Below are 138744 nucleotides of genomic sequence, written 5' to 3'. Positions count from 1 at the left end.
TGTATATCCACCTCATTAAGTGTGACCTCATTCAGCCAGAGAAGGTTCGTGACAGTAAGGACTGAAAACGACATCATGCAGTATGTTCATTTAAACAGCTTATTAAATAGCTTATGTACATAAAACTTACAGCTTCATTAAACTAATTAGAAAAGAATGAGACTTTATTTATTCTTCTCTTTCTCGTCCTTGATCTTCTTCCCTTTTTTCCCTAAAATAATCTGCAGCTGAGACAGACGTTTTAAATCTCTCTCTTATCTCACGATCAGACTCCACCACATATTTCAGATCCATCGCGCTCTCTCCAAAAATGTCAATACGTCGAACAGCGTGAGACTGATCATTAGTGGTGAAGACCGTCCATAACAAGATACACTTCTTTACGCCGTGACCAGAGTGTAAAGTAATGTGGATGTGGACTGCGGGTCGTAAAAAAAAAAAAAAAAAAAAAATCTAGAAATGTTTATTTGTTGATACAAATGTATGCAGCAACGTTTAAAAAAAAATAACTTTTTATATGAGAAATCATTGTTTGTGTATTTCTTAAATCCCTGGAAATCCCCAACGTATATTTGCCTCTATAAGTGTTGTGCTGTCGGGTGACGCCCACCCGGCAATATTCTTTGCCCTGTATCGGCCAATGTACTCCCAACAAAACATGATAACGGGTGTAAATAAAAGGAAACCCCACATTCATTTACAACAAGGTGATAAGCAGTGAACCACAACACAGAACACTACCAGACGTGCGTTCATGTTGCAACAGCATATCATAGCAGTTCCTTGCTGTCGTTTCCCAGCAGCCACATGTACGTGTCATAGCAGGGGAAACACAGGTTAATTGATTAGGTTAATTAACAACATTAATTACGAGTATGTGCCTTTTCGGTCGTCCGAGGCCCTGGCGGTATGCATGCTAGCTGTGACACACACCATTGAATGGGACCATAAGTAATTTAGTTCATTACATGTGTTGCGTGCTCCGATATGTCAAGAATGGCACGCTGTGAAAAGGTTCTATTGAGCTCAGCTGTCGACTGGAGTGTTATTCACATCACATGTTGTGCAGACCGGCTCCTAATTAAAGAATTGACAGCAGCTTGGTGGGGGGGGGGGGGGGGGGCTGATTGCTTTCTGAATCCTTGATGCAGACCTCATTTCAGCAGATAGCGGCGAGCAGCTGGAAGCGCGGGGTCTTAAGCCCCCTTCGGAGATTTCTTTGCCGTCTTTTGCTTTTTCTAATTGAGGGGCATTTTCGAAACGATATCCACCTGCAGGTTATATTTATACACATTTCCTTGTTTTAATCATAGAGGAGGCAATTTAATCATAATCAGAGGGGCATTTTTTTCCATTGTGAAAGCACTACTTATACTTCTGTGTTAAGTGTGGTTGGTCCTCTGGCTTTTTTCCCCAATCAGCTCAATTCCGGGAGACTCAACACCACTCCAAGAACAATAGGATAATAGGTTGTAGTTTGTTTTTATTGTTGAACTAGTCACAAAAAAAACATTCTGACATTTCAAGCCAAAAGATTAAATGCACTTAATTTGCCTTTTTCAAGTGTTTTGACCTTTCAGTGTGTCGTTGCCGTTTGGGAACCTCATTATCTCTTTATTGGCCGAGCTATTACATAACATGTTTGACACGGATGATTTGCTCAGTTTACAGCTTTCGACGTGACAGCGAAGTGTCTGTTTTACAAACCTAAAGGCTCAGATAAGGAGAGGTCCCAATCAGTCGTGTCCCTGTTTAATTTCATATAACTCACTTTTATGTGCTTGACATTTAGTGATTTCAAAGGGTCATGCAATGACTCAGGATTCATTTTGTATCTCCTAAACGTCTACGTTTTCCATATAAAAGGACAGTTCCACATTTTAGAACGTACGCTTTGTTTGCTTAGGTTAGTTAGGTGAGAAAATAAATACAACTCATGTCAGTACAATTTAATATAAAACTACAGAGAAAATAAATACCACTCATGTCAGTACAATTTAATATAGAACTACAACCAGCAGCTAGTTAGCTTAGCATAAAGGCTATATGAAACAGCTAGTCTCTCTGCCCAAAGGTAACAAAATATGGCGACAAGCCCCTCAAACACTCGTCCATGTTGTATGTGACGTTTTTTTTTTAACATTTTCCAGTTTCCAGTCTTTATGCTAAGCTAAGCTAACCAGTTGCTGTCTGCAGCTTCATATTTACCCTACAGACATTACTGAGGTATTGATCTTCTCACCTAATACTCGGAAAGAAAGTTCCAATAATGTCAAATTAAAGCTTATTCATGTCTGAGTTTACCTTGTGGTTTGCACATAATAACCACAGGATAATAACTGGAGTTACATGGCACATTTGACAATTATTGACATAAGTAAACATTTTATTTATATATATATATATATATATATATATATATATATATATATATATATATATATATATATATATACACAGTGCACAAAAGAAGCACGCTGAGGATACTGAACCTAATGGCGGTTTACAGTCCTGCAATAGGTGTCTTATCAGTTTTAAAATAATCTACTTAATCACTGAGAGCAGGCAATTACTGCACAAACATTGGCCACTGTGTCTTCCAGCATGACTGTAATAAGTGATGAGAGTAAAATGAAAACAATGAGCCAACAAAGAGGTTGATTATATGTCAAATGAGTAATGCTTCAGTCACTCCCACTATGATTGCCAGATGTCTGCTTTTATCCTACTGGGAGTGAGGCGGCTCATATCTGGATCGGTCGTAACGGAAGTGTTACTCACACCATGTTCTGACTTCCTGTAGAGTGGCACCACGGATCTGATGGCGAGGGGCCAAAAGTATTTAAACACGAGGAGCTGCATTTGATGTCATGAGTTTGGACACTGCTTTTAAAGTTTTAGGTTTTGTTCATCGCATGTCAATCATCGGGTGAGAGAGGTCTGACAAAGGAAGGCGAAGGCATATATATATATGTTTGGGGTTTGTGGTGTGGCCAGCGGATAGCCGGTCCAAGAGTCATTTCCTGTGTGCTACTTGAGATGCTACTTTGAGACGTGAGACTGGAGTTTAGTGACAACCCTCATTTTAGACCAATGAACAGCTAACTGGTGGACAGACGATAGCTGGTGGGCTCCCAGATGGCATTAAGGCCGATGCGTCTCTTTGGTCTCTACACACGGACTGTTTACCTGCATCAAACAACAACGGACCACAAACGGGTTGTGACACCTAAATCTTGTCTCGATGCCGACTCGATTCTATGCACGTGAATTAAAAATCTGTTTTTATAGAGCTTCATCACATGCATTTAACATATAATAAATCAATCAAATGAATAACGTTGACACGTTCGGATGAGGTGAAAACTCAGTGCAGGTGTTTCTCTGTTAGATATCATTCTCATCAGTGAAAATCAATTCGGATGAAATCTTCTACAGCGGAAGGTTAAGAAAATCAACACACTTTCACTTTAATTCTTCTACTGACAAAGGCCTATTGTGTTTCAAGTGATGAACCTCAGATTCCGTCTGCCTTGCCCCTTTTGTTTGGGAATGGACTTCTTCACAAAGAATAAAGCATCAAAGAATTAGGTCACCTCAGCTCTACGGAAGGCTTTTGGTGTCTTTCAGCTTTCTCCAGGAAAAAAAGCTCTTCTTCCAGGAGTTTGTTAAAAAAAAAAAGGCAAAAACCGAGCTTTAAAAGACATTGAATACTGGAGCTGCATTAACCAAGTGGCCAGAAAACATGATTTTAAAAAGAAGCCTTGTGTGTGCTGGATGCGTAAGGCAACAGTTTGCCAACACTTCAACACGTTTAAAAAGGTGCCAGTGTGTCAACGTTGTGTTCAGAGCGTGTTTCGTTGGTTCCCCGAGTGGCCGAAGAACATCAAATAAATCCGATCTAAAAAAATCAATATCGTTTTTATTCTCAGGGGGTCACAGGTTCACGCTCCGCTAAAGACATGAAGAGCGTCCTGAGGGAGAAACACTCGACTATAAGATGCCTATATGGTTAGAGGAGGTTAGATAAACACTCTATTCACACTCCGGCTGATGATTTACTGCCTTCCAGACCTAGATGGGCGTCATCCGTCTTATAGCTGTCTGAATTAAAGCCTTTTTTTCCCACGACTCTGAGACTATTTTTCACTCTCTTTGGTTCAACAAAGCAACTTTTTGACAAGCGCATAGACGAAACGATGACTTGGAAATCAACGCGGCGCTCGAATTATGAAGTCGATTAGCACAAATGCATCCGCGGCCTCTACGAGGACGTCGGTGTGAACGCCCCCGGGTTTTTTCGGAGAGCAGCGAAATGTCAAAAAAATCCGTCATCCGCAAAAACATTCACGCAAATATGAATATTTCAACAAACTTTAAATTATTAAAGTGGGTTTTCACCTCACCCTGCTTTTCTTCCACGTCACGCTGTACCACCCACACGTTTCCGGCCGTGGCAACCTTTTGGCCCGATTTTGGCCCGATTCATCAGACAGCCTTACCTATCTGATGATTATTGGTTATTGATTAACAATGCAATCTCAGTGTCATGCACCACTCCCACCCCGTCTGCATGGACTGTATGAGTGCAACGGATGATGAGTAATGCAGACAACACTGCCTTTATTTTAGTCTCTCATTATTTATTGATCCATATCTCTACCTGCTAATCCTGGGCGGGGTCACCAGGGGCTGTAGCCTATCCCGTCACAGGGCTAGCGGTGTCTGTCACGGGGGCAGAATGTAGACAGAATACCGCACACACACACACACACACACACACAACTTGCATTCTTTCTAAACTGTAGTCCGCAAACCATAACGTCACGCCTGACGACGTTCACTTCCTTTATAGAGCCAATGATGTAGTGTGTGTGTGTGTGTGTGTGTATTTGTTAGTAATTATTCACTTTGTTTGTGGTCACTGTCGTTATTAGTAATAAAGTAAATTACTTTTAATTTTGTCAAATCTGCTTTGTAAACAAATCATGACATGAGAAAGGGCTTGAAATAGAAAATGTTACACTCATCAACAAGACGAGATAAATTAATAATAGAGGTTTTGTTGTGCATACATTATTCATAAAAACAATTAGCAATTAATTGAATACTTGTTGGCAGAATAATTCATAGTTTAGGTTTCTTCAGAGGAACTGTTGATAGTTCAAAAGATGACCTCGTAAATTGCAATTTCACAGATTAGCAAATAAATAATAGTTTAGTCACTGTTATATCTGAGAGAAATTAAAAGTTTGATGATTGCTGCTGAGCTGTAATGTGACACACATAGAAATATAGATAGATACACCCTTCATGCTCTGAAGCAGAAATGTGTTCGAGGAGCTCATTAAAAAGCTCACTCGTTGTGTACGTGGGAGAGCACATCGGTCCATTAATAAGCCGAGTCATTTGCTGACCCCGAGAGGCATTACTGCAGGGTCATAGTTTTGATTTATGCTGCGTTATCGACCTCATAACTGAAGCTTTGTTTTAGGACAACTCTTAAGCATCGAGGGAAATGCATGTTCTGGTATTTGTGTTGCCTTTTCTGTCTAGATGGCCTAAAAGCATTAGGATAGCAACATCATACCTTACATGTGTCACCAATTATTAATTCAGATCTGGACGGACTTGAGGGCTTAATAAATAAATGAACAACATTAGGTTTTCTGCAGCAGAAGCAGAAATAGCTGTGGACTCATCTGCCAGTTTTCAGTAAATAATGAGCGCTCTGCAGGCCACTCACAAGGGAGGAAATTTTATCAGCATATATATTTAATGGTTTCAGTCTAGTTAGATGCAGTTGGGTGAGTTTTTCCTGAACTCAGAATATAAGTTAGGTAAAACTGCAGATATTTTCTTTATTATATTTACTGCAATCCACATCTGCATTATTGTTATTAAAACAACATCTGAAAAGAACTTAAATTAGCAAAAACTTAATTTGCAAATGTTTTTTTACGAATCTTAATATTACTTCTTTTATTAATTAGGCATTTGTTTTTCTTTATCTATCCTCCTGTCAAGTATGACTACTGATATCTAATGACGAATGTCTTCATAAGCCATTTTTGGCTTCTTATCTCTAATGCACAATGTTCAAACTCGTTTAAAAATGTTTAAAAAGTAGTGTAATTATCCACAGGTGTGTCAGACATAAAACACAGACGTGAGTAACAGGACTTTCTAACAATGGGTGGGTGTGGCTTCGTCGTCAATGGAGCAAAAATGATAACTGTTTAACCGACCGGTGTTGTGGTCAATTCTGCAAACTCAAAGAGGTCCATAAAATATAATCCGATGAGTTCCAAAGACGGATTTATGAATTTCCCTTTACAGCCCTGTCGAAACACGCCTTAACCCCGTGAGAAAAACTTTGCTCCCATTTGGTCACATGACTGCATGGCGGGGGGAAGGGGAGGGGCTGGACCGTTTAAAAAGGGGAAGCGAGCGGACGGAGGGAAAGCACACCGAGCCGAGCACCTGCTGAGCAACACCCACGAGACGAGACCGACCCGCCGTCCGCCGTCACCATGAAGGCCGCCCTCGCCACCATCGCCGTCCTCGTCCTGGCTCTCGGCTGCACCGCCCAGGCCGTGCAGGTCGAAGTAAGTGTTGTCATTTCTGTGCAGTAGTCACAGTACAGAATACAAAGCGCACTGAAGCGGTGCAACAACAACAACAACAACAAAAAACGGGGCCTTTTTCTTTTTTTTCGGTTTTAAATTGCAGCTTCTTTTAATACCAACATCTGCCTCTCTTTTTTTTCCTTCTTCTTCTTCTTCTTCTTCAAGGAGAACGGATTGTCTTTCTCTCTGGAAGCCGTCAAGAGGCTCCAGGAGCTGTCGGAGAGCAGCCTTGCGACAGGACAACAAAGCCCACGCCTCAAGGCGAGCTCGGCGTCCCTCTGTGACGACCCCATGCTCCCGCAGGAGCTGCTGCCCCTCTGTAGGCAGAGGGGAGCCTCGGCGTCCCTCGCCAGACTAGGTGAGACCATTACATATGGAACAAGTCTCCGTGGTGGAGTTTTTTAAGTCCTCAGCGAAGTCACAGGCGATTCAACAGAGTCTTTCTGTTTCCTTTGTCTTTATTTCAGCTATCGTTCCCATGGATGTCTGCGAGATCTGCGCCTTCGCCGCCTGCACCGGCTGCTGAACCCAAACGCAGCCAGCCAGAAACATCTCGCCCAGCTTAAGACTTGTGATTCTTCTCCTCCCACTCAAAACTATATATCAGGGAATTGTACTCAAAATGTTTGCCAGCGATGTTGAGATGACGACTTTTACGTTCCCTGAAAACAGAGGTCTTTGACTCTGACCCATTTTGGGGCACCTTTATACATTTTAAAGTTGCCGTTAGACATAAAATTACCCCGAAAAAGAAAATCAGATAAACCGGAGGTATGTTTTTTTGGTAATGTTACGGTTCTGTATGATGACAGTTCTTCATCGTACATTTTATTTTTTGGAATTGACCCCCGTTTGTTACATTTCTATCTTGCCAAGCTTTGTACTGTATACATATTTAAAAGAGAAGTTTCTTTTTTCCTTATGTTTCTTTCTTTTTTATTAACATTGTTTTGAATAAAAAGCTTTCATTGATATACAATCTGTGCGTTGTGCTGTTTTCCTGCATATTCAAACACTCTATTACAATTATTATTACTATTAGCATTTCATTCCCATTTGTGGGGAAAAAAAAAAACGTTTTGTTTTTAAATATATACTTAAAGTTAATATTGTTAATTGTTTTGGCAATCGGGAGCTAAAACGAACCCAAGCCGACAGACACGAGGTCACAACCATCTCACTTTATAGCTTATAATGTTAATTTTAACACCTCCAGCAGACGCAGATAAACATTAGTCGAGTTCGTGGGAACCCGTGAGATTATGTAGTCAATATTTACTGACCTTTTTACCTCTGTTTTGGTCTCCTCCTGGAAAACGTGCACCAGATGCTCAACTTTCTTCATCGACCAGCCTTTTCTTTCTGTTGTTTGCTGCGACAGTCGGCAGATATATATATATATATATATATATATATATATATATATATATATATATATATATATATATAGTTTGTTTTCAAGATATTTAAATGCGTTGTGTTCATTTGCATTCATATCCATATATGTCCTAGTTCTGAATTAATAATAAGTAAGGAAGGAAGGAAGGAAGCCAGGAAAGGAAGCAATGAAGGAAGGAAGGAAGAAAGGAAGGATGCCAGGCAAGGAAGGCCAAACACCACGGGGGGTAACGGGAGTACGTTACAATTACATTCAATTAAACAATTAAATAAAGGGAGTCAGTATCTCTCCTCCACATTTATATAATCGTGGCAGTAAAAAAGAAGGATTTAAAATATAATGTTGACATGTAGGATGGAGATGGAAATTGTGTCTATATATATATATATATATATGAACAGGTAAATTAATTGATACAATGTAGAGGAAAAAACAGACGGAAAGTGTGGTATAATAACAGAGGCAGCTTCCCTGAGCTGTTTTTCTCTCAGTTCTGGATGATGGTGATGTCATATTTTCCACATATTGCTGCTGCCTCCGAGTCTCTCTGCACTTATTCTGATTACGGGTGCTAATAATACTCCTCTCTCTGGTGGAGCTGTGTGGCTTCTCGTGTCTGAGCAACATAATAACCGCAGGAACTATTTATCTCCACAAAGCCTTGTTGACCATGTCTGTCATCCGACCACTGAGGCTCACACATGCCAGTGAGTGCTTGATGCTGCTGGAGCACAAAGCCTGTACTTCGGTATTTTAGTTGCAGCACTGTCTCATTGAAGTTTTATCCCTGTAAAAATAAAGGTTAAATAAATAGATTAAAAGATAACAAACAAGTAAGGAACCCCCTCGCATGGGATTTAATGATAACCTCAGATTGAGTTGTTTGACCACTTTTTATTGCGCAGATTTACTCAGCCTTCAACCCTGTTTGCTGCACACTTGAAACAAATGTTTATCTAAAAGCATCAGTGAGCTTCAAATAATATTCCAGGCGCATCCAATTAAAACAAAGCTAACCTTTTATCATTCGTTATGAAGATATCCTGTGCAGATTGTCTTTCACCTTGTTACATCAGAAGCAAACATCTACTGCTACTTTTAAAGGGGATTATTTCACCACTTCATACTTCATAAACCACAGTCGATCTTTTCATGATTATCACACAAACTTGAACATACTTATCTTTTTCGCCGTGGAACTTCTCAAACATATGAACTAAAAGCTTCCCTGCGATGATGTATTTAAATATCCCCCTGGACCTTCATAAGAGTTATAAACTGCATAATCAATAGAAATATTTGAGTCTATTGATTTCTATTGATTTTTTTTTTTTAATTAACAGCCATTGTTTGTGTGTGACGGTGAAGCGCATTTCTTTATCATATACAGAGTATTGTGATGCAAAATGTCAGTTTGGCCCAAAATACGAACGAAGCAAAAGTCTGTTTGTTTGATTTCCTCTTCTTTTTTTTTTGCGACTCTGATGTGACTTCTGAAAGTGTGTCTTGAGTTCACAGAGTGAGGATGCAGACCGCGACTCACAATGACGCCACACGAGCCGACTCTTATCCGACTTTTGCTAAAGAGACGCTCCCTTTTCACCAAAGTTTGACCAAAAGCATCGAAACTCCTAAATTCATTCATTTACATTCATTTTTTTTTTTTAAATTAGGAGACTTCGTGTCTTTTGAATTGGTTGACGGCTGACTGTTTGAGGTGTATAACAATGTTTGCATTAAGGTGTGTGACCCAAACACATAGAATTGCCTTTGTGTGTCTCCAAAGCGTCCAGATCTTCAAATCTCACAGGCCGTGCAAACAAGCGACCTGTATGGACCAGCTCTGAACGTATACGGCCGCTCCCTTATCAGACAGCTCTGTGACTAATATCTGTGGGAGAGAAACGCGGGGTGGGATTTATTATGTGGCACCCAAAGTCAATAGCGAAATGTGGCACTTAGATAGTGGTTATATAAATACATTTAGAGGATCGTTATAAACAAAACAAAAAAAGAGGATCCAAAGCGTTTCCAGTGTGCAAACCTTTGGTTTCACACCCCCCTGCCTTCACTCTCCTCCCCCTGTCAGTTGTCTGCGTTAGTAAATCACTCGCTAATCTGTCCAGACACCTTTTATAAGAGGCAGAGCCGATGCACATGCAGACCACAGAAGGAAGAACTCTCCGGCTCTCCTGAGAAAGCGTCTCGCGTCACCTGAAAATGAGAGTGCTCGTCCTCGTCGCGGCGCTGTGTGTGTGCAGGGGAGCTCTAGGTGTGCAGGTTAAAGTGAGTATCACCGGTTCCTGGAAAGTACTGTCTTCCTTTATTTTAGAAATACTAGTAATTGACACCAAGGGGACTTTTTGTTGTTGTTGTTGGGAACATGTTGTCGGATCTGAGGCTGTGTTTTACCTTCTAACTTAAAAACAAAATGCATTTCAGCACCAACATTTCCGTCCAGTCACGTTTTCTCTGACTATCCAGTCTCTACAGTGCACCTCTTTCCATTCCCACCACACACACACACACACACACACACACACACACACACACACTCTCTCTCTCTCTCTCAGCTGCACCTCCTGCAGGGTCATTCTCCTCCCTCACAGGTGTCCTTGTTCCACACCGCGCCAGGTTGGAGACGGCAGCTTCCCCTTGGAGGCAGTGAAGCAGCTGAAGGAGCTGATGGATTTGGATGTCCGCGTCAGCCCTCACCTCGCCGGGGCGAGCGTCGCCACCGCCGCCGCCGCCGCCGCGTGCACCAACCCCGTCCTGCCGCAGGTGTTTCGGCCGGTGTGTCGAGGGAAAGGAGCGGCCGTCGTTTTCTCCAAACTGGGTGAGACTGAGCAAAGTTAAACCAACAAACAACGCGTTGAAACGTCTGTTGGGATTCACTCTGGCACCAACACATTGTGGCCTTGTATTACAATGTCTACTTCTATTGTGTTGAAAACAACAACAACAACAACAACAACAACAACAACAACAACAACAACAACAACAACTGTGGCAATCAGCCCCAAGGCCATCGGTTCCCAAGGGCTATTATCAATCCTATTGACGGAACATCTCACAAAGTTCATTGATTGGTTTATTTGTTATAGATTTTGGAAACCATTGACAGAGAGGGATAAGCTTGTTCAGTGACCCCAAGCATCAAACCAGTTTTTACCAGCAGGAAGTTCGGTCACATGACTAACGACGGACGAGACGGAACGACACCGCTGACCTTTAGTGTCACATGGGACACTGGCAGCGGCCTCATGTTTGTTCGTCCCTGTTTACACATGGCGTCGTGCACATCCGGCAATCGATGCGTCATAAAGTGGCTCTTGTAATGATGATGCCCCGTCGAGTGGCCTATGATAGGCTGTTCAAATAGTCTTTAGGGGCCATTAAAGCTCGTTAGACACAGACATTAGACCCTTGTTGCTGCATCGAGACGGATACGGATCCTATTATCAATATTGATAATGTCATTGAACTTAGAAAGTTGGTACAAACAATATCTTTTAAGTCAGATGAATATTTCTTGTTTGTATTCTCTTTTCTTTTTTTTTTTGCACTTTCCAGTGTCGATCATCACGTCCATTGATCCTTGTGAAATATGTGCCAACCCCTCCTGCTTCGGGTGTCTGAAGTGAGGTCGCCATCTGCTGGACGCAAAACATCGGTCTGAGAGCCTGAGGGGTCGCCGGCGTCCCTGGTGTTTAAAGTCCTGTCGCCCAGCAACCTTAATGCTCAGTGGCCCAAGCACTCTTTTATAGATCCATTAAACAGTTTTTCACCATTTCTTTTTAAATACATTTTGCTAAATTATTCGGTCTTCTACATAGTACCTTGTCGGTAGAGTTTCAAAGCAAAAGTTCTGTATAGAGCAGCTAATTTATGGAACAGCAATCGGGAAAGTGCACGACTGACATCCACGTGCACGACTGACATCCACGTGCATGACGTCCGTGACCTGCTTTCTAACCCCTGTGCTTCACAGCCATCATGGTCATGCTCATCACTCATTACAGGAACTCCTATTTACAACCACTCAAAGCTGCCCTGCTGCCTGCATTCTGTTTATCTGCATCCACTGATCTATAAACACTAAAATGTTAGTTTTTTTTATTATTATTACTATTACTATTATTAATAATAAATATATCATTACAAGTCATTACTATTAAAAACTTGATTAAATTAATGTCAACATGACTGGTTGCTCGATACCCTTTTCTTTTCCTTTTTTTGCACCGTGGGAAAAAGATCAATGGAAGAAGATTAATGGATCAATCAATACACTGAAGGGATCAACCTAAAAAAACACTGTGTTTAATAATGGCTGACTGATTCCCCTCTATAATGTGAATAAAAATAAAAATATTATATAAAAATAATGACAATCCACGTACGGAAGGAGACCAATAAAAAATAATCCTTGCACGAAAAGAACAAAACAGAATAAGCACAATAAAAAAAAGTATAATAATGAAACAATTCTTTGTTTGAAAAAAAAAAAAAAGGATGAAAACGAAGGCGGAAGTATCTAGGAGTGACACCTCTTGCCTCGGCCGCTTCTCCGCAGCGCATGTCGACCCCTGGCGGTTGTTAAACGACGCGAATGGACTCTTCCAACTCTCACGAGCCTTTCTTTCTGTCGCGAGCCTCATTTTTTCCTGCCTCGTGGACAGTCGCGGTCTGACTTGAATAACTTGAAAAACTTGAAACTAGAAATGTGAAGACAAAACAATCCTCTACGCTCTCTCGTTCGTGTGGACAACATGGCAACACGAGGACGTAGGCACCACACGGCTCGTTGGTCTAGGGGTATGATTCTCGCTTAGGGTGCGAGAGGTCCCGGGTTCAAATCCCGGACGAGCCCTCAGCTTTTTTTTTGTAAGAAATAGAAAATAGTGTCAGTGGAGTCTAGAGTTGAGGATGGCTTGCGTAAAAATAATAGCAATTATTTTATTTTATGTTGCACCTTTTTATACTCAAAATGCAGCTAAACGAACTACGACTATAAATGAAAGAAAAATATTGAACTTTAAAAATACATACAAAAAGGTATACATAAATACAAACAATAAACAAATGACGCAGGTTCTGATATTAGATTATTCATTGAGTCTTTTATCAAGCAAAACTGCAAAACGTTCGCTGTTTCCAGCCTCTCAAAATAAGTGGATTTCCACATTTCTGACATTTTATATAATAAATGATTAAGCAGTAGATTGAAAAAAATACTCAACAGATATGTTATTAATGAAAGTAATTGTTTGTTGCTGCCCTAAAAAGGACAAATAAGTATATGTAAAGTACTAAAACAGTATATTTTTCATACTTTCAGAGGAAATATTAAAATATTGTACTATATATACATTTATTTGACAGCTATATATACAAATCACATGATCTGCCTTTAAAATATAATGCATTGTCACAGATTGCATTAACCAGCTCTATATACATCTGTTAAAATAAGTCACCTTTACCTGCCTGAATAAATAATGCAATCGTATAACATGTACAATGATATAACGCTGTGAGAGCTGTCTGATAATCCTTCCGTACTTCTGTCCATTGTTCTCGTTGCTCTCAATTCCCACCAGAGGGCAGACTTCACCAAACCTTCTTTTCTCCATTCAGCAGACTTCATGGCTCATCTGCAGCACGTGCAGCCTCTGCACAAATCTAATATCTTCATGCAATGTACGAAAAAGCACCTTGTTGACCTCCACAACATATATTACAACATAATACACAATTACAACACAATTATTACTGTCATTATCTGTGTTTATTGTGCTTCTCCGGACTGTGTCTTGGCTTGACGAGCGTACAGCTTGACACGGCATACTTGCAAAGTTCAAGATAACCCCCGTTTGCTGTCCTCCCTTTTCCAAGGGCCCTTGAGAAATAGTGAAAATCCCTCTCTGGACGGGTGTTTTATTTAAACATTATGGGAAAAACATCCATCATTTGGTTATTCGACTGATGACAGTCCATGTTAGGGCCAACAAGCATTTACGGACAACCACAATCAAGTGGAAGATTTAGTGTTCCCCCTCTTTCACTTAACGGTGCACGTCTTTGGACTGTGAGAGATCAAGTCGACACAGAGAGGCCCCGGCGAGGTTCAAAGCCACAGACTTTATGTGGTAAGGTTACAAGGGAGGAAAAAAAACCAAGTGAAAACATCTGCGTGGCGACTTTGAAGTCTTTTGAGATTTTACGCAGGCATTTCAGTTTGTAGTTGTCCAACAGGAAGCACACCGTTTCTACTCGTAACGTGCAGCTTTTGAATATTACAGTATTCTACCAATACTTCCATTGATGAATCGGATGAGAGATACTTTGGCTGTATTATTAAAGAGCTAAAGTGAAGGAAAAAAAGACAGCTCTCAAATTGCATACATCGATATCACCTGTTAAAACCCATTTATTGCATTTAATTACATTCTGGGTTTTAAATCAAACAGTTTCTGAAATTCAAACTTAATTAATAACAAAAGAATAATTGCAAATTACTTTTTAAAAAAAAGAAAGAAAATGGAACACCCCTTACGGGCTATGGAGGTACTATAACTATAACTAATCGCACCGTGATGATGTGTTTGAATTAAAAAAATTAAATCTGCACGTTTTGGGATTGCTTGTGACAGACGGCGCTCCGTTGATAGCGCCACCGCCAACCACCGGCCCCGCCCACACCGACATGCGCAGGGAGCATTAAACTAAGCCTTATTCCTAAGAATTTGTATATCGAAGAGTTTTAGTAATCGAGTTACTTGAAGAATTGTTTCAGCCCCGACGGTCTCTCTTCAAAATAAACGTCAAACATCGGCTGACTTATACATCAAAGGTATTTGGTTAAGGAAGAAATCGTGTAAGTAAGTTTGCTACGTAAAAATAACTAAACTTGTCGTGTATCTGTAGCGTTAGTTACGTACATAAAGTACGTGAAACAAGGTCAAATAACGTTGACTGTCTCGTCACGCGGGACATGAACAGCTGTCTCCTGGGTGAAAGTCCTGTGTTTGTGCGTCTCGATGTTTCTTCGTGCGAATGTCATCCCAGGTTTCTTTTTGCCAATAACGATAATAGTGATGATTGGTTCTCCAGCCGGGAAAGTGACTCCCGAATCCGGCTACAAAAGTGAACGGACCGCTGCATGCTTGTTTATTCAACGTTAAAACATGCCGAACACCTCACGCATGCAAATTGGAAGGCACTACTGCCAAGTGTGAAGTAAATCGGAAGGACAGTACAGACAAGTAGCGACAAGTTCCAAATTCCAAACCTCAAAGACAGAGTAAATCAGTGGCCCCTTTGTTCTGTGGCAGCGTACCTCCCTCTTAAATGATTCATCCAAATGAAAGTTGTGCAGCGAAACCACCCGACGCAGTCTGGAGGAGGACGTGTGTGTGCTGAATAGCAATCAGAGCTGTCTGTCTGGTCGTTTGGTATGTGTTGGAAAAGCTAACTGGCGTGAAGGTTGTTTATTTGTGCGAGAGAGCATCAGCAAAAAACCTTCAGAACAGACTTTTGTTCCCAAGCTTCAACAAAAAAAACCAGTACAGACATCTCTTCCTTTGATGTACTTGATGTGATGCTACAGCGAAAAGATACAAATACAATGTTTGTTTTCTTTAACCAAATTCTTTTTTTTTTTGTATCTGTGAATTACACAAAACCAGCTTATAGCACTTTGTAATGTTGTTCCCAGCTTGAATAAAAAGACGCACACATGCTAGCAGCTAGCTCCTCCTTGCTTTGGAGACACATGCTCGATTGAATTCACATTTTCTTTCCAGTTCATCCACACAACGTGTCGGGTCAACCGGCGGGACGGACAAACGTTATTGACGTGAGCGACCGCTCCGGGTCCACGGACACCGGAAACCACCCACATGCTCCCCGGTGCAAACAGTCGCACCGCTTTCCTGCAGAGTTCTCAATGAGCCAATATTTGCTTCTCAGAACAGGATGTGGCTCAGAAGACATCTGAGATGACAAAAGAACACAGAGAGAGAGAGAGAGAGAGAGAGAGAGAGAGAGAGAGAGAGAGAGAGAGAGAGAGAGAGAGAGAGATGTTTTGTGTCCAGTAAGAAAAATAAATCTTTCCCATTTCTCTTTATTTATCTATTTTCTTCTTTTGTAAGCCCACATTTCCGAGATGGAGTAACACAATCACGGCTGCTTTTCAGCAGACGCGCTGGTCTCACTGTCGTTTTTGTCACCACAAAAACATTTTGAATGTCACCAACACAAATGTCTATTTGGGAACCAAAAATGATGACAGAAAACAAATTAAAGCCATCAGGGGAGCAAGACAACGTAAAGCCCTTAAATGGGCTGTTTTAATGCCATTCGGTTTTTTTTTATATTAGTTGTAAATTGGCATCATTACAAGTATGCGGAAAAAGCAAATTGGGCACCAGAACCTCAACCAAAAACGAAAATAGAATCAAGTTTATTTTTCTTTCTCCATATTTACTGTCATTATAGCTCTGTGTTTTTGTTTCTGTTCCCCTGCCCTCTGTTTGAAGAGTCAATACTGTAAAGCCAGATGAACTGGAGGTCTTTAAGCAGCATGCGATTATCTTCTGATTGGAAACACGTTTTGTAACCGATACTTTGAGTTACTAAATGTTCTGTATTCGACATTCACAGCGATAATGCAGCAGCAGCTATATAACAACTTTATACTACACACACTTGTTCCTTTTGTGTGTGTGTGTGTGTGTGTGTGTGTGTGTGTGTGTGTGTTGTAATCCGAGCTTCTCTGTGCTTTGTTTACATAGCTGGACCAGCCGCGCATGAATGCTCAGGTAATCACGATTAGCTGCGAGGCGCTCGGCCCGGCGCCATGTTGAGAGCCATTCGGAGACAATAAGCACCTTTTAAACTACTTTCAAAACGCACTCTGGCTTCGACGAAGTCCAACGAGATGAAGACAAAGACACATTAGTTTGTAGGAACTGGAGTTAATGAGAGACACACAACAACAAAAAACTACTTTTGCAGTGTCCCCAAAAGAAAAGAAAAAAAGAAATTTTTACTCTGCAGAAAAATCGATTGATTCAGTCGGTTTCATGGGAAGAATGCGTGCGTAATAATTAACCCTCAAGGTTTCTTTTAGGAATGAGTGGATCGCAACAGTCACTCATTACTTGACTCAAAGGGTCCTCTGTTTCTGCAGGATCGCAGGGAGCCGCTCAACAAACACGAAAACAAGCTACCCGCTCTCCCGAAGAACTGGACCGTCTGTTAATTGACTTGCAACGATGGCAAATGCCCCCCAAAAAATATTGTCTTTTAATTGGAGGCATTCTCAACAGTAGCAGCTTGTGGGGGAATGATTTCGGGTTCAGAAATCAGGTTAATTGGATATTAACCGTACGCTGCGAGTAATTCTCTCCTGCGATCACCGGATGAATGAAGCGGTTCAAAGTATGAAGCTCGGCAACAAATCTGAAAAGGCTCGCGATGGGCATTCTGACACGTGTGATTACTCAAGAGGAAAACAGAGATCTCGAGAGGGAGGGCTCGCATGATTGCTTTTCTGGCCCCGCCTGTCTCTTGGGACTCTTTTTTTTTTTTATCAGTGCACATTGGACGGATCGATGTGGAGTCCTGATGAACAACACTTCGTTCTGTGCCCACCTCGCTGGATCCAGGCAAACGGACGGAAAAATGTTTTTTTTTTTCAAAAATAACAAAGATGCTGCCCTGTTGTTGTGGCTTATCTTCTCTCCAAATAAAACCCCCCAAAAAAACCCATAAGGATACAGTAAAGATGGATGAGACCAAAAGGTCACTTCATCTTCACCGGATAAAACCACTAAGCCACAATATATATATATATATATATATATATATATATATATATATATATATATATATATATATATACGATACGTTCACTCGATTGTTTCTCGGCCACAGAAAGAGCTGAAGGACAAACGTGAGAGCGATGTTATTGACGACGGGCATTTGCGTATCCGCCGCCTGTTCGATCCTGTAGGTTATCAGGATGGTGGAAAAACACATATCAGCCCATCTAAACGGTGGAGACGGTGACTGTAGATTAGGATTAAGTGACTGCTGTTATTTACTGCTATTCATCGTCCAGTTGCGTCGTCCGTAACGCAAGCGAACAACACACATCCGGTCCTCATTGCTAAATGAAGTTGTTTTGTCGGGGGCCATTTTTTTTTTTTTTAAGTGCTCTTCTCCATTAGGTTCTCTTTAAAGCCAAAATGAGTGGGAGAAAAGATTGTCCAAATCTCAAAAATCCATCCATCCTTCCTTCCAATCATAATTTCCGCAAAAAAAAAAAATTGAACAAAAATACTAAAACTATCTTATTTTCAGGCGACGACAGCCCGACCTTCAACCGTGTGCTTGGGACAAGTTCGCCAACACATTCCTCAAGTGACATTCAGGGCCAGAAGGCAATCACTTCTTAACTTGAAATGGAAGACCCGTAACTATATCTCTCATTTTCTTTCTTTTGACTGGAACTCTCTCGAACAATAATTCAAAAAGGTTATGACAAGAATATATCCCCTGCAATGCACTGTGACTTTAAGTTACACCTCCATTCCTTTTATTGTTGGGTTAATCGGCATTTACTGTAACGCAGAAACGCGATTTTCATGATTTCATAGTTTTGCATCAAAGTTGAGAGAATTCATTGTCAATGGATCCTGGTCCTGCCTCCTGCCTCCTGCCTCCTGCCTCCTGCCTCCTGCCTCCTGCTGAAGCCCACCTTTCTCTATTTCCTTTTGTATGAATTCATCCACAATTAATGCACATGACTAACTTTACCCCTTTTTCCGGTTTCTTTGTGCTTTCTCTCCTCAAAGGTTCACATGGATCGTGGTTTTATCTGGATCCTGGTCCTACATGACACCTACTGCTATTATCATTGTTTTTTGCATCGCAATCAGTATTGCCAACACCATTACTGCATTTATTATCATTATCATTCTGCTATATCTACTGTTGCTGTTATTTCTGTTATATGCATTGATTAAATGACATGGTTTTATTGTTCATTCTGTACTCTATGACATCTAATGTACTTCTGTCTCTACAGAGTTTCCCAATGCCTGCGAGTTGTAAACATGGCAATCCTTCCCGCGCCCTCCGATAAGACGTGTAAGCAGCAATAACTGCTGCAGGCTGATGGTGACTTAAAGGACGTTTCATTGTGGGTCATGCTCTATACAGCTTTGCACCCTCCACCTCCATTGTGGAGATTGGGAGAAAACGGACTCGGCCAAAAACAACTTATATTGGGGCGAGCAGCACAAACTTTCCAAGTGAATTGTTAAAAAGTAAAAAGTAAACACAGAGAAGGAGCAACAGCGAAAAAGGGATTTAGCATTCGGACGGACTGCGTATAGGAAACTTCTTTCTGGACGAAGACCAACAATGGCTCTCTTTTCATAACACATGGGCTAAAATATGTGAGGACCTCCATAATGCACAGTTTCCGCCCTCCCACCAAGTAGTATATGTTGTGTGAACAGAACCTGCCTAATAGCATTGTTGAGTATGGAGAAGTTGTTTCTTCCCAAGCAAAAGTTATACACACACATTCTTTTAGTGGCCCCTCTCAGTCCCTGCTATCAAGTAGTCGGGCGCATGATCTGGGATTTTCAGACCGCCTTCTTTATCTACCAAACGTTATCTATAATGCATATATGCTGACCTGACCTGCTGTCATTATGGTACTAAATAAAATACCTGATGGCCCGGGCATACATTGTGCATTATGAACGTTTATCGCACTCTAACATTCGCTGGGAAAGAAGAAAACTCCATATGCACCCAAGGTCAAAACTCCATCTGGGTAGAGGGCTGAAAAGATCCGAAAAGCTAATCAACCGTACAAAAAAAAAAATCTACTGCCGCTGTCAAGGGGCAAAGGAAAACGTCAAAAAGCAGAGGACGTATATATTTCTTCACTTCCAGATGTTTGATTATTTTATTTATTTACGCCGACAAACCAAATAATTGTGACTTTGTGCCCTCCGATACATATCAGATCCCTAAAACACTCGCGTCTCTAATTTTACAAATGCAATTACTTTTGAAAACAATGTAAACCTTTTGTGGATAACGTGGTGTCTTTTTCGTGGAAGGTTAATAGGTTCCATGTGTTTTCTAATTAGTATGCAGATGTTGCCCTGCACATCCCTCCCTGACTTTATTGCTACATTTCCCCTCCCATAAAATTGTCCTCTACGCCTGGTCTCACTCTCAAGTTGACATCCCCCCCCCACCCACCACCCGGGGGTTCTCGGTCCCAACACATTTTGAGGGGGCAGATAGGATTCTTGCATTCATGGCTGCGAAACGGACATGAAGGAGAAGCCAAATCGGAAAAAAATGTGCGGACGGCAGGGCATGATCTTTTTTCTTCTTCTTTTTCTGCCCTCATTAGCCGCAGCGCAGGATTAGCCCTCGTGCTGGCTGCCTCCAGAGGGGTGATGGGAGCTGGGGATGGGTGTGGAGACACAAGGCGATTGAGACGTTGTTCACTTCAACACGATAAGAGACTGTGAGATTATAAACGGGTCCAGATATTCATAATAGCATTCAAAGAAAGTGTAATAGCTAGTAAATTCAGTAGTATTTTGCATGTAGTAAATCAGGTCGTGGATCATCATGTGTACTCTAGCTGAACTCGATTACTCAAAAGGAAGGAGGGTCATCGACTCCATTTTGCCCCCCGGAGAAGGATCTCTGCTTTTTGAAAAGGGGAGAATTAGCATCTTCTTGCAGCCTCACTGCTCCTTTTATACAGCGGCCCCCGGAGCTGTCGGCCTTGCCTCGCTTTCTTAGTTAGATCTGTCTGAGGCTCTGAATTCCAACCCCCCACCCCACCACCCCCCCCCCCCCCTCATAGTTATTCAACCAAGCCCACAGCGAATCAAAGAGCTGGAGATCATGACACAGATTGAAGCGAGGGTCCCTGATATGCATAGATAGATTGATTGGGGAGGGAGATGATTAGAGTATGTATTATTTATAATTAATCCAGTTACATTTGAAATCAGTCAGTTGTTGACTATATACAGACGTTATCACAACTGTTGGCTACTTCAATACATATGGCACAACATCATAGAGCGCAACATTTGACATTATTCTGATGTTCTGGACCTCTGGATGAGGAAATTCTCTCTGAGTGGACCTCGCTGAATTTTAGTTGAATACCTCTGACCGAGACCAAACTGTTCCCTGGACACAGAAGGCATGTGACGTAATGGGTGAATATCTAAATGACTTGCCGTAGCATGGTAGACGTCTTTCAATACATTTTAATTTTGCTCGAAAGAGATCGAATCCAGGTCGTTGCGATCTTTCTGTATATATATATATTTTCTTAAACGTATTTCTTCATACGTGGTTGTGACAACGGATGTGAAATGTGGCTTGAAGATCTCCAGCGATATGTTTGTGAATGTGGTGACCGAGACCGACCACCGCCGGAAACCAGTAGGCTTGAAAACCAGTAGGCTTGAAAACCAGTAGGCTTGAAAACCAGTTTGGGGTTGTAACACCATATTGCTTATTTCTGCAATTCAAAGTCGAACCTTCTCTTATAGAGTCTCTGGTCAGAAAGATAACTAGACGTTATTAGTTTCTTTGTTTCCACCAGGATACCAACTTGATTCAAGACGGGGTTAGCTATGTATATGGGAGCTATGATGTCCTGGGCATCAGCCCCCGGTAGGGTCTCCCATGGCAACAGGTCTCAGGGGAGAGTCCAGACTAAGAGCGGTTTAAAAAAAACTAAAACATTAGAGCGAGGTCGCAAAATACGTCACATGATTTAAGTGCCCTTATTAAACTCAAGTGAACTCAACTGTTTGACATCTGTGTTCTTTGGCTGGTTGAATTCTTAATTTGTTGTCTCTGTCTTTACTCGTTGCCTCTAATGCGTTGTTGTCCACGTTGTGTATTTTCACCTCATGACAACATCACAAACATCTGCCTCATTCATTTTTAAAGATGTTTTGAGTCGCTTTAAGCTTAAGTCCTTAACTTCTAAGGAACTATTGTCAGTACAACTTTAAGATGTTCTCTCCATCTCCGCACGTGGAGGTCAAAGGTCACGGCTCAACACAACTAGAGGCGGTTAAAGACTTATTCTGTGGCGAAAATGACCCTTTACCCCTTGCTCTACACCATCAAATAAAAGCACAAAATGTTGTAAAACATTCAATTTAATTTACATTTAATTTGTGTACGGTATCATCTTACAACCGCCGCCTGCTTTATAACGCAGTTTCATCACCTCGCCACAATATTGGAAAATATCGTGATGATTCAGAGGGATTCTTTCGATTGGTTGTTTAATATTAATGCTGCTTCCTTGTTGCGAGTGGACGTTGCTTTATTCGCTTTGCCCTACCAAGTGAGTGTCTGCGCCTGGCCGACATTTCCCTTTCTCTCCTCTCTGTTTTCCTTGCCCTGCCGGGCGAGACAAATTACACCTTTATTGCCCTTATTGGTACATGGAGTCAGATGACGTCCCCGCCTTCAACCTCAGGAGGCGTCTAATCAGCCAACGCGGATTAAAACACCTGTGTGTGTGTGTGTGAGTGTGTGTGCAGTCGACTCTCAAAAGGTGGTCCAACTGCCTCGTTCTCGTCCACAATTTAGCTAGTTTTTGTTGCCCGTAGCTGATTGGTCAGCTGTCTCTCCAGTTGAGGTTCCAGACGCCTGTAACCGAGTTAATGACTGCGTTGGAGGAGTCCACTCTAAGGTTTAAAACACAAAACATCAGGATGAAAGGGACAAGGTCACCCACGGGAAGACGGTTGAGAGTGGAAAATGACAGTGTTTTCGAGCACGCAGCCTCACACGTGGCTTTGTGTTATGACACTATGGCTCGCCTCAGAAAATTGCACGTCTGGTGAGGCGAACCTCGAGCATTTATATCGACGTGAGACGGGAACAAAAGAGGGAGACTTCAGCCATTGTCCTTCGTCGTAACCCCTCGTCTTGTCACTGACGGGTAGGTTGAATGGCGACGCTTCGGCATCGGCGACCACTGTACAAGGCCTTGGCCTGGTTTCGTTTTAGAAAATGAAAGCATTTCATTATTCAGGGCACAAATATATCTGAAAGCTAGAGTAAGTCGGGGGGTTGAAAGCCCACTTGAATATTCATGCTCTACAATCTGATGCCCATCGTCGTCTGTCTCTAAATTTAGAGTACAAAAGATAAAACGGGATTACGGGATAACAATTTTTAGCTGCCGAGAGGAATAGAAGAACTTTTTCAAATCAGCTAAGCGAGGCTACATAAAAGCATGAAGTGCCCCCCCCCCCCCCCCCCCCCCTGAGGGCCTCAGTAGATCCCATGCAGATATTGAGAAGAGTACAAATGTACGAGGTCTTCGTTTCATACCCGCTTTACACGGAACCTCCCCGTTTCATGCTTCAACCAACATGAGTCCCCCTCTGTTTTCGCAAGGTGACCAGTGACCGCATGAAGCCAAGGAATCAGCGGCTTCAGTCCGCTGGCATTCCACACAATAGAGCAGATGGAAAATTACAGCATGCGACACGTGTGACGCTCTAAGAACCGCGTTCGCGGAGGTATTTCTGTCGCGTGACGAATCGCAACACTAGACCGTCACAGTGAAGTATTGTCCGTACAAAACCCACGCTTATTTTCAGCCATCAGTCAGAAAAGATCATTCCTTTCCTGAAACGCAATTATTTTTGTTCCATTTTTCTCCGTAAAAGAAATAGTGAAAAAAAGATTTAAAACCCTCTTGCCTCTTCCCTTCCCAACGTTATCAGCCATGGCCAATGCGGAGAATTTAAATTGGCGCGTTCTGCACACACGCATTCAGACTTTGGAGCAGTTCAAAAACAGTCCAGTTCTGTATTTTAGGCCGGTTGGTTTGCACACCTGATGCAAACCGTAACCCGAGTACACACGAACCGATACAGACTGACGAACCGTACCCGGTACCGTGTTCACACTCGAAGTAACTGGACTTTAGGGTCATAGTCCTGGGTCCCTTGCAAGCCTCCTAAGCACCATTTTAAAATATAAAATCTCATATGAAGAATGTTTGGGAGACGTTTGAAACCATTAATGTTGAAACTAAACAGACAAAAGGTGGTCAGAACACGTTTATTTTATTGGTTAAGAGGTTTTACAACTTCTGTTATTGGAAACAACAACGGTAGGTGGGCTTCTTCTGTGTATGCACAAGGTGTATGACAAGAAATATATTCCTTTTACTCTTTTTTTTTTTTTTTCCCCAATTATACCTTCAGTTCCCTCTGGTTCAGGCACGAATTTTGTCCATCGAAATGTGCCCTTCTGAACGCACTATAATTACATGAGAGATCTTTTGCAAGCTTATGAGGTAGATTATGTTGCACATTTAAAATATGAAACATATTCAAACAATTTGCAAATTCAATCTAACCTAAAGGGTTTACATTTTACAAGGAGACGCAGTGGGTCCTGAAACCCTGAACAAAAAACTAACTATTCGATAGACAAATCACGACTGAGTTCTCCGATTCTGTGGCGATCTCTGCAACACCACGTTTCATTTCAGTGTATCAAGGGGGATCAATTATTCTGTAACATTTTACACATTTGCCTAAACTGCCCTAAAAAGGTGATATCCCTATGCTTTACTCAATTCATTTTCATTAAAAAAAAAATCAGAAACAGTGGTCCTATGATCAAAAAAAAAGCGTAGAGTAAAATTAGAAGAATAAAAAACAAAACTAATTGAAATCTTAAAAACGTATAAGTGTTTAAAACGGGGTTATTAACAGGTTGAGGACTACCAGAGGGAGGTCAGCACAGAATTCGGGTGACTGTGAGAAGGGTTGCCATGCTGGAGAGGACGGGGCGTAAGACGGCAGACCCGCTGCTTGTGAAACAGTGTTCCCTGTTCTGGCCGATGCAGGCTGCATACGCCATCACGTGGGGGATGTAGTTCTGCTCGTGGACCCCATGCAGCAGGTGAGCCAGGGGACCTTTAGCAAACACAGCCACATCTTCTCCTCCGTGAGTCTCCATGCTCAGAGGTACGGCTGCCTGGGCCTGGTAGTTGCTGTCCTCTGAGAGGCCGGGGCAAAGAGGACAACGGTTATTGTTTTTTTAATTCCTGGAGCATGGTATAGGAAAAAGTAAATGTAAAGTTTTTCCACGATTTTACCCGATCTACAGGCGGTAACTAGCCAAGCAATGCACAAGGACCAAAGCACGGAAGGAGAAGAAGAAACCGACAGTAAACGAGGATGTAAAGGTTAAGGGACAAAAAAAAAAAAAGTTTGCTTTTCAAACGTCTCATGGGAAAGGAAATGCATTCATCACATCACAACTCCAGAAAACATTTTTGATTCATAAGAAAACTCCCCGGGACACCTTGTAGTTTTAGTTATATAGCATTAATCTGGGATTACCTAGTAATTTGTGTTACGAGTTATTATTTATATATATACACAAGTCATTATTTACGAGTCATTATTTATATATATATATATATATATATATATATATATAAATAATTACTCGTATATATCTAATAGAAAAGAGAATATATATATATATATAATAGAAAATAAAAAAATTAAAAAAAAAAAAAAAAAAAAAAAAATATATATATATATATATGTATAATAGAAAAGAAAAGAAAATTATTAATATTTTATTTTTTAGTTATTTTTCTTGAAAGTCAAGGAAGTTTAGTTAGTGTAATTCTGTCCTCATTGATTTTTACTCACGGTAGTCGACGGTGGAGACGTTCTCCCTCCCGCCGTTAACCAGTTTGTAACCTGGTCCGTTCCCGTAAATGATGGAGGTGAAGGGCTTCTGGTCAACGTCACTCATCATTGGGGCCAGACCTGTGGGCGCATTGAGCCATCACGACAGTGCCGGAACCCGAACAGGTAATTTACGGGCACTAAACATGCGGAACGACAACGATACACACAGAGCTGGATGCGTCATCATTACGTACCAAATATTGTGTTTCCTCTGACCGTGTAGCCCCCGAAGTTGAACACGTGAGAATGATCAGCGGTGACTATTGTCATTGTGTCGTGGATGCTGGTCATGAGGCTTGCCTGACCGATGGCTCTGTCCATTTCCACAGTTTCATGAAGAGCCTGCTTGGCCTTGCCCTCGTGGTGTCCGTGATCAATACGTCCTCCTGTTAAAGACACAGTGTATTAGTGTATTAGCATTAATAATTGTTCATGTATCTCTTGTTATGTTGGTTTTGGATTTCAGGATTTTCAAGTATGTGGCTGCAGTGTAATTCATTATTCTACCTCACCTCCCCCTCAACACAGGTGAGGGAGGTGAACAGTCCTACAGCTCCATATTGCGTAATGACATTTAAATCCTTTGTTTTTAGAACTACTGGCCACATATTCGGTTTGAATAGTATTGTTAAAATGTCCCATTACCCCTCCTCTTTCACTGCGGCTATTCTTTCAACAAAGCAGTTTTTCATGACATGGCGTGCAACCACTGTCTGAAGCCGTTTGATCCCCCGGAAAGTCTTTCTCGAAGGCATTACCGGAGCTGGTTGTCCAAGTGTGAAGAATTTTTAAAAAAAGACTTGAGAGGGAAGTTCAAACTGCGCTTAATGTCTTCCCTCCATAAAGCCTGATGCAATGCCGCGTGCACAGGGCATGCTTGTAAGATTGTCGGTTTTGTAATGGCTCCGCTATTCTGCCGTCAGAAAGGTGTGCGGGCCTTCTTTCGCCTTCTTTCGGACGGTATTCAACGATCCGGCAAGCGCTCTGTCGGAACCCTTTTTTTTCTGGCTCAGTCTGACCGAACAATCGCTGTCATAGTTTGCAGGTGTTTGTATGCTTCGTGCACATAGTTAGCAACACCACAACATTCCTGTGCCTTCTGCATCTCGTTTTGTTCTGATTAAACATTCACAGATCTCTCAGTACTTGTTTTCAATGATAATAATTACGAGAACAGACCAATACAGGCCTTTCGTGAGAAAGGCTCCTCCATATGCCGCCCCAGATTATTTAAAGCCGCAAACTATGACATTTCTCCGTTTTCAGAGCTTTATATATCCTGCCTTTGAGTCCTTGTCTGCTTTGTCTTTGATATGTTATGGCTTTTATAATTATATTTTAACTGATGCAAAATGTGTTTCCTTCAAGGGATAATTAAGTAAAGTGAAGTTGGCAGCAAAGTAAAAGACTTGGGAAATAGCTGCTGTTAAAACTAACTGTAATCTTCTGGCTGAAGGACGACGGGCCAGGCTGCTGAAGCTGCCTTCTTCTTGACTTTTTCACAGACAATATTAACGGTGAATTATGCCTATTTAAATAGAGAAACAAATGGATCAAGCTGTTGTAAACATGCTCCTTGTAAAAGTAATTTCAAGGTTTGTAGCGTAAATTTGAACCATCCATCCATTTTGGGACCGGATCACAGGGGCAGCAGCAGGCCTTCCAGGCTTTGCAGATGTCCCTCTCCACAGCAATGTTTTACAGCTCTTCCTGGTTGGACTCCAAAGTGTGACCAGGTAAGGCAAGATAACTGTCCCTGGACCGCTTATCAGTTGAATGTGCCCATAAAACCTCTAAAGAGAGGCGTCCATGAGTGCATCCGGATCAGATGCCACCTCAGCTGACGCAAAGTAACAATAGCTCCTCACCTTATCTTTAAGACTGAGCCCAGCCACCACACAAAGGTAGCTTAATTCCACCTGTCCGTGCCCCGCTCCATTTTACCCTCACAAGACAATTTAACTTCCTTAGTCGCGTCACTCCTCAACGTTGGGAGCGATTCACCGTTTTCTAGAACCATGGCCTCAGAGGTACCGATTCACATCCCAACCGCAAACTGCCCCACTGTGCGCTGAAGGTCACCACCGCCCGATGGAGCAAACAGAACCACATCCTCTGCAAAGAGCTGAAACGCAAGTCTGAGGTCCCCAAACTGGACACTCACCTCCCCTGTGCCTTGAGATCCTGTCCATGAAGATCCCAAACAGAATCGATGACGAGGGACAACACAGGATGGCTTGTAGCAACGATCTTGGTACCCCATATTCTCCCAGGACCCCCTAAAAGACTCACCGGGGAACATGGTCGTAAAGGTTCTCCAAGTCCACAAAACACATGTAGACTGAATGGGCAAACCACTCCCACACCTCCTGCATTGCTCCCACTGGATCTGAAAAACTTGGAGGCTGAGCAGTGTGATACCCAAATAATTAGGACCTCCGGGTCCTCCTATTTAAAAATAGGAACCACCACCCCACGTCTGCCACTCCACAGGCACTGTCCCCGACCTCCTGCCAAGACTTCCCAACAACGTCCACAACGTTAAGCCTCTCAGAACGAAATCTCATCCGGGTGAGTGAACCAATGGCAGACGAACCCTTTTTCTTAGGGCTTCACGATGTCTCTTAAAACTGCTTTTCCTTGTTTCTCTTTTTTCCTGCTCCACAGCGTTGCTGGCAAACCACAAACTAAATCATGTTTTCCACTTTGATGTAAGTCAGCAGATGTCATTGATCAAATGAGTTTATTTTTGTGGAATAAAAATTAAATGGAAAAAAAAACCCACCTCTAAACGCCTCTAAAGATCCCTAATACGTTCAACACTTGAGCTTGAGCTCCTCCCGTTCATCAAAGTTTCAGAAAGAAAGCAAGCAAGTGTCTTTCCCAACGAGTTTGACTATTTCCTAAATAATCCTAACAATAATGTTGGGTTGCAGCTGTATGAGAAGGCCTCCTTGTCTCAAGGAATATTCACTCTAGAAATCGGCAATGTCTCCAACAGAAACTAAGACTTGATTAAGTCAGGAGACGATCTTTGTGAAACAAAAGACGACCTTCCAATTTCAAAGCCAAACTTACCTTCGACAAGCAGGTAAAATCCTTTTGGGTTCTTCCTCAGGATCTTGATGGCAACCTCAACCATCTCCGTCAGCGAGGGATCCGTCTCCGTGTTCCTCTCCAAGTTGTACGGCAAATCCGCAGGTTCAAAGAGACCTGGGATAACAGGAGGGACGGTTCAAAGAGGAAAATAGGGTATTAAAACGCAGAGAAATCAGCCTGCGGCAAATGCATACACGTATTGGCTCTTCATTTACACTTCAATGAGAGTTTCATAATTACTGAGACTGGAAAACTCACCCAATAAGTAATCTACGCTGGTGGGGTTCAGTGATAAGAGCTGCTTCTTGTTCCATACATAATGACCTCTCTGCGCAAAGACACACAAATGTACAGCACAGCAACAATGTGAGAGCGCTGCAGTCACTTTGCTCCTCTGCTCCCTCTTTTATCTTACCAATTACATTTCCATATTTAGAAGTTCAAAGAGGGGAGAAATTTACTTTATTCCTCATTTTGTCAATCCACTCCTGCACCAGGTTTCTTCCGTCTTTTCGTGTGCCACTGTGCTTTGCAACGCCGGGGTACTCTACGTCCGACGTGTTTTTGGGGAACATGTACTTCCTCCCCCCGCCCATAACCACCTGGAAAATCGCAAGAACAGAATAAGAAGTTGCAATCTTTTTTTAATTGATTTTTTTTATCAGCTGTAGGTAGCTAATTAAGCTACTTGAAAACAAGGTTTCTAGCTAAAAGTTGAAGGTTTCAAGCGAAAGGGGTCTTAAATATGCACTTTAGCTAAATCTAAAAGTCAGTTAGAGTATTTTAAGTATAATAAGTAAAAATGCTTGTTTACAATGATTAGTACTTCATTTTTTAACATTTTCAAACAATATGTTTCAATAATTATTTTTTAGAGATACGGCTTTCAGGATTAACATATAATTAACTCTACATTTTCCTTTTGATCTGTTATGTTTGACTCCAGAAACTATTTACACTATTTGATTAGTCCAATGTTGGGATTCTCTCAGGCGACCAAAACAGGGTTCGGAGGGTTTTTCTCGTGACACGTGAATATAAGCCGTGCGTTAGAAAACGAATGAATACTTTTGACTCACATCAATGTTGGGAATGTTTTCAAAGAGTTGCCTGGCGATGTCCTTGCAGCCGTCCTTCAGGGCGTCAGCGGGCATCTCGTTGTCGGAGTACCAGTCTCTGTCCACGCTGTGGGCGTAAGAAGCACTGGGAGTCGCGTGGTTGACTCGGGTCGTCGTGACGATGCCCACCGACTTGCCTGAAGTGGATGCACACACACACACACACGGCTGTCTGAATAAGGGCTCCTTTTTATTTATCAAAGAGCATTTTCAGAGCTAGATTAATCCCCTTGTTGTGCTTTCTTGAGCAGTGTGTCCTGGCTGAGCTGCAGGGGAAGGAAGAGTAACACAAAACAAATGGAATTATGTTCTAAAATTACTGTATCTTTGCAAAATACTAATTTGAGTGCTGAAGCTTCATGTGTGCTTTGGTTGAAACTGGAATGCTTTGTCGCATTGGAACAAGGAGTGTTGATTTAGTCCCCCCCCCCCTCTCTTAAAAAAAAAAAAGGGATCGCTCCACAGCTCGGCATAGCAACCAATAACTATTTTATTGGACTTATGGGCATGTGAATATTGTATTACAATAGTTTAAACCTATCTTGTGAAAGCAATTGTAAATCGCATGAAAAAAAACACATCTCATAAAGTTCAATTCAAGAGCACTAGATTGAAGAAAAAAAAGAAAGTATATCACCAAATACCAACAGAAAATATGTATTTCACATTGCAATTTTATTTTATCACAATTTTGGTTTTGCTCATAGTCTGAATATTCAATTTTTAACAGTAATATCCACAAATTATCAATGAACCTGTACTTATTAGCATAAAAACAAGACCAGCAGAGGAAAATCCTGATGGAAATCTCAGGAGGTCAACGGCAGCCTGCCGTGTGTCCACGAGGAATAATTTGATTTTTTTTAAATTATCTGTGACCCCCTCACCCACTTCTAACTTATTCCAACCTAGTCCTTTCCTAGTAGTAGTGTGTTTTTGTCTTCTGCTGCATTATACGACAAACAGATTGCATAATTTATCTTTGGGACGGCTTTCATCAAGGATGCGAACACATCAGGAAAGTAAAAAATAAAAATGTATAAATAAAACACGGACGAAAATTCATAGCAAGGGGTGGCCAGAAGTATGAGGGTCAAAAAAAATGTATCTCTTGTAATTTTAAATGAGAATGCATCAATAAATAATTTAGGTTAAGTTGATATCAGCTCTGAGGATAACTTTGGTTTAAAGGGAAATGAGCAGAGTGGAAAAAACATGTATTAAGAGCATCACTTTCAAGTCGCTCCAGTGAGTATTCACACTTTCCAATTAACGCCGCATTCAACTGCAACCACAATTAAGGATTTTTCCTCGGAACATGAAAACGTATGACGATTGATAACAAAACACCTGAAAAGTAAACAATTTGGCAAACATTGAATTTTAATCTCCCTCTACCTGCTTCCTTAGCCCATTTGAGGATGGACGTGACCTCATTGCCCTCCGTGGTGTTACATTGGGATCGGACCGCGGCCGCGCTCACGCCCACCGTGCCCTCGTTGGCCTTGACCCCGCAGAGGTAAGCTGTGGCGGTGCCGGCGCTGTCTGGCACCTGCGCGTTAGTGTTGTACGTCTGCAGAGCAATCCAGATAAAAGATCAAAATCAACAATGTGTTTCTATGGAGAAGCAATGTTTGTGTCATACTCAGTATAAAGAGTGTGTCATGATGGGAAGTCTTTGTTTACTTGACTTTCGGGGCGTTTTTTTTAAGGCTCGTCGGCTCATGCACACAATCGGGCGCCTCCAAATTTACAAAAAACTTTGTTATTTTTTAATAGTACAACTCAATTTTGCAGCTGTGTGTAAATTGTGTTAAGTTCTCTCCCAGTTGACTATCAGGAGGAACAGTGTTTTTACGCATAGCAGGTACCCTCATTAATTAGGCCTCTTCACACCTTTCTACACTTTGTTCATACATTCATAGATTATTGCTATTGTGTCCGACTTTTTTTATACTTAAAGCAAATCTCCAAACCCTGTTTTCCTGTGGATTATCCAAATAGATTTGGTTTGCCAATTATTCCTGTTATATTATTATTACAAGTTCATGTAAGAGGCCAGATTGGTTTCCCCCATCGTATTCACAGAGGAGGCCTTCTTCTTCACGTGTATTTGTAACCTGATGAGAATAACTGGATGCTGCCTCTAATTAAAATGAAATTAGTTTAAAAAATATAAAGAATTATTACCTACTTTTCCGTCGATCGCAGCTCTAATTCTCACCAAATCAGTCAAATCATCTAAAAGTGATACACAACTATCTCCCGAAGAGCAGCGAGGTGATACTTTTCTGAGAAAATATTGAAGAAATAAATTCCTGCTGTTTTCTCGGCGTCACCTCAGCAGCCAAAATATCCGGTGTTTAAAAAAATATAACCCAAGCAGGAAATCTATTTTGATACGTGACCCTCCTTAAACCTCCTGTGTGTGCTGACGCATTACAAACCGCTGACAGTTAAGATGATTTCCAATAGATTATTAACCAAATAGATGTATTATTATTACATTCCTGGAACTTCTCAGTCCATGGAAGAGGTCAGATTGATTTTCCCATAGTAGGCATTTTCCTGCACTTGTTTTTATAACCTGATTTTGCCTTTTTGATCAACTAATTAAAAATTAAAATAGTACCCTTGAGCTGGCATTAGTTGCATGTGTGTGTTTTTTATGGATGTTTGGTCAACGATGGAGGTCTATAAACTATTTTCAGGCTCCGGCTGCAAAGAAAACGCGGATCAGTTAATTGTTTGTTTTTTGGTCTTTTCATGGGAATAAAGAAGGAAAAATAAAGACTACCGCCAGCCTCATAGTTCTGCTTCATTGAAGGCCAGTATTTGAGTTATAAAATAATCAAACTGTTCTCAGATTCCTGGCCGTCTTTTCTACCAGATGTGTAACATAATACACTGAACAACCCTTTTTTTTTACGGTCACAGGCCTCGTCGGGAAGCCATTAATGGCCACGACAACATCAACACATTGTACATATATAATCATAAATCAGACCTTGGCCAATGACACGAAGGGGAACTTGTCCATCTCCAGCTGCGTCTCCTCTCCACTCTGTCCGTTCAGCTGACCCTTCAGTATCCGAGCAGCTGTCACCGTGGGAACGCCCATCCCTAAACACCAAAAGCAGGCCCACCTTTAGGATCGCATTAGTTTCCCCTCAGAGCGGAGGAGAGAGAGGGAGGGGGGGGGGGGGGGGGGGGGGTGGCAACAAATGAAAGCTTGTTGCTTTCTTTGACATTCCAGAAACAAGAACAGAGAAAAACACAGCGGATAGTCGTTGGGCCACAGAAAGAAAGGAACATCTGCGGTTAATCCGTAACACGCAGGACGTTTCCTGCAACTGAAGATGGAAACGGGAACATGTGTGCAGCCGGTTTAAAATACTCCCCGGTAAAACCACACCTTTCTTGTATTGTATAAGCTGGAAAAAAAAAACAACTAATCGTGGAACCATTTGCTTCAGGTCTAGTTTGATCACTTAAAAATAAAAGTTGAAGACGCATGATGCCAGACAATGCCTAATATTGTCACGACTGTCACGGGGTGTGTGGGGGGGGGGGGGGGGGGGGGGTTGTGTGGTGAGGCAAAAAGCTCAGGCGCTGGGGGAAACGGGGCAGGAGTCCAGGAAACAAATGAACTCTTTACTGAGAAGAAAAACAAAAAACACACGAGGAACTGGAAGGCAAAGTGACACACAGGATTTACACAGGGAATCTACAGGAACTAACGACAGGACTAAACAACAACTGGTAGGGGACAAGGGAAAGAATGGGAGTATATATAAGGGTGTAGGGCATGAGTAATGACGGAGGCAGAGGAGTGGCTGAGGGCCGGTGAAGGGAATGAGTAATTAACAGACTCTGAGCTAACGCGGTGTTACAAAAAGTTTCCAGTTAGACAGACTTTTTTCTTTTTGTAACTTCTGTTACTTTGTAACTACTCCACTAGGACATGACATGCAGCAAGTGTGCAAGAATGTCACGTCGTGGCTGTAGTCAGAGAGAGAGAGAGAGAGAGAGAGAGAGAGAGACCAGATGGAGGATAAAAAGTTTTTGTGTGACCCATGAGCGGGTCCGGCACAGACAGAAGCCCAGTGATCTGGTGGCAGCACAGTTGTTTTGTTTGCTGCTATTCATTCACCCTGCGTGATTTAAAAAAAAAAAAAAAATACTCATTCATTTGCTGATGGATAACTCGATCCTCTGTGACATCATTTCAGCTTCAATAAAACTGTCTGCACGGCTCTGTAATTAATCGTATCCATTATAAAAAAAATGGTGCCTTTTTTCTAATGGGCTTCACTGCACTAACCTTTCACACCTTTTAAGTGGATTTACACCGCATTTGGAGAAACTTTACAATGCCAGTAATAAGAAAAAAAAAAAGGGTTTTGTGGCTCACCATCTCCGAGGAAGAGGATGAGATTCTTCGCAGTGTTTCTGTTGAGAGTTTCCAGCGTCAGAGCGTTCTTCAGGGTCCGCTGGGCCCACGTGTTCCAAAACTTGGGTTCCTTCTCTTGTTCTGCGAGTGGAAAGAACACGACACTGGTCGGCGAATGTAAAAATTGAGGGCTTCGAGAGAACCGACAATGTAGATCATACAAACGGTCATGAACCGTTTCCAGAACTGGAAACGACAGCCTCCTCAGGGGCGGAATAAATGATCTCAGAGAGAGACCCACTGGATAGAGTATCTTAGTCCCTCCATTGTTGTTGATGTTATTGTAGTAGGGGGATATTTTGCCTAAAAGAAGCCCCAAAACGTTCCTTTGTTCTATAGTATCTTCTTCATGTGTCATGTTTTATGGGACTAACGGTCCAAAACCCACAAAATACTATAATGTATGACCAAAAAAAAATGTTTTTTTTCTTTAAAATGACCGAAACGATATTTTGACTATCAACTTTGACTAATCGACTCATTGAATAATCATCGCAGCTCTAATTCTCACCAAATCAGTCAAATCATCTAAAAAGTGACAAACAATTTCACATATTCTCACACAGTTCATAAATGCACAACTATCTCCCGAAGAGCATCAGGGTGATCCTTTTCTGAGAGAAATCGATTCAAACAATAAATTCCTGTTATTTTCTTACAACAGCAGCACTAAAAAAAAGAAAAAGGAAGTTCACGTATCAAAATCCTTGTTGAGAGGATCCAAAAACGAGTCTCTGAAACCCCTGAACATCTCCCCACAGCAGACGTTTATCTAGTTGTCGCCGACTAACAGCGGTAGTAACTTACCAGGGAATTGCGGCTTCCCGAAACTCCCCGAAATCAGACAGGAGCAAACGATGAGCAGGGCCGTCGCCTTCATGGCGTCGTCGTCCCGGTGCGGCTGACGCGCGTCACTCCAGACGGCCTGAAAACGTGTCACTTTGAGAACCTTCGAGGACGGCGGTCTGCAGTCGCCCCACAGCTGGAGAGAGAACAAGAACACACACACACACACACACACACACACACACACACACACACCGGTGATTACGTCTGAGTCATCTTGTGGCACGCTGAAAACGACGTACCGGTTTAATGTGTATTTACTCAAATGATGAGCACATTTTCACGGAGGGAAACACAACTGGCAACTCCACTGGCGCTTTAGTTGTGGGAACGTGACGGACATTGAAGTCGTGGGGTCACTGACCTCCTCTCTCTCGCGCACAGGCTTTCTATGTAGACGGCAATTTAAGGCGGGGGGGGGGGGGGGGGGGGGGGGGGCGGGGGGGATGCCGGCGGTCGGCCTGTTTTCATGTCACCGTGTCGGTGGAGGATGTTTGTGCGTGTGCTGTAAACGTCTCAGGTCCATCAGGCTTTGCAGCAGGAGCACAAGGAGGGCTTGGTAAAGTTAAGCCGGGGGGGGGGGGGGGGGGGGGGGCCTCGCTGCGAACGTAAGTCGTCACAACAGGGGGAGGCCCTGATGGGTTCTGGCCAGCCAGCCTTTCATTTGTAATTATTCACACACGCGTCCTTTTTTTTTTCCTGGCGCTCATATAGCCAAGGTCACTTTAATGGGATTGAGCTCCATCGCACTGAGAGGTTTAAGGGGCCATAACAAAGCCGATTAACAGCGGGTGATTGACTGGACGCGTCCAACAGTAAAGTACGGAGAGAAACTCAAGATGCTTTCATCGCAACAAATTCCGAAATAATTATTATTTGTATTGATAAAGATGGGTGCACACATCTAAATCGCCCTATTTCACTAACTGTGTGTCCCACCAAGCATCGACTACCACTCACTGCGTGTACTATAACAAGCTGAAAAATAATAGAAATTCCAAAACTTGGAGCGATGCCCTGGTCCACACATCCCGATGGCTAATTAAAAGCCGGCAGGTTCGCCCGGGGGCCAGCGAGCCGGTCAACCTGCAGCAGAAGAAGCAAACCAGTGCCAACACGGCCAGCAGCAGAACACCAGACAGGCCGGTGGATGAAATCCCACTTCGGCCGTGGTGTCACCGGGTGCACTTGGCTGCTCCAGTGTCTCAAAACCAGGTGAAATCCCCCCCCCCTCCCCCCAAATAAGTTAATTGGTCGATCTCCTTCCCGAGCTGCCTGTTGAAGCCCCGAGGCAACTTGGATGTGTCACTTTCCGCAGGGCAGCGAGGATTCGGCTGCTAGTTACACTCCGGTGTGGAGGGCCGGCCTCCATAAAATATTCTGTCAAAAAAGTCCACATTCATCAGGGCTGCTCCTGCTCCTCAGACAGGCGAGATGGTGTCATCTTCTGAGTCTCGTTGTTGCCAGTTTCTGCCTCGTCCAGCCTATGGGGGGGGGGGGGGGGGGGGGGGGGGGGGTCTTACCAATTTCCTGTTTGACTGTAAATATTTAGACAGAAATAAAAACATACTTTTTTTAATTTTTGTATCACTTTGCCAGAAACTTCCTGGGTTGTGTCAGTTTAAAGGAGTGCCTGTCAAAACGTGACCTATACAGGCCCATAGAGATCACCCCCGCAGCCCCCGCACTGGGGCCTCGCAGGGACAGGGGGCCTCGCGTGGCAATTTTTTTTTTTTTTTTTTTTAATCCAACACTAGCCAGCGGACTCGGCCGTATTGCGGCTAAGTATCGACTGACTCGGCTGTGTGTTCCGGCTCGACGCGGCCAAATGTGAGCCACCTTTGGCACATTTCACCGTTGCCATGTCTGGCCCAGGTGTAGCTGTTACGGACATGGGCAGATTCTGTCTGAGACATGGCAACCGGTTTATCGGCAGCCATCATCGACTCTGGCCGATGATGGCATTTCTCCCACATTTCTTCAAAAACGCGCCAGGCGCACCAAGAGGCATTTCGATGAGTTATGCGAGGATGAGAGGCTGCTGGATCCCGATGATCACTTTAAAGTGTCAGTGTTTTACCAGACTGTAGACATAGCCATTACACAGGTCACCCGTAGGTTCAGTGGAATGCAAGAGGTGGCAAGGAGGTCTGGGTTCCTATGCCCACGAGAACTCCTGTCAAAGTCAGACAATGATATGTACCAGTCAGCGAGTGCCCTTGCTGAGCAATACTCGACTTATCTGCGGACTTCCCAGACCAGGTGCTTGCCTTAAGACAGCCGTTAGAGTTCGCCATCAGGGAAATAAAAAATGTGCGCAGTTTAGATGTAAAGAGCGTGGTTAAAGACTTTGCACACAGATTTGCTAAAAGACGCGCACAAGTGTATTCAAATGCAAACCTGTAGAAAGTAGCCTACCGGTGTATCGACTATATGTAGGCATATCTGTTATGTTGTTGTAACATATGTTCTGTTTGAGCTGTTTGATAGGCCCTAGTTTGTTGGAATACATTTGTTCTCTGTTTGAGCTGTTTTTTCTGATTGAATAAATTTCCCTCAAAAGAAAAGCTTGGGTCCTGTTCGTTTATCTTTGGATAATGACCGCCGGACAATACATTATCCCTTACATATGGGGGGGGGGGGGGGGGGGGGGGGGGGGGCTCTCAGGGTTATTCTGCAGGGGGGCCTTATGTGTTTCCGTTACGGCACTGGACAACAAAATGAGATAAAAGGGACAAATATGACAAACAGGAGACAGTGGCACGTGCAGGGAAACCCAACTCTATTGCAAACACTTCTATAATCTCCCAAATGTCTAAAGCACGTTCATGTTGCTATTACAAATGACACCGTGAAGTCCTTTCGGCTGCGACTTGAATGAATAAATGAAAACGTGAATTTGAAACTGGGCTCCTAAAACCCATCAAGGACCTCATCCTGGTGGAGAAAAAAAAAATCTGTATAAAAACCCGAGCCGGTCTCGGTGAAACAAAACCACCCCCCGACCCCCCCCCCCCCCCCCCCCCCCCCCCCCCCCCCCCCCCCCCCCCCCCCCCCCCCCCCCCCCCCCCAAAAACAACCTATCTTTCCAATGCTAGACCGGATTGCTGGACATCGGAACAAGCAGCTTTATTCAGAGCAGATGCTGAGAGAAAAGATGCAAAACCCCAAAACCCTGTAAAAAAAAAACCTTCTGCTGACGCTCAGCGCGTTTCTCCCAAATGTTACATGTGTAAAACCGACGCAAAAAACAAACAAACATATATATATAAATATATACATGTATATTTTTTTTTAAAGAAAGTTGTATTGTTGTTTTACTTACAGCAAGTGGCGTGTTTTTGTTTCTTTCTCCCGGGACAGAAAGCTTACATCCAAATGCGCGTGCAGTTCATTCGGTCTTTCCACTTGAAATGTGCGCCGTCGCTGCGTTCAGTCCTTTTTTATAAGGCCACAGTTGTTCGACTCTGGGGGTCTGAGAATAGCGGTCTGTATCCCACGAGGGAGGGTGGGGTGGGGGGAGGGGTGTGGGGTGTGGGGGGGCTGGGGGGACACCTTAGAAATAACGATGCCATGCTGCCGCTGCTGCTGCGGGAGGAGGAGAGATAGAGCGAGAGCTCCGCCTGTCTGACGACCGATGCGTTGCTTCCAGAGAACCGTCAGTATCCTCCATCAGAAGTACAAGTTAAATATGAAGGCTTTATATATTTATATATTTATATATTTATATATATTATATACCGGTACTACTACTATCAATACAATCACTATAGTGCGTTGAATATATATGTAAGTATATGTGTGTATATATATATGCATATATATGCATATATTTACACACACATATATGTATATTTACACACACATGTATATATATATATGCATATGTATACATACATGTGTATTTATATACATATATGCATTGCACATATACCAATGCATGTATATGTATATTGAACATATATATACACACACATATATATGTGTATATATGCATATATACACATATATATATGCATATGTATACATACATGTGTATTTATATACATATATGCATTGCACATATACCAATTCATGTATATGTACATTGAACATATATATGTATATATGTATCCATGTGTATATATATATATATATATATATATATATATATATATATATATATATATACGTATATGTTCAATGCACTATATTGCTTGTATTGGTAGTAGTAGTTAATAGTAAACATTCTTAGTTATTTTGCACCACTTCTAACTAACAAAGCAATAAAAACAAACGGGCATAATTAATAATTTATAGCCTCCGAATATATGAACAGTGGTCGTTTATTTTAGTAGACCTAATATAGTTGCATGGTAACAATTATAATAATTTGTATTCATTAAATCCTATTAAACATAGGATATAGGCTTTAAATCATTAATTATTATAGGCTCCCTGCGGTTTCCTGTGGCCTTCTGTGGATGTCACTGTGGCAGCAGAAACAATAATAATATATGATGACACATCTCCAACCCTACTTCCTTTATTTGATTATTTGTCCCCCTTCTAACTCGATAACTGTCAAATTAGCATAGAATTCTCCCACTAAGCCAAAGGGGTCTTAGCATAACATCAGCTTGTCATGGAATATTTTACCCACATTAGTCTCACCCTCTTAAGATCCAACAGGACCAAACTCCTTCTATGTTCTGTCAGAGTTTGTGGGGAAAAAAAATCTATATTTATGTAAGTATATGTAAGTATAACTACAAATACAATGCAGCACATGAAATAAACCAGCACAAGTACACTCACACAAACACAGACAACAGCTCTCCAAGGCCAATCCACTCCCACACACACTCCCCTAAAAGCCCAAACACATACAGTAAATGTACACCTATACCCATAAGCTATTCATCCATTACATGCAGCTCCACATTATATGCAATGAATCCACTTAAAGACAGAATATAACCCATTGAATAAGTATCAGTGCCCCATTGTGGTAGTTAAATAAACATTACTCCGATAAACCCCCCCATTTTTGACCCACTTTGACAGTCAGCAAGCCAGGTCAGTTACTTTATTAATATGTTCTTTATTGTTCTCGCAGAGTGAGTGGGACTGGGCTTTAATGTGATTTATAGGTTTGCTGTGTATATCTATCAAGAGGGCAATAAAAATTGATCAACCAATTGTGCCTAAAAAACTCGAGTTTGGTGTTTAAAACAAACAAAAACAAAACAAAAACATATTTGAGTGATTTTTCACACTTTAACCATAAGATTTCCTGAGAGATTAGTCATCTGCAGTGTGGCTTTTCTATTTATTATTATTATTATTATTATTATTATTATTTTCAGAAACGTCTGACGCGAGTGCGAGATGATTTCCGGGGTTGGTGGACAAAGAAAAAGTTCCAGAAAAAGTGGGAGGAGGCGGAGCGAGGGGGAGTGAACTATCTTGACAGTGAGTCTCATCTCTTTGGTCGTTTTCAACAGAGGCTCGCTCGCGCACTCCCCCCCCCCCCCCCCCCCCCCCCCCCCCCCCCCCCCCCCCCCCCACACACACACACACACTCACACCCCTCCCCTTGTGTCAGAAGGCACACCGGAGTCACGGAGAAGTGAGAGAGTGGCGGCGGAGAAGACGGGACTGACAGCACGGTAAGAACCGTTAAAGCCCCCCCCCCCCCCCATCCGGGCAAACGTTTAACCGGGTCGTAATCATCTTTGTTTAGTTTGTTGTTGTTTGCCTGTCTGACACAAACGTCACGTGCTCGAGTCTTTGATTAGCGCGTGCGGTAGTTTGCGGTTGTTGACTCAATGTTTTCGCTCACGAACCGTCCCCTGGTTGAACTAACGTGACGCCAGTTGTGCACGTGTTTGTGTTACTTGCATAATTACAGTTCAGTGAGCTCTCCGCGACTGCGTTATGTATTTAATCTATTTTTTTAAATGGGTGTAATTATCCCCCCCCCCCAAAAACGGAGAGTAAACGTTTTTGCTGCGAGTCGCAACATTTTAAGTGGTAATTTTAAGACATTTGTTGCACTTTTGACGCATTTTGTTGCACTTCTGTAACTTTTTTTTGTTCTTTCTCTCTTTCCATTTTTTTTTTTACAAACACGGTTCCCCCATGTCGACTACTCGGGGTACTTTCAGTGACTCTCGCCCTTTTAACAAGCTAACATATCAATATTTCCTGTGTAACAGTTTTAGCCTCCATGCAACCAAACACATATCTTAACAGCATGATTTTAAACGATTTACTTCCACTGTCTCAATGTTTTATGAGCTCATTTGCTCATAAAATAATTTTTTTATGAGCTCATCTGAGGTCATTGGGAGAGGAGATTGTAAGCAATGTCATGAAAGGTCATCATAAAATAAAAAATATATATCTTTTTAAGTAAACACCAGCTCTCAAGGGTTTTTTGAGGAAGTAATGCGTGGCAGTGCAAAGCACACAATGAGGTTAAAAATCAGTCGAAAGAGAGAAGCAAGCAATAAAGCGTAATTAATGTGGCTTTCTTTTATTTTTTTAATAGCATAAGTGCTTCACAGGAAGAGGGTCATTAACGCAATCGAAGGAGAAAACAGCTTTTTGGATGCGAACCGAGATGCTGTGTCTACTCGAGGCGATTCATTGCCAAAATATGGATTGCGTCACATCTAAAAAATAAAAAGTCAGTTGGGCAAGACTTCAAGAAGTCTGTTGTTGTCGCAGGCAGACATTTTGTGTCCTCCTCCTCCTCCTCCTCCTCCTCGGCATCATTCGAGGACAAGTCCTGCTCTCTGCGTCGCATGTGAAAATGACAGAATGTGGTGCTACAAATTCAACCTTCTTTTTTTTTATTGCGAAGGCATGAAAGACAATAACACACACACACACACACACACACACACACACACACACACACACACATCACTTATTGATCCATCTGACGTCCGGGAAATGGATTGGTTTAATAACATCTCATGGCCCTCTGGGAGCTCGGGCTTACCCTGCAGTTATTCATTACCTAGGTGTTGATCGGGAGAGTTCTGCTGGGCGCCATAACAACAGCAGGAACAGGTAATCTCTTGTTATGCGTCTTGTTATGCCGGGGCGGCTGTAAATCTCTAATGTGCCGCTCCTTTTTTTTTTTTTTTTATAAAACACTGAAATAAAAGTGGAATGTAAATAGAGAGTACAAAGAATGTTTTACTGCTATACTTTGCATTCGTAGTGAGGGGCGTGCAGCTCTTGTGCACGGCGGTGATGCCGAGACCCGACTGGGTGATATTTGATCAGTGCACATGCGTCAGAATACATGAAACGTGGAGAGAAGAATCACTCGAGGGTTCTGTCAGCCAGGAATCTGAAGAATTTACACACTGCAGCCTGCATGTTCATAGCCATGTGAGAGCAAATGCCAGCTCTTTATTGTCGTTGTTGTTATTATTATTATTATTATTATGTTGAAAGCAACAGTGCACGTGCACGACTAAAAATACACCAAATAGTGTTGTGATTCTGGTAAACGTCCCCTCGGCTTAGTGTAACAATCCTGCTCCAGAGCAAGTGTGGGGGAGGGGGGGGGGGGGGGGGGGGGGGGGGGGTTGGGAGCTCATTTGTCGACACTTTATTATCAGGGGGGGTTTTCCTCCCTGAAGGAAGACATTTCCCAGTGCGGCTGTATTTATTTATTTATGAATGTCTTCACGTTGAGTACCACGCTCATTGGCCTGTTTGCTGCATTCGATACGCCAACATGCATTCAGAAGAACACGTTACACGTTGCACAGGTCAGAGAGGGGCATTATGATCCACTTTACCTGTGGGGGGGGGGGGGGGAGAATGCCGTTTGAAACTCAAGCTTGTTTTGTAGTGAGAAGTGTGGCCTTGTTTTTGTTTTGGCCCCCGTTGTATTTCTGGAATGTGTTCTCGTTTTTTTTTTCTTCTTTCTTTTCTTCACAAGAAGAAAGAAAAAAAGAAAAGTGACCTGTTTTTTTTGGGCTTTGAGCCTGAAAGGGAAGTTCTGCAACCGGCGTCATCTCCTTGCGTGCCATAAAGACATTTCCGAGAAGTTGTATTTCAACAGAACCGTGACTCCATTCCCAGAGGTGTCACCGGACTTCTCTTACAAGAATACGAGGCTTAGATTTCCTCTTCGTCAAACGCGCCTGCAAATATCAACGGGGCGGTCTCCTCCCCAAACTGTCCCCACGCTGGACGCCGCAGAACGTTGCAGAACGTTGCAGAACGTTGCAGCACCCAATCCTCAAACACAAACATGCTCCAGTTATTCCTGGAGGAATGCCCCCCCCCCCCCCCCCCCCCCCCCCCCCCCCCCCCCCCCCCCCCCCCCCCCCCCCCCCCCCTGACAAATTACTGACGCACGATTGTGGTTTTTAAAGCTTCGCTCAACAGGCAGCGGACGATGGCGACCCCCTCGTTCCGCGCGCCTTGCGGTCGGGAAAGACATCTGGGGCCTCGCCCAAAGACTATTATTACGAGTCTCGCACCGTTTTGGTAATTTGAAAAATGTCTCGGCGTCGCCAGAGAGTTGGGTCGTCAGCAGACGAGAGCGCTCAGTCGTGTTTTTTTTTTTGTTTTCTTTACAGATTGCGGTTATTCGACAGTTATTCGTGCCATTGCAGCAAGTTGCATGTCTTTTTATTTATTTTTTAACTTTTTAATGGGTATTTCTTTGCTTCACAATAATGTGAATAAGGGAAATCATGACTCGGGGACAACACTTTGGGCTGATATTCGTCACCAGATATCATTAACAGGAAAGGGAAGTGTTGTCACTGAAGCACTGCTTCGGCTTGGGAGGGTGGGGGTCGGGGGGGTCGGGGGGGGGCAACCTGTGTTGCAACATGTGCGCGCGCATCTGCACGAACCGCAATGCCAGGAAAGTGTTCACAAACAACGATTGTGTGCTGAGGAATGTGTGCGTCTGTGTGCGCGCCAGCAGATACCGACGATTGTTGCTCTGCATTGTGGACCGCGACCACATGATTTAATCGGAGATGCTTTTTGTGGCGTGTACTATTTTTTTTTTTTTTGTGTGGTGAAATTATGTTTGAGTAATTCACAAGGAGTCTTTTGTCTTCCCGTAAAGACCTACAAAGAACCATTTTATCTTCTATATTTTATTTAAAGCAGGACAGGGGATCTTTAGGGGGAGACGGCAGGTCAACAATACATGCCCCATAGAAGAGGTGTACGTCTGTAAACTGGTAATCTGAGGATTAATTTGAGAACACCATCATTTGAGAACACCATTTCCTGCATAAGGGCGTAGAACATCATGATGGCAGTATGATGTCCATTCCGATGCTCTTGTATGTCTCAATTGGCAATTTGTGGTTTGATACTATTTGTGACATAGATTCGATGCTAAATTTAAAAGAAAATGTTCCACTCCAATTGAATAAAATGAACACAAATCCCTCCAAAATACCACAGAGAAAAATGAATATTGAGATTTGATCAAAAACATTTGGAGATTTCTGTTAGAATTGCGTTCTTTTGGCGATTTTGGATTGAGAGTTCTGTTCTTGAAGCTGCTCAGAAACCACCTTAATGTCAATAAACCTATGGAAACCATACATCCGCTGAACGCCCTATAACTCTCTAGTTTGGGGTTGTAATGTTTTATTAGCCTGTGATTATCCTTGAGGTCACAACAGGTCATTTCATGCAGTGACGTCAAGTTTTTAAAAAAAATGGTTACTGTGTGGATTAACATCATCACACATGAATACGATTGGGGATCAATGGAGCCACAAAGTCTCAGGGAGACTTGTGGGTACCAGATGGCAACCTCCGGTACTAAAGAATGAAGCCAGTGTGGAAGTGCCTTAAATTTACATTAATTTAAATGGCCAGCAGGGGGCGACTCCTCTTGTTTCAAATAGAAGTCCGATTACAGAGAAGTCTTGATTTATTACCTCAGTAAAGGTTATAAACATGAGCTTGTGATCTAAATTGCTAGTTTCAGGTCTTCAATACAGCTTGATATATGTTGTTGTTGTAAATGATGGTCCCATTTAGAGTAAAACAGACCGTAAAGCAGGGTATGCTTTAGGGCGGGGCTTACTTTGTGATTGACACGTCGCTAACACAGAGTTGTCCAGTCTGGAAGTAGTCCTTGTTTTTCATCCTTTTCACTTCATTTTATCTTGTTTTTTTTATCTTTTTTCACTTACATAGTGTGTGTGTGTGTGTGTGTGTGTGTGTCCGTGTGTGTCCGTGTGTGTCCGTGTGTGTCCGTGTGTGTCCGTGTCCATTAGGCTCTTTTCTGCTTCCAGCTATAGGTCATTTGAAGCCATTTATGTGATTGAAAGTGTCCTCCAAACAATTGGTGGCCTCGTACTCCCCCCCCCCCCCCCCCCCCCCCCCCCCCCCCCCCCCCCCCCCCCCCCCCCCCCCCCCCCCCCCTCCCTGTCTGCATCTCTCATCACTTCAGTCCTCCATCTTTTGTTCCGACAGTTTATTTTTTATAAGCCGATACAGTGACTTGGCCGGCCCTGGTGTGCTGGGTTTAACAGTTGAAAAAAACAACAACCACAAACCACATTAACAACTGGTGCAGGATTTTCAGTTCCCTCCCCGCGAATGTTACCGGGGGTTGATTTGCGGCATCTCGTCCCACGGTTAACGGGAATCTGGATTGCCGGGAATGCGCGCGTGTGTGTGTGTGCGTGCGTGTGTGTGTGGTGGAAACATGATGACATGTTTACGTGAAAAGAGCAGGGAAATAAAATAAAGCGAGGATCTGCCGCCGGATCGCCTGCTGGAAGTGTTTGGGATCAAATCCAATCCGTCTCCATCAAGTAAACATTTACATTCAGTCGCTGGTCTGCCTCGCGCTCGGCTGACTGTAACGTGGAAAGCTGCAAGCCAGAGCTCGACATGTCCAAAAAGAGAGACTGAGATCAGCCAGGAGTTGCTTCTACAGTGCAATCGGTCTCGTCTCTGTCTGGTTTATCATTTCCCTTTTTACAGGACCTTTTGTTTCCTCAAATGACCTTTTTCTTCTTCTTCTACTAACGTGTAAAATAGCATTTGGTTTCTTTTTAATCAGAAGTAATTTGTCTCACCGTATCAATTACAGGAATGCTATTTACCATTCCAGGGTTGGCTTATAGATGAAATATACTACATGTGTACGTTATTAATTGGTTGATCCTTCAGTCAGAATGTAGATCTATTTTACCTTCACTAACGAGCTAGTGCTTGTTAATTTGGAAGATTTTGTCTAAAGTTAGTCCTTGTATCAGTTTAGTTTTTTGATTTGATTAGCTGGTTCAAAACCTTAGGGGAAAATATTGTGTATGTATGTATGTATATATATATATATATATATATATATATATATATATATATATATATATATATATATATATATATATATATATAATAATAATATATATATATATTATTAATATGTAGTTAATTAATTAATAATAAATAATATTATATTTTATATATATATATACATTTTAAAACATGCTTTACAGACTCAAGAATGCTTGTTATTTGTTGAAGTTCTTAATCTTAATTGGATTTAGTCCTGTGTGGATATCATATTTATTAGACAATGTGTACCTTACACCTGTAACTTTTGAAATGCCTTTGTATACACTCGCGCTCCGTTTTTATTTAATGAGTAAACTCTTTAAATAGCCGGGTTTGTATTTTGTGTCGGTGGCCGTGTGGGTGAGGGGTTAAACTGCCTATCAGGTAACGGTTGCCACGGGCAGCCACTACAAGCATGTCTGCTCCCCCCCCCACCAACCCCTGTCTGTATCATGTCCTATAGAAAAAAACGCGGGGTGTGAACTACAACTGAGAGGCTTCCTCCCCAAATCTAAGTGAAACCACATTGGGCAATGCTCTCTCTTACACACACACACACACACACACACACACACACAGTCACAAAATCACTACCACACACTCCGCACTCAGTCAAGTCGCTCAGCGGTCCTTCCTGTTTTCCACTAGTCCCGCCCTCTCTCTCTCTCTCTCTCTCTCTCTCTCTCTCTCTCGTGCCGTGTTTGCATGGACCGGGCTGAGCAGGAAGTCCACGGGGGCAAAAAAAGAAAGATTTGCCCAGGAAGAGCCACACTGTTTAAAGAGGAAGAGAGGACCCACGAGGAGATCTCACAAGTGCTTTCATGAGGAAGTTTGTGTGTGTGTGTTGTGACGTTTGACACCGGGAGGGGGAGGGGGAGGGGGGGGGGGGGTGTCTGTCGGACGCCATGGGGGCTGTGAGAGGTGTCGTTGGGGTTGAGCGTAGCAGAAAAGTGCTTCTGGAAGGAGAGGACTGACACAATCTTTTGAGAGTCCAACTCTGTTGTTGGAGTGGAAGCTCTCCCAACCAGATAACCTCCCGATGGGTTTTTCGAGGTGAAACCCGACGCCGAAGCCTCAGGGGCCGCTGAGGAATAGACACAAACTGTCTGTCTCTCTCTCGCACACACAAACACTCACACACTCACACACACACACACACACACACACACACACACACACACACACACACACACACACACACACACACACACACACACACACACACACACACACACACGTCGGTGTCAGAGAGGACCGTCTGGGAAGGAACATGGAAGCACTGAGAGAGTCTTTTCTGCATTTGACTTTTCAGATGTCGACGTATAAGAGAGCCACGCTGGATGAGGAGGACCTGGTGGACTCCACCAGCGACGACGTCTACCCATCATCGCCCATGCAGGTAAACATGCGGACACGCTGCTTTAAAGAATGGGTTACTGTCAGTACTGTATTATTATTATTATTATTATTATTATTACACGGAAAAACAACATATGTGCGGGCCTCTTCAGGTCCCACACCTAATGTGAAATAACACAGCTGCTAAAATTGTAGACTTTAGAAAAATATAAAAAAGTTTTAACCGGACGCACAGGATCACACGTCCCAGCTCGGCTCCCGAGGAAACAGTTCAGGTAAAACAACGTGAAAATCATTATTTAGTATCGGCTCAACATTGGTCCGAACATCCGATTCTACGTGAGTCTACGTCGACTCGTGCTTGTGACGGAAAACAATCAAGTCGCTTGTCTTTTCCTCGTTGAAATGAAGCCCGTTTCTTTTTGAAGCCTCGATGAAATGTTACGGAGGCCGACCTTCGAGACGAGATGCTTCAAGGGTGTTTCATATTGGCTTTAATACATGCGGCTGGGAGAGCAGTTGGTTGGAAAACAACGTTGAACCATTGATGACTTTGTTGCATTTGATTGTACGTATTCATCAGTATCTTGTTTATGAATCAGCCGAACGACGGGTCCAACTTTTGTGTCAGCAGATCTGTATCGGGTTTAGTCGCCACGATACACAATTTAAAGTCTTTGAACGGAGGTTGTAAGACCTCAATAATCGTTAGTCAAGATTTATTTATTCAGGAAATTCCCTTATATAATCCCCCTATCACACACACACACACCCACAAACGCACTAATTAAATCATTTTGTTATGCTCACGACGATATAGTTTGAAAACATTGTCTGGAGGATTAAAAAAAACATTTTTTTTAATGGAATATAATTTTTTGGGCCTGAATCTTTATGTTGAAACAGCGGACTGTACACATCAACACACACAATCCTGCTGTTGTGTTCTTCTGTGTTTCTTCCTCCGTGCAGACAATTAATTTAGCATGATCCTTTTCCTGCTGATTGATGAATAGTTTCACACCTTTTTCTGTTTGCGCATGTGTCATTTATAGTTTGCAGAAGGAAGCACTGCACAAAGACTTGTTTACTCTTTAATGCTTCGAGCGCTCTTTTACAGACCGTTGGAAGCCCTTTTTCTTCCACCTCTGCGGCGGAGATCCTTCAGTGCAGTCAGACATTGTTTGACCGAAAGTTTACCTGGAAAAGAGCTTAAACGGTGCTTAAATTTAAGCTTTTGACATAATCCGGCCGCCATCATTTTGCCGCGGTTTTCAGGGTAATGAAATGGTGTTTTTTTTTTCCGGTGAGCTCCAGATGGAACGTGCACCTGTTTGCCAGTGGGATCTTTCTCAGTCGCACTCGGAAAAACTCGGTTGAGGTTCGAGCCGACGCGACGCGCTGAGCTCCAGAGATTAAGAACCCGCTTTGGCATCTGATTCGGGCGAATAGCTCCTTATTTATACACTTCAAGGGTAATTGACTTCCACAGGATGCATGTGAGGTCCAAGAGCTGGCATTTATTTACAGAGTGGATACTCAAAGGCCGGCCAGATTGCTAAATGAGCCCTGTGCAAGATTTTGCAAGTGGCCCTCTGGAATCATTCCTGTAGGAAATCAACTCCCTTGGCAGCCTCAACTAAAGCAACAAGCAGGAGGAAACGTGCAGGAGCAGGGTGTGCTGGGTAAAGATCTACTGCGCCACTCAATTGTTCAGCCAGTGACCACAACGCATGGACTTTCCTGGAACTTAATCATTCTTTCATTGCAGCAGAACGCCCATTAGCTGGACGCCGTGCTACCTGGCTGACTCGCTCATTGTTTACAGGTGAAACACAGCGAGGCAGACGTGGCTCAACGGGGTTACTGTGTCTTCTCCCAATCTAGGGCAAAAGGGAACGCCTCCTTCTCCCTGATAAACTCGGAAGTGAGGGAACAATATGAGAACGGTTAACCTTTTCTGTGTGGAAGGGTTGAAAGCGTCGCGATAAGAGACGCCATTGTGCTTAGAAAACCAACCCTGTCATCAAATCACTGAGAAGCTGTTTTGACTGGAGGCTATATTTTCCACGCTGCGTCCGTTCAGCGCTATTAAGAGTCATGTTTATGTCTTCTTTTTTTTTTGTTGCATTAAATTAAGTGTGTTCATGTTTTGTGTGTGTGTGTGTGTGTGTGTGTGTGTGTGTGCAGGTGACCCTTCTGCACGGCCGCGGTCCCACATGTTGGCCCGACCGGACTCAGAGAGAGAGGCGGCTGCTGTTTTCAGTGTGCGTCGTGTCCATCGGCCTGTTCATGACTCTCATCGCGACCGGGGTCCTCTACAAACGGAGTGAGTTTGAAGGGAAACTGTTTTATTTTTCATAGTTTAGTCGAATCAAAAAAGAAAACCAAGCAACATTTCCAAAAAAAAAAGAAGAAGAATTTGAAATAAACAGACACCAAAAAAAATAGGAGTAACGCTTAAAGGAATAGTTTGACATTCATGGAAATGCGTCCATTTGCTTATTTTGCCGTCAGCTGGTTGAAAACGTTGATACCACTCTCGTGTCTGTGTATTAAATATGAAGCTGGTTAGTTTAGCTTTGAATGATGAATACTTGTCGGAAACAAACAAAAAGGAACACGGTCCGCCTACCGGCTCCCATGAAGTACACGAAGGAACACATCACATTGCATTCGTTTCTAAGCGAAGACAAAGGCCAGAATTATGACTTGTGTTACCTTTCTGAAAAAGAGGCGGGCTAGCTGTTCCCTCGGTTAAGTTTTTATGCTAAGCTAAGCTAACTGGCTGTAGCGACACATTTGCCGTGCACATGAGAGCGGTATCCATCCACTCATTTACCAAAATGTAAAACTGTTCCTGAAATGGCAGCTACCTTGTTTATGGCAATAAATAAAAGAGGTTGTCTCTCTATTTAAATTTAAAAAACAAAACAAGTCGGTTCACATTCATTCACAAGGGGCTCAGGTTTTTTTTTTTCTCATGCATCTACCCATCTTAAAACCTACAAGAGCGGTGCTACTTAATATCGCACATGTGGTTCATTATTTATTTATTTTAAACCAAAGCCACACCTTCAGCTAAGCTGCAATAAAAACAACTCTAAATCTCTCCCTTGAGCTTGTTCATTATGGAAAAAGGGGCTTGTGGATTTACCGTCGCATCCAGGCGGCGTCTCATCCGTGCTGGTTTCCTCACATTTGCCATGGGAAAACCCGAAGACCGCTTCCTCCCATTCAGAGCCGCATGTCAGATCACACTTTGAAAATAATAAAAAGGAACAGGGATGAATTCTCCTCGGGGTGCTAACCTCATCACCGCCTGCTCGTAACTTTGTCTCCGTCTCCGGGGGGGGGGGGGGGGGGGGACGTCGTCTGTACAGTAAGTCAAGGACTTAAGGGGGTGAGTTGTTCCCCTGGAGTTGCACTTGTACTTCTTTAAACACGCTTCTTAGTTCTTTAAGTAATCCACACAATACGGGACAGTTAATTCACCCAGGACCCTGAACCTTCATCTATCTAGTCTGCTTATTAGTCGGACAATTACATAATCGGTCGGCAGGAGATCGAAATCGAGAAAGACGAGATCGTCAAGCTTTGCATTTCAGCTAATTATTTATGAAGGATCTTTTTACAGGGACAGATATTCCCTTCGGGCTGTTTATCTTCGCTGTTACTTCTTATAAAAATAATAGTTTGCACATGGTCTGAATCTCGCATGCATACATGTATGTGGATGTCCTACCATGACGTATTTTCAGATGACCACAGAGTTCCTGAAAAACCAAAGGGTTTTAAAAGTGAACTGTCTACGAGTGATGAGAAGAAAGTGAACTCTGGAAACTCTTTTTAGCAAGAGGAATTTGAAGAATGCATGTTTATGTGTACATAGAGACACAGGGTGTGTATAAATGTGTGTGTGTTTGTGTTTGTGTATATATATATATATATATATATATATATATATATATATATATATATCTTTTTTTTTTAAACGCGGTAAATGCCTACTTTTAGATTTTGTATTAAAATGTTAATACAGCACAGGCAGCTCACCCGGGCCTGTGCCTATCCGAGCCGTGCATTACTGTGGCCAGTGCGGTCATGGGAGCCATGGACCGAACCATCGACCCCTGCCATGACTTCTACAACTTTGCCTGCGGGGGCTGGGTGAAGAACAACCCCCTCCCCGAGGGCAAGTCCCGCTGGGGACCTTTCAGCAACCTGTGGGAGCGCAACATGCTTGTGATGAAGCATTTATTAGGTAGGAGTCCTCGTTTGAGTCCTCAGCTGCCTCCACCCGAGGCGTTAATGTTTCTTTCTCCGTGTCTCTGGCCTCAATCACGTGATCAATCTTTTTTTTTTGTGTGTGTGTGTACAGAAAACACGACGATGAAAGGTCTGAGTAAGGCCGAGGAAAAGGCCCAGCGATACTATCAGGCCTGCATGAACGAGGTCAAGATTGAAGAGTTGGGAGCTCAGCCACTCCAAGAGCTCATCAGTCAGGTATGCTGACTTCCCAAAAGCGGTCTCGCATTCATCATCCCTCAATTGTCTTCTTTTTAAAAGAAACCGTTCCATTCTCTTGAGTCAGCGACCTAAAGTCCGCCCCGTTTTCAGATCGGAGGATGGGCCCTGACGGGACCCTGGCACAAGAACAACTTCCAGGCCGTGTTGCGTATGGTGTCGGCCAACTACCGCACCTCGCCTTTCTTCACCGTGTTCGTCAGCACCGACTCCAAAAACTCCAACAGTAACATCATCCAGGTGAGCAGATTGGACCTTTTTTTTTTATAGACGCCTGCATGTATTTATCTCAAATCATAAACACGCCCGAAAGTGCTTCTTTGCCCTTTTTATAAAAAAAATAATTCCCTCCAACACACATTGTCCCGGCTTCCCTCGGGCGACAATGCACTCATTATATCGGTGGTCTTGGGTTCACACCGACAGCAAATGGCGCAGATATGATCTTTTTCCAGCTTCTGCTTTGAGCCTGCAGCGCAGGAATGAAAACAAACGGTTGTTTGTGAGGGTGGAATAGGAACCTGAAGCCTTTCTTATGTTTCCGTTTGACTCTAGGTGGATCAGTCCAGCTTGGGGCTACCGTCACGGGATTACTACCTCAACAAAACGGCCAATGAAAAGGTACTGCATGGGCGAGAACTGTTCACTGGTCCAACACGTCCAACACGAATGAAAAGCTCGTTGGAGAAAAGAGAAAAGAGAAATATTTCATCTCCGGGGGAAAACGATCTCTGCATAGTTGCTTGTTGTTGGTTTAGAATTACTTTCCTAATTAAAATGTTCACACGCATGTGCACACCTTGTCCCCCTAACTCACCCTCGCCCGGCTGCCCACTGGGACTCTGCAGTATCTGACGGCATACCTCAACTTCCTGGTGGAGTTTGGGGTTCTCCTGGGCGGCTCCGAGGAGACGTCTCGGACGCTGATGGAGGAGATCGTGGACTTTGAAACCACCCTGGCCAACATCACAGTCCCTCAGGAGGAGAGGCGAGACGAGGAGCTCATCTACCATAAGATGGAGGCCAAGGATCTGATGGTAAGAGCCCGCCGCTTCTCACCCACCAAACAAAACATACAACACATGGGATGCTACTTCTAGTCATGACGGCTTCCCGTCATGTACCAAAGAAAGGGAAAAGCTATGTTGTGTGAAAATGTAAATATAAAAGTGTGTGTGTGTGTGTGTGTGTTTTGCAGACTCTGGTTCCTGCAGTGGACTGGATGCCGTATCTCACCGAAGTGTTTGCTCCCGTGCCGCTCAACGAGTCGGAGCCGGTGGTTGTTTATGCCAAGGAATACCTCCAGCAAGTTTCTGAACTCATAACTAAAACGAACCAAAGGTCGGATACTTTTTAATATGTGGCTAATCTGTGTACACTTTCTGCCATTTTGAAGTTAAATAGACTCGCGACCTGCAGCTCGTCGTCTCCTTTCTGAAGCGTCTCTGGTCAGTTTGTAGCTTCATGCCTGCGGCCTCCGTTGAAAAAGACTTTACAAGCCTGTTGCTGTGTGTCACTCGTAGTGTGAACGGAGCGTAATACAGTACAGGTTGTGTCGTCGATTTAGTATGAAGTATTAAAGAGGGCTTTTTCACCCCTCAGCCTCCTCAACAACTACATGATAATGAAGGTGGTGAGGAAGATGGGGTCCATTTTGGACCAACGGTTTCAGGACGCGGAGCAACGCTTCCTCGAGGTCATGTACGGAACAAAGAAGGTGAGCGATGACATTTTATTTACAGTCGACGTAATCCAGCACGACACGGATAGATTCGAACACGGAGGTGGGATTAAGCAGGAAATTGCTGTGTGCATTCTCATCCAGATGATGTGTTTTGTGAACTGAACACGAGTATCCATGTTGCTGTTTTTTTTTTTTTTAATCATTGGCTTTTTTTTTGGGGGCTTTTTAGTCATCCAGTGTAAACAGTCAGAGGAAATGGCCCAAAGCTTCTTTTTTTTCCCTTGACCTCGTATTCTTGTGTGTGAGACATTTCTTTTCAAACGCATGCAAATAAAGACCCATTTTCCCATTATTATTATGACAAGACTGTGAAAGAACTGTACATTAGTCAGCAACCGGCTTCCCTTTATCTTGAAACCGGGGTTTCCTTTTTCAGGGTAAGAGGTTTCGAAAGGGAAATATCTGCTCGCCGCAGTGTGCGGTAGACCTTGATGCCCCGACGCGACGGCTACATGAGGAAATACCCACTTCAGCACGTGTCCTCAAGTGTGCATTTAACTGTCGAGGCAGCGAGTTGAACAATCTGAGTGGCTGTCTGGCGGCTCCGGTGTCTCCGGCCTTTATCTGACCAAGATCCTGCCCCACCCCCCCCCTCCCGGCCTTGTTTTCGACCGGGGTCGAGCTGCAATAACAAACCCCATTATCTGTGCGTGTCTCTTTTGTGCGTCTGTTTTTACGTGAGAGCGCATTTTTTACGACTTGCTGTTACGCCTCATTTCCTCACCGCAACCTCGTTTCCTCTCCGTCTATGAAAACATGCATCTCCATGTGTCCTTGTCCTTCCCTTTTCACCTGATAATAACTATTGTCATATAGGGGCTGTTTTTATAATTAGCTGTTTGAGAGTTGAGATGTAAAATCATTGTTGAAAATAGATGTTATATAAGGGCTGGACCATATGGCCTAAATCTTCTCTCACGACATGGGTTGTTGTTATGTTTATTTCTCAATAAGTGGTCTGTATGAAATAACCACATGGTAAAGTATGGTGAATATTGGCAAATGAAAACATTGAAAATCTTATTTTTTCATTTTATTAAGAACTAATAAAGAGGAAAAACAAAATCCAGCGGTTCGAAGTGAAATTATAGAGGCAAAAACAGAATCCAGCAGTTAAAAACAAAAATCTGATTAAAACCATATTTTTATTTTGTTTAACTATGCTGCGTTATTCCAATAAGAAGAATGATTGGGTGTATGCAGTAATAAATTTGAATGAATCAGATTTTGTAAGAAATCTCAGCGCGTACGTGCTCGTCGTTATCGACTTGGATGACGTAATTGCTCAATATTTGATTTCACAATGATTCGATTCCACGAGAAAGACGATAAGGACGCCCTCTTTATCTTTCTTTTTTTTTTAATGTCTGCACACATTTTCCAGCATGGTTCTAGAAATTGTGGCCACAAAAAATGCAAAAGAAAATTAGCTGTCAGTGGTGGACACTTTTCTGTTTTAAAATTATTATTTTTTTAAAAAGCAAAATGTTTTACCACACATGTAACGGATCTAATGCTACTCTCGTCTCATTGGCTCTAAGGGAATCTGCCCGTTACATGTTAGGATGCTGACATCTCTTCTCTCTGTTATCAAGGCTCTGGTGTTTTGTTGACCGGCTTGCATTGCTTCAGCTGTCAGTGTAGACGGCATGTGGGGGTGTACTGCTTGTTGACATGTTGTCTTAACAAAAGAAAAAACACCCCCACGGTCCTTTTTTTACGAGGGAACACTGTGTCTCTCGGCCCACAGAGATAACGGCTCAGCTTTGTCTCGAGAACACTGAGCTCAGAGGTCACAGCTACTTGGATTTTATTTGCGAGAAGAATCTTCAACAAAATAGCTCCTCTGTGTTTTTTGTTTTTTTGTGGCGGTTAAAGCCAGATCCCAAAAGCCTTAAAGCTTTGCTGATAAAGTTTTGTATTTATGTCATTAAAATGTATTTCTATCCCAGCATGCACTGGGCAAGAAGCCCAGGGTTTTCACAGATCACAGGTTTTTCTTTAGTCTTCTTTCTACTAAGACCACAGTTTACTGTCTCAAGCCCCTTTTCCCTGTGGACAAAAAAACCCAAAACACTAACATCTGGCTTTTGGTGTTGAGTGGGAAAGTTTACAATCGGGATTCATTCCCAGGACAAATGACGGCAGTGGCTACGGGTATTTACAGGGATTTGTACAATTCTTATAATTTATTAACGTACAAAACATTTAATATGCTCTCCTCAAAGCCACCAGACTCCAGTGAGATGAAACTACCCCTCTTTCCACTGGTCCAACAATCGGCAATTCTGGTTTGAGAGTTTCAAAAGAGAGGGACTGAAATAAGTGGCTAACGGTTGTCCCACGTTCATTCTGGGGAAATGTGGAAAGTCGCTAACCGAAGCGTCGCATTCCAAGTAGACTGATGTTCTCCGACGTCTTCCTCTTAACGTGTGTCTTGATGTGTTGACTTCGCAGAGCTGCTCTCCGCGCTGGAAGCTGTGCGTCAGCGACACGGACAGCGCCCTGGGCTTCGCTCTGGGAGCCATGTTTGTCAAAGACACCTTTGCCGAGGACAGCAAGACTATTGTACGCATTTCAGTCACACGCGCGCACGCACACACACACACACACAATACATCTGCTCCTGCTGTGCCAGTGGATGGGTGCCTCTGACTGTCTTTTGTGTCTTCCGTGCCTCCAGGCTGAAGATATGGTTGGGGACATTAAATGGGCGTTTGAGGACAGCCTGAAGGATGTGAGCTGGATGGACACGGAGACAAAAAAAGCAGCAAAAGAAAAGGTTGGGTGTTTCTTTTCCCCAGGAAGTTTCCCTGCTTTAGGGAGACATTAACATCTGAATGAGTTGTGTGTGTGTGTGTTGGAAGTGGCTGAGAAATACAGCGCTGCCACCTGGTGTGAAAAATGTGTCGTTAACAGTTTTTATTTTATTTTTTTGTCACAGGCAGATGCAATATACAACATGGTCGGGTATCCAGAGTTCATCATGAACGGAACACGGCTGGACAAAGTGTTCAATGATGTAGGTAAATGTGGAAGTGAATTATACGTCCTAACCGTCCCGTCACTTTTTCACCAAAAATACAGAACTTTTTTTTTTTCTTTCTTCCATCGCTTCTCGATTCCTCTCTTTTTCTTAGTTTGAGGTGGTGTCGGAGCTTTACTTCCAGAATGTCATGCAGTACTACAACTTTTCGGCCAGGGTGACCGCGGACCAGCTGAGGAAAACTCCCAACAGAAACCAGTGAGTTGACACCCCCCCCCCCCAAAGAGGAGGCCGCACGCTCCGACGTGAACGCGTTCCCATTGCGCTGACTCGGCAGAATGCTGCTGCCTTCCACAAATGTTCCCGGGCAACAAACTTCTCTCTGCTGAAGCGATCCTTGTCTCTAATTAGGCCGAGGGGGCCAGGCGAGGGTTCCCATGCCTTTTATTCCCCCCCCCCAAATCTGATCTGCAGTCAGCCCGGCAACAGCAGAGCGAGACGGATCGATTGTCTGAACTTGTTGACGTCAACCTCGCCGTTTGTTTTTTGTTTTTTTTCAGGTGGAGCATGACCCCTCCGACCGTGAACGCATATTACAACCCAACCAAGAACGAGATGGTGCTGCCGGCGGGAATTCTTCAGGCTCCGTTTTACAGTCGTTCCTGGCCTAAGTAGGTCTCACGTACGGTCTACTGAATCACGTTGGATGGGCTTCATTAGAATAGAAAACAAGTGGAACGTTGTCTTAAGTTCCCAAATCCCCCCCCCCCAAAAAGCTGCATAGAATAAAGATTGTATTAAAACACCATTAAAGTATAAAATAGTATCTGTTGTAAAAAAACAAAAACAAGAGAGTCCAGTGGTGTGCTGAAGATGTAACTTGATAATCGATACGAAAAGCTAATTTTATTTCAATTTTCAGTGACTCTGAGATTCATAATTCAGAGACAAAACCGGGAAAGAAATGGACACCATTACGTTCAGTAAAACCACAAACGGCTGCTTTAACCTTCTTGTGGGACGTTGTGATCAGAGGTGACTCAAAATGTATTATCTTTTTATGTTTTTCAGAGCTCTTAACTTCGGTGGAATTGGAGTCGTCATGGGACATGAACTGACTCATGCGTTTGACGACCAAGGTTGGTTAAAAAAAAGGATTTCCCATTTAAATTTCCAGAGGACGTTAAATAGCCTCATCCTTCCGATGCAAAAATGATTGATGTGTAATATTTTGCACTTCCAATCAAAGGCAGGGAATACGACAAGGACGGAAACCTGCGTCCCTGGTGGAAGAACTCTTCAGTGGAGGCCTTCAAGAAGCAGACGCAGTGCATGGTGGAGCAGTACGGGAACTACAGCATCAACCAGGAGCCCCTGAATGGGAGGCACACCCTGGGGGAGAACATCGCCGACAACGGTGGACTCAAGGCCGCCTACAAGGTGGGGACGAGTGTGTTCGTTACGTGGTTGAACCACAGGGGGAGGGGGGGTCGAAATCAGTCACGGGTGTAGAAAAAAAAAAACCCCGCTGTTATGTTTCCTACGTTGTCAGATTCTGCAGTCTGCAAGGTCGGGAAACGATCGCGTAGCTTTGGCTTTAATCCAGCGGATTAGTTTGCTCCTTCGAGGCCGTTGAAGGTCACATCCATTCCTCTGTGTTGGGGGGAAAAAAGCAGTTTGTCTGGTTCGCAGCGGAGGCCGGAAATGCAACAGGTGGTTACGAGTGGCCTCGGGGGGTACTTCTTCACATGCACGCATTCTTTCCATGTAATGCGAAAGGTCATAAGCCGAAGAGGGGAAAACAACACAGTGGAGGACCTAAAGTGGATCTTCTCTTTCCCCTCGGTCAACATCAGTGAACACTGAACAGTGGTTGTGTGTGTGTGTGTGTGTGTGTGTGTGTGTAACATGATCATTTGTTGCGTTGAAGGCTTACGTGAACTGGATCAAAAAGAACGGCGAGGAGGCCACGCTACCTGCCCTGGGAATGACGAACCATCAGCTGTTTTTTGTAGGATTTGCCCAGGTTTGTTTCGCTCATACTCTCTCAATTACTTGATCAAACTGTCGACATGCTAATACTTAAAGCTCCCCTACAGACATGTTTTTGCTGGTTTTATAGACTTACAGCTCTCAACAGTCTGTGAATATGCAATTGTTAATTTCCAAAGTTTGAACTGCTGGCCACAAGACGTCTTCTCCTGCTTCACTGAAAAGTAAATTGTTAGTGTTTTGCACCCTGGGCACTTAAAAGTTTCCATCTCCCACTCGTATAAGTTGCACACCGGACTGTGATTGGCTCCTAACTAGTTGAAAATCCTGCTCATGCGGTCGCGTGTTCAGATTCGAGGTGCGCACAGAGAAACTTTCGTCCTTCAGCAAATGAACGTGAAGAAAGAAGTCTTCTGGAGTCGAGCTGCACAGTGAGGCTGAAACGGAACAAGTAGAAAAACACCTTTTTTTGCAGAATAATAAGTCCTTATTGGAAGAAAATTAAAATGCATGACTTCGAAAACACTTAAACGAGCTGCGATGACTAGAAATTAATCCTGATGAATATGAAATAATCCTAATGAATGTGTGTCTCTTTGCCCTTTGCGATGCCTGCAGGTTTGGTGCTCCGTCAGGACCCCCGAGAGCTCACACGAGGGCGTCATCACGGATCCTCACAGTCCGTCAAGATTTCGAGTCATTGGCACCATCTCCAATTCACAAGAGTTCTCAGAGCACTTTGGCTGCAGAGCGGACGCTCCCATGAACCCCAAACACAAGTGTGAGCTTTGGTGATGCCTCACTGGGGGTGTTTTTTTGTGGGGGGGGAGAACACATCGACAAAGTCTGTCCAGATGGGACAACGCAAGAACCACTGAAACTCCTACTGCCTCGCCACTGCTTCCAGGACAACATGGGCCTTCTCTGTGTGGAGGATTGCAATCTTTGGTGCGTCTCCTCGAGGGATTGTTGGTTTTGGCAAACTGCTTGCCTCCAAACTTCTGAAGTTCAACGTTGCTATGAATGCGCACTGGAAACCCAGCAAGTGGTTACGGAAAATGGGAGAACCACTCTCCAATTCTGTGAACTGCTTCTGTTTGTCATAAAGAGACACATCATTGTATTTGTCCTGTAACTCTTCACTGTGCTTGGATAAGCTTCCATTTTATTTTTTTATTGCATTTTATTTATGGTCACTTTTTTTTTCTTTTCGCGATTATGGACACTTCTTTTAATCTGTTGATTTGAGAATGGAATGAATGTGTTTCAGGACTCGTGCAGCCGTTTGTACTTAAAGCATTGCAATATTTCGGAAACACTTTGCGTACCATTTGGGCACGTTTTTATAGAGATATTGACGTGATATTTGTGTCCCGTTGCTGGCGTTTTATTTCCGTCGTGAGGAAATTTAATACAAATCAGTTGGCAGAAAGGAGACTTTTTATTTTTATTTTTTTACAGCAATAAATTCAAGTTCTAACTATTTTTCATTCAGAACTTGGTCATGTAGGCCAACCCACAATGTGCCATAACTGTTTTTATGAGTAGGAGTTTGTCACTAATTATTTTGTATAGTAAAACCAGTCTTAAAACATTTGCATTCAATTTGTTTATTTGCTTGACCCCACATGTATAACAAACACACACACAGTGTTGTTGTACAGAGATGTGTGTGTTACTGTAATTAACCAATTACATTAAATTTAATGTGACGTTCCTTTGGAGACTTGCAGCTGCGAAGCAGGCAGAAGAACGACAGGTGGCGCTAATAACACACATCTATGATATAGTCCTGCTGCTTGTGAGTATTACGACCATAGATTATACTGAAAAAAATATGGTGTGAAGGATTTTTGGCCGTGTAAAGACTCAAATTACTATAAACATGTATGCAACATTGATGTGATTAAAATATATTTTGTTTGAATGTTACTCCTCAAATGTGTTTAAGAATTGCCAATGCCACTTTATTTTAATCTCTTTAACTAAATTAAGGACTTGGTTATCACGAAATACAAAAAAAAGGGGGGGGGAACAAAATGAATAATATAAAAAACATTTAAAAAAAAGAAACATATTTCGGAAACATTATGGGGCACGTGAACCACGCAGGGTTTGTGGATCTGATTGTCGGCACGGATCGTCGGTTCGTTGATTAGCCGAGCGTATCCGTATGTTGCCGAGAACTGCCGAATCATCTGTCCTGCCCGGACTGCTGGAAGCGGCCGCAACGCCATGTTGGCGAAGTCTCTCATCTCTGTGAGAAAAAAAATGATAGAAACCAAACGCGCCGAGAAGAAAAGGTAGATTACCGAGGCGGGTGGATTGAAGATCGCGGCGACTATTTATTTTTTGAAAGAAACGGGAAAAACCGAGCCGGATCCGCGGAGGTTCCGGACGGACGAGGGAGGCTAAACCTCCCACCGTCCCCCATGAATAGCACCGCTGATCCGAGCAGCGACTTTCCATGAAAAAAAAAAAAAAAGACGTTTTGTGTTGCTATTCCAGCGTCGTTATCCCGGTTCGTTAAAGGGATTTGGGGCCTGCTTCAAGAATCTGCTACGCTCGCCTCATGCATGCGAGCTAGGCGTTCGTTTGCATCAGTATTTATTACGGTATTTTTTTTTTTTATTTGTAGATTTTTTTTGTGGGTTTTTTGCAATGAGTTTGCCACCGAAAGTGGTCCCCAAACCCGCCGCTGTCGCAGTTAGCGGACCTGGAAGTGGCCCCTCTCCGTCGAGCCAACTGCGGGCTACCCTGACCTCCGTGTCTCTGCCGCCGGGAGCCCCGACCGCTCCTCAGCCCGGCGCTCTGCCGCCGCCTCAGTATCCTTTTTCACTTGGGTAAACATGGAGAATTGTTTGTGATTTTTTTTTTGTTGTTGCTTTGTTTGTTATGCATTTCACCCCCCCCCCATGTAAGACAGCAGCACACACTGTTGTTTTAATAGCGATAGATAGAAGAGGTTTGATGTAGGGGGGTGAGGGGGGGGGGATGGTTTCGTTTGGAGGGAGCCGGGAGGGGAGGGGACAATCAGCTAGCTAAGCATGCTAACGTTAGCTCATCAAGCCGGTTGTCCAAGCTAACATAAATGTCAGTTGGTTATTTCTACTTCTCTACGTATCATTCCTGTTGCATTTGTGATTTCATTATAACTGTCGTTTGGAAAATAGTGCAACACAGACGAGGTGCCGTTATATATTTTTTCCATGTCGAGGACGGTGGTGGTGGGGGGGAGGAGGAGGAGGAGGTCTATCGGGGGCTTTTTCGACACCGGTTACCGGCTTTGTTCAGTTGCACCGTTGTTGGCTAGCGTGGGTTGCCGTGGCAGCGAGCTAAATTAACGGTCGCCTCTAAAGGCCAGCGACGTGCGCACGAGCCGGTGCAGTGCGACGTCGCGGAGCGGGATACGGCTTCCTCCATTTCAGGGGTGCCGACCCGCGGTTTGTGGAGTGGAGTGGAGGGGGGGGGGAGGCGTGTGTTAGCTGGTGCGAGGCCCGTTTTTTTAGTTTTTTTTTTAGGGGAATTGCGCCTCCCTTCTCCATTTCACATGACTTCAGCTTTCGACAAGAGCTGCCGCTTATGCACCTTGACAGGCCTGCAGGTGCCAGGGCCGGTGTGTGAGCTGGCAGGAGGGTAACAGGAGGTGTAAATTAACTCGCCAGTTCTTGACTCCTAATGACGTTTTTTTTGGGGGGGGTTTGATATAAATCCGCTGGTAAACCTGTGCTCTCCCAGACACAACAAAATAGGTCATTTAGTCGGAGTTGTGTGTTTGCACACCTAAACCTTTTTTTGAGTTTACACAGTGCTCCATCAGTGCTCCTTTTTGGTGGCATGAAGTCACCGTGGTTATGTCACCGTCTGTTTTATTCACATCATGGTGGCTGGGAGAGAGAGAGAGGGAGAGAGAGGGAGGGAGAGAGAGGGAGAGAGAGAGAGAGATCTTTTGTGAGACCTCCTGTTGTGGTTTAGCTTTTGGGGGTGTTGTGTCTCAACCTGACACCCACAGCAGCCCCTGTGTTCCTTGACATCTGTTCAGGACAGTAGACCTGGTTTGTGGCAGGTGTCCATAGGAAACCTTCATGACCCCGTTTTTGCTTACAGTGTGTTGTGATGTGAGTTGGTTTCGTGAGTTCGATGAGCAATGCAGACACGGAAGATAATGGTCCCTTTTTTTTATTTGTTGTGCCATGTCCTCGATTGACTCTGCAGGCTTTTTTTTAATAATGTACTAAACCACCAGTTAAATTCACAAGTGCACACTCTGCATTTACTGAATTGATGACCTCTTTAAGGGATAGGAATGCATAATAACAATAATGGTAAATATGTCTCATTTAAAGTTCAGAGACATTACACCTCTTGGGCTTAATAGTTTCATTTGCCTTTTTTGTTTTGCTCACTCTTGCTTAGCTTGCACATTGACTACAGTTATTCTGATTTTGTTCAACAATATGGAGTTGTGGCTATTGATCCACTAATGTAAGGGTAACTGTGTCCCTGTATTAATGTACAGGGGCAAATATGTGACAGACAGCCGTATAGCACAATCAGCTGGTTACTTCAATTCTTGTTAGTATAGTTTAAAAAAAAAACAAATGGCATGAAGAGATTAGTGTGTCCAGCTTTTTTAACAGCAGTTGCACAGAATACATTCAGGGCTGGGGATAATATCATAAACGCAATTAAATTCAAACCAACATAACCACTACGCCTTCAGGTGTATTATGATATTACATCCGCACCTGTATCCATGTGGGAGTTGGAGGCAAATACTTGACAATACAATACAATGATGCCATGCGAGTTTATCAGGTTCATTTAGCTGCTGGACCTTTAATTCAAACCAATGAGTCAGCTGTGCAATAAATCATTCGTTTATGAAGGTAATCATATTAGATTTCTTTGTTTGGGAGAAATATTGTTTCAACTGTCTGGGCATTTTGTAAGTTCTAATACTTTTGAACTACATACAAATACACTATTGAATGTTTATACTGTACTATTTTTTTTTTAGCGCTACAAAACCATCTGTAAAGTAGGTCATGGTAAAAAGAAAATATGAATTGTTCTGAATTGTTGTCCACTTTCCAAGGTCCCCCCCCCCCGCCCCCCATTTTAGACGGCATTGCATTTGATTTTAATGTCTGTCTGAAAAACGGACCCTCTTGAGTGTCGCCACTCGTCCGACCTCTCACTCTCTCCTCACTCTCCCTCGACCTGTGAGGTCAGGAGTGATGGAGCATGTTGTATGGGGATTCCCACTCGGGGAGAATGTTGGCATGCGTGTTCGTGGAGTCCTGAGATGCACAGAGGTCCAGAGAAGCAGGGCGGCGAGGCCCATATGTGTGCAGGGCCTGCGGGGGGGGGGTGGGGGGGGGGGGGGGGGGGGGGGGGGGGGGGTTGTTTCTGTTCCTGGTTGCCAGAGAAACACCCGGCGCATGCGTCTGCTGCTGCACTTGTCAGACAATGGCAGTGCTGCTTAGCATTCAGAGCGAGAGGCCAAGGTGGCGCTTCCCACCATCTGCCAACAAAGGCCAGGTCACCCAGGCTGCCTCAGCCCTCCCCCAATTTCCCCCCCCCCCCCCCCCCCCCCCCCCCCCCCCCCCCCCCCCCCCCCCCCCCCCCCCCCCCCCCCCCCCCCCCCCCCCCCCCCACCCCCCCCCCCCCTCAGCTCACCTCGCCCCACTGCTGGCCCAGCTGAGTAAAACCCGAGGGCTTCTCTCCACGGGCACCCCCCTCCAACCCCTCAGATTTCACGGTACAGCGCTTTCTTCTCTCTTTGAAGAGGCTCGCTCCTTTTTTCTCTCTCTCTCTCTTTTAACATTTTTTTTTAAATAAAATGTCTTTGTCGTCAACGTTAGTATTTCTGTTTGGACAAAAGCATGTACCAATGTGAACTGTGAGCCCGGCGTGCAGTCACAGCCAGGGTTAGTCGTGAGACACCTCCACCTTTTCAATGTTCTTCGCACAGCACCGTAGTCCCATGTTTTAGGACAGGTGTGTGCGCCGCCGGCATGACAAGATATTCTCACGAGCATACTCGCTGTGGGATGTTATAAATAAACTGCTGAGTTGTTATGAGCCAGCATGCAGGATTGTTCTTTCCAGTGAGGGAGTGGCCTGTTGTCAAAACACTTCCAGAGTCCTTATCCAAAGGGACATTTACACAATATTGCCGATGCAACCGGCAGCTTTCTGAATATACTCGCATGGCTTTCAACTGCTCATGCAATGCTCCGTATTTATAGTGAGCTCTTGTGTATGGAGATCCATCCCAGCCAGACCGCGACGCTGTCAGGTCGAGTTGAGAACATCCACGTCCAAATTTTTCCAATACGGTGCTAATATTCGTGTCGGGAGCGATAATTTACGCTCTGCCTCGCTGCCCCGTACGTTCCCTGTTTTCTTTGTCGGTGTTAGTTTTAGATTTTGTTTGTTAAAGTCATTTTATGCAAAACGGAATCAGAAAAAGAAGGAACAAAAATGTCATAACACTCATCTTTTTGGCGAGCAATTTGTTCCTGTTTGTTAGCGCTGTATCTCCCGGCAGGTGTTTTTTATTTTTCATTGTTGGGGATAAGTCCAGATGCTGCTGGTGTTTTTAAAAACATAAAGCGGTAAGCAGGTGATATGTATTCCTGGCTGCTGCCTCCTCCGACTGCTCAGCGATTCTGTCTCTCCCGGTCGGTTCGGCTCGTGTCACGATTCTTCAACAACAACAACAACAACAACACAAGTCGTCGCACATTTTGTCAAACTACTTAATATTTTCTCATGTAGTTTCACAGGATATTGATGCCACTGGTTCGGTCTTTAGACCATCATTTTGGAGGAAACGCACCAGCAAGACAATATTAGAAAATAAATAAATCGGAGGATCCCTCTCTGTGTCCATGTGTCGCTGTCTCAGGCTTTAAATATATATTTGGCTTTATCACAAGTCATTTGCAACGTTACCGAGGGTTTACGCGTTCAGTAGTGAAAGAACATTCAATACAACTTTATTCATCCCTGAAATTTGATATTTTTTGGTAATTGTTTTCTGCGTCTTCTATCTATCTGGAACCATTGCTGCTTAAGATATGGGCTGTTGGAGTCGAATCCCCGAACCCAGCACCGCACGTTCATACCGTAGTGAAAGAGCATTCTCAGCAACAGCAGGCAGTCAGTTAGAGGTGTGTTTGTGTGTGTGTGTGTTTGTGTGTGTGTGTGTGTGTGTGTGTGTGGAGGCCAGCAGGGAGAAGGAGGGTTTGTGTCTGCACCATCTGGGCCGTCTCCCCTCACTTCCTGTGCCTTTCCACTCCACTGAAGTTTCCAGGTAACCGGTGTCATTCAAAGGAAGCATGGTATTTAAAGAAAAAAAAGTCTGCCATATTTATGTGACACCGGGTGTCCATGTGTGTTTATTATGAGCCAGCGCAAACATGACTGACTGTTTTGATTTAAGGTGGTATTTGTATACAGAGCTCGCCACTCTGACCAGAGAGGTTTTTTTTTCTTGAATGTTTCATGTGATGCGTTCAGGGGCTGAGGTTGTTAAATACGCTGCTGTGATTCATTGACCTAATCAGTTATGGCAGATTACAGTTTATTGAGCTGTATCATCCCCCGGATCACACCCCTGCTATTTGTGAGGCTGCGTTTCCTCCTTTCTCTCCCCGTCACACAGAATCAGCACATTCGTGCCTGCACAGTAAGCTAATGACGGCAGACTGGTTTTAGACCCACGATTTTTACCATGTCAACAATAAACTACATGGCAGCCTTTCCTTTTTGTTTAGGAGGTAAGAACCCTTTTTTAAGAAACGTGAGGCTGTTTGTGAACGTGTCCGTTGTCTTCAAATGAACTCTGAATGTGAATAGCTGGTGTCCTTTTACGGGTGAAGTTCACCGATGCACCCCTCAAACCCGCCCTCATCTTATCCCCGCCCTCATCTTATCCCCGCCCTCATCTTATCCCCGCATTTGGCCTCGGTGCCAGTGAGGGTCGGATGTCGGTCTCACCATTGGTGTCATTTTGTCCAATTGGATATCGCAGGTAATTACTCAGCCCAGCTGGCGCTCTCATTCCCTGAAGCGGTGTCCCAGTTGTACGTCTTTAAGTCGACATTGTGCTCGCACCTCTCCCCTCAAGCAGAACATTTATGTAAATCAAAAATAATGACAGATTTCTAATTAGTGCGGTCAGCCACTTTCATGGTTGTGCCCGATACGTGTAGAAGAGTGCTGCCTGCTGCCTCCACCCACATTGGAGTATTTTCCCTTGTTTTCACCGCTGCCCTCCCTCTGTTTACAGTTCCCGAGACAGTCGCCCCCCCCCCCCCCCCCCCTGAGGGTCAGGAGGTGATCACAAGTGGTTATTACGATTCATTTTCTCACCTACTACTTTGTGCTTTGGGGCACTGGGTGTACCACATAATGGCCTTTCAGATCAGAAAGGTAATCTGTGAATCACTGTAAACTTCCAGTGTTTTTATTATTATCTATTATTATCGAACCAAAAGATAAAGATTGTAAATATAGTCGTGAAGAGAGTGAACCTCTAATTACTCCTAATTTCTGTGTGTGTGTGTGTGTGTGTGTGTGTGGGTGTGTGGATGGGTGGAGGGGGGGGATAGCGTGATGTTTTTCCAAATTCCCCGGCAATGAAACCGATGATGCTTCCTGCTGTGGCAGCCCTGTTTTTTTTAAACGACTCTTTCCTCTCGTTATCTCCCTCCCTCTCCTCTCGTGCTGTCGGTTACTAGTAGCGATGCTGGCCGGGGGCCAGGAGAGACGACGGGCTTAACTGGCTTAAAGGGCCAGTTCGCTCAGTCAGAACGGCTTGTCGGCTGGTTGGATAGCTCACTCCTCCCCACACCTTTTCCAATGTTGCATTAGTGGAGGAGCTGCGTCTTGACCATTCCTGTAACCGTTCTAAAACCTACGTTCTGACATTCCCACCCACTCACCGGCCTGCTTGGCCAGCTGTGCGGTGCCAGGTTTAAAATTCTCCCTCGGCTCTCTTTTTCTATTTGGGGCAATCGGTGGAAAACCGTATGCAACACCATGAACGTTTTCCTGGAGTGACTCTCTGAACACCTGCGCTGATATCCCCCCACCCCCCCTTTCGCTCTCACAGCTGGCTTTTTCATCCCACCTTTGACTGCAGCTGTTCTGAACAACACTTTTTTTGATATACGTCATGGTCGGACAACCCATTGACATCCTACTTCTTCTCTAACATAAGCCCTCCCTCGGAGGTGGGGAATAAGGGAGGCCGGATTTGTGTGAAAGGAAGAAAGCCAGACATTCGGTTTCCCTTAAACCATGTGACCGTTTGTGTCCGTCACAGACAACTGACTGAGCAGGTTACTAACCACAGGGCTTCCCCTCCATGTGGCTCGTACACATTCCCTCGTCTGTCTCCTCCAACGTCGAAGTGATGTCTCGTGAGTCTCGTTAATTCATGTTTTCAGAAGCCTCTTTTCTGGTCTGGTTTCTGTTCAAATGGAGCCAAACGCATTAATAATGCCTGCAGTGTTATAGGTTTTTCCAAGTGTTGTGACATTGTATTTCTACCTTCTTTAGCATAAGTAATAATAATAGATTATGAATGAAGTACGGAGATGTGGCTATTCCTTTTGCGCTTGTCTTAATCTGCTGCTCTGGCTGTCCCCTTGCACCCGAAGTGGTCCAGAAATCCATTTCAGATTTTCCCTTTAACTCTTGCAAAATGTTAAAGGTACACAGTGTACTCTCAGAGATGGGGCATTTTGGGGCGGGGTGGTTGGGGGGGGGGATCCTTGAAATCAAACTACAGAGCTATTACGGGTTTCAGGAAAGCTCTTTGGATCTGAATAGATACATAGAAGTGTGGAAGGGAGTAAAGTGTTTGCTGAACGGGGAACTTCGACACGTCATAGATCAAGTCTCTACATGTGGTTTAAGTCAGCAATAGAATTTAAATGCTTGACATTCAATTAAGAATGTCTTTTCTCTGTAATTTGCGTTGCATAAAACATGACGGGAATGTTACCTGATGAGCAGCTATAACCCCGGCGTGAAAATGTTTTTTTTTTTGGTCCCCAGCTGTCTTTTGAGTTTTCCCTAACGCACCCTCTCTCCAGAATCCCACGGATTCAGCCAACACTGGACGACCGGATCTTCCCCACACAGCCTGGAGTCGCTGCAGTCTACAGCGTGAGTCACTGCACACCTGTACGCTGCAGTGCATGTGCAGAAAATACACACTCCAGATGCAGAATGCACACACACCGTATATATCTAAAAAGAACAAACACTGTATGTAATTTGCAAAACACTTTATTCACGACTGTAAAAAGAAAACGTACACCGGGTTGCCAGATTATTAGGTACACCTGACCTGGCTTAAGCTACTGTAGTCTTAATGCAACACCTTCATAACAGTTGCAATGTTTAGTCTTTGCTTGAACTGTTTAATAGCGGCGTTGATTCAACTTCATGGGTCCACCCTCATTTACATACACATGGACACAATATTAGAAACTCCTCTCACAGACCATTACCACCATTATCATCATGCTCTGATGCCACCGCCCAAAATATCAACATATGAGGTGATTCTTTTTGCTGTTTTTTTTTTTTAATCTCCCCACAGAGTGCCACAGACATTGCTGTTTTTTTGAGGCAGAGCGCCCAACTGAAGTTCAGTGCAGGAGAAACGCACCAGTTTCCTCCTAAGAACATTGTAACCTTTATGAAGGTAGGAGTCATTGCATTCGTTTTTCAAGTGCAAACCCCTTCAAGTGCTGATGAACTGCTGTATGCAATGTAAACAAATACACTGTGATCGTGTGTGTGTGTGTGTGTTTGTTTTTATTATTACGTAAAGAAGGCGGCGTCCTTTTTATGACGTAGCGTTGTGTTCTGACTGCTGTTGAACTTTTTCACCTCAGGGGATTTTTGCCATTCAGTGTTAATTAAAATGTCCTGTTTGTCAGATACTTGTCGTGGTGATGTGCACACAATTTAGTGTCAAGGAAGTTCAGAAAGACTATTTGATTTGGTCGCGGGAATGGAAAAACAAATCCCAAATTGAGTTTTCTCTGCTGTCCTCGGCTGAACTCTGAGCCATGTATTGTGTAGTCAAGAGACCAGCCACGCCTACTGTGTCTCTTCAAAGACAAACACAAACCGTAATGACACCCTCCCTTCCTTTTGAAGGCACGACAGTCCCCATCTGTAAGCGCGCATCATCCCGTACAACCGTCCATGCCGAGCTCTGCTGCTCGCTGCACCGTCCTCGTCTTCTCCTCCTCCGATAAGCCAAATGTGCAATTATCTGGAAGGCAGTGATTTGTTAGAGGGGCATTGTAAGATGCTGATTAGTGGCTATGCCCACTATTAAATGTTCAGTGCAGGAATTAGAAGATGGGACTATTGATTTCCCTCTTCAATTCACATTGTATTGATTTTCACGCAAAATGAACTGAGCTGACACGATGGATACAATCGCTGAGGCTTTCTCAGCGTTTTAAGTGGTCGTATGTTGCTTCTCTCTAACATGGTATACCGTAGAATATATTCACTTAGATTATTTGACACCTCAATGATGTTATTCAGGTTTTCTTTATATATATATATATATATATATATATATATATATATATATATATGTACATGCATACATACATATTTGAAGACAGGCTGTTCAGCTGCAAGCTTATTTATCCACTGCAACATGAGATTTTCTAGCTCTGGAAGTTCGTTTTAACGCATTAGGCTGCAACAATGATGACACTGGTGGAAATGAACCGTGGCATGAAACGGTTGTTCTCTGCAGTGGATGCAGGGCTTGTACACACTATTTCTTTTTCCCCCCCCTGCCCCTCATGTACAGCTTCTATACAGCCGCTTAGTCTCCCCTCCCCCATTCCATCACTCTGTATGTCCTCAGAATCAGTCACTCGCCTGGAGCAGAGCAGGCTCCTCCCTTGGCAACAGCGGCTAGATTATTTGCTTTATCCCAGGTCATCTAAGGGAAGTGGGCCATACATAGAAGATGGAAAGAAACAATAGGGGGATTGGTACTATATAGAAGCTGTGCAGAAAATCGCCTGTAGCTGTGGATTTGAATATAATGTAATGATGAGGCTGTAAAAGCTTTCACGGCAAGGGTGTGTAGGGATGAGGGAAGGGGGAAAAAAAGAAGGTGGGTCGCCCAGCTCTCTAGTCCGTCTCAGTCTCAGTGCCTCCTGCTCATTTCTGCAGTATCTCATTCCCTGGTGTGTCTGGCTTGCTGCTGCTGCTGCAACAAGCAGCACCTGCAGTTGTGCCAGCCCACAGCTGCCGCAGCAGCAGCAGCAGCCGAGGCCCATTTCCAATCTCCTCTCCCCCTGATACTGCTCACTCGCCTCGTGCCTAACCCGAGGCCCTTTTTTTTTTCCGCTGGCCCATATTGACGAGGATTGTTCGGCGTGACTCGCTTGTATCCGTTGTATCAGATGCGGTCCATTCATCACAGATGAGTGGGGTTGTAACGTGATTACTCGACCCAGTTTTGCCATACTGGGCCGAGACGTCCCTGCCCAGTCGAGTTGGGCACGGCAGGCTGCAGCAGAGGCCAGAGCCGGTCTTGTTAGCCAACCCCTGCAGGCGTCAACACCCATCCACAGCACAGGTCTTCACCTCTGCACACATGCACCGAGGCTAATCCTTGAGCTTGTAGCTTAATTTACATTCCTCGGCAGGAGGGAGGACTAATGACCTGTGGAATTCTGCCTCTTCTGTTCCTCCTCTACACTATCCTGTGTGTGTGTGTGTGTCAGTCTGACATAATGTCTTGCTTTGTGTCTTAACCTTCCTGTTTTTATGCAGGTACCCAGGCATGCTGGCCCTCAGTACACTGCTCATGACATCACAAAGGGACACCCCAGCTTGGTGGGCACGCCACCCGCGGTCACGCCCACTCCCCAGCGCTCTCTCAGGTATCACTACCCACAGCTTCCCCCATATCGCTACCCTAAGGGCTGGGAGGCAGGCATCGGGGTGAGTTCATCCGCCGTCAGCCTCTCTGCATCTCCATGTTTGATCCGTCCATTTGTCTGCGAGTTAATTTTTTATTTATTTTTTTACCAGCATTTGTGAACATTCTGTTTTCAAAATGCCAAAAGAATAATTTTGCTAAGCACAAGATAAACCTTTCGACTGAAGTCGTCATATTTATTTGACATCTATTCATTTCCTGTTCTTTCTTTTAAACCAATCCATGTGTGCATGATAGCATTGTTTGTGAGCACTGGTGCCCGCCCTGTAGACGAGCGAGCGTCTCCTAAACGCAGAACCTTCTCGCCGTGACCGCCCGTAATGTTTTGATGTACAAGCCAACTTTCTCTGTGGTTTGTCAGCCACTTCGTACAGCTGCAAAAGGTTGCGTCACTGTGGGAGGAATGCGACATTATGTCCGGCGCGTTGGTAAACCGGCACCACAGGAACCGCAATCATGATGATTTAATGAGGCAGCAATTATTATTATTATTATTATTATTCTGTGAGCCTGCAGTTTAAAGGCAAAGTGGGAAATGATTCATCGGGATTGGGAATGCAATTAAAGGGGATGTAGCTTGTATTTTGGTCACCTTATTAAAATGAATTGGGATTATAGATGGTTGAGGGGGGGTTCAGGGACTCCCTTCTCCGTCCATAACCACAGTGAGATCATGTGAAAAGGGCAATGGACAAAACACAACAGAAATAAGCCGGGGGCCCGATGGAAGAGCGATTCCACACAAAAAAAAACTTTATTAAATACATTTAAAAAAAAAAAAAAGGTTAACCATGAATTTGCCTCGCTGCTCTCCGCTTACCGGCACGTCGCCTGCGTGACTCTCCTTCTCTGAAAGTATGTGAGCATGCTGGCGAGGAATCTAGTTCCACTTTACAGCGATAGCCCACTGGCCCACTGCTTCACCCTATAGCCGCTCTGGTCTCTCACCAGCCTTCTATAGATAGGCGCAGTCCGTCAGCGCAAACTTCAATTATCACCAGCGTACCAGCAGCAGCAGCTTTGGGAGAGGAGCGAGCAGATCTGCTTAAACCCACCTCTGCCCAGCTACACCGCACACTAGACGAGGAATAAAGCCATAGAGGATTTGCAGTCCTTGAGGGTACCAATTATCTTTGGTCAGCACACAAGTCCCAATCGAACAGATTTTCTCCGGGCAAACATCCAAAGTGCGTTGGGTGTTGCTGGTGTATCGTTAAGGTTACAGCTGGTCTGGGAAATGTCTTAATGAAGTGCCTAGTGACTGATCTCTGCACAGTTCCTGTCCTGTATATAATGAACCCTTTCCTTCTCTGTCCGTCTTTCCTTCTTTTGACAGTCTCCATACAACCCGGGACAAAATGCTGTTTCCGCCCCGCTACTGTATTCTCCCCAGACACAGCCAATGAATGCACAGCCACAAAGTCGCCCGGTGAGTGTCCACTGCCGGTCGTAGGTTTTTACGGGCCCCAAACAGTTTGTGGGTTTTACTGCGACTGTCGGTGATGGGAGGGTCCTGGTGTTGAGAAGTCACAAAGAGCTCCCGAAAATGTTGGACCGATCTCAATCTGCTTAAGGCAGTGAAGCAGTTAAGCATTTAAAAACATTTTTTTTTAATGAGGCCTCAATCATGGTCTCTTTTTAAAGCGCCCTCATCGGCTTGTTACGGTGCGGGTGGCTTATGCGACACGAGTCTTCCAAGTTAACCGTTTATTTTTTATAGTGTTGGTTTAGTGTAGCTTAAAGAAAGCTGCATAAAGATCGGCAACAGCTCTTTGTGAAAATCTCCCCCCACAACGGGCCGTGTAAGGAATGTCCAAATATTACATTTACTTTGCCAGCATTCTCTGCACACACACACACGCACACACACACACACACACATACACACACACACACACACACACACGCACAGTAAGCATTATGTATTAATCTTGCCTGGCTCCTGCCCAGCCCCCATCAGCAGAGCAAGGCTGTCAGGCCTCAGTCAGTGTTTTCTGTGTGGTTACAGTTACAGGTTTGCCACAAAAGAATTCGGGGAAATTAATGTGATCCCCACTACGGTACGCGTTACCAGCATTACAAATAAATATAAATGTTTGACAATTTAGAAGTAAGTGGTCGATTTTAAAGCACACGCGCACCTGGCAGCTGCACCGTGTGTCCTCAAAAGCTTTGTTACGCTGTAGGTTTTGTACTATATTTTCAAACATCTGCCCTCATCCCTCATCTTATCTCTGTGTCTCTCTTATGCTCCCCCCCACCCCCCACCCCCTGCTTTGCCATCACTGCTTCAATCTCCTTGCTGGACCTCTCCTCCCTCCCCCGCCAGTTTGCTACGGGCCCTCGACCAACCCACCATCAGGTAATTTACCCCCGCTGAACGCCCCTCCTGCTCCCTCTCTTGCGTCATCATCATCAAAGCAGTTTATTTTTTGCTGGTACCTGCTGGCCCAAAGGCTGTTTTGTGGGACGTCTGCTGTTCCTTTTAAAAAAAAAAAATAAAAAAAAGTCTCTGATTTTGAAAAGCCTTCAAGTGTCTTGGATGGAGTTAAAGAGTTTTTCATTCTCATGGGGTTATTCTGAGTAATCGAGATATCCAGCCAGGTGCACGGAGCGGTTTCCTGACGGGTCTGCTCTTGCACTATTCATGTTTATTTTTACCGGTTAGATTGATCCGAGTTCATTCCTAGACTTGAATTGGTATCTAATAGTCCTTCATTGGGTTAAGATTTAATAAAGCTTGTGGATTCTCTTAGTTTTCTGCTCGGGATATTAATGATTGTGTGATTCTCCTTCCAGTTCATTTATTATTCCGAGCATTAACTTATCTTGATGTTCATTATGTTTCACCCAAGAGGAAACGCAGAGGCAAAGCCGTTCATAATATGTTTGAACTTTGCCCCAGTGTGTCCTGAGTTTTGCTTCTGGAAGAAGCATGAAAATGGAAAAGTGACGGGAAATTTAAGAGAGCTACATTAGAGGAAGAAACGAGGTCACTTAGCAGGATAAACAGCCAGTCTGAATGTGCTCACTTCCGACTGCATGTAGCGCACACACACACACACACACACACACACACACACACACACACACACACACACACACTGTGCTGGACACACTGCAGGGCACTTCATGCAGCATTAACATGGCATGCGTTTCCATTAATGCGATGTGGTCTCTTCAAACAGGATATCAGGGGGGGGGGGTGAATGTCAGATGTTGCCCTCCTGAGGGGCTTTCACCACATCACTTGTCCTTTTCAAGTGTTTTGATCGTGGAAAGTTCACATTCCTATGTTTCTAGGGCATTATTAAAAAGCGTAATAGAGACGTTATTGCAATCAAGAGGAGTGTTCAAGGCTATTTGGCTCTATTGCCGATTTCTACATTCCAGAAAACAGGAATAGAGACATTGTTATTTCAGTGCTTGTGGTTTCCTCGTGAGGCCATGGTCTCATTTGTTTCCAGTAATTAAACCACGGTCCTGTAATTAAGTTGGCTGTTTTTATTGTGTTTGGGTGAGAATTGTGCGGGTCTAGATTTCATCACAAACGAGGCTTTTATACATAGTCTTAAAGAAACACTTCACCCCCTGGAAATGACCACAATCGGGAGTCGATCGGGGGGTCTTGTGAATGTTTTGATCCAGATCGGCTGGAGTTTAGTATTTCACGTGCCAGGCCGAGTGGTCGAAGTAGACCGTCGTCAAACAAAGAGTCACGGACAGCAGTGTGGACCGGCCCTCTGTGTGTGTGAGACAGTTGTGTAAATTACACTGTGGGTGCTCTGCTGGCACTTTGTGGGCCAATGTCATTAAATTAAGAAGGGCATGTGAATGAGCCCCCCCCCCCGTGGAGCCGTTTGTGTGTTACCTTGTGGACGCTGAGAGCCTTAGACGTGTCTGAGTGCTGACATTCAACCCGTGTGACTTCCTTTTTCTTTTTCTGTTTGTTGCAATGATTCCCGCAGCGGCCCCCGCTCTTTGTGATTGATTGTGTTATTCACACCCCAGGTGTACCCCCTCTAAACTGTTGTCCGACATCCTCACCTTCTGGATTTGCTTCCGTGTGGACAAAAATGTGTTAGCGGACTATTAATAGTGTGGTGTCGGATGTGCTTGTTTGTGTTTGTGTGTGTGTGTGTGTGTGTGGTGGGGTGGGGGGGGTACACACACACACACACACACACACATACATACATATACAAGTGCATTCTCTGGCTGTCACAAACTGGCGCTGGGATCTCTTGTGCCACCACGGAAGTGGAGTCGGAAAGCAGATGAAGCCGAACAGTGGTCTTTTATATCCATGGTGAAAACAGCCATTGTCCCCCCCCCCACTCCCCCCCTGAAACACACTCGATGCACAGTAAAGGGTACTACGGAGATCAGAAAATGTATTCATTTGGCCAAAACGTAAATCCATCTTAACGCAAGCATCATCCTTATCTTAATCTTTTTTTTCTTTTTCTTTTTTCTCTCCTCAACCCCCTTTTTGGGGATCTTTCAAACGCAGCGTTTGTGTTTGTGTGTGAACCAGAAGGTCAAAGCGAGGGGAAATTACACTAAAACCAACAGAGTGTAAATAACTCTTGTTTCCTCTTGGTTGGCCTCGAGCAAGCGGCAACCTCTGCTGCTGAGAAATGAAACCCAACGCAGAATTGCCAACAACTGCAGTTCCTGAAATGGCCACTTGAGTCTGGCTCCATAGACTCTATGGAGTCAATCTGCATAGACGCCCCGGGTTAAAACGCCCAATTTTAGATCGGGAATAAACATGTTTACAGCCTGGTACAAAATAAGGTGGGTAAGATTACCCTTTTTATGACAACTACACAGGGATTTAATTTGTATATAACTCAAGCCATTTAAATAATAAGGCTTAAATGTATACATAATTAAGGGAGTGGCTGCTTTTGAGTGATAGGTGGAAATGTCACATAGTTGAGCTAGCCGGACTACCGGGGCAGTGAGGTGACTTCTGTCCGCTCCATCAGATGGATGCATGCATGGCCCCCGGTCCATCGGTGACGTCGTGGCGATGCACAAGTCGAATGCGGCGTATACGCTTGTTTTCCCCACTCCACCACCCTCTCAAAAGATAAACCAACTCCCTCATTCCATTGTACCAGTTTTTTTTAAAACATTTTTTCGCCAATCAAAGTGGCTCGGGATGAGTTGCGGTTTCGGGTGGAGGGAGATAATTGGGTGGTTTTCATGCCTTGATGTGTGTGTGTGTGTGTGTGTGGGTGAATGATTGCCTGCTTGTTTTTGTTTTTGTTGTATTGAGTCTCACCAGTACAGTCTCCCATTTGGCTTTTTCTCTCTTTCCCTGCTTTCAATACTCAAGGGAGGATTCAGGCCCATCCAGGTAACATTAACCTCTGTTTCAAAAGTCTCTCCGCAGACCTGCATGGCATGACGAGGATCAGTCCCTCCTAACTCTTACCCCTTGCCCCCCCCCCCCCCCCCCCCCCCCCCCCCCCCCCCGCACCGAATGCTTAGTAGAGGCCTTTTTATCATCATTTATTTCCCTCCGTCTTTCATCCCGTAGAGGACCATTACTTCACTTTTCACTGTAGTTTCTTTGCGCCATTCATTATTCATCTTTTAATTAGCTTGCACAATTTATTGAACAGCATGCGGAACGAAAGAGTCTCCTTTTTAATTGTTCCCTGAGATGCATGTATTTTCCTTTTTTATTATATCCATGCGATAAGTCCCGTTACCTGTTGGAAATGTTGTTCTTATTGTTGTTTTCTAGATGCCCGTTGGACTTATTGGTTCAGCGAAGCTTTTAAATTACAAAGCACTTTTTGTGTTGACGGTGTAAAAAAAAAAAAAAAAAAGAAAGGTTTTGCCGGTCAACTTTTATTATCTTTTTTTTTTTTTTGTTGCTCTGCCAGCGATTTTACTCAGACGGTCTTTGGGGGTAAGCTGGTAATGAACAGTTTCCTGGTCGTCTCCCAGATTTCCACAGGGCTATTTACAATAAAGCCATTGCACCTGATTTATTATGTCAAAGGTGATTTCCCTCCCGTGTATTTTTAGACCGTCTCGCAGCATTGTTTATTCGGCTCTCCTTCGCTGGAACACAATCTAACCGTGGTTGGGTATTCCCAGCTCGAGCCCCGGTTGTTTGGACGTCAGTCACCAGCTGTTGGTAGTGGTCCCTCTTCGGACCCGTCCGATATTAAACATTTTAACTCATTGTGACGTGCCCGTGTAGAAACCGCTGTAGCAGCAGTCTTTACAAGCATATTTTTAAAACAAGTTTTCTGTGCTGTGTGACTCATGAGAGAAAAAAAGGCAAAGTTGGCCAAAGCCGCTCAGGCACAAAAAGAGGTATTTGAAGCCATTCAGCTTTCCAAGAGTTTAAAAAAAAAAACTCTCATTTATTAATTTTTTTCTCATTTTCTACAGCTGTGGATTCTGGTGCAGCTCGTTTACAGTTTAGAAAAGACTTTGCGAGAATAAAAACAAAACAAAAGTTAAAAAGTAAAACAATGTACACCAGCTATTCCCCTTTTTAAAAAAAAAAAGTTTTCCGCATTCAGGCCGGTTACTGCCAATAAGGTCTGGTGAAGTCCTTCTGTTGCTTATCCAACCATAGGAGGAAGAAAAAAAAGACCCCTAGGGAAAAACTCTACCTTAAGCCGTGTGTGTGTGTGTGTGTGTGTGTGTGTGTGTGTGTGTGTGTGTGTGTGTGTGTGTGTGTGTGTGTGTGTGTGTGTGTGTGTGTGTGTGTGTGTGTGTGTGTGTGTGTGTGTGTGTGTGTGTGTGTGTGTGTGTGTGTGTGTGTGTGTGTGTGTGTGTGTGTGTGTGTGTGTGTGTGTGTGTGTGTGTGTGTGTGTGTGTGTGTGTGTGTGTGTGTGTGTGTGTGTGTGAAATCTCTGTGTAAAACCCAGTATTTGGGTTTATCTCCTTCCACGTCTGTCTGCAGCAAACGGCATCAGGTTTCATTCAGTGAAAGGAAACGTCTAAACCACACCGGCGTCAATGAAAACTGGCATGAATAGTAATCAAATCCTGATTTTAAGGGAAATACATACTTGAATGAGAGATTTATCACAAAACAAATACACAAAGTTTAGAGAAATCTGCTTTTGATAAGTGGATATATTTGGTTGTTCAGTCTTTGTGGTACTGAACTAAGTTGCCAGAAAAACAAACAGCCGGACTCCATTCAATTAGTGAAACATCTGACACCATCATCAGTAATAATATTGATAATATCAAATCATAATTACCTTCGTAATTAACACGAGGAGTATTGTGAATGTTTAAAAGAATTAAGACATTTCACTCCGCAGTCCTGTGACAGTAATTTGCCGTGGCTCTTCCTTTTTTTTTTTACTAAATTCTATCTCCATATGAATTAATCATGCTTCTGTTTAATTGATAAGATGATTGTCGGAGGAAATCTTCAAGACTACTCCCTTCCTTTGCGGATGCAATTCCTCTGATTTCATATAATATTGCTTGCCAGGTACATATAAGATAAAGTAATAATATAGCAATTTGTGTGCGGGTTGATTATAGAGGCATTAAATGGTAATATAAAAGTATGCCTGCAAAAATCATTTTCATCCCTCAGTCTGAATGAGAGCCTCTTTTCTTTTTTTAAAGCCGCTGATAAAAATCAAACCTCTCCCACTGTGAGAAATGTGCAGGCCAAATGGTGAAGACGTCTGAAAAGCTGTTCTTCCTGTTTGTATCTTTTTAGATGTAAAGCGTGGCAGCATGTTGGAAATGAGACCGCTGCCTCTGGGATGGCGCTTAATGTATTTATTTTATTTATATATTTTTTTGTCTGCGTTTCTCTCGCATGTTGCCCCTCCAGTTTTTCCAGAGGACTCAGATGCAGACCGCGAGGCCCACCATCCCTACGAACACGCCCTCCATACGGCCCGGCTCACAGAATCCCACGGCGGCTGTCTACCCCACCAACCAACCAATCATGATGGCCATGGCGCCCATGCCGTTCCCTTCCCCACAGGCTGCACAGTACTACATCCCACAGGTGAGCTGGGCCTTTAGCAATGACGACACTCACTCGCGTGTCTGCGTGATCTCCGTTTCCAGATTTTGTGCTAAGCTAACTAGCTGCTGGCTGTAGCCTTACATTACCAGACGGGTGTGAGAGTAGGATCGAGCTTCTCGTCTCTTCTCAACTCTTGGCAAGAAAAAGAAAAAAGGGGTATTTCCCAAAATGTAGAACTATTTCTTTGATATGGGATATTAAAGAAATAGTTTTTGGAAATACCCCTCTTTTTGTTGTTTCAGGCTCTAGTTTGCATGGCTCCACACCTGTCCATGTCTCGATTTCAGCTAAAGTTATGTCTGCACATTAGATATATATAAGAGCGTTCTCTCTGTACACTTCATCATAACACACACTGATTCTAAACATTAGCATTTCCTTTCGTCTCAGGCAGGAATTATGCAAAGATATTTTTTTACCTGCCATTTATGTTGTTGTTGTGCTGTTGACTCCAGAGTATTATACTCTGGTTGCAGCTGGTTCTGATTAGATTTAAATACAGTTCACAACACCGCTCACGGCAGAATCTGACAGAGGGCTTATCCAAAATTAAATTCCCTTTTTTAAAATTAAATCTGAACGTTCAAATAAAATTATCGCCACTGAAAAAGTTTTTTTTTTAAAAAGGAAGTTTTGTACAGTTTATGGTGATGTGTTGAGCATCTCTCTGTCCTCTTTACTTGCAGTATCGCCACAGTACGCCCTACGTGGGACCTCCTCAGCAGTATTCTGTACAGCCTCCAGGGACCGGCACCTTCTATCCTGGTCCAGGTCCAGGGGAGTACCCTGCCCCATATCGTGAGTCATTAATACAACAAGGACGCTCATCAAGTCCAATTTCACCACGATTACACACAACCAAATCCGCCTTCTGTGTGACGATGTTGAACAAATTCCTGTTTTCCCACTTTTTTTTTTGTCCTCGCGAATTCCTCCAGATCCCCTCAGGTACCACCCGCCTGTCTCACCCTCGGTCCCCGCTCCCGTCCCCACAGCTGGTCCACCCTACTACCCAGCACAGACTGTGTATCCCCCCTCACCCCCCATCATAGTGCCTACACCACAGCAACCTCCACCAGCCAAGCGTGAGAAGAAAACAGTGAGTTTCTTAGTAGTTCCTGCGTTTGGCATAGAAAATGATTTGACACTGAACCCTTCAGCCATCTTGCTTTTTGTCAAGTTTAAAAATATCTTGCTCTCATGGAAGCTTGCTAAATAATTTAAATATATATATTTTTTATTTTTTAGTTTGGGATGTTTTTAAAGGGGGGGTTGTGTGAGATGCAATGGATGGTGGTCGGGATGCCCTCAGTTTGGAGAAGCAGGCAGGAGTATTGTTCACGGCAGCACAGTAATGTACTGCTGTGAATGGGGGCATCAACTCAAAAGAAAGGCCCACCTAAAATAATCTATATCAGTATGCTACATTTAGAATATTTACCCTTTTCCAGGTGACAGCCGAGCCACCTCATTGGCCAAAGCAGTATTTTTTTCACTTCTCAGATCACGGAAGTCGTTGGTCTTCCTTTGCTGCGATCGATTTAAGTTAAATTGTTTGGTATTTAATTTCTAAAGGGTTCATTCGCATTCAGAAACGGCACAAAATAACACAACTTCCACCACTTACCAATCAATGTCGCAGTAGACCAGCAACGGCTGTGTTCTGCCAGGTAAAATGACTGTTTTTGTCAAAGGTGTCCTGTGGCCTTGAAGAGAGAGCTTAGATAACGGCTGCCGCTCCGCGTTGGAAAGGGCTGTCTTTTTATTAGGTAGCTGAGACGTGTTTCGCTTCTGCCCCACGGCATGTGCATTACTATACCGAGTGTCTGTTTCTCCAAACTAGGGTCGGTCCGACTGCCATCTTCTGTGGCAGAAACACCGTCTATGGATATGTACCTCATACAACTCCAAACTGTCCCTTTTTTTAAAGGTCCATTTAGCAGTTGTTCTGGAGCTTTCTATCACTTGAACATAAATGTAGATGTTCAAATGTCCTCTTTTTTTTTTATGTATGACTTCTCATCCATATTGGCTCAAAAGTTTAGCTTCGCAGTTTTTATCTCGGAAACAGAAGGGTGACAAAAACAAAAAACGATCTCCCCTTGATGTTCATAGAGTAGCTGCTCTGAAGATTTCAATCTTTATCACCGGCCGTTTGCTCAGTTACTCCGGTCGCTCTTTGTGTCCAAACTAACAGAATACATGTTCTCTTGTTTTCAAATATTTGAGAAAATCATTTTTGAAAAGATGCGTGAGGCACGGTCGCGCCAAGACTCGGGCGCTTTAGTGAGGTCTGTGGTTTCTTTTTGTGCCATTGTCCTCCCAGATCCGTATCCGTGACCCCAATCAGGGCGGCAGGGACATCACAGAGGAGATCATGGCAGGAGGTTCAGGGAGCAGGAATTCAACGCCTCCTGTCGGCCGCCCTTCCTCCACCCCGACACCCCCACAGGTATGACCCCCCCTGACACCCGCGGTGGAACAGCATTGGGAGCCGCCGGTCAGACCGTGGGCTCGGCGCCCCCGATCCTTTTCCTGCTCTCCGCCGTGTGTGTGTGTGTGTGTGTGAGAGAGACAGGCGGGACACGGCTTCTGTGTCTTTGGAAATTCATAAGGAATTCATGATGGCTTTCTGTCCAGAACATGCCTCAGCACACTAGTAAATTGTTTTAAAAAATGTGGCAGTCATACATTCCTGGGACTATTTAGGTCAAAGAAGCCTCGAGTATAATAATAAAAAACGAGTTATCGCATTAATATCACATGCGACTTTTATATTTAGACACGCAGGTGGGTATCATGACATTTATTATTCTCCTCATGACAATCTTATTAACAGAAGTTTTATTCTTACACCTGCTTCTTTTCCATTACTGTTAGATGAGGAACTCCCATGTGTATATTCTGCTGCTCCTCCTACACAATCCACTCAGATTTTGTTATCTATCCGGCCTGTTTCTTAATTAGAAACCGTTGTAAGAACGCCATTGGCACATTTTATGTGAAATGTGCCAAGCCCCCAAAAAACCCCATCTTTCCTGTATTCTGAAGAAAGACTCTGTGACTTCTTCCTGCCTGTTAACAGTCTTTCCTCTCTTTCTGTCTTTTTGTGCCCCCTTTTGATTCATTTCTCTCTGTCCTTCTCTCTGCATTGTTCTGAGCCGTTCTCCTCCTCCTGCCATTCCTCCCTACATCGATCTTCATTTTCTGTCTCGTCTGCCATCGCTGTCCCCCTGACCTAACCACACCCCATCGGACTCCTTATTTCTGCTTAATCCAACATTTGGGCTTGTTTGTTTATTGCTTTTGTGTGCGTGTTCTGTGCCCGTCTCTGGTTCTTCTGTGTTGCTAGTTTTTATGGCCGCACCCTCATTATCCTCACATTTTCTACCTCAAAACACAGCAGCGGCCGAGCAGCAGCCAGACTCCAGAGCAGCAGCAGCAGCAGGCCCATCCTCAGCAGCAGCAGGCCCATCCTCAGCAGCAGCAGGCCCATCCTCAGCAGCAGCAGGCCCATCCTGGAGGTTACGCGTTGGAGCCGCTGCAGCCCCAACAGCAGCCACAGCAGCCGTCGACCACTGGGGCTTCAGACACCAAACCAGGGCCAGGTCTGGACCAACATCTCCCCTCTTTCTTTAAAACACACCCACAAGTCTAATAGTCTAACCACAGCTGTTTTTAACGCATCGTTTTATGTTCAAATGTTGGCGGAGGCTTGACGTTGCCTAACAACGATTTCCAGGCGCATCTTCTGTATCGCTTTTCGTTTTGCCAGAACAGGCACCACATCGAACGCTTTCACTTTCACTTCCCTCACGAGGCGAGTCGGAGTGTCGCGTCAGCAGTAATTGGCTGAAACATTTTCACCAGCATGTCTCAAAGCAAACCTTTTGGAACCAGTTCTATTTTTGTGTGGAAGTTCATCAGTGAGCTGCAGGTTGCAGGTTTATTCTAATACCCTCGATTTAAATGCTGGGAAAGAGTTTCTGTTTTTAATGAGCCTGAAGCAAAAAAAATCATTTTTAATCACACTATTTAGTTACAGCTATATGACGCAAATATTACCCTTTGACGGGTTGGGATCGTGTGTTTATCTGGACTCCTCCTCTTCCAGATGATCCGCCAAAACTGGAGCCAGTTGTCCAGAAGTCTTCCTCACCTGGGCCTGTGCAGCCCGAAGCCCCTGTAGAGAGACTTGAGGCCAAAGCTCCGATCACGGAGCTCTCTTCTACTGTTGAACCAGAGCTTCATATCCCTGCTCCAGTGACCGCCCCCGCCGCTCTCCCTTTATCAGCGGCCAACACCAGTGAACGTCCCTCAGCCAAGGAGTCCACTGCCGCAGCCTCTTCCCCCTCCTCCGCAGTCGGGGAGCACAAGCCCTCTGTGGCGCCACCACCTCAGACTCCCAACACAGACGAGCCTCTCTCCGACGCTCCGACGCGTACTCCGGCTGCCTCTCCGGCACCGGCTCCCAAGGCTTTGAACGGTCTCGCCGACTCCGGGACCGAGCTGGACGCCCCGGCTCGTGAGCCTTCTCTTCCGTCTCCAGCTGCACTCCAGCCCCAGGCCTCCGCTCCTGCTTACAGAGAGGCAGCGCCCTCTGAAACCTCGCCCTCTGACACGAGGCCAGAGTTGCCCGTTGCTGCTGTTGTTGTTGCTGCTGCTGCTGCTGCTGCTGCGCTCGCCACTCTGACACCTGTGGCCGTGGTGCCAGTCACCGTGACCTCGAGCCCCGCCCCGGCTTCGCCAGTTACGCTCCCCCTCGGCCTTCCGCCTCTGGTGCAGGCCACGACAGAGGCCGAAGAGCCGAGCAAGTCCTTAGACACTAAAGACATCGAGGCACACGGAGGCAATACTGACAGCAGAACAGAGTCCCAGCACCAAGCACTCACCAGGAAGAGTCCCACTACAGGTGAGTTATCCGATACAATCCAACTACTTACTGTAAAACGTATTGCAGCCTAGATAATTTGTTCCCGTAGCCCAAGTGTTTTAAATGCAACAAAGGAGTGATTACTCTTTTGGCTTGTTTTTTTTTTTTCCAGTCTACTACTTTCTTGGTATTATGCCAACAGAGTAAAATGAAGTGTCTCTTATCATTCACGAGAGGATTTTTTTTTATGAACGGCCATGTAGCACACATTGCAGATAATGTCTCATCCAACACTCTGCTGTCACACTAAAACTAAACTTAATAAACTATCGGCATGGTCAGAGTTGTGGTTTAAAAACCTGGAAATAATTAATCTTATTTGCCAAGAAACTACATTCAGAACTAAAGAACGGTTCACACCGTTCTCCATTAATCCCTCTCGTTCTGTTCAATAATTGTTTGTTAGTTTGGTCAGAGATGGATGACGTTTATCTTATTAGTAATATCTAGACGCAAAGTAAAAGTAACTCTAAAGCATGTCATTTTCTGGCTTTCACGCTGTTGACAACTATACCCATCTGCTATCCATCTTAGGTTCAAACTATTTTTTTCCCATCTGGACTGTTTTTACCCAGATTTAAATGTGGACCAACAGATTTTCTTGTACAGACCAAACGATGTTTCTCTGGCACATCCATCGTGGTTGTGTTGTTTCATGGCATGTTTTATGCTTCTGTATTTCCCTGCAGTTAATCAGACTGCTTCTGCGATACCAAAGAGCTGGAGGAAACCAAATGAAGGGCTCTCTGTTGAAGAGGCACCTCAAAAGGAAGATGAGGTAAGAAAAAGGCCTTATTCATAAGTTCAGTTTAAATGATCTTCAAGTATGGATACTTTTAGGTTTGAATGTTGACAAATATCCTGTGAAACCTATTTTCCCAATACATTTGTGATATTTTGTCACCTTTTCAAGGGTTGTTACCTCAATTGGGACTTTTTAACATGGAATAAAATAAAATACTGAGGGGAAGAGGAAAGGCAAGTTGAAGTGGAAAATGTTCCCGTGTGTGTGTGTGTGTGTGTGTGTGTGTGTGTGTGTGGTGGGGGAAGAGGACATAAAATGACTTTGGAGTGTTGTTATCGTTCAAGAGCGACGAGTTATCCATCATCTTCATTGCTTACCCAGCCCCACTGTATATGAAATCAACTCCTTTTCCACCGCTCTCATTTCCTCTCTTTTATTGTTTTGGTTCTGGGCTTGTCTCTGTGGGAGGACCGAACCGGTGTCAAAAGACTTTTTTAAATGGCTTCTTTTGAGGTTTCACTGAACGAAGTACGATGAGCGATGCAGAAGAAAATAAACAATTATCCACCCACATTAAAATATCTCGAAGCATAAATAAAGTTCAGTTCAACTGAGTGTGCCTCGCAATTTAATGTTATATTGGATAATATTTGGCTGCACAGTAAAACTGGCTTGACACTGGACTATTAATATCACCTCACTGACCAAATTCAGTGCTATTTATTTTTTGCGAGACAAATAAAGTCTCGTTGAGATTGAAAATCACTTCCAGGCGTGTCACGACCAGGATAGCGCATGAAGCATGTAACACAGAATATGAATTCAACAATTGAAAAGAAGAATGGGGTTCGCGTACAGATACTATTTCAAATAAGTGACACGAGGTGAAAAGGAGGAAATCATACCAGCATAGGCGTAGCCCTACAGCAACCAGCCTATTGTGCTCCGGTGTTTCCTCCTCCTTCGTCTTTTGTTTGTTCGTGACCCATTTGTCTCTCATTCATCCCGGAGTCCCCTTCCCGTCACTCCGTTTCCCTCGTTATCCCCTCCTGCATTTAAACCCTTGCCTGCGGATTACCTCCTTACTGCTCTCTAACAATTAACGAGGGCGTTTATGCGGAGAAATGCCATGCTGCTTGTCTCTAAATATGACGAGACCACCTGTTTTAGATTGAATCAACAAACTGCTCAGTGAAATCTTAGTTTGTGTGAGAGGATATGGCCAACGGAAACGGTCCAGACGGCTGTAGCTCGCTCCCAATGCATCCTGGTTAATGTAGGCACAGCTGGCACAGCCGTGCAAGCAGGAGTAATTAGCTTCCTCTGTTAATAAAGTTAATACTGAGGGATTTATTGCTTAACTTGACTACATTTACAGGACGAGCCCCGGCCAGTCGAGCAGCCTGCTGGAGACCAGGACCTGCAGTCGGCTCCTGTGAGCAGCAGCCCGGTGCCCCTATCATCAGTCCTCGCCTCCACCCCTGATCCGGCTCCGGCTCCTGCCGGCAGCCCCGAGGTGGACGAAAAAAAGCCCGCCGCCGTCCCGGAGGAGAACGGCGAGGCCGAGATGGAGCCCATGAGGAACGGGGCGGGTCACACCTCCGAGACGGAGAGCAGCGACAGTGGAGTCACCCCTGGAGAGAAGGAGAACTCCACGGGGGCCCCGCAGGACATGGAAGGTTAGAAGAGCCCCGTTTGACAGTTCAATCAATTACTTTCTGTGTGTTGACATTCAAGTTTTTTGTCATAACTTGGCTTTTCTCAGTGTTGCTTTTGCTTCAATTATTTATATATATATTTGCACTTCTCTCAAACCCTGCTTGCCGATCCAGACCTGACCAATCACAGTGGGAAGCGCCAGTACAACAGGGACTTCCTGTTGGGCTTCCAGTTCATCCCCGCCTGCATACTGAAGCCTGAGGGTCTCCCGCCCATCAGTGACGTGGTGCTGGACAAGGTGAGTTGGCCAGCTGTTGCAGATAGCCCTGCAGGAGTCCTCAGACCCCAGTTGTCCTTAAACCTCCCCAGTGCCACGTGCGGGTTGGTTTTCAAAGTGATCTGTGCAGTCTATCGCCTTCTCTAAATGCAGCTTTAAACATGGAAAGTGAGCGTAAAGTTGCCTTTTGTCCATCAGTCACAATGACGGTGTGTATTGCACTTTCTAAATAGAACAAGGTTTGGTTTCGAATATAGCTGAAATGAGTCGGTTATGCAACAAACATTCTCCGGTTTCGACGTCTCAGATGTCAAATGTAAAAAAAAACGCTGCTCCTGTTTATGCCGTTGTAAATTCAGTGTCTGGGTTTTAGACTCTTAGTTGGACATAACGAGCAATTTCCAAATCTCACCTCGGGCTCTGTGAAATTAATTCCAGAATTTTCTGCGATTTAAAAAAAAAAAAAAAAAAAACTACGCTATTAAAAGATACACGATGTTAATCAATAATGAAAGCAGCCATTAGTTGAAGCCCTAGTTTTGAATCAACTTCATGAAACGGGGTTCTTCATCATTAGCTCAGAGCAACAGGGCATTGTCTGTACGACCGGATCAAAGATGCAGCACACGGTTTGCTTCATTCCTCCCATCCACACATGCGTATGGGTGGAGCATATGGCCCGCTGAAATGCTGTTTGTGATTAAAATCATTTTTGCTATTATGTCACACTTGGCAGTGTTAAGAGCACATGCCCCTCCCCCACCTCTCTCCGGAAAAAAAAAAAAAAGAACAACCAAACCGGCGACGAACAATCCCAAAGTCTCCTTTTCTCTGAGGGAGAAAGTGAAATCTCAGTGGGAGCGAGTCGAGAGGAAGTCAAGGACAGCTGAAAGACAAAGAGCTGGATTTGTTCTTCTCTCCTCCCCCGCAACTATCTCTCTCTCTCTCTCTCTCTCTCTCTCTCTCTCTCTCTCTCTCTCTCTCTCTATACACCCACCCCCTCCTTTTTTCTTTCCTTCCCCTCCACATCTGGTCTTGACTTTTCTCTCTAAATGGAATTGATCACCAGTACAGTGAAAATACACACACTTAGGAGCTGTTAATGTCGTATGACTCGTCTACAACGGGTCACCTTTAAGGAACCACCGGGTTAGAAATGCACAGAAATGCACCGGACTCCTTTTTACCCTGTTGCCACTGTTATTATGGGGATCACTGCTCCCCCTGCTGTTCATATCTTCTTCGTGTGTGTGTGTGTGTGTGTGTGTGTGTGTGTATGTGATGATGGATTTGTGTCTGTTGTGTGTTGTGCAGATTAACCAAAACAAGGCGCCACCTCGAGTGGTGGAATCCAGGGTGATTTCCAGAGGACCTGATTTCACACCTGCCTTCGCAGATTTTGGCAGGCAGATGACCGGCGGACGAGGCTCTGCAGTGAGTCTTGGTGCACACACACACACACAATTATTCATAAACTCACACACAATCCACCTAATTCCTGCTTTCTGTTTCTTCTTAAAATGGCTTAAATAGGAGGACAAATTGACAATTAAGTGGTGGGGGACGACGCATCTTTCAAACTTTTGCTTAATGGTCTGAGGATAATGGGGATACGATTTGAGGTACTTAGTTCCAGTTGGTTTCAGTCGAAGTCCATAAGTATCGAGTGGCTGATTGAACACGGGGAAAGCTCCAAACACGTTTTTCTTTTACCATTGTCGGCGTTAAGCTCTGTCTGATTTTTTGAATAAACCGACTCAAACGCACCGACACACGAGGGTGCATCGGTTCTTCTCGGCGTTGCAGCGTCAGTGCAGATTTCATATGCGTCGCATTGGTAATGAGGAGAGCCGGGCCTGTGTCAATGAAACGTTTTTTAAAATATTTTCTGTGCATTATCTTAATGTACAAAGATGACCGATCTTCCTCCGTGCTAGGATGAAAAAAAATAAAAGTCAAACGAATTAATAGCAGCCGAAATAGATGGTTAAGTACAAAAGGGCCGATGCTATTCTACCATACAACGGCGGGCAGAGTGGCGACATGCTGTCGATATAAGTTATTGTTGACATAGAAACATTAATGTTCGTGTCTGTGTGTGTGTGTGTGCTCTTCTGCCAGAAAACGACTGTATGGTCAGAGGCCCCTAATGTGGCAGAGACGTGTTGTCTCATAAGACGTCGGGGAACTGTCGGCAACCTTCTCGTTCTCGCGACTGCCGTTCTAGCGTCGGGCACCGTTGACCCGTCGTGTTCTTTTTTCGCAGCATTCACAGGTCATCAACATTGGGGCTCGGCGGCCCCCACCCAGGAAGATCATCATGAACGTGTCAGTGAATGAAATTCAGCTGAAGAAATCGGAGAATGCCTGGAAACCTGGCATGAAGAGGCCGGAGGTCCTTGTAGAGGATCCTGTGGTGCAAGACACTCAGGTAGGGCCACATATATATATATATATATATATATATATATATATATATATATATATATATACATACATACACACAAAAGCACAGAAAAGAGGAGGCTACCACACTTGAGTGAAGAGCTTGAGGATTGTTTTGAAAATTGCCCAATCAATGGCCTGGTCTAACTTCTGTAAAAATTGGAAAGCAAAATGAGAGTTTAGTTGTTATTTCTCAGTAGATGCTTTTTATCTACTTCGGTTGGAAAATACACATTTTAATCGAATTGTATCGTTGTCAAAAACAACAATAACAGCGCCCCATTAACTAGTTTTTAACGATGTGAGATGATCTTCAAATTAAAATGCTCGACTGATTCCTCCCTCCCCCCCCCCCCCCCCCCCCCACCCCCCCCCCCCCCCACCCCCCCCCCCCCCCCCCCCCCCCCCCCCCCCCACCACCCCCCCCACCCCCCCCCCACCCCCGCCCCCCCCCCCCCCCCCCCCCCCCCCCCCCCCCCCCCCCCCCCCCCCCCCCCCCCCCCCCCCCTCCCCCCCCCCCCCTCCCCCCCCCCCCCCCCCCAGGAGCTCTTCAAGAAGGTGCGCAGCATCCTGAATAAGCTGACGCCTCAGAAGTTCAACCAGTTGATGAAGCAGGTGACGGACCTGACCATCGACACCGAAGAGAGGCTCAAAGGGGTCATCGACCTGGTCTTTGAGAAGGCCATCGACGAGCCCAGCTTCTCCGTGGCCTATGGGAACATGTGCCGCTGCCTCGCCACGGTAAGCGGGTCCTGGTTTGCCGACTTTAGGGCAGAGAAGCGCGAAGTGAACGAATAATCTTACCTGGACTGTGGAAAGTTTGATAGAGAAAAGTTTAACGTTTCGTTAGCGGCTCTTTTAAACTTTCCTGAAATCCACAGACGGTGCGGTTTTCCTCTACTTGCATCTTAAATGAAACTAATCCAATGTGCAGTCAACAGCTCCGACTGAATGCTTCAGCCACAAACGGATCGATGGGTTTAGATTCATCACTTGCAACACGATGCTGTGCAATACAACACTGTTCAATGCGACGGGATGATTTAGTGTGAACAGCATCATTTTGTGATGAAATCGCGAGATCTGTTACACCCGCAATCTATAATGGAGGGAGGTGAAAAGATGGCCGCCTTCCATTTGGATTGAATTTGTTGGTCGTAAAATAGGAAATATGTCACCTCTTAATTATTACTTTAAAATGGGTCAATATTAGTTTAATATGCATTTATGCAATAAGGAATTCTTAACAATGTGAGGGAAATCTTTTTTTTTTTTTTTAAAGAAAAGATTATAGCAATCAGTTTGTAACCCTAAGCATACATTTAGCATGCATACTTACGGTAATAGTCCACACATGGAAATGTAAAGGGGTGTGCTGGATGTTCTTATATCTATGTCCACTGTTCCTGTGCAGCTCAAGGTGACCATGACGGACAAACCCAACACCACAGTGAACTTCCGCAAGCTGCTGCTAAACCGCTGCCAGAAGGAGTTCGAGAAAGACAAGGTGGACGACGTGGTGTTTGAGAGGAAGCAGAAAGAGCTGGACTCTGCTGCATCGGTTTGTTGCTCTACGAATTACTTAAGAGGGGGACGCTGGATGTCTGGGGAGAAAATGAAACTCCAAAAGTCTTGTGAATTTAAAATTTTTCCCCCATTTGATCCCCCTCAGACGACGGAGCGCGAGCGGCTTCAGACGGAGCTGAGGGAGGCCAAGGACAAGGCGCGGCGGCGCTCCATCGGCAACATCCGCTTCATCGGCGAGCTCTTCAAGCTCAAGATGCTGACGGAGGCCATCATGCACGACTGTGTCGTCAAGCTGCTGAAGAACCACGACGAGGAGTCTTTGGAGTGCCTGTGCAGGCTGCTCACCACCATCGGCAAGGACCTGGACTTCGAGAAGGCCAAGGTGAGGCGAAGAGGAAGAAAAGTTTATTTATTCAGAGAGCTTGAGGAGGATTCTACATCGCTTAGCTTAGCATAAAGACAGGAAACGGGTAAACTGTCCTCTGTATAGAGTGCTGCAGGGATGACGTCTTTTTGTCGGCCATCCTGGGAAGTTAGCGTCGCCCTGGTTCCCTCGACAACAAGCCAAGCTGCCATGTTGGTATTTTACCTTTTCGGAAGAGAACTCTTTGCCTGTTTACTGTGAACTACGGGAGCTCAGGGAACCATGAACAAGAGAGTTGTGGGATTTGGTCCCGCACCAGCCGGGCTTTCTTCAGTTTTCATGCAAAGTTGTGAGGACGCTCTGCTTTGTTCTGTCTGACTGACTCCTGTTGACATCAGTGACATCCAGTGACACAGCGAGAGTCCTCAGATGTTTAGAGAGACACTAGACCGGAGGATCTTTTTGCTCTCTCTCTCTCTCTCTCTCTCTGCTGCACTGGGATGTGAGGTTTGATCCTCATCATCTACCAGTCACAATGCAGAAGGAAAGCTCTCTGACCAGCAGGGAGACGGATGCGAACTCGGCATCAGCGACTTTAATTCTGCTTCGTTTCACTTTCTGAAAGGTTTTCACACTGTTTACCAACATAAAGGCCCATTTTTTTTATAGATAAGTTAATAATGCATCTTGTCCTTCAGATGAGTTTCATCCTGTTTTTTTGTTAATGTGCTAATTTCCTGAACATTGCCATTTTAGTGTCGTACCATTACAGTGAATTGTTTCTGGGCTATTACAGTTTTACCATCTCCCAAATTATTCCAATTTAATCTCGGGCGGTCCGGACGGCCTCTGCTCCGAGTAGCAAACTGACCAATCAGTCAGTCTAGTGAAGTAATGCGGAAATCCCTGAAACCTATTAGGTTCAATGGAGAAACTGAGAATACAACCTTCATGTCTCAAATGAACCTCCTCGTTCTCTCTGTCCTTCCTCAGCCTCGGATGGATCAGTATTTCAATCAGATGGAGAAAATTGTCAAGGAAAGGAAGACGTCATCTCGGATACGCTTCATGTTGCAAGACATTATGGACCTCAGATTGGTGAGTGTGTGTGTGTGTCTGGTTGTCATTTTCAATTTCCATCAACTTGACAGTGTTCTTTGAAACGTGGAAAGTAAAGTAAACCGTCAACATGATGCACCCAGTTCTGTGTTTACTATCGTTTCGCCAGTGGCTGTAAAACAGGAATCATCAGACATCGTGTGGATTAATCCATATATACTCTATGTAGGTGTCAGATTAGGGCCGTTCAATATGACAAGAATCAAAAGAACAAAACAAGACAATTCCCTATTTTAATCAATATCTTTCTCTGCAAAAAAGATGACAACACAGGGCAAGGCAGTATGAAGTAATTTTATATATATATTCCCAATAGAGACGTCTGCACTGTGATTCTCTTGCCGAACACGAGCTGTTTGAAAATAATGTCTCTGCCTCCTGCAAAATGCTGGAAACACAGATTTGAGCCCGGCTGTGCCGAGTTAGTCAATGATCATAAGTGACAGTCTTTTGAATATTCCTCTGCGCCTAGAAAACTTCTTATATCTGAAGTGATGCATCTGCTTTGATAAGAAAAACCCTCCGATACGCCGAATATTTACAATTAGCTTTCATTTGAAACGGCTCGGGTCAGGTGGAGCTGACGCGATTCACTTCTGAGGTCATTTTGTGATTCTCGTTATTCCTCCAGCACAACTGGGTGTCCAGGAGAGCCGACCAGGGCCCGAAGACCATCGAGCAGATCCACAAGGAGGCAAAGATTGAAGAGCAGGAGGAGCAGAGAAAAGTGCAGCAGCAACTGCTCTCCAAGGACAGCAAGAGACGGCCAGGTCAGACCCGCAGTCTAAATCCTCTTTAAGGCTTAGAGGCGGCACAGCGACGGTGACTCAGGAAGCCTGCGAGCATACCGAGGGATTGTCCCTATGGCCTGCAGAGACAGGAAGCCCCCCGGTCCCTCCCATCTGTCAGCTGACCTATAACTTTTCATCACGTATAGCATAAAACGGCCAAAAATGTCACTTTGTCAGCTTCCACTGTCCATTCAAATCAATGAAAATACCATTTAGATGTCCACTGAATTCATTTTTAAACTGCCTTTTGTGACGTGTGTGTCTGTGTGTGTGTGTGTGTGTGTGTGTGTGTGTGTGTGGGTGTGTTTTTTGTCTCGTTGGCCTCGTAGATCCCAGAGATCAAAGAGATCAGCGAGAGCAGAGGGAACAGCGCGCGCCGAGAGAAGAGACCTGGAACACTGTGCCCATGACAAAGAGCAGCAGGACCATCGACCCCACCAAGATCCCAAAGATCTCCAAGGTGACAAACGAACTCTACTCGTGTCACAGTTTGCGCATCCTCGATTCCTTCCCTCGATTCCTTCCCTCGCCCTCTCTTCTCGGTGGAGTATACACTTGTGCGCGTCCTCCGGCCGGCCTCCTGTCTCTTTAAGGTGCATTTTAGGAATTGAGACACGGAGGCATCAAATAATTGAGAAATGGGAAGAGCATACGGCGCAGGGCTCAACACACCTCCCTTTAGACTCCTTTTCACTTGGTAAATCCCAATGGCCGTTGATTAGACACCGATCAAGTATCCACACCAGGGCTTTTAACGACTATTCAAAAATTTTAATATTAAAATATATATTTGATTGTGAAGGGGGAAAAAAGCAGCAATTCCTCGGCCGTCTTGTCTCGTGTGCCGCATGACGGGAGTCGCACGTCTCTTTCATTAATTGAAAATGAAATGTTACGTTGAGTGAAGCTGGAAGACAACAACCGCGATGATGGAAGAGCCTATTAAAAAAAAAAAAGCAGAATCCATTCAGCCCTTTTCCGTTCCAGCAGTTTGTATTTTCCCGTCTCTTATATTCCGTTATGAATAGACAGCCTGCTTTGTCTCGGTTGAATATTGTCAGGTCTTCACTGTAATTGGGATAAATCGCTGAGTGTGTCTCTCAGTTCAAGAGAAATCCTGTGTTTCTTAAAGTGTACTTCATTCACTGGCTCCACTTTCATCTGGTTCAGTAGTACTCGGTCCCCCTGTTGGACCCACGAGGTACTGCCTTGCACAGAGAAAACAAGTTCCCCCTGCTGGAGGAAACTTGCCATGTTCTTGGTGTTGGCTGCATGTCATACACTACATGGTAAACACTGCATTCATTGGGCTACTTGTACCTTGAATCAAAGACTTTAACCAGTGCGTTCATCAGACTCTGAAGACAAATAAACCGAAGAATTTAGTAGATAAAAAGTAAGCACGATTTGTAAGCAAGTAATCTGCATATCGCGGAGGGCTTGGTCAGCAGATTGTTACGTCGGATGACGCGAGGGTATTCCCATCTTCGCAGATATAATTTCTAAAGGCACAATCAAAATGCATCTGCGGGTTTAAGTCTGGTTAATTTATCTTGTCTCAAACGTTGTTTTTTTTTTTGCCGGTTTCGCTGTGGGTTTTTTATTCCACGTGTGCGTGCAGCCTGTTCTTAAGTGATTCTCTTTCTGCAGCCTCAGATGGATGAGAAGATCCAGCTGGGCCCCCGGGCTCAGGTCACGTGGGTGAAGGGCAGCAGCGGAGGAGCCAAGGCCAGTGACTCGGGTAAGAAAACATGCAATGACTGATCCGAGACCAGTGGACGGAACACTTCATTAACGGGAGTTGAAGATATCGTTCAGACCTGAAAATGACAGAGAAAGATTGTGTTTTATTACACGAAGCGAAGCTCATCTGATCTTGTGTTTTAAGAGGCCAGCTCAAAGTAGCAAAACACTGAACGCCCTCTCTCTCTTCTGCCTCCGTTCAGATTTGACTTAATGTAACAATCGTAAACTTCTTCAAAACAATGGTAATGAGTCATTTAGAGTCCCCAACTTGATTGGATTTCCTAACATTGACACACTGCATCGTCTTTGTGACCTGCCCGAACTCTGGTGAGATTGTAGCCGCTCAATGTCCCACGGTTGAGGTGCCAGTGGGGCCTTTTTAAAGAAGTACGACGTGTCGTACGACAGAGATGTTGAAAGCTGTTCCACTGTTGGAATAGCTACGGAAGTTGCAGCAAAGCGCCTCTGTTTATGATCATTGCGTCCTTGTTCCTCATTAATATCTCCTCTAACCTTTCTCCATAACAGAACTATCGCGGACAGCCGGCCTCAATCGTTACTCTGCGCTGCAGTCGACGCCGTCTCCTCAGCCCTCCACCACTCCTCCACAGAACCCCGACTTTGACTCCAGGAGAACTCTGGGAAGGTAACGAACACCGTCGAGTGCTTCTTTGTAGTTGAGCTCTCATCTTCAAACATTCTGATTTGACTTGAGTTTTTATTTTTGTTTGTTGTTTTGTTTTTTTCCTCCCGTCAGTCGTAGCAGTGCGGCGAGAGAACGCAGCGACGGCGAGCGGTCCGCCGCCCCCACGTCCTCACGGCCCGCACCGTTCACCAGGGGAGGCAGTTCGAAGGAGCTGCTGGAGAATCAAACCCCCGAGGAGCCGCAGAGAGACCGGGAGCGAGAGGGAGCCGAGCCCCGGAGGGAGAGCGTCACGGAGGACAAACCGGAGTGTGTCACCAGGGAACCTGGTGAGACACGCAGCTCCAACACTGGACGTACATTCAAATAATATGCAATGACATTTACATATAGGGCCACATGATCTTTGTGGGTTAACGCCCTTCTATTTTTACCTTTTTTTTGAAAGTATACTTTGCTTAAAATGTTTGATTTATTGTATGTATTGAAAGTGAGATTAGTTGGTGTTCATGTGACGAAGTCAGAGTAGACGACAAACAAACCCGACACTGTTGTTTTTATCGTCGACAGTGAAACCTGAGCCAGTAGTCCAGAACCCCGAAAGACCTCCAATGTCTGAGGAGGAGGCGGAGAGGAAGTCCAAGTCCATCATCGACGAGTTCCTGCACATAAACGACTACAAGGTGCTGAGATCCATAAGAAGATCAACCGTAGATGCAGGAAAATAAATCTGTGTTTTGAATATATAGATTAACGGGATAGTTCAGATATTTTGAGGTGGGGTTGTTTGGGATTCTTATCCGTAGCCCGCGTTTAACCTGCAGCGAAACTATTCTAAATATAGCGTACACTTAAATTATAAGGGTTTTTAAACAATCGTCCTACTTTTAACCACCGGCGCCGCAACAATAACTCACAGAATTCAGATGCGTATCAGTTCCTCTTCTCTCACGAGCTTCGGTCTTGATCGCGTGCCCTTTTAAAAAAAAAAATGTTCCCCGCAGGAGGCCGTTCAGTGCGTGAACGAGCTGGACTTGAGCTCTCAGCTGCACATCTTCGTGCGCGTCGGGGTGGAGTCGACCCTGGAGCGCAGCCAGATCACACGGGACCACATGGGCCAGCTCCTCTTCCAGCTGGTGCAGCAGGGCATCCTGCCCAAACCTCAGTTCTACAAAGGGTCAGTTCAGCTGCTGATTGGTGCACTCGGCCTTAAAAAAACCAAGCAAGCAACCGTGTCTGATTGTTGTTATTGTGACTGCTGCGTTCCCATAAAGTTGGAATGTTGATTCAGACACATTCTTCCCCCCCCCCCCCCCCCGTCTAATGATTCTGGGGGTTTGTTTGTTGCAGTGTTCTCTGCAGATCCAGCCAGATTATTATTGCTCATAGTTCGTTTACTTGGTTTCTCACCATGACTCCCAGTCAATTGCCCCACCGGACTTCATTGCCACCTATTTGTTGTCTCTTCCCTAAATTCTGCTTTGGGCAGAAATTAGGGAAGAGACAACAAATATACAACATACACAATATACATTTGTCCATTCGAGACAACAATACTCGAATGGACAAATGCCACCTGTTTACATTACATGTCATTTAGCTGACGCTTTTATCCAAAGAGACTTACAATAAGTGCATTAAACCACGAGTACAAACTCAGAACAATAAGAATGAAGAAAGTAATATTTCTTCAGAAAAATGTGATTTGTCACACCTTTTTTTTTTTTTTTTTTAAATGTTTTGCTAAAAGTGTCATGCATGAAGCGCTAGAGGCATTTACATGCAACAAACAAAGTACATTTGTAAATAACAATCAAATGTAGATTACTTTGTCTAATAGCTTTCAAAATCAACTTTTATGTAATAACAAAATAAGAATCAGAATTTGTCAAACAGTTTCTGCTTGATGGTGGTTTTCCAAAAGCGACACTTTGAAAAGTACTGTGATTACTGCGTGAACATGAAAACCCCTTATTTAGTTCTTCAGTGTCGTCTGTAATCTTAAAATAAAACGTATCGAAGGTTCGCTGTCGTTCCGGTCGGTTCATCCCAAAGTCAAAAGGGAAACTTTAAATAATGTAACGCTCAAATGGATGAAGAGGACGTGTACATGTTCTGCTCCACGATGGATGTAATGACACATTTACTTTGGGTTTAAATCCATATTTTCTAGGCGCTTGAATACACCATTGTGTCTTTTTGTCGTCTCAGGATTACGGACACGCTGGAACAAGCGGACGACATGGCCATCGACATTCCCCACATCTGGCTGTACCTGGCCGAGCTGCTCAGCCCGGTGCTGAAGGAAGGGGGCTTCTCTGTGAGAGAGCTCTTTAGGTACGACTCACGCACATAGAAAACATACTACAAATGTTTGCTGGATGAACATAATTACACACTTGTTTTTGTTTGTTCGGGCAACATTTCTCTAGTTCATGTTCCTCCTCCCTGTTCTCATTTCAGTGTTTACTCACATTTGAGATGCATGGAGGGGGAACTTCAACGGGCCCTTGTGGCTGCATGGGAAATTGTCCGAAGTGTTTTAAATTGTGTTTATTAAACTTCTCCGTTCGTCCGTTTTGTTCACAGTGAATTAAGCAAACCTTTGCTTCCTGTGGGAAGAGCTGGGATCTTAATCTCTGAAATACTGCACATACTATGCAAACAAATGGTAAGCGACACGTTCAATTGAGTAATTGGATTACCCGCTCGTTAAAAAGCCAGTTTAATCAATAGCTCCTTTGTAGTTAGATGTGTACACAGGTAATAGATGATGTTCACTTAAATGTCTATCAATGTTGGTGACATTTTTGTCAAATGGATTTAAATGTAAAAGCCAAGAGTAACGACCATAAAATGTACTTTTATGGTTCCTTTTTTTGAAATGTTGACAATTTTGGTGGATTTGGCTCGTTAAAATCTTTTTATGGAGATATATATATATATATATATACATATATTAGAGAAAGAGAGGTGCGACGTCGTCTCCTCTTGTCTCCACAGAGCCATAGGACGGTGGGTTCTTTGTGGAGGGAATCTGGCCTCAACTGGACCGACTTCCTGCCAGAGGAAGAGGACGTCCAGGCTTTCATCTCTCAGCAGGTTTGTGATGACGGCCTCCGCATAGATCTAGAAATATTTATATTGTAGGAAATCAACAGTTGGTTTTCTTGATTGATGCACATTATTCTCCGACCCCCTCCTAACTCTTTCCTTTGTCCCCATTTCATCATCTTCCTCCTCTATCGTCCATGTCTCCTCCCGTCTTTGACGCTACCAGAAACTCCAGTTCGTTGTGTCCGACGGCTCCAGTTCTGAGGCGGCTCTGTCCAAAAGGATCTGGTCTCCTGAAGAGCTGAGCCAGCAGCTGGAGAGACTCCTCCTGGAGGACATGGCCAGCGACGAGCAGATCTTTGACTGGGTCGAGGTGTGAGGAGTGACTCATTTCTTAGAGGGGGGGGGGGGGGGGGGACGGGGACATAACACACCTGCAAGCTAGTGGCTTAAATTCAGAGGGTCGTTTTAAAAAATAATATTATTACAACTGTTTCCTGTGCTTTTGTAGCATTACGGCCCACATGTGAAATTGACGAGCTGCGTGTTTTGCTTTATTTCCCAGGCAACCCTCGATGAATCTCAGATGAGCTCGTCTCCCTTCCTGAGGGCTTTGATGACGGCTGTGTGTAAGGCAGCAGTGAAAGGTAAGCACTGCGCCACCTGGAGGACAAACTTCATCTCTTCTGCTAAAATGCCACCGCTGATTTTTTAAACGTCGCCGTGCACTCACTTTTCACCGAAACAGATGATAACACCAACTGTCGAGTGGACACGGCCATTATCCAGAGGAGATTGCCTGTATTACTCAAGTACCTTAACTCAGACACGGAGCGACAGCTGCAAGCACTTTATGCACTTCAGGCGCTGATCGTCGCCCTCGATCAGCCTCCAAGTAAGTGCTGCGTCTCAGTTATATTAAGAGGAGGTGGGGGGGGAAACTGGGATGTATCAGAGAAGACTGAATCATTTTAAATGGTATTGTTGTAGAAAAATAGCTGGTCTGAAGCTGACAATCATGTCACATGATCTTCAGATAAAGTTCACCCCAGTTGTCATGGAATTGTAGATGCTCAAATAAAAAAATAAAGATGTATTTCTGAGTACGTTTAGTGGCGGGTTAAAAAGTTCCATTTCAAAAGGTAGTATACAAATGTTTCTACAGTAAATTTTCAACTCGATATTCAGATTATTCTAATCTGTAACATTAAAGCAGGGTCGTTAAGAGAAAACTCAATTTAAACAATTACAAACTTAGCCAACTCTTTTCCAATGGAAGTAGCGAACAGCATTAGCTCCAAAAGTCGCTACGCCTAACGAGAAAGTCGACAACACATCGGTGCCTCCCGCCAAAGCCACGCCCCCAAAAAATGATCCTGATGAACGTGGCAGGCAGAAAAGTTATTTCACTTTATGACTCCCCGTCGGAGCCCAAACGATGACGGGTGCATCCTTTTTCTTCCAGACCTTCTCCGGATGTTCTTCGACTGTCTCTATGACGAGGACGTGATCTCGGAGGACGCTTTCTACAAGTGGGAGACGAGCAAAGACCCCGCCGAGCAGGAGGGCAAAGGCGTGGCCCTCAAGTCCGTCACGGCCTTCTTCACCTGGCTGCGGGAGGCGGAGGAGGAGTCGGAAGACAATTGACGAGGGGGGAGGGGGGGGGGGGGGACGCGACGCGACGTGACGTAGTAGAACTGCATCCTCACGGCAGAACAAACAGACAAACATTCAAAATGTGTGTGTGTGTGTGTGGGCACAACGACATGTTTTACGGCTGGAATTTTTTTCTGCGGTACGGTTCCCTGAAACATGCCGCCATTTTGAGTTTGGATTCCAACGGCGGAAGCACTAAATACCTGTATTATACATAGAAAATATTTTTGTTTTAAATTTTAACTTACTTTTTGTTTTTGTTACTTTTTAAGAAGAGACTTAAAAGATACATAGGTTCCGGACTCTTTAATTTATTATTTTTTTAAGGACTGCAAATATGGAAGTTATTTAACATTTGCAGATGCTCACAAATGAGAACAACAACAGAAATAACAATATAATTAATTATAATAACAAAATAATAATTGTGAAATAAATAGCCTCCCCGGATTCCACGCTGTTTGGTTTAAAACAGGGTAAAACAAAGTTATTTTGGGATGAAGGGGAAGCGAGAGATAAAAACAAAAAAAAGGAATGGATGCACAGAAACTATTAACGTTGTCCGTGTATGACGTTTTGAGGTCAAAGGTTATCTCCTAATAACCAGGAAGTTTCCCTCAGCCTTGGCTAGCTCTACGTTGATATGTACATACACCTCGCGAGGGGCCGAGGGGATGCATTGGAGAAAGCGATGCAAGTCAGTCCAGAACTGTCGAAAACAAATGCAGATGAACAAACCGGATACATTGAAATAAAACGAGCAAAAAATTGCAACATTAAAAAACAAATGGCCAGGGTCGCTGAAACGTGAAATGCTTGTAATACTTCAGACCCACAGAGCAGATTAAAGCTTGTAAATACATTAAAGACAAAAAAAGGTATTTAAAAATGCTCATTGTCATGATTTGTTTGGTTGGTGTTTGATGAGGGATGCCAGATTAGTTTTGTGTGTGTGTGTGTGCGCGTGTGTCCTGGTTTTTGGGTAACACCTTGGCGTCCTGAGGAGCAGCTGAAGTCTCTATGAGACAATTAAAGCATCAACAAACTTTATTAATTGATCCCCAACTTGTGCTTTTGGCTTTGAAATAGTTGAAGCATAGTTCATTTCTCTTGTCTGCACTTTTTCATATGATTTTATTTATATATATATATGTGTGTGTGTGTGTGTGTGCCTTCTCCATATCTTATCCATTTTGCTTGTCTCTACAGCAGTTGACTTGATTTTCCGATCACCCAAAAAATTATTTGATTGATTGAAATGTTTAGCTTCTTCATTGAGAATTTGCTGCTTTTCTGTATGTCACTCTTATCTTTGGGTTTTCTAATGTTTCGGACAGCATAAGCAATACGAAGGAGTCCAAATAAGGAAATTGTGACCGCCATTGTTCAGCTTTCACACATTTCATAGAACAAACGATTAATCCATTAATTTTTTTGGGAAATAATAAGCGGATAAAAATAAAACCTGAAAATAATAGTTGGTAACCTCCGTGGACTGTATAAAAGGTTTCATTCCCATTAATGGTGAAATAGTCCGAATTTAAACAATGATGAAGCTAGAAAGCAGATGTATGCTCTTTTTTTTTCATGTTTTCTGTCTGTATTTTATTCGTAATGTGTGTCCATTACTGTTCTGAATAAGAGTGCGTCCATCTTCATGTTCACTTCATAGACAACTACATCTCCCATGAGTCTTTGCAACAGACAACCGTTCAAACCCTCACCAGGGCTGTAGTTTTTTTTAAATACTCATCAATAATAATTGATTTATCTCGGTTGACGTGACGGTTTGCTCATATTGTATTGAACTTTACGGTCGACGGTATCAACAAAACTCAAAATAATGTCAATAAATGTGTATATATAGCGGGGGGACGCTGTTGGGTCGCGCGCTCGCATCGTTTCCGTTAGTGACGAGAGGGTCGATTTTTAAAAAAGGTAAGTGTCGGCGGCCATGACAGTGGGGATCCTTCGACGTGACGCCAGCGACGTAACCAACGGTCCTAATGGGGCGGGGCTCATAAACAGAGAAATCTAAATAAAGGATCGTGCAGAAATTTACCCGAAAGTTGCTCACGTTTTCCTCCACCAGCAAGAGGTAAGTTTGATCCGCGTCGCGACGAGTCGCTCGCTAAACTTCAAGTTGCACCGATGCGACGCTGGAAATAACGCGTCTGCCGGCGGTTGGTTACAACTCGATGCAACTGAAATGCATTCTCTTTCGCCTTGCGCGACGCCATTACTGTGTGTGTGTATGTATGTATGTGTGTGTATGAATGTGTGTGTGTGTGTGTGTATAAACCAACGGACAAAATGGCGAAATTGCCTAAAAAAATAAAAAATTCTGGCAACTCATCTTCTTGGCTCGTGTGCACATTTATCGAAATGTATGCTGGCGAAGACTTTGGCGGTTGGGCCGAAGATGTTTGCACACAAGTGCGCCATTTATTCTGTTTTCATGAGAACGGGGGTGGGGGGGGGGCCCAAATGAATGAAGTGTTTTTTGTTTTTTTTACGGCGTCGCCATGTTTTAACCACGCACGTAACAGTTACACGGGACCGGGCCACAAACCAGTGTTGTGTTTTTTTATTTTTTTATTTTATTTCTCCCCCTGCGTGTTTTTTTTTTTTTCTTCTTTTTTTTTATCCAGGTTAATCTCGTGTGATGCCGATACGCCGAGTACCAGCGACTCCGACCCCGGAGAAGGCCCCTTCCGCTGCAGCAGAGAAAGGTAAGGCCGTGGGGGTCGTCCATCACCTGAACTCGGGACTGGAGCACGCGCAGCAGGACTCATTGCACCGGGGGTGGGGGGGGGGGCGACTGTAGTCAGTTTGGAGGTGCATTTTTTTTTTTTATCTCTGATTAAATCAGAATTATATTCTACAATATTTATTCTGCTTGCATGCATAGTTAAATCAGAATATATGCATCGTATTTTATTAGAACGTAACAAAAGTTAACTACTTCGTGAAACCCCTTTTTTTTTTTTTTTTTTTTAAATGAGAGAAAAAGCTGTTTGCTCCCGAGGTTTTGACTGCAAAATATCCAGACTGTCTTTGAACGTCCCCTTAAGTCTATGTCCAGGCTTAACTCCAGCAGATGTGGCCAATCAGCAGTCACGTGGTCAAATAGTGCACCAGGCATGAGCATGTGGAAATCAGAGGAAACCCTGCTGCACAACCAGAGCAGTAGCATCAACCTCTTGAGTCTCACAAGTACATTAAATGTCCGGAGACTGTTGTTGCATGTCGTAGATCCGGTCTAAACTCTACATCAGCGTCCTGACCCAACAACATGGGTCGCAAACGTTTGTGCTAACGTTATAAATTTATTGACACGCATGCCTGTATTTTGCAGTGAAAAAATGCTTGCGCGGTAGCTCTCCTTTTTATAATTTGCCGTGACTTTATTGCCAAAGTGGCACAAACGAAATGGAAAATCTCCAAAAGACGATGCTTCCGCAGCCGAGTAGTCATAAAATGCATTTTAAGTTGTGGTGACCCCAGCGTTGTTGTACATATTATTCCTCTGAATGCCAATGGTTTCCTCCGACACAGAGCCAGAGGAAGCGTCCTCAGAGGAGTCGCCCGCCGCCGAAGAGGAGCCGGCCGCACCCTCAGCGGCGCCGGCCGACGGCGAGGATGGCGAAGCCACGGCCGAGACGGAGCCCACGGAGAACGGGGACAAGGCCGAAGACCCCGCCGAGGAGAAAGTAGAAGAAGGGACGGAAAAGAAAGAGTGAGTTTCACCAGAGCGCTAGTGTGCAAACTCTTGAACGCTGCGATATTTCACTTTGATAGCACTTTTATCTGTTTATATTATCCTTACCTCCGCTGGATAACGGCAGGCTGCTCCTCCTCATTGGTTGCAGTGTTGCATTTCCAAAGGACGAGCGCAGCGCCCGTTTTGGAAACCCGCCTGTTCGGCCTCTGGTCCTGCTGCTCCGCAAGCGTTCTCGAGAACCGCTCCTATAAAATACTTTACACGTCGCCCCAAGCTACTCGCGTCAGAAACATGGCTGAAACGCACTTTACCTCAAACGGATATAGATTTATTGTTAACTTACAAAAGGCACCCAAAGCACATATACAAAAAAACGTGCAACTCAATTGTGTACCAATAACTTACTTCGGAGGAAAACATTGTAGTATATTTACCTGACAGAGAAATGCTACCGGTTAAGATATAACTATTAAATCAAATATGATGCATTATTACTCATTAAACTACCATGTTAGCAATTGAAAGCTCCACTTTGAACAGTTAATTAAAATAAAGCTCATCGGGCTGATGATGCCTCTTTCACTCTTCACTTTCATTTAAATGCACTACTTTTTATTGTGCTGTTTAAAAGTTTAACTAATAGTTATTCAAAGTTTTGAGTGCTCTACTTCTGCCAAACATTCCCAGTTGGAGTATGGAAGAGAAGGAAAGCTAGATGTAGATTTTGTATCTTGCTCTGAAAGGTCTCATTATCTTCATACATGCAGAACAATACTTAAATTACTCTCATTTAGCCGTAGTTGGAAGTATTAGTGACTTATTTCTTCTCACAGACCGTGCGTGACAAAGCGAACATTGACTTTTCTGCACGTAGCACACTAGCCTAGCAAACCGGGACGGGGTCAAATTACATGGTGATCATTCAGACAGATGTTCTCAAACTTCATTTTGTCTTTCCCGCCGGTGACAAAGGGACAAATGCAAGGACTGCGCGGCTGGACAGTGTGCAACACACTGCTATGTTCTCCTACCAAGGTGAGGATGTGATAAAGATAAAGGGTGGTAGAAATCACAGTGAAATATCGCTTCTGAAGGAAACGAACCCCTTCGCTGAACTTGTGTCTTGCTCCTCCTCTTCGGCTGGCAGGTTGAAGGACGGCTACAAGTTCGTGAAAGCCAAATCCAAGAAGGTGAAACGAGCGATTCCCGCGTGGGCGAGCGTCGCCGCCGGCAAAAAGCTCCCCGTTGCCAACTTTGCAGGCACTCAGCACAAAGTGGATAATATTCTCATCGAAGCTATTACGGTGTGTAGGAACTCTGTAAATCCATCGATGCAGTCGGTCACAAGGGGGCTCGTTTTCTTTCTTTTTTTTAAAACCTTTTTGTTCTTTCTCCTCCTTATTGTCCTCCTTTTCTTCACAGTCTTATAATGACAAGTCTGGAGTTTCTTACCAGTCCTTCATGAAATATATTCTGAAAAAATACCCGGAGATGGAGCTCGGCAAGAAGAAGTTTCTCCTCAAGAAAGCAATGAAGAAACATTTGGAGAAGGGGACCATCAAACAGGTAAATGTTAAATGAGGAACGACATTTTTACAATTTTGCATCTGGAACTTTTTCATGGAACATTAACGAGAAGACGTGCAATGCAACGGGTTCTTTTTAAAATGTCCTGCGGGGTTTACACGTTTTGGATGGCGTTGATAGATTGTAAACTTCCCAGAATCCACAAAAAAGAGCCAACTAGAGCTGCAACACATTTTGAAATCCCTCTTGGAAGTAACCTTTTGGTGAAGGCGACTGGTGTGATTCACAGATGCTCATTAACGTGTGCGAAAACACGACTCACTCTTGTTGTTGTTGTTGTTGGTCTGTCTCTCTCGCAGCTGAAGGGCAAAGGCCTTTCGGGGACCTTCGCCATCGGGAAGCAGTCCGCCTCTAGTAAGGTATGTAGCAGCGAAGCAAGGATGTGATGGCCACTGCTGGTTTTCTGAGAGGATGCGTATTTCCCAAAATGCATTGTTTCTAAATCGGTGTCCAACTTGCTCTATGGGACTGAGGGAACGCCTTCAGTAGTAAATCACAGTGAAATGGCTCATAGATTGTTGGGTGGTATGATGACAACATCTGTATCATAGTAAGATTCTGGTTTTTTCTCAATAAATCACCAGTTTTATTTGTATATATTTGTTGCGAGAATGGGTCTTTAACAGATTTACGGCATATTCTGCAGTTGGGAGCACATCTAGTATACACACACACACCGTGATGTCATTATGGTTATACTGTTGGCTTTAATTACACTGGAGGTTTGCTTGGTCCCACAATTTGATTTTATTATATATATATATATAAAAAAAATCAAATTGTGAGAAGAAAATCGGAGTGCACGAAACGGTTGCAGAATTGTTTTTGTGCAAACTGTAACGTACATTGGAAAAATACAAATAATAAGTGAGCAACAAAATGTATCTCCCGTGGTATAATCATTAAAATAGTCTTTCTTGACTGGCTTTTTACTAAATGTGTGTCACATCTTGTCGTGCCGTCTTGTTTCACCCCGTTAAAAATAGTTGTTTGTGGGCTATTATACACTGTTGTGTTATGACTGAGTGGCAGTATATGAGAAATCTAATGCCAGCCAGCACTAGTTTAATTTACCTTTTTTGTTACTGAAGTTGTGTCAACAGTTTCAGAGTCTGGTGTGTTTGGTTGTAATTGTCGTCCATGTGAACGTTGTTGCAGAAAGCAGCTGTGAAGGCTGAGGCTCTGGGAGACGCTCTTCCCCTCATCATCACTCGGCTCTGTGAGCCCAAAGAGGCCTCTTACTACCTGATAAGGAAATACCTGGAGCAGCACTTCCCCAGCCTAAACATCCAAAACAGGTACAGAAAAATATTTTCCCGAGCGGCAAACAATCTATTATTTTTTTAAGTCTTTCACGTTACAAAAGTTTCCCTTTTTTTTTTTTTTTTCAATCTTGCCAACCGTCAGAAAACCCACTATATTGAAATGCTGATGTTAAATGGAGTAGATGCAAGAAAGTTGGATTTTGAGAGGCTGTAAAATATTTATCTTTATCATAGACGGGTAAATACGTCAATTATTTGAAGTTTTTCACACAAATGAACTTCAAAGATGACACAGCTCTACTTTAGTGGCTCAGCAACTTGTAGAGGTGGGTGTATAATGTTTGCTGACCTTTTTTATTGAATATATTGATTGACAGGCCAGATGTACTGAAGTCCGCCCTGGTGAAGGCAGTCGAGCGAGGACATCTGGAGCAAATCACCGGGAAAGGAGCCAACGGTACTTTCCAGGTAAAGCTCTCTACATAAAATGATGACCGGTACACTTTTCAACGTTGTCAGAACGTGGGGCCTCGATCTGAAGCCACAGGTTCAGTGAAGCACGTACGACCCGATGCCCATAACCCTGTTCGTGTCCCGCCTGTCGCAGCTGAAGCGTACCGGTAACCAAGTCCTGCTGAAGGGCAGCAACTTGGAGGACGCCATCACGACCGCCATCACCGCCATGAACGAACCGAAAACCTGCAGCACGACCATTCTGCGCCGATACCTGGTGGACGCAAACAAGGACAGGAAGGAGTACCAATTATGTAAGACTCCTCCTCCTTTCTTTACAAGTCTTAGCTGGACGGCTGCTGACTTCTGACTTAGTAAATCAAATGTCACGATGGCTTAATGAGAAAAGTAACTAACTCAACGGAAGCTGATAAAAGTGCTCTGACGCCAGCGAGGAGCTCATCTCCTAAAAGCTGCTGATTCTGTGTGAAAAATTGGTGATTCAGCTGAAAACTGAACACGAGCTTAATCGTGAGCCTCGCATACGATCCTGTCGGCTTTCGGTTCGTGCATTAGTTCTTGCACATCCTGACAAACCTTTTGGCAACTTCCTCAGCTGCTTCCTTTAGCGATTGACGTGCACGCCTATCAGTCAAGTTGTTTGCTCCTTTTTTTTAAAAGAAAATGCAGGCTGGTTCTTAACGGTGCTCTTAAAGCCCCTGAAGTCTCGATAATTCTGCAACAAAGTTCAGAAAAGTTGATTATTCCACAAGATGGATGTGACGCCTCTCTGGATGTTTTTTGACTTTTTTTTTTCTAAACATAAAAGCTATTTATCTTTTTATTGCAACAACATGAAGGCAAGTTGATCACAGCTGCTGTTCCCCGCACACGTTTTCCAGGACGATGCCACTCTTAAGTGTGCATTCTGAACGCGGTTACATGGTCTGTGCACTAAAAGGAGAACTCTTTTCTTTAGTGGCCAGTCTGAGGAGGACCCTGACGAAGTGTAAAGTACTCGGCTGGATGGAGCAGATCACCGGTCACGGCTTCACCGGGACCTACCAGCTCTCGTTCCCCTTCTACCCGAGGTATGGCAACATTTTTATATTTAAGCATTTAATGCACTATATTCCTTTTTTCTTAACCACACTTTTGTCACATGGTTAAAGGTTATTTTAGTCGGTACACTAGGCTTTCCATACAAAGTGTAATTTTTTAAAGAAACGCAGATAAGTTGGAAGCTTTCGAGACAATATTAGTAAAAAAAAGAGAACTGATTATTTTATTTTTCTCTTTAGCCCGACCATCCTGTACCCAGAAAAGTTCAACGACCTTACAAAGAAAACCCCGCCGCCCAAGCAGAGGCGGAAGGCTGACTCTTCTGACGAGGAGGATGACGAAGAAGAGGAGGAGGAGGAGGAAGAAGAAGAGGAAGAAGAGTCTGAGGACGAAGCTCCCTCTCGGAGGTTGGTAAAGAGAAATGCCTGCACACTGACAAATCTATTTCCTATTGTTTAAAAGAATAAATTCAAAAGTTTCAGTTATTTTAAACCAAACATTTGCACAAACGTGTCCTTTTATACACGGCTGTAAATTACTTTTTATGGCTGAGGCTATGAACAATTATCACAAGAAGCTGGATATTTTAATAGCATACCATTTATATTCTCTTATGTGTGGTTTGGAGTCACTGTTACACAATTATTGCAGTTTTCCAATAACCACGAGTGACGTTTTATAATCGCGCTGCTTCACTGTTCACATTTTGTTTTTAGAAAATCCCAAAAGAGGCCTCCACCCAAGGTTCGCCGCCCCCCTCCAGCCAAGAAGTCCCGCAGCTCTAGTCAGTCGAAAGCTAAAGGCAGGGGCCGAACCCCCGTGAAGAAGTCTCCGGCCAAGAAGGCGGCGTCTCCGGCAAAGCGAGGGGGCAGGAAGTCATCGGCCTCTAAGAAGGAATCCACGGCGCCGCCAAAAGCCACGCCCGTCAAGAGGGGAGCTCCCGCGAAGAAACCCAAAACGCCGGCGGTTAAGAAGCTGGCCAAAAGGGGGGCCAAGCGACCGGTGTCCAGAGATTCGTCCCCAGACGAGGAGGAGGAAGAGGAGGAGGAGGAGGTCCCGGTCCTGAAGGAGACGACGAGGAGCGGGTCCAAGCGGTCCAAGCCCGAGGACTCGCCCGCCAAGGAGCCCGTGGTCAAAAGGGCGGCGGCGACCAGAGGCGGCTCCAAGAGCCCGGCGGCCAAAGTGACATCCCCGGAGAAACCTGCAGTCAAAAAGGGGGGCGCGAAGAGCGGCAAGAAGTCCACCCGCAGGTCCAAGAGGGGGAAATACTGAGCCCACGAGAGCCTCCACAAACTGGGCCGCTTCAATGCTCTCTCTCTCTCTCTCTCTCTCTCTCTCTCTCTCTCTCTCTCTCTCTCTCTCTCTCTCTCTCACGTTTTCTCCCTTTTTAACGGGGCAGGTTTCTTTTTTTTTCCTTTTTTAAAAATTTTTTATTTCTACTGTAGATTTAAGAATGTTATCCTTCCAAGTTTTACTGTACACTGAACGTTTTTTTTTTGGAGTTCCTTTTTTTTTTTTTTTTTTAAATCACCATGTGTAGAAAAGCTCAGTTAGATTTTGCCGTGCGATCGGAAGCGGAGCGAGAGCCTTGTAGTGACTTTGTTTTTATATCCGTTCCACACTCTTTAGTCGTCGGCAGCGCGCCTTCCTAATGTCACATGAAGTGAGATATCGGCGAAGTCCATTTTAATTTTTAGATATGGGTGGAGAAACGTTCCGAATATTTTATTAAAAAAAAAAAAAAGACAGATTTTAAGGTTCTCCTGTATCGTGGGACAAAACATTATTTTTGGACCGTGCAGTGCTGCACAATAATTTGAATTTGTATCCATCCGTTAAATTATATTATTATTTACAATGATTTGATATTTGTTTTATTTAAAAACGACAAAAAAAAAAGCCCCATGAAAAGATTTGGCTTGCAGGTGATGGATTGTGGGACTGAACAGAGAGGAAAAAAACGCACTGTTGGTTTTAATTTCAAACACTTTAGGGGAAAGAAATGTGTCTCTTGATACGTGTCCGTAACAAGCTTATACATAAATTGATTTTATTGCTTTACAGCTGTGATTCAGTACCAAACCGTAAGATGTGTTTGTTAATAAGAAAAAGGAGAATATTGGCTCATACATACCCTGCATGCATGTATTCCTTGTGTTAAGCTTTTTTTCCAAGTCATTAATAAAATGGCTATATTTGTAAACTCTTGCTGTTTTTTTTTTTGTGTCCGTGTGCAGAGAGAATTTCCACAGCCCATGTTCCCCAATTGCAGAATATATAGATGCATAAATCATCATTTTTCCAGCCGTACATGGTTTATGTTTATGATGCAACGGTCGTGAGGCTTGTTCTTCAGAAACACGATAAAAACAAGAGGTTGTTTTTTTACCTAAAAACACGACGTGTTTAAACATCCTCTTTGTTTAGTGGAGAGAATCATTGAGAAATGCGGGCGCGTGTTTTAAGTTTGTGGAGATTATATTGCTCCACTATTACATTCCTTTTTTTTTAAATTAAAATAGTTGAAAACTAAATAGTACCTTGTTTCAGTGGGACTGGGTTCAAAGGTTGGATGCTTTGGTGGAAAGTTATTTATTAATTTTTGTGTACTGAGGTATCTCCTCCCCCCCCCCCCCCTCCCCCGTCCCCCTGTGTATATATCCAATAGATATAGTTACTATTTAGATTGTACTTAAAGTTAACAAGATGTGTCTATAAGTTGTTTACAGCTGCACCAAACACATGTTTCCTCTCTAAACTTCTCAGGGGTCTCATGCGTCACTAAAATAAATGCGTTTTGTGGGTGGTTCGGGGGAGGAGGAGGAGTGGGGGGGGGGGGGAGAAGTGAGAAGACCTTGGATTAAACCACCGACCTGCATTGAAGTAGCTCAAGATGAGCTGCTACGTAGACGGTGAAGGGGAGACTGACTGTATTTACTTATGAGCTTAATTCTATCGTGTCATCAATATTTAGGATGTGTCAATTTTGAAAATATATTTAATATTTCATTATCTATTATATAACATTATTGTTCAAGGAATTGTTCTTGCTCTGAATTATTTAGTTTAGTTTTAAAAGCCTGTTGAATTTATTTGTGTAACTAAATGTAATATAATAATAATTCTTAACACCTGTAGTTTAAACACATATTTACAAACATAAGATTAAAGTATAATGAAATCAAAAGCATGAGTGTGTGTGTATATATTTACAAATATATACACACACACACACACACAAAGGTATGAACAAAGATATTAAGATATTACATTATTCTCCAATGGACTTCAGCAGAGAGTTAAATTCTTCGAGAGTTTTCTTTCTTTGAGTGATCCGGGAAAATGTTTTATGTTTATGAATAAAAGTCGACTTCCCCATCACCACTTGACGTGTGACGTCACAGGGGGGAATTGCGCAATGAGAAGGAATTTCTGGAGCTTAAAAAAAAAAAAGGAGGAGGAAAAGAAGCTGGAGAGAAAACAAAGTGTATACAGAGAGACGGGAGGAGACAATAAACGCGTTATCTTCCGCTTACTTTCATATCTCAGGGACGTGCTCATATACACCCCCCCCCCCCCCCCCCCTCCACCAGCAGCAGCACACCTGGGCCACCGAGGAGCGGCAGCAGGTAGAAAGGTGAGGAAGCGCGTCCACCGCTCCACGTGAAGAAGAAGAACGGGAGGAGGAAGAGGAGGAAGAAGACTGGTTGTGTTTGTGGAGCCTCTCCGACTCTGAAACGTGAGTTCTCTTAAGATTTCAAAGCCTCGTTAGGAACATGAGCACGCACACACACACACACACACGCACACACACGCACACGTATACACGAGGGGCGGAAACGGTTCAAAGGTTTGGTCCAGAGAAGTTTCACATGTGAAACAGAAATCATAACTTTGACGCGTTTGTGGAGCTGATTTAAAAAAAAAAAATTAAAAAAAAAATGATGCGCTGCTAAACTGTTTTAACGAGGCCTAAATAAATGTTTAAAAATCACAGGTGACCGACCTAAATCACGTTCCTCCTCCTGCAACGCGTCCGGTTGCACCTCTAACCCCCTCCTCCAGTGGACTCCTCCTGTTGTGATTGTGTGACTTGTGGTTTTCATTTTCTAAATTATTTTTTTAATTTTGAGCGCAGCTTTTCTCGTGAGTGTGAGACGGCCTTGGCAGCGCAGCATGGGCGAGGCACCGGCCAGAGAAGGTGGGACAGTCACGAGATCAGCAGAGGTGACTCCAGAAATGGGATTTTTTTTTCTTTTTCTCTCCATCTTTCACATTGGTGATTTATTTTATTTATTTATTTTTGACTAAACTTGTCTTTTTATAAAGTACGTGGGCTCATTTCTTGTGGATGACCGCTGCCTGGACGACCAGATTGAGCAACTGCACGCTCAGCTGAAGTCCCTCAAAGTGAGTCCTGAGCCCTTTGCCAGCTTTCTAACTGTTAAAGTGAGGATTAAAAAAATCAAAATATGTTGGTTGTCTTCAATCAGACGTGCAAAAGACGGAGGCCCGTGTCCCTAAAATTCTCCATCAAAGGTGTGAAAATGTACAACGAGGATGAAACGGTACGCGTGAAAACATCTCACACACACACACACACACACACACACGTACACCAGGAGGCCTCAAATATTAAAATGATGTGTGTTTCCGGTCAGACGCTCCTAATGGCTCACGCTCTGCGTCGGGTCTCTCTGTCCACCGCCCGGCCCACCGACGCCCAGTTTGCCTTCGTCTCCCACAACCCGGGCAGCACCGACGCCCAGCTGTACTGCCACGTGTTTCAAGCCCGGCACTCCAGAGCGGTGAGAAGTGACCAAACGACCAAAAGGGAGCCGCTCGAGTATTTAGAGAGAAACGTGTCCGGTTTAAAAAAAGAAAAGTGCAAACGGTATATTTGTGATGCTTCAAAGGAAGAATGTCTTGTATTCGTTTTAATATTTTCCTTGTCCAGAACGATTCAGGAGGTTGTGACACTGAGGTCCCTCAAAACGAGTCATCGTCTGCGCTCTTAAACGAACCATTTTAACGTCTTTTTAAACTGGTGCTTAAAAAGACCAGTGTGCAGGATGTTGGATTATCGGATTCATAACTATATTAGTGTGTAATCACTTAGAACGAGCCCTTCATAAAGAGTCGGCCATGTTGTTTCTACAGAGAGAGACTCTTCCCCTGAGGACAGACCCTCCGTAGCTCTCCGACTCTCTTTTTTATTTAGACGGTTGCAATCTGCCACCTCGCCACCAGATGGCACTAAATCCCACACGCCGCTTCTGTCCACGTTCCCTCCTGTAGGCGCAGTTCCTGAACCTGCTGCTCTGCCGCTGTTTCCAGCTGTGTTACTTGGAGAAGCACCCAGAGGAGGCCCAGGAAGACTCCGTGGGCTCGATGCCTCGCCGCAACCCCTCCCTGCTCAACCACGGCTTCCCTCTCAGCGTCAGCGCCCTGGTCTCCTTCAGAAGGGCCCCCTTCCAGGGGTTGCTGCCGGGGACTAAGGTTTGAAACGTCTTCCTCGTATTCACTCTTGTATTCCTTCGCGTTTTCCCTTTTCACCCCAGTGTCCCCCCCCCCCCCCGACCGTCTACAGAAGGATCAAAAGTCCTTCGATGACCTGCAGAGCAGCCAAGACGAAGTCTTCCCCACCTCCTCCCCCTCGCTGGTGCGAAAGAAAGCCATCCGCACCAAAGCGCTGCGCTCCGGGGCGTACCGCTCCTTCACGTTCACGCCGCTCAAGCAGCGCGGCGTTCAGGAGCGACTGAGTGCGTCACAAGGTGGGCCGAGTGTTCACAGAGCGCTGTCGAGAGTGAGGGAGTTGATTAGGTAAAGCAACCTCCTCCTCCTCCTCCTCCTCCGTGTTCAGGTGATGGGGAGTCACTCACTGTCTGTTGTGGTGTCAGAAGGTAGATTTTGTGATTTTTACTCGATAAGGTGATGGATAATGGTCTCACGTGGATCTTTTTTTAATTATTTTTTATTGCTAATGTTTTTGCAATGCCTTGAAACGCATCGTTTTTCCTCATTTTATTTAATCCCCACTGGTTTTGTTCACCTCGGCCCTGATTCTCCTGGGGTTAGTAGCTCCACGTTTTTCTTCGGACCTGGACGCGTAAACGTCTCCAACTCCACCACCCAATGACTTTCTCTCCTCTTCTCTGCGACTCAGGAGAGGGCAAAGACGAAGCCCCGGCGAGGAAGTCCCGCCCGCCGAGCTTGGGCGAAACCGAAGAAGCTCTGGCTCAGGCGGTGTGGCGTTGGGCTGGCATCGCAACGTGAGCGCCACTCATTTCACGGCCCTGTCCCACTCGTTTCTTTTTTGTTTGTCATCGTTTCTTCTTCTTCTTCTTCTTCTTCTTCTTACCGCGTGACCTTTTGTGGTTATATTTCAGTGACGCCAGCTGTTCCCTGCTTGCGGACGATGTTCTGGGGTCGTACCTCCTGTGCCCTCATCCTAAAAAACCCAAATGTGGCTCTCTCATCATCCGCTTCCCCACTGGCCTGATCACCCACCTCATCGAAAACACAAGCGCGGGGAAATTGCTGCTTGAGGTAGTCGTTTTGTCCAGATTGAACACATAATTATTAGCTTGAAGTGCACTGATATGATGCTGATATCGGTCCCACACTGATTCAAATAGCTGGATCGGGTATTGGATACCATACATTTTATATCCATGCATTTATTTGTTACATTTTTAGAAAGGGAAAGCAATGTTTAAGTCACTTCCACACAGTGGGGCATCCTGCTCATTATTAAACGCTGGTATCGGATCAAAAAGTAGAATCTCTTAAGTATGTGTGAGTCGTCCGGGATAATATTTGTTTAGATTTGTAGCGGAAACCAGATGAAATGCAGACTTGACTATAGAGGAAATGGCTCACTCCTCCAAAAAAAAATGGGTTTTGACTCATTTCCCCCTTGTTACTTTATGAATAACATTTCATAAATAACATGCATTACTTAGGAGTGTTTATGTGATATTACAATGTCCATTAATGTGTATTGGGCGTCGGAGAGGTAAAGTATACAAGTACTTTGACTTATTTAGACTATAAACTCAGCTCTGAGACAAACTCACTGGAACCAAGAATAATTAAGTGTTTGTTTTGATTAAACAGATAAATCTGTTGTTGTGACCTTTTTTGATCTTACGGCGTTGTCTTCCTCTTTTCTTTGCAGACGCACAAGACTGAATTCGGTTCCATAGCCGAGCTGATCGAACACTACACGGAGACTTGCGGTGAGCTGGCGTGCGCGCTGAGCTGTGCGCGAGTGAACCACTGCTACGAGTGGGAGGAACACGGCGACAAAGCCGAGGTCAAAAGCTCCCGCGGAAAGCACTGGTTCTGAACCCTGGACACTGGGACTTGTGGATTGCCAACCTCAGAATGAGTGACACCACCTTTTCTTTTTTTTTTTTATTATTATTATTGATTTTTGCACATGTATCATCTCTTATCTTTAAAAAAAAAAAAAAAAATCACATTTGGTGTTTTTTGGGGGGGGGGGGAGGCTTCATTAACTGCATACAATGCACCTATACCTACTAGTGTTGGCACTTATTTGTATAGTTATACGAGCAATTTCATCAAAGGGTACTTATCTGTAAACATGTTGTGCTTGCTGCTTTTTTAAGTATTTTTTTTTTAAAGTATTTGTGCCCTTTTTAAGGCATCAGACGATATTTGATATTAATATTTGCGGGGGATGGCAAAGCCGTACATTAGTCATCACATTTTTTTATTCCCTGATTTTTAATCCTGCATATGGTTCAAAGTATCTGTGTTTTTTTAAAAAAGTTTTTGTTTACTGGTTTTAACTGGTGATGTTTGTTAAAGTCTGTGTGCAGGGTATATTAAACTGCATACAGGTATATGAAAGTATAGGTCTTGATCATAAGGGTTGCATGTGAGATTGTTTTCTTGTCCCAAAAGTTTTTTTTTTTATTTTACCATCTTTTCCCAGCAAACAGTTTTCATATTGTTCCCCCCGGTTTGAGATTAAATGACAGATTTTTCTGTTTTCAACCCAAATCCAGTTAAAAAGTTGTTTTCCATTATTTATGACTGCACTGCACAACCTCACCTGCAGGTTTGGGAGTGAGAAAGATGATACTTGCCTCTGCAAATATTGTTGATTTTTAATTTTCAACACAATCTTAACATTATAACCTTTTTTTTAATGAATGTGGGAATTATTATTATTTTAGGTTTGTAATAAACTAGCAAGTGATTTATTGTTTGACATCCGGTGAGGCATCAAATATCTGTATTCGGTGACCTCACTCCCTCCTCAACAAAATGGCCGCCTGTCATGGCCCGTCCCTCCCAACGGTTGTTTATGGTTGCTAAGCAACTTCATAAAACGTCACCTGTCGAGTGCACCACGTGTCCGCCTCGAGCCGCAGAGGTGTTTTTAAATGTCCTTGTGAGTTTTTTTTTTTTCTTTCTCCACCGTGTTTTGAACTCTTCCAGTAAGCCGGCTGCTCCCGGTGGACTGCCACCGGCTTGTGCTCGTTATTAGCCGTTAGTCTGATGACCTTTTCCGGTTCCGACTCGGTTCATGTATTTTGTAAAGCAGAATTAAACACGGCCCCCTGATTCCAACACGTCACGCGCCGCACGCGCCGCCCGCTGCCATGGGGTCCGAGTCGGTGAAGGTGGTGGTCCGGTGCCGGCCCCTGAACCACCGGGAGCGGGCTCTCGGCTCCAACACGGTGCTGTCCATGGACCTGCACCGGGGCCAGTGCTTCATCTCGAGGCCCGGCGCGCGCGACGAGCCCCCGAAACAGTTCACCTTCGACGGCACCTACTTCATGGACCAGCCCACCGAGCGCATGTACAACGAGATCGCCTACCCTTTGGTAGAGGTGAGCTCCCTGGGACCACTTTGTTGGTTTGTTTGTTTGTTTGTTTTTAGCACCAACACACGGGCATTGCAAAAGCTGGTCACGTGTTTAATGCCCCCCCCCCCCCCCCCCCCAGTCCAACAACAGTATATCTTATTGCTAAAGACTGCAGACCTCATTATTTACTTAACGGCCAGCTGTCATTTTTTTAAAGGTCATCTTTTAAAATAAGCTTCATAGAAAAGAAGGGGAAAAAAAGGTAATTAATGCCACATTTCTTCATGTTTTTATTATTATTATGATTTATTTACAGGGCGTCACTGAGGGCTACAATGGAACAATCTTCGCCTATGGACAAACTGGAAGTGGGAAGTCTTTCACCATGCAGGGAGTGTCCGATCCTGCAGCCCAGAGGGGGGTCATCCCGAGAGCCTTTGAGCACATCTTTGAGAGTATTCAGGTAGGTTGGGACAAACCGGAGTTAAATATGCAACATAATCCAATTTATGCATTCATAAGCCTCCCTCGTTCCAGTGTGTTTTTATTTCTTCTGTTTGCATGATATGCGTACTTGCTTCAGTGGTTCTATTTTCTGTCCAGGCTTGCTCAGAGACGATACTTGTGTGTGTGTGTGTGTGTGTGTGTTGTTTTGTGCAAGCTAGTGTGCAGAGAATACGAAATTCCTGGTGAGGGCCTCCTACTTGGAGATTTACAATGAAGAAATCCGAGACCTTTTGGGTAGTGACACCAAGCAGAGATTGGAGGTAAGGCTCTCCTGTTGTTTCAATAAACAAAACAACCGGCAACACAGTGAAACAAGCCAAACAAGGTCATCAGCCTTTTGTCGAGCACGGTCCTTATTAAACTCGTTCATCAGGCTTCTTCTCTGGCAGCGGAACCTCTGTGCCGCTTACGTCGCGCAGACAATGCGGTGCAAGTTGCCACGGTTACGTGATTTCTTGAAGGTCAAGACGTTTGCACGAGTATTTTTTTTTTGTGTGTGTGATGGATGGATGCTCAGCTGAAAGAGCATCCAGAGCGTGGGGTGTATGCGCGGGACCTCTCCATGCACACGGTGCACAGTGTGGGGGAGTGTGAGAGGATCATCGAGGGCGGGTGGCGGAACCGGGCCGTGGGCTACACGCTGATGAACAAGGACTCCTCACGGTCCCACTCCATCTTCACCATCCATCTGGAGATCTGCAACACAGGTGAACACACACACACACACACACACACACACACACACACACACACACACACACACACACACACACACACACACACACACACACACACACACACACACACACACACTAGCTGCAACATGTGTATCTATAATCAGTTCAATGTGCGATAGAGGTGCTTGTAGGAACATGTGATCCTTCCAGCTGCTCGATATTAAAGTGCAGGATGTCAACAAGTTGTCCTTGGTGTGTTATCTCTTTTTTTTTTTTATTTATCTACTTTCCCTTGAATGTGTGTGTATGTGTGTGTGTATATATATATATATATATATATATATATATATATATATATATATATAATATACCTGGCTTTTTTTTTTTTACCTGGCTTCCTTGTTAAGAAAGATCATAAGTATGTTGTTTTTAAAATGATGGACAAAAAAAACACATAAAATGACTGTATTCAAATTTTAGACAGGGAGCCAACCTTTGAACATAAAAAAAAAAAACTATTTAAAAGTCTCGCAAAAATGCTACTCGGTTAAACCAAGAATTAAAAAACAAAACAAAAGCATGGCGAACCTATTTGAAACCTTTTTTTTTTTTTTATTCGTAAAAAACATAAACTGCAAAAATAATTATGAAAAAATACATTATGAGAACAGATAATGAACTAATGAATAATATAAAGGGAGTGTGACGAGCTGTGTTGACTAAAAGTTTCTCTGTATCAACGCGTCTCAGATGCAGATGGCCAGGATCGTCTGCGAGCAGCTAAACTCAACCTCGTCGACCTGGCAGGAAGTGAGCGTCAGTCCAAGACCGGCGCCACGGGCGAGCGACTCCGCGAGGCCACCAAGATCAACCTCTCCCTCTCGGCCCTGGGCAACGTCATCTCGGCGCTGGTGGACGGCCGCTCCAAACACGTCCCCTACCGGGACTCCAAGCTGACCCGGCTGCTGCAGGACTCTCTGGGAGGCAACACGCGCACCCTGATGATCGCCTGTCTCTCGCCCTCGGACAACAACTACGAGGAGAGCCTGAGCACGCTGCGCTACGCCAACCGCGCCAAGAGCATCCAGAACAGGCCTCGCATCAACGAGGACCCCAAGGATGCTCTGCTCCGAGAGTTTCAGGAGGAGATCAAGAAGCTGCGGGCACTCATCTCCGGCCGGCTGGGCACCGCTGACCTTGCGTGTGAGTGATATGCGTCGAAACTTGCCTTCAGATGCATGGAATTTTTGATAATTGACAAAAGATTTAAATGCAGGCGGTGAAACATGTTTAAAAGTCTCGCAAAAATGCTACTCGGTTAAACCAAGAATTAAAAAACAAAACAAAAGCATGGCGAACCTATTTGAAACCTATTTTTTTTTTATTCGTAAAAAACATAAACTGCAAAAATAATTATGCTTCTCAGTTGACCGCTTTGTTTATCGCGCAGCTCTGCTGGCCGGTCAGGTGTCCGAGGCGTCCCCCGCTGTTCCTTCAAGGCCGCAATCCAGCAACACGGAAGCAGAGAAGGAGAAGATTAAAGAGGCAATTGCCGGCCGTTCCCACACCAATATATCACTATTTGTTTTTTTGAGTCAGACCGAGGTGATTTATGGGTGTTCTGCTCTCTCGCCGCAGGAGTACGAAGTGAGGCTGGCCAAGTTGCAGGCCGAGTACAACGCAGAGCAGGAGTCCCGAGCACAGCTGCAGGAGGACATCGCCGCCCTGCGTTCCTCCTGTGAAGCCAAGCTGTGCGATCTGGAGACGGCTCGAGCCAGCAGGGGGAGCTCCGTCCCACAGGATGAAGACCGGAAAGCGTCCCCCCGAGAACCGTGTAACTAGTCTGTGAAAAAGCTCCAGCTGAACATTAGAGACGTTGGTGTGAGTTGCGTGGTTCATCAAGGGTTCATGCAATTGTGTGCTCCCCCCCTCTTACATCAGTGAGCTCCAGCTGTATGACGGAGGATGCCGAGGGAGAGTTCTGCCACGACACCGGTCCCACGTGCCACGGAACAACTGGAGAGAGCTCCCTAACCGAGGTACTGTCCACTAGCTCCTGGCCTCATGTCCACTAAATAACATTTTAATTCCCAAATGAGATATTCATCACTTCAGGGGCGAAAGATGAAATGCCAACAGGCATGAAAATAGGACTACGGATTATTAGACATATTAGAAACGTATTATTATTTCCTCCATGTTGGTGAGCCAGCCAGTCGGGGTCCCACAAAGACCAGACGGATGCTCACCCGACGTCGCTGCAGGGCCTCCGGACCAGCAAAACGCCCTGGAAAGGTACGCGGGCGCACATTTTATACTTCTTGCACTTTATGACGCTAAAGGTCTTTCTTCATCGTGTCTACATAAAGATGAGGAGCCTGGAGTTGTAATAGGATGCATGTTATTTTGATGCTTTCCTATATGGATCCGTATGAGTTTATTGCAGTACAGAAATACCAAACAAGGTTTGAGGTCCTTTGGAAACGCCCTAACTATTACACATTTTAAAAAGAGTTTAAAAAGTTCACCTCGGTACAATTTAACAAAAAAATCAAAGGTTTTCAAGATTGTTCGTCCATGTTTCCCGTATGTTTTTACTCTCAAATATTGATCCCAGTTTCGGCCTCAAAAACCCAGTGTGAGTCGTTCCCACTCGCCCATCTCTCCCCAGACTGCAGCAGCTGGAACAGGAAGTGGTTGGAGGAGAGCAGGCCAGGAACAAAGAGCTGAAGCAGAGACAGAGGCAGAGGAGGAACCTGGCCGACCAGAGGAAGGTCCACCTTATCCGCGCTCTGTCGGAGGACGGCGAGGACAGCGAACAAGTGCTGTTGAGCGTCTACAACTCCATCCAGGAAGAGGTCCATGCCAAAAGCCACATTCTGGTCAAGGTCCAGGGCAAGGTGGGTGACAGCAGGACAACCGTTAACCAACTGGGTTCAGGTGTCTGCGAAGCACCGCATGCATTAGTGTTGAGATGATGTGCCATTGATGCGTAAAATAAAAATAAAAACCCACATCGACCTGTTGCGGCAGCTGAAAGCGGCCAAACTGGAGATCCGCGACCTGCAGGCGGAGTTCGAGGTGGAGCGGGACGACTACCTGGCGACGATCCGGCGCCTGGAGAGGGAGGGCCAGTTGCTGCACGGCCTGCTGGAGCGCATGGCGCCCCTGGTGCGCCGCGACTGCAACTACAGCCACCTGGACCGCTTGAAGAAAGAGGCGGTCTGGGACGAGGACGGCGCCACCTGGCGGCTGCCCGATGTCACGGTGCAGAAAACGACGCTGCCTTCAGGTGCCGAGTGTGAAGGTGTACAAAAAAAATCATCATTTTTTTTGGGCTTGTGAGTTTAAATATGTCTCCCGTTTTTCGTTCTTTCTCTCAGCAGCAGCGGCTCTGAAACTTTCAGCTGGCAGAGGATCAGCTGTTGACACTGGAGAGCCATTCATGGTGCGTTTGTGTTTTTTATGGTCCATGCGTCATGTCACACACACACACACACACACACACACTGTCACGGAGCCTTGACCTCCTGCTTGTTTTCAGCAGGTGGAGGAGGACCGATACAAGGAGATGCTGGACCGTAGCGACAGTGAGAACATCGCCAGCAGCTACTTCAAGTCCAAGAGAGCGAGCCAGCTGCTGGGACGGGAAGCTCCCAAGGGACACGCCGGTAAAACTAAGAACAACGTGTGTGTGTGTGTGTGTGAATAAGTGTTGTGTTCTTTTGAGTTGGAGCAATTAATCAAGCCAAGCTCATAAAGATGTAGACAAAGGTTATCCTGTTTAAATTATAGACCGACAAACTAATGCCACAAACTCAACAGATGATGGTTGTAAAATAAATTAATCGGTGGTTTAAAAAAACAAAAAAAAGAGCTACTACGGAGACTTTCTCCTTCACCCCCTTGTCCTCTGGTTTTAAACCATCTGATGGAGCTCTTGTCCCACAGCCGTCCACTCTCCCCCCCCGGCCAACGGGACGGCCCACCCCACGGCGAGCGGCTCCGCCCCGAACCCGCCCGTCGGCGCGGACTCCGTCCTGCCACGCCCCTTCCGCCTGGAGTCGCTGGGTGTCCCAGCGGCCAACGCCAAGGTGAGGCGCAAAAAAAGCAAATCTCACATCCACAACGAGGGGAATTGAAAAGACTCTTCCCGTGCCCCTAAAATTCAGAGTCCAGGTGTCACGGGTCTTCAATCGCTTTTTTTGGGGGGGTGAGGATGAGGTCCCGGGACCGAGGATGTCGTATGTGTACAGATTGTAAAGCCCCCTAAGGCATATTTGTGATTTTGGGCTATACAAAATAAATGTTATTCACTGTTTGCTTTGGACGTCATATTACAGTATGACACCACCCTCGAACTATACTATAATATTTAACTTATTGTGTTTTGCCGTTGCTGATTCCAACATGTTCCTTATCTTCTCAAATTGCTGCTGAGTAGATAAATAAAATGAATTAATGTATCCACATCACGGCTGGTCTCATTTACTTTTACAGACGTTTTGAACGTGGCTTGTTGATTGTGTAATAACATCCGTTCAGTCCGCTAATGGATGACTCCACGGACACAAATGAGTCAGGTGGGGGGAGGGCACTGTTGTCATGGCAGCAGCATCGACAGGTAGCAGACGCTCATCTCATGTTTCATACCGTATGACCTCTGGGGTCAGCGTTGTGGATGTTGGTGTGATTTTACTTAAACCGAATAAAGATGAGAGAACCATTAATTAATTCCTGACGCAAATATTGAAGCTGCTTTTTGAGGCAGATGTAAAAAATATTGCGTCGATGATGATTTATAATGAATGAATTTAAATATTCAATATCTGAGGGACGCTGTAGTTGCATTGTATGCATCTCTGCTGATGATCTGAATCCTCTCTGCAGCTCACTTTTCTGCCCCGAGTATCATATTTCTAGAAATGTCTGCGGCCTGATTTCTTCATCCATTGTTTAATAATACTTGACCGGCAGAGAGCCGTGTTGGTTTCAAAATTCGACACCCTTTTGTTGGGCCCTGCGCCGACACAGAAACCGGGCCCATTAGGCGAGCCCCTCGCCTCCTTGTTGTTTTTTTTAATGAGAGATTACTCTCTCACGTACTCATTCGGGACTGTTGCATAGCAAGTGTGCAGCGTCTGGAATTTAGGAGTCGTTATTGAGAAACCAGAGAAAGTAAAAGCACCGGGGGTCGTCTGGGTTCACGTGGAGGCGGAGCTCCAGGACAATCTGATAATGGAAGAACAGCTGAGCAGGCGTGTAAGATGAGGGGGGAGACTCGCGGTCACTCTGCGGGTTCACGGGGTGGTGATGGTTTGGCTGAATTTAGGGGCCGTTGCTCCTTTTTTGTCGATGTGTAATTCAAAAAAATGACGAGACGGATGAACTTTTATTTAACCACGCGAGGACACAAAAACGAAAACAATACGCAATATATCTCTATCTCTATCTCTCGCACAGGCTTCTTTATTTTCTCTGGTTTTCATGGACCCAAAGTGGGTTAAAAATCACATTGTTTTTTCTGGATCAACATCTCCAACATTTAATCTCATATTTTTAAAACCTTCTAATCCATTTTGTATAAAATAGTAGCAGAAACAAATCAGGAGTTATTGATGCATCAGATCTCAATAAACTACTGCTGATTGTTACTAAAGATTTAGAAAACACTTGAGAAATCACCGCAAAAACACTTTCAGAATTAGGTTTATAATAATTATGGTCTTCTTGTTTGAGGCTTTGCTCCAAGCCATGTACTCAACAATCCACTTGAAGGCATAAATATGTGAATTATAAAACAATCAGTTGTGGAAAAAGTCTGTTTTATTTGGGTTGATGTTTCCTTTTTAAGTGGAAGTACATTTGAGCAGCTTGTGATGTGCAGTATAATAAGGAAGGAACTAGATTAATGGGAAGCTACAATATGGCTTGCTTCAGAATCTAACTTGCTCTTTTTTTTGTGCACTTACAGGCTTATTATAATATCTTTCTATTGTTGATTTCAGACAAACCTTTCTTTAGAGCCATAAATGTGTGCAACAATGCATTAAACATTCAGCAGCCCATTAATGTGCACTCTTCGGTTGATTAGGGCCTTTTCATAAATGAAAATGTGTTAAAGCCAACATAATGAGAGATTCTGATGACATTAACATATCATTTTAATCAAACCATGTGGAAGGTGCATTTTTCTGATTTTTAAAACCAACAGGAGAACAAATAAACTGCCCTCAAGTTCGTGAAACCCTGCGTGTTTAAACCTCTATCAAAAGTGCAGTTCTTGCCCTTTTAAATTCTTCCTCTTCTTCATCCCCTCCTGCTTCAGTTTGCCAAAGTGCCGTGTGCCAAGTTCCCACGTAATGCTCTAACTCTCTTTAAGCCGACGGCCCTGTTGAACTCCTTCCACGCAGCAGACTTCCCCCGGTTTTAGTCTTTGAGCAGCCCGAGCTTTCTCAGGGCTTCTTTTCGATCCGCTCCCATCCCGGGCACCACCATCACCGTATACCCCACTGAGGTTGAGGGTTTGCGGGTCGCGGGCTGACCGTTTCTGTGGTTGTCCAGGGTGGCGGAGCGCTCCAGACCCGTTGCCTTGAATCCGTTGGATTGAGCGGGTTCTGATGCGGCCGCCGGCTGCTGGTCGCTTCTGGAGTAGTGATGGAAACTGACGCTGCTCTGCAGGGGCCTGTTCTTGGGCTCCGTGGGCACTTGAGAGTGACAGAACGACGGGCTTCTCGACGGGTTGACGTGAGGTGGACCTCTTGTGAACCGGTTGGGTGTCGGGTCCAAAGAGAAGTGAGATTTAGGGGGCGGCGGGACCACGGACTCCTTTTCTGGCTCTTGGTCTCTCAGTAGACCCAGCTTCTGCAAAGCTTCCAGTCTGACGACCTGGGGGTCTGATGCGTTCTTGATATTGAACGGAGGGTCTGAGGTTACGGATGCTTCATTTTGTGTTTTCACAGATATGTTGGCAGGAATCCTTTTGGGTTTGGGGCCGATAACCGGGGGACCGGTCTTGGACCTATACGCCTCTGAGTGGGATCTGTCAGATCTCGGAGGGTATCCGAGGTTCGGTCCTTCCACTGTGACGGGAAGGCGCTTGTCCAAGTCGATGGTGTGATCAATCGCGGGACAGAGAGGCGTCTTCTTTGTGGAGGCACTCCTCCGCAGATGAACCAGCGCCTCATAGGACAGAGGACCTCGAGGTAAACCTTCAGCTTTCCGAACCGAGTAGTCCCTGGGCTTGGTGGGAGGAGGCATCACACCGTTAACCTCTAAAGGTACGCGGGGAGCGACGGGTTTCTGGTGGAGATCCGGTTTGTTGCTCGGAGGACTGAAGTGAGGCTTGTAGCTGAGGTTTTTGTCTGGGGGGACGCCCGTCTTTGCATTTAGTGCAGAACACGGAGCGCTGCTTGCCAGAACGAGAGGCGTAGGAACCAGGTAGCCCTGCATCGGTTTGGTGTCAACAAAGTCCTGTACGGGTTCCTTGGACGCGTGCTTCTGTAAACCTGAAAGAGGAAACGAAAGCACCGGATCACTAGATGGTATTCGATTGACGACCGTTTAGCTAATTCTGCATCTGTGCCCAGAGAGTGACTCACTTTTGCTCATGGAGGCCGACAGGTCGGCCAGTTTGTTGGCGAGGTTGCCGGGGCCGGGCAGTTGGTCCGGTTCGTCGTTGGACAGCCCGCTGTCTTCCTCGTTTTCCAAAGACTCGATCGTCTCCTCCAAAAACATGAGACAGGCCTTCTCTTCAGCAGACAGGTGCTCCATACTGTCATCACTCTGTAATGCACATGAAACAATCAGAGGAAATTGACATCACTTTTAACCCTTCGTGAATTGCATCCCTTTTTAGATTTGAGATGTTTCAGTGGCGTCGTCTTAATGTGTCGTTTTTGTTTTCTGAACAATGAGGAGAAAGAGTACAACGCGTCGGGGGAAGAGGGTGAGGTCACTTACAAAGACAGAATTGGCGCTGAGCACGCTGTCCCAGCTGCCAGCGCTGTCCATGCCGGTCATCGTCTCCAATCCAATGCCACCGGGCCAGGTGTCGCTTTTTGGCATCTTAGTGCCCTTTTTTATCCAAGTTGAGTGGCACAGCTTGTTGTGTTTCAGTCTGTGAAAAGGGCAACACGGGGTTAATATTGAAATGGTTCCTCCACCATCTTGGCCGAGCAAAGTTATTCCTAAAAGAAAAAAAAGTAGATTGTGTTATTGGATCGTACTAGTATTGCATATTTCAACCGCATTCTTTATAGTTTGTCTCTTTTTGATAATTTTTTTTCTTCACAGGTTTTTAATTGTTATCTTCCACCCAGCTATTGTGTTGTATGTTGTGAAATGTCTACGGTCCTTAAACGACCACTGTGGGAATGTTGTCGAAACTGCTTTCCTATTGCAATCTCTTGCAGTACTTTTGCGTGATATCCTTTGTCGTATTTTTGGTCTAACCCTACAATGTTAATTATAATAATTGTGTTACCTCGTGCTAACCTTATGCAGCAACATCTAATCAGCCTAAAGTGGTTTAAATATTATTACAAATAACTGAGTGTGCACAACCTGTAGAAAGCAGTGGTGTGACACATATATTTGACACATACTTTAATGATGGAAGCTTATACCAGTAATAAACACCAATAAGTTGTTTTTAGTTATTGAACAAAGGACCAGATTCCAGACGACTAACTAATAGAATGGATTAAGTAAACAGGACAATCTTTCAGTAAAGGAATTTAGACTTTGGCTTTCTCTATGATGTATAGATAATTGACAGTGCAGTGTGCACAGAAGCTGATTAACAATATTTGGCTTGGAGACAAGTAGGCTTTGATTTGTTTCCAACGAAGGTAAGCCGACATGGAGAGGAAGGAAAGTGCACAGCAATCAGCACCACAAGACTGGACAGCTCCAGATCAGCTCAGAAATATAAACGGAGTCGGCCGGGTTCAAAATGAATGCTGCTTTATTTAATGTTATTGGCCTACAATGTAAACATGGAGCGCATTGCGGTGGCATAAGAATCTGTGCCTTCGTAACACACTTAGAATAATAAGTGCAGACTTCCTACTTCATCAAGCCGTTAAAGAGCAACACATGTGTCCAGTGGCATTCACAGCATTAATCTATCTATCTATCTATCTATCTATCTATCTATCTATCTATCTATCTATCTATCTATCTATCTATCTATCTATCTATCTATCTATCTATCTATCTATCTATCTATCTATCTATCTATCTATCTATCTATCTATCTATCTATCTATCTATCTATCTATCTATCTATCTATCTATCTATCTATCTATCTATCTATCTATCTATCTATATATATATATATATATATATATATATATCAGCCTATCAAAAGGTGTCCAACTATTCTGAAATCATTAATTTACAGCTTCTGTAGAATCAATTATTCATCCTTTTGGTGCTTTTTGTTTTGCTCAAAGGCAGTTTTGGAAAAAAAAAAAGAGTGCATTGAAGTGTTTTTACACGTAAGAATCAATTGCTGCAGAACAGCAGCCACTTTAATGCAAAACGATAAGAATGTTTAACTATTATTTAACATTTTTTAACATGTTTGCTCGTAGTCCTTCTCGGTCTGATATTCTGCTAAATATTTGATCAACAAACTAAGATGTTGTAGGTCCCAACTCTGTTTTTCAATGTTTAACTTTTAAAAGGGAAACTTGTAGTTATTTGACAGAAAACACTTAAATTGTACTCTTTTGATGCTGCATGTGGACAAATAACATATCATTTATTAGGCTATTTTCTAGATTTCCAAATTGTCTCACGTGCACACCTGCCGAAATATCCCATCATTCACATGTAACCTTCTGCGGTGTGTTTTACATGCACACCGGCTTCCCGTTGACGGGGACAGAATGACAGGGTATCGCCGATTGGTGTGTTTCTGACGGATATATAACTAGTCCTCTAACTGCATGTGACTCAGATTACAGCCCACATGCCACTCCTAATCTCCCTCAACCCGGATCAGTTTCAGAGGGAGTGGAGGGCAGCAGCAGCAATGATCCCCTGAAAGCTATATGATATCCAGGTTGACCATGTTGTCTGCAACGCTATTCGTCCTGGGTGTATGCGCATCCTCAGAAGTTATCATTTAAAGGTGACCCTAAAGAGTAATGATTAGTGGTTTTTCTCCTCCTGGGGATGCTAAAATGTAGGCAAAATTGTGCAATGGGACGCACCTTTTTACTATAAATGAGATGACAAGTCGACAGTTATTGGAGCAGAACAAACAACTTTTAGAGAATAAAAACAGTTTACTTTTCTACTATAGAGCTTGGAGTTTGGGATAAAGGGACCTCTGTCCGATCCAAGTGAAAGGAAATTCACTTTTGGATAAGTTTCCGCACCTGAGAGGGAAGGGCTTGTTTCTACATCAGCCGAGAGAGGTAACAACGGCTCTCCTGTTCACTGTTCCTGCTTTGCCTTGTCATCCCATCCGTGCAAAAAATGTTAAAGTTAAAGCTAAGATGTAAATGTACCCACAGGTCATATATGAGTTTGACCCAATCTGGGTAGACCACATGCAAATAACAACATCAATAGAGTATTTTGAACTCTGATCAAAAGTGCTGTCAATGGTGTGAATTGGGGGGTTTCTTCCCTAAAAGAACCCTCAGACTAACAAGACTGTAGTTAGTCATTAACCCCCGTTGACCATTTCCAGTAAACGGGACACTGCAGAATACACATCATAATGTTATCTCCGTACAGATAGAGCTATCAATACAGTACAGTAGCGCCCGGCACAATAAAAATAACTCTGCCGCTGATCTGTGTTGATTGTGGCTATAAAGAGTAGCTTTTATTAGCCGTGTCCTTAATGCATTGTTTGAGGGGGGATTGTGCAACTGGGTCAAATTGTACACGCTCTTCTTCTTTTCTTTTTTTTAAATCAACTTCACCTCCACCACCTGTTCTTTGACCCTCTATACTTCATGTCCCTTGTCATGAAGATGATCTGCTCCAAATAGAGTCGTTACAGAATATACCAAACGGCCATTGATCAAAGGATGCATGTTAAAACCTCTACTTCAGTCCCGACTCCCAAATGACAACTGAAACTGGCCTGCAAACAATACAAAGACTCACTAAACGCTGTCAAGAAGTTCAGTACGACACAATACTCAAATATGAATTGTGGTATCAGAAACTATAAAAAAAATGAGAATTTAGTCAGGAAATACATTTTAAATGATGATCAGAAATGATCTTAAGCTTATGGTTGATATAATTTGCGTCATAGATTTAGCTTTTTTTAATATTAACGTCAGAATAAACACACGATGTAAAGAGTTTTGCATTTAAAGTTTAAACATCTACAAATAGCGCATACCTGCTTTTGAATCTCCGTACATGAGTCTTCAGTTATCCATCTTCTGCTTCTTGTGCAAAGGGAAGACGCAGATGAGCAGCTCTGCGGCTCCGCGGTCACCTGCACGAGGGACTTTGTGCCCTGCGCGCTCAGCCAATGGGAGCGCGGCGCTCTCCTTGAGACGCACAAGCCCTTGTTGTCATGGCACCCACAACTGCGGTAATCTGCTAATCAGTATCTTCAGTTTCAAACTCTCTCTGTGTGTGTGTGTGTGTGTGTGTGTGTGTGTGTGAAAAGACAAGCTGCTTTTGTTTCTTGCAGCTATGACTGATCTAATGTTTCATCCACAGTCTTCCTCGGGTCAAAGTCTATAATGCACACGATGTTGCTGATTTATTGGCCCAATCCTACTCATATATGGGAGACGACAAACGCATGTATTTACTTTTACTTATTGGTGTACTTAGAATAATGCAATATTTTAGCCAAGTTATATAATAAAGAGGTGATGACTTATAATTTTATCACGAATAAATACATTTTTATTTTCTGGTGTGTGTATTGAGTTTTCACATTTAACGGGATAATATCTATAAAAAAAATACACAAATAATAAATACATGTATACAATAAGGGATGGATTTAAAAATTAAAAACAAAAGTTTCTTAAAATACTTTTACAAAAATGTGACTGTCTTTGCCCTGCAGCTTTAAATTCAATTAATTCAGGTGTGAATTGATGTCACCCAGAAAAAAAGCCAATATATTATATAATATTCATCTTTTAAAAAAGATGAAAATGTAACTTTAAATGTAATTGTAACTTAAAATGTAACTAACTTTAAATGTAACTAACTTACATTTAATGTTACAATTACATTTTAACTTAAAATGTAACTGTAACTTAAAATGTAAATAACTAAAAATGTAACTTAAAATGTAATTGTAACTTTAAATGTAACTTAAAATGTAATTGTAACTTAAAATGTAACTGTAACAAAAAATGTAACAAAAAATGTAATTGTAACTTAAAATGTAATGCATGTATCTGATCACATTCTCAAAGCGCCCCTACTGGCGAAAACAAATAAGCCTAAAAATGCATCAGATTCACATGAAAATTACACAACGTGGTCTACACTTCACGTAGAGACACATGATGCATGTATATGTTCACATTCTCAAAGCGCCCCCCACTGGCTCAACTAGACTTGCTCGAATCTGCCCCAAACTTATCGTGCTTATTAAAAGTCACGGCCTGAGGATATCGACAAGCTTAATTTCACTCATATTTGAACCGCCACCTACTGGCTCAACTCGACTTGCTCGAATCTGCCCCAAACTTATCGTGCTTATTACATGTCACAGCCTGAGGATATCGACAATTCTAATTTCAGTCATAGTCAGAGCGCCACCTGTTGGCTCAACTACACTTGCGGGTCGGCGTCCTGCCGGCGCCCCCGACTGGCGCGGGTGAGTGAGGACCCGTTCATTGCTGCTCACATCTTTAATTGTAACTTTAAATGTAACTTAAAATGTAATTGTAACTTAAAATGTAACTGTAACTAAAATGTAACTAAAAATGTAATTGTAACTTTAAATGTAATTGTAACTTTAAATGTAACTTAAAATGTAATTGTAACTTAAAATGTAATAGTAACTAAAAATGTAACTACAAATGTAATTGTAACTTAAAATGTAACTGTAACTAAAAATGTAATTGTAACTTTAAATGTAACTTAAAATGTAATTGTAACTTAAAATGTAACTTAAAATGTAATTGTAACTTAAAATGTAACTTAAAATGTAATTACATTACATTACATGTCATTTAGCTGACGCTTTTATCCAAAGCGACTTACAATAAGTGCATTAAACCATGAGTCCAAACTCAACAAGAACAACAAGAATCAAGCAAGTACAATTTCTTCAATAACGTTAAACTACAGAGTACTATCCGTAAGGGACATTTAAGTGCTACTAAAGTGCTAAACAACAAAGTGCTATCGGTAAGGGACATTTAAGTGCTACTAGAGTGCTACTACGGCTCTACCTTCCCTATTCAAGGTATAGTCGAAAAAGATGTGTTTTTAGTTTGCGACGGAAGATGTAGAGACTTTCTGCTGTCCTGATGTCAATGGGGAGCTCGATCCACCAATGAGGAGCCAGCACAGCAAACAGTCGTGATTTTGTTGAGTGTTTAGCTCGAAGTGACGGAGCTACAAGCCGATTGGCAGAAGCCGAGCGAAGTGAACGGGCTGGGGTGTACGGTTTGACCATGTCCTGGATGTAGACCGGACCCGATCTGTTCGCAGCACGGTACGCAAGTACCAATGTTTTGAAGCGGATGTAGTGTGGGTAAATTTCGGGAAAGCAGCTGCTTTCTGGATGAGCTGTAGAGGTCGAATGGCATTAGCAGGTAGACCTGTCAGGAGGGAGTTGCAATAGTCCAGCCGTGAGATGACCAGAGCCTGGACCAGAACCTGTGCCGCCTTCTGAGTGAGAAGGGGTCGTATTCTCCTGATGTTGTACAGCATGGACCTACAGGAGCGTGTTATTGCGGTAATGTTGGCAGTCAGGGAGAGTTGACTGTCGAGCGTCACTCCGAGGTTCCTCGGAGCCAGCACTGAGTTGTTGAAGTTAATAGTTAGGTCGTGGGTGGGAGAGCCTTTTCCTGGAAGGAGGAGAAGTTCAGTCTTGTCCGGGTTAATTTTCAGGTGGTGAGCGGACATCCACTGAGAGATGTCGGTCAGGCAGGCAGAGATTCGTGCTGCTACCTGTGTTTCGGATTGGGGAAACGAGAGGATCAGTTGGGTGTCGTCAGCATAGCTGTGGTAGGTGAAGCCATGCGAGCGAATGACAGAGCCAAGAGAGTTGGTGTACAGAGAGAAGAGAAGAGGACCAAGGACTGAACCCTGAGGGACCCCAGTAGTCAGAGGACAAGGCTCAGACACAGATCCTCTCCAGGTTACCCGGTAAGAGCGGTTGGTGAGGTAGGATGAGAAGAGTGAGAGCGCGGTGCCTGAGATACCCAGGTCCTGGAGGGAGGACAAGAGGATCTGGTGGTTCACTGTGTCAAAGGCAGCGGAAAGGTAACGGTTGTTACTGTGAAGAAAGGAGGAGACTTGGTTAAAGATAGCTCGCTCTAGAGTTTTGGAAAGGAAGGGGAGGAGAGAGACAGGTCTGTAGTTATTGACTTCAGATGGGTCGAGAGTGGGTTTCTTCAGAAGAGGGTTGACTCTTGCCTCCTTCAGAGAGTTAGGGAAACAGCCGGTTGAGAGGGAGGTGTTAATAAGATGGGTGAGAAAGGGAAGAAGGTCCGGAGCAATGGACTGGAGAATGTGAGAAGGGATGGGTTCAAGGGGGCAGGTGGTTGGGGCGGGCAGAGGTTACCAAGGAAAGAACTTGATTAGGAGACAGGGGGATAAAAGAGGAAAACAAGGGGGAAGAAGGTGAAGTTACTGGAGGTGTAGTTATGGAAGATGGATTAGTAAATGAGGAGCGTATGTCGTCTATCTTTTTTGTAAAGTAGTCAAAAAAGTTGTAATTGTAACTTAAAATGTAATAGTAACTAAAAATGTAACTTAAAATATAATTGTAACTTAAAATGTAATAGTAACTAAAAATGTAACTAAAAATGTAATTGTAACTTAAAATGTAATTGTAACTTAAAATATAACTCTAACTAAAAATGTAACTAAAAATGTAATTGTAACTAAAAATGTAATTGTAACTTAAAATGTAATTGTAACTTTAAATGTAATTGTAACTTTAAATGTAACTTAAAATGTAATTGTAACTTAAAATATAACTAACTAAAAATGTAACAAAAAATGTAATTGTAACTTAAAATGTAACTGTAACTAAAAATGTAACTTAAAATGTAATTGCAACTTTAAATGTAATTGTAACTACAAATGTAACTTAAAATGTAATTGTAACTTTAAATGTAACTTAAAATGTAATTGTAACTTAAAATATAATTGTAACTAAAAATGTAACTTAAAATGTAATTGTAACTTAAAATGTAACTGTAACTAAAAATGTAACTTAAAATGTAACTGTAACTAAAAATGTAATTGTAACTTAAAATGTAACTGTAACTAAAAATGTAACTTAAAATGTAATTGTAACTTAAAATGTAACTGTAACTAAAAATGTAACTTAAAATGTAATTGTAACTAAAAATGTAACTTAAAATGTAATTGTAACTTAAAATATAACTGTAACTAAAAATGTAACTAAAAATGTAATTGTAACTGTAACTAAAAATGTAACTTAAAATGTAACTGTAACTAAAAATGTAATTGTAACTTAAAATGTAACTTAAAATGTAATTGTAACTTTAAATGTAACTGTAACTAAAAATGTAACTTAAAATGTAATTGTAACTTAAAATGTAACTGTAACTAAAAATGTAACTTAAAATGTAACTGTAACTAAAAATGTAATTGTAACTAAAAATGTAACTAAAAATGTAATTGTAACTTTAAATGTAACTGTAACTAAAAATGTAACTTAAAATGTAATTGTAACTTAAAATGTAACTGTAACTAAAAATGTAACTTAAAATGTAATTGTAACTTTAAATGTAATTGTAACTTAAAATGTAACTGTAACTAAAAATGTAACTTAAAATGTAATTGTAACTAAAAATGTAACTTAAAATGTAATTGTAACTTAAAATATAACTGTAACTAAAAATGTAACTTAAAATGTAACTGTAACTAAAAATGTAACTTAAAATGTAATTGTAACTTAAAATATAACTGTAACTAAAAATGTAACTTAAAATGTAACTGTAACTAAAAATGTAACTTAAAATGTAATTGTAACTTAAAATGTAACTGTAACTAAAAATGTAACTGTAACTAAAAATGTAACTTAAAATGTAACTGTAACTAAAAATGTAATTGTAACTTAAAATGTAACTGTAACTAAAAATGTAACTTAAAATGTAATTGTAACTTTAAATGTAACTGTAACTTAAAATGTAATTGTAACTTAAAATGTAACTGTAACTAAAAATGTAACTTAAAATGTAATTGTAACTTTAAATGTAACTGTAACTTAAAATGTAATTGTAACTTAAAATGTAACTGTAACTAAAAATGTAACTAAAAATGTAATTGTAACTTAAAATGTAACTTAAAATGTAACTGTAACTTAAAATGTAATTGTAACTTAAAATGTAACTAACTAAAAATGTAACTGTAACTTAAAATGTAATTGTAACTTTAAATGTAATTGTAACTTTAAATGTAATTGTAAAAATGTAACTAACTAAAAATGTAACTTAAAATATAATTGTAACTTTAAATGTAACTTAAAATGTAATTGTAACTTAAAATGTAACCTTTTCAAGAACCACATGGGTACAGTTCACTAGATCTGCTAAGTCTTGATATACTGTCACTAAAGAGCTTACATTTAAAGTTACAGTTACATTTAAAGTTAGTTACATTTAAAGTTACAGTTACATTTTAAGTTACATTGTTACAATTACATTTTAAGTTAGTTACATTTTAAGTTACATTTAAAGTTAGTTACATTTTAAGTTACAATTACATTTTAAGTTACAGTTACATTTTAAAGGTATTGTGGTTCCTGGACGCCCCAGGCTTAAGGGAAACTCAAGATCTAATGGGTTTAAATTTAACAATATTTAAGGCCACTTCAAAGATGACTGGGTCAAACATCACAGTTCCGGTCAAGATGAGAAGTTCCCCTTCAGAATAAAACCTCTTATCTTATCTTGAGAATAATGTAACATCATGGGTTCCCAGCCCGCTTTCAATTTTAACAACATTTCTAAGCAATCATTCAATCATATCATTCATTCTAATGCATCATACAGTTATCAATAATACAGTGACAATACTAAAACAATGATCATCTTATGCTTTACAATATTCCTTCAGAATATTCCCTATTAATATTCCCTATTAATTATCATAACTTCCTTTATTAATATAAAACATAAGACTACCTTTATGTGCATGTGCACATCAAAATAACCTATTACAACTCTACAAGCCCTCCTTTTATACCATTTCATAGTATAAACATCCTTGTAATACCTCCTTTATTTTGAACCTTAATGTAAACATCATACAATCTTTATTTTTCACTTATTTCCTGTGGAAGAAAAAACAAACATCACTAGAGTGTGGTTCTAATCATCCATCCATCCATCCATTATCAGCCGCTTATCCGGGGTCGGGTCGCGGTGGCAGCAGGTTCAGCAGGCCGACCCAGGCCTCCCTCTCACCCGCAACACTTTCCAGCTCATTCTGGGGGATCCCGAGGCGTTCCAAGGCCAGCCGGGAGATATAATGCCTCCTACCAGTTGGACGTGCCCAGAAAACCTCTAATGGGAGGCGTCTACCGGTGTGTTCTAATCATCACACCGGTAAAAACCTTAAAATCCTGGAATGTTCTAATTGATCTATGTGTGTCTGTTGTATCCCGTTTCCCTCTGCATTCCTCCAAACCTCGGATAAAAGAAAAACAACAAGTTCAAACACTTCATCTACATTTTAACAATCTAGATTTTTGTGCTTTGTTATAATTTGCGTCAGTGTGTTGAAGGTGCACGATGCTCCTCTGAGCGGTGAAGTTCAACACAGCAGGCCCTTCCACGATGAAGGGCGATGATGGAAAGACGGGTGTATCTGCAGAAGAGAATTAAGAAACACAGAGCGGCTTTCTGGACCGACTCTAGTTCAAATTGAATATCTGGCTTGGATAATGTGCATGTTATTTGTAATCGTTTCTATTGGAGTTTCAGTTGTATTGGTTTAGTTGTATTGTTTCATCCTCCCCAATTACATCAAGATAACTTGGAGGAGGACACTTCCCATTCAGGATCTCGCTCACTCATTCAACTCTCCAGAAATACCAGCGGCATCATCCTTGTATGCCGGTCTCCTTCATGGTGATGAAGCGGGACAAAAATGCTTTGAGACAGGGGGGGACAACAACAACAACAAAACCAAATCAATACCACTCCCGTAAGGGCCACTGAACCGATCGCCATCAAAAATGCTGATGCATACTTACACAGCCACTGGCTTAGAAAGTCTAGGACCACTTCTTCCACTCCGGAGTGTTCTGCCAATTCCTCACTAAGTGAGGTGAGTCCTGCCAACGCTCTGGTCACTGAGCCGTCAGGGGCCGTATTGTTTGGAATGAATGTGCAACACATTTGACCAAACATACACACTCGCCCTCTCTCAGCGAAGCAACATCTCCAAAGCCATTCTGTTTTGCCAGGTCATAAGAGATGTGCTCTCCAACTGCTCCAATTGCATCCCTGGTGTAATTAGCGAATCACTGCTGGTTGTAGTAGATGTAATTTATCCAATCTACATTTTTATTTACTGTGGGCCATATGAAAATGGACTCAAATCCAGCAAGTAGTGGGCTGCGAGCTTTACACTCGTCTGGCACTCCTCTTGCTATCTATGTAAATATTGTGATCAAAAGAGGCGGATAGAACATCTCCAGATTCAAACGCTGCAGGGACTCTTCTTGGCTTAGTGGTCACTGGCATAATTAGTCTAACAGGTTCCTTTCCAATTTCCTGGAAGATAGTCCTTAAGCACCCCGTCACCACAATACCACCACACGTGGTATCGCCGTACTTTGGTCACTTACCACAGCACTCTGGATACCTCCTTCTCCTGCGGTCACATTGATGGTGGTCTGGCACTGGTTCAGGGTCCCCCATGTGACTCGAACCTTGCAAACTATTTAAAGCAAGTGTAATTGCCTTTGTAATGTGTGAATTCCGGCGGGTACACTTGTTAACATTTGGGGTTAACAAGTGTTTTAAACAGTTCAAGCATACATTGAAAAAAAAGGTTGTTACAGTGAAGAAAGGAGGAGACTTGGTTAAAGATAGCTCGCTCTAGAGTTTTGGAAAGGAAGGG

The 138744-nt window shown here is 43.7% G+C and overlaps 9 protein-coding genes and 1 non-coding gene across 17 annotated transcripts; 8 read left to right on the top strand and 2 right to left on the bottom strand.

Moving 5' to 3' along the window:
* The first annotated feature begins 6479 nt into the window (after positions 1–6479).
* On the top strand, positions 6480–7608 carry LOC117731088 (guanylin-like). The gene is made up of 3 exons (XM_034533238.1): positions 6480–6608; positions 6795–6987; positions 7097–7608. The coding sequence occupies exons 1-3, from the start codon at positions 6534–6536 to the stop codon at positions 7153–7155; spliced, it is 327 nt and encodes a 108-aa protein (XP_034389129.1). The 5' UTR covers positions 6480–6533; the 3' UTR covers positions 7156–7608.
* Positions 7609–10204: 2596 nt separating this feature from the next.
* Positions 10205–11743, top strand: LOC117731311 (guanylin-like). Its single transcript, XM_034533579.1, has 3 exons — positions 10205–10314; positions 10663–10864; positions 11602–11743. The coding sequence occupies exons 1-3, from the start codon at positions 10249–10251 to the stop codon at positions 11670–11672; spliced, it is 339 nt and encodes a 112-aa protein (XP_034389470.1). The 5' UTR covers positions 10205–10248; the 3' UTR covers positions 11673–11743.
* A 1086-nt stretch (positions 11744–12829) lies between these two features.
* Positions 12830–12901, top strand: trnap-agg. Its single transcript has one exon. It is a non-coding gene; the product is annotated as a tRNA-Pro (tRNA).
* Positions 12902–24183: 11282 nt separating this feature from the next.
* Positions 24184–38860, bottom strand: alpl (alkaline phosphatase, biomineralization associated). Its single transcript, XM_034532780.1, has 12 exons — positions 38695–38860; positions 35331–35505; positions 34485–34604; positions 33078–33193; positions 31469–31643; positions 30032–30207; positions 29414–29554; positions 29211–29280; positions 28932–29066; positions 26048–26239; positions 25812–25931; positions 24184–25145 (listed from the first exon to the last, which is right to left on the bottom strand). Exons 2-12 carry the CDS (start codon positions 35401–35403, stop codon positions 24880–24882), a joined length of 1584 nt encoding a protein of 527 aa, XP_034388671.1. The 5' UTR covers positions 35404–35505; positions 38695–38860; the 3' UTR covers positions 24184–24879.
* A 2050-nt stretch (positions 38861–40910) lies between these two features.
* ece1 (endothelin converting enzyme 1) lies at positions 40911–60914 on the top strand. Of its 5 annotated transcripts, none has more exons than XM_034533878.1 (19): positions 40911–41020; positions 48022–48108; positions 50259–50397; positions 52111–52332; positions 52450–52574; positions 52689–52835; positions 53151–53216; positions 53444–53632; positions 53794–53936; positions 54198–54312; positions 56797–56907; positions 57023–57121; positions 57284–57361; positions 57480–57583; positions 57886–57996; positions 58397–58464; positions 58575–58765; positions 59256–59351; positions 59936–60914. In XM_034533878.1, exons 2-19 carry the CDS (start codon positions 48022–48024, stop codon positions 60110–60112), a joined length of 2268 nt encoding a protein of 755 aa, XP_034389769.1. In that variant the 5' UTR covers positions 40911–41020; the 3' UTR covers positions 60113–60914. The 5 variants fall into 5 exon arrangements, with proteins under 5 accessions (XP_034389769.1, XP_034389770.1, XP_034389767.1 ...); XM_034533879.1 differs by lacking the exon at positions 40911–41020 and adding an exon at positions 42257–42431; XM_034533876.1 differs by lacking the exon at positions 40911–41020 and adding an exon at positions 43053–43144.
* Positions 60915–61512: 598 nt separating this feature from the next.
* eif4g3a (eukaryotic translation initiation factor 4 gamma, 3a) lies at positions 61513–102331 on the top strand. 3 transcript variants are annotated; one of them, XM_034532826.1, is made up of 35 exons: positions 61513–62142; positions 69433–69505; positions 69945–70049; positions 72164–72334; positions 73669–73761; positions 74662–74694; positions 80173–80352; positions 81060–81171; positions 81312–81472; positions 82700–82825; positions 83777–83981; positions 84488–85285; positions 85996–86084; positions 87430–87730; positions 87884–88008; positions 89302–89421; positions 90254–90418; positions 90976–91173; positions 91847–91993; positions 92105–92341; positions 93317–93421; positions 94074–94212; positions 94563–94693; positions 95884–95974; positions 96508–96625; positions 96737–96951; positions 97193–97305; positions 97627–97799; positions 98834–98959; positions 99212–99293; positions 99626–99724; positions 99903–100049; positions 100242–100323; positions 100425–100571; positions 101142–102331. In XM_034532826.1, the coding sequence occupies exons 1-35, from the start codon at positions 61979–61981 to the stop codon at positions 101321–101323; spliced, it is 5553 nt and encodes a 1850-aa protein (XP_034388717.1). In that variant the 5' UTR covers positions 61513–61978; the 3' UTR covers positions 101324–102331. The 3 variants fall into 3 exon arrangements, with proteins under 3 accessions (XP_034388717.1, XP_034388716.1, XP_034388718.1); XM_034532825.1 differs by having other exon boundaries at positions 82691–82825; XM_034532827.1 differs by lacking the exon at positions 74662–74694 and having other exon boundaries at positions 82691–82825.
* Positions 102332–103246: 915 nt separating this feature from the next.
* On the top strand, positions 103247–111626 carry hp1bp3 (heterochromatin protein 1, binding protein 3). 2 transcript variants are annotated; one of them, XM_034532973.1, is made up of 13 exons: positions 103247–103430; positions 103984–104064; positions 104891–105071; positions 106029–106091; positions 106204–106360; positions 106479–106622; positions 106943–107002; positions 107802–107941; positions 108286–108376; positions 108516–108675; positions 109341–109452; positions 109663–109830; positions 110140–111626. In XM_034532973.1, the coding sequence occupies exons 2-13, from the start codon at positions 103998–104000 to the stop codon at positions 110693–110695; spliced, it is 1899 nt and encodes a 632-aa protein (XP_034388864.1). In that variant the 5' UTR covers positions 103247–103430; positions 103984–103997; the 3' UTR covers positions 110696–111626. The 2 variants fall into 2 exon arrangements, with proteins under 2 accessions (XP_034388864.1, XP_034388865.1); XM_034532974.1 differs by lacking the exon at positions 106029–106091.
* A 1391-nt stretch (positions 111627–113017) lies between these two features.
* Positions 113018–116893, top strand: sh2d5 (SH2 domain containing 5). Its single transcript, XM_034532790.1, has 10 exons — positions 113018–113162; positions 113562–113650; positions 113753–113833; positions 113917–113991; positions 114085–114231; positions 114722–114922; positions 115014–115197; positions 115590–115695; positions 115813–115972; positions 116604–116893. The coding sequence occupies exons 2-10, from the start codon at positions 113600–113602 to the stop codon at positions 116772–116774; spliced, it is 1176 nt and encodes a 391-aa protein (XP_034388681.1). The 5' UTR covers positions 113018–113162; positions 113562–113599; the 3' UTR covers positions 116775–116893.
* Positions 116894–118062: 1169 nt separating this feature from the next.
* On the top strand, positions 118063–123595 carry kif17 (kinesin family member 17). Its single transcript, XM_034533262.1, has 14 exons — positions 118063–118293; positions 118586–118732; positions 118935–119036; positions 119294–119483; positions 120204–120656; positions 120904–120998; positions 121092–121287; positions 121395–121492; positions 121666–121748; positions 122125–122353; positions 122487–122745; positions 122840–122901; positions 123001–123124; positions 123405–123595. Exons 1-14 carry the CDS (start codon positions 118063–118065, stop codon positions 123593–123595), a joined length of 2460 nt encoding a protein of 819 aa, XP_034389153.1.
* Positions 123596–125882: 2287 nt separating this feature from the next.
* On the bottom strand, positions 125883–127520 carry zgc:158258 (uncharacterized protein LOC791186 homolog). The gene is made up of 4 exons (XM_034533692.1): positions 127416–127520; positions 127055–127238; positions 126268–126961; positions 125883–126213 (listed from the first exon to the last, which is right to left on the bottom strand). Exons 1-4 carry the CDS (start codon positions 127518–127520, stop codon positions 125883–125885), a joined length of 1314 nt encoding a protein of 437 aa, XP_034389583.1.
* Between the last annotated feature and the right edge of the window lie 11224 nt (positions 127521–138744).

The sequence above is a fragment of the Cyclopterus lumpus genome, chromosome 5 (assembly GCF_009769545.1).
Source record: "Cyclopterus lumpus isolate fCycLum1 chromosome 5, fCycLum1.pri, whole genome shotgun sequence".
In the NCBI taxonomy this organism is placed as follows: Eukaryota; Metazoa; Chordata; class Actinopteri; order Perciformes; family Cyclopteridae; genus Cyclopterus; species Cyclopterus lumpus.
This window is presented reverse-complemented; position numbering and strand designations above follow the sequence as displayed.

What these genes read in the sequence shown, in the direction of transcription:
- hp1bp3 (XM_034532973.1), top strand. Translation starts at nt 103,998, where the DNA reads ATGCCGATACGCCGAGTACCAGCGACTCCGACCCCGGAGAAGGCCCCT. An exon ending in TGCTATGTTCTCCTACCAAG is followed by an intron (nt 106,092 to 106,203) that starts GTGAGGATGTGA and finishes TTCGGCTGGCAG; the next exon opens with GTTGAAGGACGGCTACAAGT. An exon ending in CAGGAAGGAGTACCAATTAT is followed by an intron (nt 108,676 to 109,340) that starts GTAAGACTCCTC and finishes TCTTTTCTTTAG; the next exon opens with TGGCCAGTCTGAGGAGGACC.
- kif17 (XM_034533262.1), top strand. Translation starts at nt 118,063, where the DNA reads ATGGGGTCCGAGTCGGTGAAGGTGGTGGTCCGGTGCCGGCCCCTGAAC. An exon ending in TCGCCTACCCTTTGGTAGAG is followed by an intron (nt 118,294 to 118,585) that starts GTGAGCTCCCTG and finishes ATTTATTTACAG; the next exon opens with GGCGTCACTGAGGGCTACAA. An exon ending in AGAAGGAGAAGATTAAAGAG is followed by an intron (nt 120,999 to 121,091) that starts GCAATTGCCGGC and finishes CTCTCGCCGCAG; the next exon opens with GAGTACGAAGTGAGGCTGGC.
- LOC117731311 (XM_034533579.1), top strand. Translation starts at nt 10,249, where the DNA reads ATGAGAGTGCTCGTCCTCGTCGCGGCGCTGTGTGTGTGCAGGGGAGCT. An exon ending in CTCTAGGTGTGCAGGTTAAA is followed by an intron (nt 10,315 to 10,662) that starts GTGAGTATCACC and finishes ACACCGCGCCAG; the next exon opens with GTTGGAGACGGCAGCTTCCC. An exon ending in CGTCGTTTTCTCCAAACTGG is followed by an intron (nt 10,865 to 11,601) that starts GTGAGACTGAGC and finishes TGCACTTTCCAG; the next exon opens with TGTCGATCATCACGTCCATT.
- eif4g3a (XM_034532825.1), top strand. Translation starts at nt 61,979, where the DNA reads ATGAGTTTGCCACCGAAAGTGGTCCCCAAACCCGCCGCTGTCGCAGTT. An exon ending in CTGTGGTGCAAGACACTCAG is followed by an intron (nt 90,419 to 90,975) that starts GTAGGGCCACAT and finishes CCCCCCCCCCAG; the next exon opens with GAGCTCTTCAAGAAGGTGCG. An exon ending in GTGTAAGGCAGCAGTGAAAG is followed by an intron (nt 100,324 to 100,424) that starts GTAAGCACTGCG and finishes TCACCGAAACAG; the next exon opens with ATGATAACACCAACTGTCGA.
- ece1 (XM_034533877.1), top strand. Translation starts at nt 47,980, where the DNA reads ATGGAAGCACTGAGAGAGTCTTTTCTGCATTTGACTTTTCAGATGTCG. An exon ending in CCAACAGTAACATCATCCAG is followed by an intron (nt 52,836 to 53,150) that starts GTGAGCAGATTG and finishes GTTTGACTCTAG; the next exon opens with GTGGATCAGTCCAGCTTGGG. An exon ending in AAAACTCCCAACAGAAACCA is followed by an intron (nt 57,584 to 57,885) that starts GTGAGTTGACAC and finishes GTTTTTTTTCAG; the next exon opens with GTGGAGCATGACCCCTCCGA.
- LOC117731088 (XM_034533238.1), top strand. Translation starts at nt 6,534, where the DNA reads ATGAAGGCCGCCCTCGCCACCATCGCCGTCCTCGTCCTGGCTCTCGGC. An exon ending in CCCAGGCCGTGCAGGTCGAA is followed by an intron (nt 6,609 to 6,794) that starts GTAAGTGTTGTC and finishes TTCTTCTTCAAG; the next exon opens with GAGAACGGATTGTCTTTCTC. An exon ending in GGCGTCCCTCGCCAGACTAG is followed by an intron (nt 6,988 to 7,096) that starts GTGAGACCATTA and finishes TCTTTATTTCAG; the next exon opens with CTATCGTTCCCATGGATGTC.
- sh2d5 (XM_034532790.1), top strand. Translation starts at nt 113,600, where the DNA reads ATGGGCGAGGCACCGGCCAGAGAAGGTGGGACAGTCACGAGATCAGCA. An exon ending in GCGACTGAGTGCGTCACAAG is followed by an intron (nt 115,198 to 115,589) that starts GTGGGCCGAGTG and finishes TCTGCGACTCAG; the next exon opens with GAGAGGGCAAAGACGAAGCC. An exon ending in CGTTGGGCTGGCATCGCAAC is followed by an intron (nt 115,696 to 115,812) that starts GTGAGCGCCACT and finishes GTTATATTTCAG; the next exon opens with TGACGCCAGCTGTTCCCTGC.
- alpl (XM_034532780.1), bottom strand. Translation starts at nt 35,403, where the DNA reads ATGAAGGCGACGGCCCTGCTCATCGTTTGCTCCTGTCTGATTTCGGGG. An exon ending in CGGGAAGCCGCAATTCCCTG is followed by an intron (nt 34,605 to 35,330) that starts GTAAGTTACTAC and finishes TTCCACTCGCAG; the next exon opens with AACAAGAGAAGGAACCCAAG. An exon ending in CCTTCGTGTCATTGGCCAAG is followed by an intron (nt 31,644 to 33,077) that starts GTCTGATTTATG and finishes ATTGCTCTGCAG; the next exon opens with ACGTACAACACTAACGCGCA.
- zgc:158258 (XM_034533692.1), bottom strand. Translation starts at nt 127,520, where the DNA reads ATGCCAAAAAGCGACACCTGGCCCGGTGGCATTGGATTGGAGACGATG. An exon ending in TCAGCGCCAATTCTGTCTTT is followed by an intron (nt 127,239 to 127,415) that starts GTAAGTGACCTC and finishes TGTGCATTACAG; the next exon opens with AGTGATGACAGTATGGAGCA. An exon ending in GTCGGCCTCCATGAGCAAAA is followed by an intron (nt 126,962 to 127,054) that starts GTGAGTCACTCT and finishes TTCCTCTTTCAG; the next exon opens with GTTTACAGAAGCACGCGTCC.